We start from the raw sequence: 144,179 nt of genomic DNA, 5'->3' as shown, positions 1-144,179 counted from the left end.
GCCCTATGAGAAGAACTACCCCGTTCATGATGAGGTAGCGAAGATAGTTGGAGTTGCTTAAGGATTATGATATCACTATATTGTATCATCCGGGAAAGGCCAATGTGGTGGCCGATGCTTTGAGCCGAAAGGGAGTGAGTGTGGGGAGTTTGGCATATATTCCAGTTTGGGAGAGAACTCTTGCAGTTGATGTTCAGGCCTTGGCCAATCGGTTTGTGAGGTTAGATATCTGGGGCCCAGCCGGGTATTGGCTTGTGTGGTTTCTCGGTCTTCCTTATATGATCGCATCAGAGAGTGCTAGTATGATGATCCGAATTTGCTTGTCCTTAAGGACAGAGTTCAGCATGATGATGCTAGAGATGTGACCATTGGTAATGATGGGGTGTTGAGGATGCAGGGCCGGATTTTTGTGCCCAATGTGGATGGGCTTCGGAAGTTGATTCTGGAGGAGGCCCATAGCTCGCGACATTCCATTCATCTAGGTGCCACGAAGATATATCAGGATTTGAGGCAGCACTATTGGTGGAGAAGGATGAAGAAAGACATTGTGTGATTTATAGCTCGTTGTCTCAATTGTCAGTAGGTGAAATATGAGCATCAGAGATTGGGTGGTTTGCTTCAGCAGATGTATATTCTAGAGTAGAAGTGGGAGAGGATCACTATGGAATTTGTTGTTGGACTTCCACGGACTTTGAGAAAGTTCGATGCTATTTGGGTGATTGTAGATCGGTTGACCAAGTCCGCGCACTTCATTCCTGTGTGTACTACTTATTCTTCAGAGCGGTTGGCGGAGATCTATATCCGGGAGATTGTTCGTTTGCACGGTGTCCCAGTTTCCATCATTTCAGATAGGGGCTCTCAATTTACATCGCAGTTTTGGATGTCTGTGCAGCGAGAGTTGGGTACTCAGGTTGAGTTGAGCACAGTTTTTTATCCTCAAACGGACGGGCAGTTCGAGCGTACTATTCAGATATAGGAGGACATGTTGCGTTCTTGTGTCATGGATTTCGGAGGGTCATGATATCAGTTTCTACCGCTTTCAGAGTTTGCTTATAACAATAGCTACCAGTCAAGTATTCAGATGGCTCCATTCGAGGCTTTGTATGAGAGGTAGTGTAGATCTCCAGTTGGTTGGTTGGAGCCCGGTGAGACTAGGCTATTGGGGACTCATTTGGTGCAGGATGTTTTGGAGAAGGTGAAGATGATTAAGGAGAGGCTTCGTACAGCGCAGTCACGTTAAAAGAGTTATGCTAACAGGAAGGTTCGAGATGTGTCCTATATGGTTGGCGAGAAGGTTCTGTTGAAGGTTTCGCCCATGAAGGGTGTTATGTGATTTGGAAAGAAAGGTAAATTGAGTCCGCGGTTCATTGGGCCTTTTGAGGTGCTTCGGAGGATTAGGGAGGTGGCTTATGAGCTTGCTTTGCCACCCAGCTTGTCGAGTGTGCATCCAGTATTTCATGTTTCTATGCTCTGGAAGTATATTGGGGATCCATCTCATGTTATGGATTTCAACACGGTTTAGTTGGATGATAATTTGACCTACGATGTGGAGCCAATATCTATTTTGGGTCGTCAAGTTCGAAAGTTGAGGTCAAAGGATATAGCTTCAGTGAAAGTGCAGTGGAGAGGTCGGCCCGTGGAGGAGGCTACCTGGGAGACCGAGCGGGAGATGCGGAGCAGATATCCTCACTTGTTTGAGGCTTCAAGTATGTTTCTTGACTTGTTTGAGGACGAACATTTGTTTAAGTTGGGGAGGATGAGACGACCCAGCCAGTCGTCTCATGAGTTACCGCTCTGTTTCCCCCATTTCTACTTTTTTATGCTTTGTTTATCCATGTTATGTGGTATCGGTTCGGTCGGATCGAATATGGAATGATTTTGGGTAAGGCTTGAGACACTTAGTCTCTTTTGAGGAAGCTTAAGTTAGAAAAGTCAATCGGATGTTGACTGGTTGACCTATGTTTAGAAGTCTTGGATGTGAGTTCCGATAGTTCAGTTAGCTTCGGGAGGTGATTTGTGACTTAGGAGCATGATCAGAATGAGTTTCGGAGGTTCGGAGTAGATTTAAGCTTGAATTGGCGAAGTTGATATTTTGGTGATTTTTGGTTGGTAGTCAAGATTTTGATATAGGGGTCGGAATGGAATTCCAAAAGTTGCAGTAGTTTTGTTATGTCATTTGGGATGTGTGTGCAAAATTTGAGGTCATTCGGACGTGGTTTGGTTGGGTTTTTGAACAAAAGCGGAATTCGGAAGATTTTAGGAAGTTAGGCTTGAATACGAAGTGTTTTGGTTGATTTGATGTTATTTGAGGTGTTTTGAAGATTGGAACAAGTTTGGATAAGGTATTGGGATATGTTTGTGCCATTGGTTGAGGTCCCGGGGGCCTCGAGTGAGTTTTAGGTGGTTAACCGGATCATTTTGAAGTTAAGAAAGTTGCAGGTATTTACTCTTCGCGTTCGCGAGTGGACCCTCGCCTTCGAGAAGAGTCAGCTGAGGAAGGTAGAAATTTAGCCTTCGCGTTCGCGAGGCAGGTTACGCATTCGCGAAGGGCTACGGGATTGTGCATCACGTTCGCGGGCGTGTAGTCGTGTTCGCATAGAAGGAATTGAGAGGTTGAGCTTCAGCGGAATTAACCCATCGCGTTTGCGATGGATGGAACACATTCGCGAAGGTTCGTCTGGGTAAAGCATCGCGTTCGCGAGGGTCTTATCGCGTTCGCGTAAGAGGATTTTGGTCAAAGTTATTTTTTTGTTTCGCGAGTGCGAGGCTTTGCCTGCATTCGCGAAGAAGGATTTTCAGGCCTGGGCAGAAGTTTAAAAGGTCGTCTTGTCTGCGAATGTGGGGTTTATTTCCTCTATAATTGGTTGTTTTTGGAGCTTTTTGAAGGAGATTGAAGAGGGATTCAAGGGGAATCACTTGGAGGTAAGATTCTTGGACTTAAAACTCGATTATTATGTGAACTCCACCTAGAAAATCATGGAAATTAAGCCAAAAATTGAAGAACTAGGGCTTGGAAATTTAGACCTTTAATTGAGGATTAGAATGACCATTTGGGGTCGGATTTGAGAACTTTTGAATGTATGAACTCATGGGAAGATAAGGAATCTATTCATGCAAAAATTATTTAATTCCGAGACGTGGGCCCGTGGGTCGAATTTTGGTAATTTCGGGATTTGTGTAGTATTTTGATTATTTTCGCTTGGGCTTCGTTCCCTTAGCCTATTTTAATGTCCTCGTTATGATTTTGGATAGATTCGATGCGGGTGGAGGCCGATTCAAGGGGCAAAGGCGTCGCGAGTTAGAGATTTGACCGGTTCGAGGTGAGTAATGATTGTAAATGATGTTCTGAGGGTTTGAAACCCCGGATTTGCACATTGTAGTGCTATATTGAGGTGAGGCACACGCTTAATGACGAGCGTAGGGTCGTGCACTATTGGGGATAGTGACTTGGTCCGTCCGATTGATGATTTTACCGCGTATTTGACTGAAATCTATTTGTTTTCATCATTATTTGGGCTGAATTCCATATTTGGACCTTGTGCCAACTATTTGAACCCTTCGGGGATTCTTACTGGTATTTCCTCACTATTTTGACTTTATACTTGAACTCAGTCATGTTATATTTCACTATTTTCATTCTCAGCCATGTTTACTAAGTTTTAATACTTAAATGATATTTTAAATGATATTTTGGGCTGAGAAACACTGTTTTACTATAGTCCGAGTGGCTTGTGAGGATTTTTGACCGAGTAAGGCTAATGGCCTATGTTGTGAGGAAACACTGATATTTATTTGAGGCTTATGGCCTAGTGATGATGCCACGAGGTGGCTTGATATTGCGCTTGGGCCGTAAGGGGCTCCTCTAGGAGTCTGTACACCCCTAGTGAGCGCGGATACCCATTGTGATGTGAGATTGAGTACGAGGGGCTAGTATTGTTCTATGTGATTTGCCCGAGGGGCTGGTACTGTTATGAGATAGTGCCAGAGGGGCGGATTTGTTGATACTGCGCCCGAGGGGCAAGCCTTTATGTGTTTATTTTTCATATTTGACTATGTGTTATTGAAGCCAGCCTCTTTGTAGGAAAACTTTCGCATCTATGATTTAGTTTGCTTTCTTGGAGACTCTTACTTTGTTCCTTATACTGTGGTATCAAAGCCAGCCCATTCTTTCGGAGGAAGGAACAATTTACTAAATATGTCTGAGTCATTTCCGTCATCTTCTCCCCTTGCAAAAATAAATATGTCTCCTACTCTACATAAAACCTTGTCCAAAAAATATGATTACCTCTATGAAGTAGATATCTTGCTCGATGAACAAAAAGTATCCTCTACTGAACTACGCCTCATAAACCCCTACTCAGTTTTCGCCAAAAAATCATTTGCACCCTGGACCCAAATTCGTTCCTTAGTCCAACACATATCAAAAGTAGTCAAAGAATATGTTGCTGCCTCAAAACTTGACCAGCATCCTACTCCTTCCACTCGAGAGGAACAATTTATCACTCTTCAAATCCCAGATGATTTTCCCAGACAATAGAGAGATCATGGTTTTACCCATATCCATTTTGGTACTATCCGAATTGCTTTAACATATCAAGGAAGAAAAAGTCAACCTGTTGTAGCTCGACTTTCTCTACTAGATACAAGATACTTGGAGTAACAACATGCAAATTTGGGTACTGTAGAAGTTACCCTGAATGCTGGGACTGTCTTCATAATTATCTTTCCAAATTTCAACATGTCCCTTTATGATCCAAGCCACTCTTCATCACCAAATGGCGTGGCGAGTCTAAAATCATGCCATGGATCTTTGCCTTCCCGGAGGAGAAAATGCTTTACTCCTAAATATTGATACTACCAAAGGAAACATCATATGCACCCAAATACCCTGACAAATTTCCAGAGATGAACTTGTCAAAATTCTTCCTGATTCCTGGATCACAAATTATGAAAAGTTAAGAGAACCGGAGGAATCTCTACAATCCGGTGAACCAACTTTTACCAAAAGAAATGACAAAACCGTTTGCATAAGCTTTGACCATTCCCATCTCAAAAAATCCAATAAAACCATCTTCTCTTCCCAACTGATTTAACCCAAAGATACAAATGACACATACCCTAAACCTGATGGAAAGTTCTTTTGGAATATACAAAGCATCATGGAAGAACATGATTGGTGTCAAAATTTTGACAAAGAAGGAAAAAGGGCTTGGTGGTTCAAATGCCCCTTTACGAGACACTGCCCTTGGGATCTTGATTGCGACTGTCAAGACTGTTTGGAAGATCTAATTGGAGAATATGATGAACACCACCAGCGTCATTGGGAAAGGTTCAGCCTCAACAAAACCAAACCAAAATCTAAGAAAAAGGGAAAAACCACTGAAAAACAATTTCGAGCCAAATATGAAAATAATGATCCTTCAATTGGATCATTAAGCCGTCCAGGTAAATATGAATTTCTTTTCAGTTACAAACCCCAGGAATGGCCAAAATTACCAGAAAAATTCACTCCAAGCTGGGAGGATAGTAAAATCACACCCAAACCCAAATCACCATCAGCTCATACTCCAGAATCCAAAAAGCCACATGAACCTGAAACTTCACCAATTCAAAACACCATAAATCCCATACAAGCACAGATTTTCATGCTAAGTCCTTCAAGCTCCAGTCATACCCTAGATTTTCCTTCACTCCAAATTAAAGAAAAACATAGTGCTACCTACTGGAGAAAACTCCATCTGCCAAAACAAGGTGCTGAACAACATTGGCAACACCATAAAGAACGTGGCCCATACACAAAATAATATGATGAGCAAAGTGGAAACAATTGAGAAAAAGATGGAGCAGACATCGTCTCACCATGCCAGACTAATCAAAGCCTTGTAACTAAGATTGGCAAATTTACAATATGAGATTTGTCCGCCAGGAACTTCACTTTTCCAGTTCTTCCAACAACAACAAAAGGAGACGATTTCCATCAAAGAGCAAATTCAACTTCTGAGAAATGACCACTTTGAGCCACAAAAAATCCTAGTTTTCCCCTCAAAACCTACCTTCTTCCTTATATCTCCACAAGTATATTCCCCACCTAAACTAGACTACACCTTTTTTACTTTTCCATCTACTTAACAAAATCCAATCTCTTTCACCCAACCCTTAAAAGAAGAACATGATTTTTATTTTGCAAAAATAGTTTGGGAAAAGAAAGATGCCCTTGCAGCACAGAAACAAACCAAGAAAAGGCGACACCAAGGAGAAAGTACAAAAGGGTCCAACCCCAAAAATCTGATGATTTCTGACCAGAAGGCTCCAGACCTCTATGTTTCCTAGCCAAAATACATATCAGAAGAAGGTACTCCATGGTCAGAATCTCTGAATTCATCAGACGATGAAACAGTGGAAGATAGCTCTAAATCAAGCAATGAATCCACAACGAACTCTTCCGAAGACGACAATCCCCCAATATTGGTAAACCAGCCAAGAGACCCAGAAGTATCTGAAGTAGATGAGGAACAAGAAGGCATGACAGATGAGCCAATCCCAGAAAAAAAGATATGAGCCTGTGGCGTCAAAACCCGTTGGAAATGGTTTCTACACTTTCACCGTAGATGATGTCAAGGTTTCAAGATGGCCTCAAAGGATCCAAGACTTCTATACTTGGATGGTGACCAAAAATTTGGTGGAACGAGAAAAGTATATCATCCTATCAGAACTCACTTCATGGTTCTCAGGAATCCTCAGAGATTGGTGGAACTCACTTGGAATTCAGGACAAAAATAATTTTCTTACTTCCCAAGATTTTGCCTAAAACATCAGAATCCTACATGAAGTTTTCTGCGGAGATACTAGCCAAAGACAGGAGAAAATGCGAAGACAACTCTTCGAGATGAAGTGTGTGCCATTCGACAGAAATGACGTTGACAGGCATTTTCAAAAAATGGCGAAAATATACTTTGAAATCGGCTGAGACATCAATCTGAAGCAAGCCGAACCATGACCATCATTGAAGAAAGGTTTCAGTCCATAACAATCCCACAAATTGGTTACATCAGGCAAGCTATTTTCGTCGCATTGGATGACATTTGTATAAAGCGCTCATCCCTAAACCAAATTATCCAACATAATCCAGTGCTTGACAAAGCATGCTGCAAATCTGATCTAATCACCGGATCAGGATGTTCCTGCCACACCTCCAGACGAAGGAGAGAATTCAGAAGGTTCAGTTGGCCAAGAATTCCAGACGGGAAATCAAGGTCCAAGAGACGCACAAAATATTTCAGACGGAGAAGGCCAAGAAATTTTCACAAGAAGAACAGATGCTTTATTTGCCATATGATTGGACATTTTGCAAAAAATTGTCCCCAATCAAGAAGATCTGTCAAACTCCTTGAAGAGATTGAAGATTACACTGGCATATATCTTGGAAAAGGGGAGGACCTTGAATCCATATTCTCTATGGATGATGAACCTAATGAAGAAACTTTATTCTCTGTTGATATCAATGAAGATCAAGGCAATGATCAATACCAAATTTCAGAACTAGTGATCGAAGCCCGAGAGGAGATCAACGCTCTCGCAGTCGTTCCTCAAGTAGAACTCAAAGTCTATTCATCCAAATGGAAAAAAACCAACTCGAATTATTTCTTTCATTGACACCGGAGCTACTTCTTCACTCATAAATCCTGTTTGTCTCCGTGAAGATCAATGGGTGCTGCATTTTAAGGATTTCAACACTGCATCAAATGCAATCTTGACCACAACTGTCGTTATAAAGCACCCAGTCACAATTGAGTTCTTTCCAAGATTGAAGTATATAACCAAGCTTCTAGGATCTGATGTACCAGGAAAGGATCTAATTATTGAGTTCGACATTTACAGCCAACTTAGAGATCAACTCTAGATCAAGGCTAACAGGATAGCTTTTAAAAAGCAATTCAGACATTATTCTGAGATTCCGAGGCTATTCCAAATCACCGAAGACGAAAAAATCAAAGAGATTGAGCAAAATCTCATTGAACATTCATGTGTTGAATCCCACAAGAATTTCATGAAGAAAAGGAAGCACCCGTTATGGAAAAACGAAGAGTGTTTTTATCAAGATTCCTTTCAAGAAGAATGAAAATATCAATCCAACAAAAGCCAGCCATTCAGGGATGAATCCATTTTCAGCTTGTAAAGAAAGAATGTGAAGAACTTTTGAAATTTGATCTGATAGAGCCATCAGATTCACAATGGGCATGCGAAGCATTTTATGTCAACAAAAGAGCTGAACAAACAAGAGGAAAACTCAGGTTAGTCATCAACTACCAGCCACTTAACCATTTCCTCCAAGATGATAAGTTTCCTATCCCAAATAAACTCACCCTTTTCTTCCACTTAGCCAAGGCCAAATATTTTTCTAAGTTTGTTTTAAAATCCGAATTTTGGCAGTTGGGAATCCACCCTTAAGAGCGACCCAAAATGGGATTTTGCATCCCCTATCATCACTTCCAATGGAAAGTCATGCCCTTCGAGTTGAAAACTGCACCCTCCTTGTTCCAAAAAGCCATGATAAAATTATTCCAATCCATCCTCCATACCTCTTTAGTTTATATAGATGACATCCTGTTATTTAGTGATACATTGGAGGAACATATCAACTTGCTTCGTCAATTTGAGGCATTGGTAACACAGTACGGGATCATGCTTTCTGCAAAAAAAGATGGTTCTTGCTCAAAAGGAGATCGATTTTCTTGGAATGCATTTTGTCCAAGGTGAACACAGTCCAGGACCACATATATGTCAGGAATTACTCAAATTTACAAATACCAACTTCACAACAAAGCAGATCCAACAGTTCTTGGGGATAATAAATTATGTAAGAGATTTCATCCCAAATATCTCTACATACATTTCACCGCTCACAGAAATGCTCAAGAAAAATTCTCCATCATGGGGAGAGAAATAGGATGAAGCAGTCAAAAAAATAAAAGAGATATCTAAAAATGTCAAGTCTCTCTACATCCTTTCAGATGGAAAGAAGATATTGCAAACTGATGCCAGCAATGAATATTGGAGTGCTGTTCTGTTTGAAGAAAAAGATGGACAGAGGAAAATATGCGGATATGCCAGAGGAAAGTTCAAAGATGCCGAGCAATATTATCACTCCACTTTTAAGGAAATTCTTGTAGTAAAGAATGGAATCAAACAATTTAATTTCTTCCTTATCCATACAGAATTTCTAATAGAGATGGTTATGAAGATCTTCACAAAGATGATTCAGCTAAATGCAAAAATTATTCCCAATCCTCAGTTCTCAGGTGGGCTCAATGGTTCTCTCCATACAAGTTTCAAGTTAAGCACCTGAAAGGAAAAGATAATATTCTCACAGATTTTCTGTCTAGACCGGAAGAATTCTCAAAAAGATTTTCCCCAGCAAAATTGAAGTCAAAGCAAAAGCTAATTAGCCACATCTTCATGCTTTCAAGTATACCAGGAACAAGTTCATCAAAGCCAACAAACCATCCACCGGAGTTGTTCAACCTCATGGATCCCTTTGATCTGTCAATTATTATGGAAAGAAGAACGAATTATGAGCTCCAAGTTTTCCGGCAACATGAGGATCCATTCTCAAGCCATATGGGGTCAATCCAGAATATCCGTTCTGCCATATATTGATAGCTCAAGCTAAGGATTTTCCACAAGAACTATTATGGTTTTTCTGGTACCTATGCCATCAGTATTATATTTTCATGGAATTCAAATGAAACGTCTTCAAGGATCTTGATAACATTGCACCAGCTCTTAAAGTATTTTTACTATGGTTCAAATCTAGAAGATATTGGATGAAATGTTTCAGCGATTCCTATGCAGCAAAGATATTCATGTTCCATAAGCCAGTGAAGATCATTAATGGAAAAGTCCAGACACAAGCAGAGGCATCATTTTGGTGGAAATTTCCCATGTCCATTTTATCAATGGAGGAAGAATATAGCGAAGCACAAAGAATCCTTTTCCGGCAAAATAGGTGCATCCCGAGAGAGATATAGCCAAAAGATTGGGCGAGCTGGAATTATACCGACACTCATCCTCAGTGGAAAAGAGTCCGGGAAGCAGCAAAAGAATATCAAACCCCATACGAAGTCATCCGAGAAAAGTTCACTCATGACATTTTCATATTAAAGTTGCGAATAACATCTCTCAATCCAAAGGAGAAAGAACACAACGGGGAAGGACCGTCAAGTTCCAGGCATTACTACAACAGGTCTTTGAAAAGATGCCTAGAAGACAACCGTAGAATCAATGAAGGATAATTATATAAATCCCTGCTAATCCCACCATAATCCTGCATTACCTACCAAAAAACCCACAAAAATATCCTACCCATGCCAAGACAAATTCCCACATCTTTCCATACTATCCGGGCCCCACTTCCACTTATTTTCACATGCTTCCACATGCCTTCACATGCTTCGTCACATGCAACACCATACTTTAACATGGCTTCACATGATCCCTCATACTTTCACATGCTACACCATGTATATTTCACCCCTTTCAAATGTTTTCAGGTGTTTTTTAGTAGTTTTGCCTAAAGTCCTTCACATACCAAGAAGGACCCGCTTGTAGATAGGTTTGCCATGTAAGATAGGTTTGTTTTATCATGAAAGTTTGTCTAACCTTTATAAATCTTTTGCGATATATTACATATGAGTGCTTTCTAAATTTTCCTCTTGTTCTTTCTTTCGAATGGATGGAAAGGCCGGTCCATGTATGAAAATAGAGTAAGAATACTCTTTGAAAGTTAGCTTATTATAGTCTGAAAGTTTTCTAAGTTATAAACAACTAACATTGGTTATAGTACAAAAGTTTTCTGAGTTATGTAGCTTGGCAAACCATCCCTTTATGGGTTGTTGAAGCCAGACCCTTTGTAGGAAAACTTTTCCGACTATAAACAAATTAACTGTTTGTGTAGCTTGGCAAGCTGTCCCTTATGGGTTGTTGAAGCCAGCCCCTTTGTAGGGAAACTTTCGTACCTATGATTTAGTTTGCTTTTATAGAGTCTCTTGCTCTATTCCTTATACTGTTTGGTAACCTTTGTAAATCTATTATGATATATTACATATGAGTGCTTTCTAAATTTCCCTCTTCTTCTTTCTTTCGAATGGATGGAAAGGCCGGTTCATGTATGAAAATAGAGTAAGAATACTCTTTGAAAGTTAGCTTATTGTAGTACGAAAGTTTTCTGAGTTATAAACAACTAACATTTAGTACAAAAGTTTTCTGAGTTGTGTAGCTTGGCAAACCGTCCCTTTATGGGTTATTGAAGCCAGCCCCTTTGTAGGAAAACTTTTGCGACTATAAATAAATTAACTGTTTGTGTAGCTTGGCAAGCCGTCCCTTATAGGTTATTGAAGCAAGCCCCTTTGTAGGAAAACTTTCGCATCTATGATTTAGTTTGCTTTCTTAGAGTCTCTTGCTCTGTTCCTTATACTGTGGTATTAGAGCCAGCCCATCCTTTCGGAGGGCGGAACAGTTTACTCAATATGTCTGAGTCATTCCATCATCCTCTTCCCTTGCAAAAAAGAATACGTCTCCTACTCTATATAAAACCTTGTCCAAAAAATATGATTACCTATATGAAGTAGATATCCTGCCCGATGAACAAAAAGTATCCTCCACTGAACTACCCCTCATAAACCCCTACTCAGCTTTCGCCAAAAAATCATTTGCACCCTACACCCAAATTCGTTCCTTAGTCCAACACAGACCAAAAGGAGTCAAAGAATATGTTGTTGCCTCAAAACTTGACCAGCATCCTATACTTGCCACTCGAGAGGAACAATTTATCACTCTTTAAATCCCAGATGATTTTCCCAGACAATGGAGAGATCGTGGTTTAACCCATATGCATTTTGGTGCTATCCGAATCGCTTTAACATATCACGGAAGAAAAGGTCAACCTGTTGTAGCTCGACTTTCTCTTCTTGATACAAGATACTTGGAGTACCAACATACAAATTTGGGTACTGCAGAAGTTACCCTGAATGTTGGGACTGTCTTCATAACTATCTTTCCAAATTTTAACATGTCCCTTTATGATCCATACTTAACCGAAGCTCTAAAAATCCTAGTCCAAATCCAAGGAGCCCCTCAAGCCAAAGATTTCATCCAAGCCACTCTTCATCACCAAATGGCATGGAGAGTCCAAAATCATGCCATGGATCTTTGCCTTCCCTGAGGAGAAAATGCTTTACTCCTAAATATTGATGCTACCAAAGGAAACACCATGTGCACCCAAATACCCAGACAAATTTCCAGAGATGAACTTGTCAAATTTTTTCCTAATTCCTGGATCACAAATTATGAAAAGTTAAGAGAACCGGAGGAATCTCTACAATCTGGTGAACCAACTTTTACCAAAAGAAATGACAAAACCGTTTGCATAAGCTTTGACCATTCCCATCTCAAAAAACCCAATAAAACCATCTTCTCTTGCCAAATGATTCAACCCAAAGACACAACAGATACATACCCTGAACCTGATGGAGAGTTCTTTTGGAATATACAAAGCATCATGGAAGAACATGACTGGTGTCAAAATTTGGACAAAGAAGGAAAAAGGACTTGGTGGATCAAATGCCCTTTTACGGGACACTGCCCTTGGGATCTTGATTGCGACTGTCAAGACTATTTGGAAGATCCAATTGGAGAATATAATGAACACCACCAGTGTCATTAGGAAAGGTTCGTCCTCAACAAAACCAAACCAAAATCCAAGAAAAAGGGAAAAACCACTGAAAAACAATTTCGAGCAAAATATGAAAATAACGATCCTTCAATTGGCTCATTAAGCCGTCCAGGTAAATATGAATTTCTTGTCAGTTACAAACCCCAGGAATGGCCAAAATTACAAGAAAAATTTACTTCAAGCTGGGAGGATAGTGAAATCACACCAAACCCAAATCACCATCAGCTCATACCCCAGAATCCAAAAAAGCCACCCGAACCTGAAACTTCACCAATTCAAAAAACCATAAATCCCACACAACCACAAATATTCAAGCTAAGTCGTTCAAGCTCCAGTCATACCCTAGATATTCCTTCACTTCAACCTTTTGAAAAAGAGGGTATAAGACATGCTCCAAAAATTCCTAAGAAAAACATAGTGCTACCTACTATAGAAAAACCCCCAATAAGTAATATCGAAGCAACAATGAACTGGCAATCAGAAAACTCCATCTGCCAACAAAAGGTGCTGAACAACATTGGCAACACCATAAAGAACGTGACCCATACACAAAACAAAATGACGAGCAAAGTGAAAACAATTGAGAAAAAAGATGGAGCAGACATCGTTTCACCATGCCGGACTAATCAAATCCTTGGAACTAAGATTGACAAATTTACAATATGAGATTTGTTCACCAGGAATTTCACTTTTCCAGTTCTTCCAACAACAACAAAAGGAGATGATTTCCATCAAAGAGCAAATTCAACTTCTGATAAATGGCCACTTTGAGCCACAAAAAACCCCAGTTTTCCCCTCAAAACCTACCTTCTTCCCTATGTCTCCACAAGCATATTCCCACCTAAATTAGACTTCACCTTTTTTACTTTTCCATCTACCTCACAAAATCCAATCTCTTTCACCCAACCCTTAAAAGAAGAACATGATTTTGATATCGCAAAAATGGTTTAGGAAAGGAAATATGCCCTTGCAGCACAGAAACAAATCAAGAAAAGGCGAGACCAAGGAGAAAGTTCAAAAGGGCCCAACCCCGAAAATCTGATGATTTCTGACCAGAAGGCTCCAGACACCTATGTCTCCCAGCCAAGATACATATCAGAAGAAGATACTCCATGGTCGAAATCTCTAAATTCATCAGACGATGAAACAATGGAAGATATCTCTCAATCAAGCAATGAATCCATAACGAACTCTTCCGAAGACGACAATCCCCCAATATTTGTAAACCAGCCAAGAGACCCAGAAGTATCTGAAGTAGTTGAGAAACAAGAAGGCATGACAGATGAGCCAATCCCAGAAAAATATATGAGCCCATGGCGTCAAAAACCGTTGGAACTGGTTTGCACACTTTCACCTTAGATGACATCAAGGTTTCAAGATGGCATTAAAGGATCCAAGACTTCTATACTTGGATGGTGACCAAAAATTTGGTGTAACGAGAAAAGTATATCATCCTGTCAGAACTCACTTTACGGTTCTCAGGAATCCTCAGAGATTGGTGGAACTCACTTGGAATTCAAGACAAAAATACTTTTCTTACTTCCCAAGATTTTTCCTAAAACATCAGAATCCTACATGAAGTTTTCTGCGGAGATACTGGCCAAAGACAGGAGAAAATGTGAAGATAACTCTTCGAGATGAAGTGTGTGTCATTCGATAGAAATGACATTGACAGGCATTTTCAAAAAATGGCAAAGATATACTTTGAAATCGGAGGATACATCAATCTGAAGCAAGCCTTCGTTTCTTCCCTTCCAAAGTTGTTGGCAAGCTGAACCATGACCATCATTGAAGAAAGGTTTCAGTCCATAACAATCCCACAAATTGGTTACATCAGGCAAACTATTTTCGTCGCATTGGATGACATTTGTACAAAGCGCTTGGCCCGAAAGCAAATTATCCAACACAATCCTGGGCTTGACAAATCATGCCACAAATCTGATCTAATCACCGAATCAGGATGTTCCTTCCACACCTCTAGATGAAGGAGAGAATTCAGGAGGTTTAGATGGACAAGAATTCCAGACAGAAAATCAATGTCCAAGAGATGCACAAAATATTTCAGACGCAGAAGGCCAGGAAATTTTCACAAGAAGAACAGATGCTTTATTTTCCATAAGATTGGACATTTTGCAAAAAATTGTCCCCAATCAATAAGATCTGTCAAACTCCTTGAAAAGATTGAAGATTACACTGGCATACATCTTTGAAAAGAGGAGGACCTTGAATCCATATTCTCTGTGGATGATGAACCTAATGAAGAAACTTTATTCTCTCTTGATATCTATGTAGATCAAGGCAATGATCAATACAAATTTCAGAACCAGTGATTGAAGCCCAAGAGGAGATTAACGCTCTCGCAGTCGTTCCTCAAGTAGAACTCAAAGTCTATTCATCCAAATGGGATAAACCAACTCGAGTTATTGCTTTCATCGACACTGGAGCTGCTTCTTCACTCAAAAATCCTGTTGTTCTCCCTGAAGATCAATGGGTGCCGTATTTTAAGGATTGCAATACTGCATCAAATGAAATCTTAACCACAACTGTCATTACAAAGCACCCAGTCACAATTGAGTTCTTTCCAGGATTGAAGTACAGAACCAAGCTGCTAGGATCTGTTGTACCAGGAAAGGATCTAATTATTAGGTTCGACATTTACATACAACTTAAAGATCAACTCCAGATCAAGGCTAACGGGATAGCTTTTAAAAGGCAGTTCAGAACTTATTCTGAGATTCCGAGGCTATTCCAAATCACCGACGATGAACAAATCAAAGAGATTGAGCAAAATTGCATTGAACATTCATATGCTAAATCCCACAAGGATTTCATGAAGAAAGGGAAACACCCGTTATGGAAAAACAAAGACTTTTTTATCAAGCTCTCGTTCAAGAAGAATGAAAATATCAATCCAACAAAAGCCGGCCATTCAGGGATGAATCCAGACCATCTTCAACTTGCAAAGAAAGAATGTGAAGAACTTTTGGAATTTGATCTGATAGAGCCATCAGATTCACAATGGGCATGCGAAGCATTTTAAGTCAACAAAAGAGCTGAACATACAAGAGGAAAACTCAGGTTAGTCATCAACTACCAGCCACTTAACCATTTCCTCTAAGATGATAAGTTTCCTATCCCAAATAAACTCACCCTTTTCTCCCACTTAGCCAAGGCCAAATATTTTTCCAAGTTTGATTTAAAATCCGGATTTTGGCAATTGGGAATCCACCATGAAGAAAGACCCAAAACGGGATTTTACATCCCTTATCATCACTTCCAATGGAAAGTCATGCCTTTCGGGTTGAAAACTGCATCCTCCTTGTTCCAAAAAGCCATGATAAAAATCTTCCAACCCATCCTTCATACCTCCTTAGTTTACATTGATGACATCCTATTATTTAGTGATATATTGGAGGAACATATCAACTTGCTTCGTCAATTTGAGGCATTGGTAACACAATACGGAATCATGCTTTCAGCAAAAAAGATGGTTCTTGCTCAAAACGAGATTGATTTTCTTGGAATGCATTTTGTCCAAGTTGAATACAGTCCAGGACCACAAATATGTCAGGAATTACTCAAATTCCCGGATACCAACCTCACAACAAAGCAAATCCAACAATTCTTGGGAATAGTAAATTATGTGACAGATTTCATCCCAAATATCTCTACATATATTTCTCCACTCACAGAGATGCTCAAGAAAAATGCTCCACCATGGGGAAAGAAACAAGATGAAGCAGTTAATGAAATAAAAGAGATTTCTAAAAATGTCAAGTCCCTCTATATCCCTTCAGACGGAAAGAAGATATTCCAAACTGATGTCAGCAATGAATATTGGAGTGCTGTTCTATTTGAAGAAAAAGATGGCCAGAGGAAAATATGCGGATACGCCAGTGGAAAGTTCAAAGATGGCGAACAACATTATCACTCCACTTTCAAGGAAATTCTTGAAGTAAAGAATGGAATCAAGAAATTTAATTTCTTCCTTATCCATACAGAATATTTAATAGAGATGGATATGAAGGCCTTCCCAAAGATGATTCAGCTAAATGCAAAAATTATTCCCAATCCTCAGATTCTCAGATGGGCTCAATGGTTCTCTCCATACAAGTTTCAAGTCAAGCACCTGAAAGGAAAAGATAATATTCTCGCACATTTTTTGTCTCGACCGGAAGAATTCTCAAAAAGATTTTCCCCAGCAAAACTGAAGTCAAAGCAAAAGCTAATTAGCCACATCTTCATGCTTTCAAGTATACCAGGAACAAGTTCATCAAAGCCAACAAACCATCCACCGGAGTTGTTCAACCTCATGGATTCCTTTGATCCGTCAATTATTATGGAAAGAAGAACGTATTATGAGCTCCAAGTTTTCCGGCAACATGGAGGATCCATTCTCAAGCCATATGGGGTCAATCCAGAATATCCGTTCTGCCATATATTGATAGCTCAAGCTAAGGATTTTCCACAAGAACTATTATGGTTTTTCTGGTACCTATGCCATCAGTATTATATTTTCATGGAATTCAAATGAAACGTCTTCAAGGATCTTGATAACATTGCACCAGCTCTTAAAGTATTTTTACTATGGTTCAAATCTAGAAGATATTGGATGAAATGTTTCAGTGATTCCTACGCAGCAAAGATATTCATGTTCCATAGGCCAGTGAAGATCATTAATGGTAAAGTCAAGGCGCAAGCAGAGGCATCATTTTGGTGGAAATTTCCCGTGTCTATTTTATCAATGGAGGAAGAATATAGCGAAGCACAAAGAATCCTTTTCCAGCAAAATAGGTGCATCCCGAGAGAGATATGGCCAAAAGATTGGGCAAGCTGGAATTATACCAACACTCATCCTCACTGGGAAAGAGTCCGGGAAGCAGCAAAAGAATATCAAACCCCATACGAAGTCATCCGAGAAAAAGATCACTCATGTCATTTCCAAAATTAAAGTTGCGGATTACATCTCTCAATCCAAAAGAGAAAGAACACAGCGAGGAAGGACCGTCAAATTCCAGGCATTACTACACCAAGTCTTTGAAAAGATGCCTAGAAGACAACCCTAGAATCAATGAAGATTAATTATCTAAATCCCTGCTAATCCCACCATAATCTTGTATTACCTACCAAAAAACCCTCAAAAATATCCTACCCATGCCATGACAAATCCCCACATCTTTCCATACCATCCGGGCCCCTCTTTCACTTGTTTTCACATGCTTCCACATGCTTCCACATGCTTCGTCACATGCAACACCCTACTTTCACATGTAGTCACATGCTCCCTCATACTTTCACATGCTACACCATGTATATTCCACCACTTTCACATGTTTTCATGAGCTTTTTAGTTGTTCTGCCTAAAGTCCTTCACATGCCAAGAAGGACCCATATGTAGATAAGTTTGCCATGTAATATAGGTTTATTTTATTATGCAAGTTTGTCTTGTAATAACCTCTTAGTCCTATATAAAGGAGGCCTTGTCGTAGTTGGAAGATCATCTTGTAATATTTGTAAATCTTTTGTGATGTATTACATATGAGTGCTTTCTAAATTTCCCTCTTGTTCTTTCTTTCGAATGGATGGAAAGGCCAGTCAATGTATGAAAATAGAGTAAGAATACTCTTTGAAAGTTAGCTTATTGTAGTACGAAATTTTTCTGAGTTATAAACAACTAATGTTGGTTATAGTACAAAAGTTTTCTAAGTTGTGTAGCTTGACAAACTGTCCCTTTATGGGTTGTTGAAGTCATCCTATTTGTAGGAAAACTTTTGCGACTATAAACAAATTAACTATTTGTGTAGCTTGGCAAGTCGTCCCTTATGGGTTGTTAAAGCCATCCCCTTTGTAGGAAAACTTTCGCATCTATGATTTTGTTTGCTTTCTTGGATCTCTTACTCTGTTCCTTATTGAGTTAAAGAATTTTACCTATCTTTCACTGATTTATTGTTTTTACGTTGTTTTACTGCTTAATTATAGATGCTTTGTGCCCTTAAGTGATTTCTTGCTTTCAGTCTTTATTTACATTTGTTACTCAGTGAGTTGGAGTACTCACTTTACTCCCTACACCCCTGTGTGCAGATTCAGGCGTTACTGATCCTGCAAGTGCGAGTTGAGAGCTCCCGGCGGACATTCAGAGTTCACGAGGTAGCTGCTTGATGTCCGCAATCTCGTGTCTCCCTCTTTATTATTTCTACCTCATATAAGACATTTGTAATAGTTTTTAGACTTTTCAGACTTGTATTAGGTGTTACAAATGCCCATGACTAGTGATACCCCAGTTAGGGCTGTGTATTGTTGTTCTTCCGCGTCTTTACGTTATCATTGTTATTTCGAATTTATTTTATCATGTCTAGACCGTTTCTTAAATTCTTAACCGTTAATAATTGGAAAATGGGAAGTGTCGGCTGGCCTTGTCTTCACGAGAGGCTCCATCATGACCGGGTCCGGGTTAGGGTTGTGACAAATAGTAACTTGGTGGCATTTGACTTTTTGGTTGACTTTGGACTTTTGATTAAAGATTCAACTTTTATCGATAGGGTGCATTTTCTTTAGCATTATTAGATGTTTTTGAGTTGCTTTTGACTAGTTTTGAGGCATTCAGAGGTTAATACGCGCGGGATGAAATTTCTAGAGTATTGTTTGGCTTGCTCGAGGTAAGTAACACTTCTAACCTTGCTGCTGCGGGTATGCACCCTGAATATACTTCTTATTTGTTTGGTGTTGAGGAGATGCATATACTAGGTGACGGGCGTGTGGGCATGCACCGTGTGAATTATGACTCGGTTGATTTTGTGGTACTATGTAGTTACCTGATCTTATTTCTATCCATGAATTTTCTATGTATTAGAGTAATTGAGTTGTGATCCATGTTAGAAACCATGTTTAAGCCCTATGCTTACTCTGTTGGGACATACAGAGGTCATTTCTACTATTGAGTTATTTGCTTAAATTGCAATTACATATTTAGTCACATTCATCATTTGCATATCATATCTCAGTCTCTATTATCATTTGTTATCAAATCATGTTATCACTGTTAGGGTTGATTGGCATGAGATTTGTGAGGCCGAGAGATTGGAGAGGATGATGTTTGAGTAAGGTCGAGATTAGTGAGTGATATTTATGGGATCGGGTTGCACGTCGCAGCAGGCTTTATTGATTCATGATGAGATACAGCATGTCATGATTGGCTTATATTAGCGCTTGGCCAGGATCCGTCCCACCGGAGTCTAACATACCAACAGTGAGCGTAGGTACCTACTGAGCACGAGTGCTGAGTGACTGGGAGGACTAAGTTATTGGGAGGACTGAGTGACTGGGATGAATGAGTGATTGAACATGCTGAGTGAGGTTGACTGCTTCAAAAGTATGAGCACATGAGTTTATCACTATGGTTGATTATACTTTACATGCATGCTTGGCATGTAGGCATAAAGATGCATTTCTTCATATTGTACGGTATTGTACCATTTGTGACTTCACATGCTCATTGACATATAGGCATAGAGATGTACTTTCCTTATGCCATCTGATAATGAAACATCTTATCTGTTGTTGAAAGTTTTTTTGGGAAAATCATTGTTTTATAATATGCTCACATTTTTGGTGATTTCGGTAAAAGATTTGCGTTTTACTGTTATATCTGATAAGCATGCTATTTTCCATAATGGTGAACGAGCTGAGTATCATATCTTTGAGTATTATTTGTACAGTTTTAATTATATTTTTACGAGTAGTTCTTAGCTATTGGTGTTGGACTCTAACCGTCGTCCAAGATTGTCACTTCTTTCAACCTAAGGTTAGGTGTGTTACTTATTAAGTACATGAGGTCGGTTTTACTCATACTACACTTTTTCACCTTGCATGTAAATTTTGGAGCTAATATTGCTGTGTATGGCAGGATCTAGCATTAAAGATGGACCTACGTTCCAATTGTAACTGTCGCTTGTTCATGGTAGCTTTAGATTTATAAAAATCTGTTTATGTACATTTCAAATAGATGATGTATTTATTTCAACTAGCTTTGTAAACTCTAATTCTTAGAAGCTCATGATTTGTACTAGCAGTCCTTGGGGATTTCTTGTAGAAAGGTTCAGTTATATTATTATTATTTCTCTTAGTAGATCTCATTTGAATTGAATTGTTGCTAATTGCCTTACCTAGCGGGTTGGGTTAGGTACCATTACGACTAGTTGGATTTTGGGTTGTGAAAAGTTGGTATTAGAGCTCTAGGTTCATAAGTTCTACGAGTCATGAGCAAGTGTCTAGTAGAGTCTTGCAGATCAGTATGATGACGTCCATACCTATCTTTGAGAGGCTTCAGGGCATTTAGGATAAACTTCCCATCTTTCTTTCCTTATCATGCGACATTGATTCAGCTTAAAGTGTATCTGTTTGAATTCCTCCCACTCACTTGTATGCGTATGCGAGCGCTTGGTATCAGTTGTGCATCGATGGGTTGTGGATTCCATGGATGAGATCCAAAGTGTGTTGCTATGTTTTGGAGTTGGGCAAGTCTGGATGACTCAAGGCCGAGTTTTGACCGCAACTTGGGATTGGTGGTTTTTAGTTGTGTGAGTGCTTTGAACTCATATGTCCGGTTGCGCCCCTAGGAGTGGGATTGATGGCTCAGTGAGTGGTTGGATGTTATATGATGATTGTTTTGTAACTGCGGGATATGTTTAGATGGTTTGAATGTGATAGGAAGAGTTTGCTTGAGATGTGAAAAGGACTATTGGATGCTTAAATTCTATCTCGATGTGTCGTACAGTATCGAGTTATGATCGTGTTGAGGGATATTTCATGTTGTTTATTTGTGGAATGAAGTAAATTTTCATGTCTTATTGATGAGTTCAGACTTAGGAAGATTAAGGGATTGCGTAGTAGTTGTGGCTGTGAAAAGCTGTAGAGAGATGTCAGTTTGAGGCTAAGCAGGTGGGTTATCACCTATGTGGTAATCTATAGAAGTGTGATCCTTATGATGTCTTGTGGAGGCTTTTTTGTCTACCAATTGGTTATATATGTTGCGATTTGAGTTTGGATCGGTTGAGAAAGTTGAACTGACTATCACAAGGATAAATGCAGGCTTAGCGGATGATTTGAGGCATTTTATGGGTTGTGTTGCAAGAGCTTGCGAAGAATTTAGTTGAATCTCACTGCGGTATTATAACAGTAATAGATTATGGGCACTATGCGATATTGAGAGGTTTGATCTATGGCTTTGAGCCAAGTGGGGAAGTCTGCTATCGTGTTGTATTGGTTTCGGCTTGTGGCATACTTGTGGATCGGTTATGACTTGTAGAGGCTGTTTTTTAGGATGACTTAAGCAAGGAAATTTCTGGATGCATAGTGGGTATATGGGAATCATGAAATGATTGAGTTGTTATTCGTGAAGAATGTAATGCGCATGGAGTAGGAATTTGCTCGGTTTCATTAAGGCGGGGTTACTTCTTTGGGTGTTGTCATGCTTATGGGGCATAGGTTGTTCGACCCATTTGGGCGGTGCAATTGAGATTTGAGCAGAGTGGATGACTCTCGAGAAGGTTCTAATAGATTCAAGATTTATATGTAGAAATTGAGAATTTTCCATACTTGTATATGGCTAGAATCTGATATTTGCATCACATGGTGTCGAGACTTGCCGTATTTCTATATCATTATAGATTATACATTTTAGTATCAGAAAGGTGAAAGAAATGGATTTAGATTCATAGAAGGTATCTTCAGAGTGGATGTCTTGGTTGTGGTGCTTTTGGGGTACTTAAGAGGGAATACAATGACTTATGGGCCTTAAGATGGTGTGGTTTTATGCTAGGATATCTGGTGGTGAGCTTTGGGTAAGGATCGTGGTGTTTTGGCAAAGAGAAGTGTCAACTTGAGGGTAATTCGGAAGGAACTTGGAGAAATAGGACATCCAGGTAGTAGGTTGGATCAGCATAGTAATAGATATGATCGGTTCTTTGGGTACTTATGATGTGGTGAGTCTCTATAGGTGTTTTATGGCAATGCTCTTGGGTTTGGAGACTTGCGTGACTTGGTTAAGTTAGAGAGATTCAGTTCTCTGATGGCTTGGTTATGTGCATATGGGTTTCGTAGAGTTCTTGATGATTTCTACCAAGGGTTGAGATAGATATTTTCTACCTGTATGAGGAGTATGTTGCGTACTCTGATTTTCTCCCGGGGGGATCAAATAGAAGGTTTCTATCTAATTGAGTGTGTATTTTGCTTGTGACTCAAAGTTGATCATGAGGTTCTCGTGTTTTCATAAGATGGCCTGATAGAGGTGGTGTATGGTGTGAGATTGGGATTTGCATGTGCAAGTATACAGTTCAGTTTCAAAAGGAACGTCATGAGTTTATGCAACACAGACAGTTTCAGATGGTGAAAAAAATTTGGCACTATTTGGTATTACCCAAGAAGAGTGTACATTCAGAAGACGCACTGAGTTTTGACTTACGGATGCTTCATTGGTATTGCAGTACTCGCCTAGTTGATCGATTGCTAATATTCAAATTTTTGCTATATGGCATGAAAGAATTATAGAAGTATTCTCCGTGGGATGATCATGTATGAGAGATGTGTTAGACATTCAAGTGGTGGAGTTGGGATCAACTATGGTGATTCGTGTATTCTATGGATTTGGAAACTGGGAATTCTCAGAAGCAGATGTTTCATAGATGTGGATTGTGAAGATGTGGTCAAAGTTAGTCATATGGTAGTATGTGTTATGGTGAGGTTATTGTGGACTTTCAGAGAGTTATTTATCCACTTGTATGACTGGGGTGGATTTGGGGGCTCATTGGTAGTCTTAATGAGGATGTGTGTTTTACATCAGGTTGGATTGGTTGACTCCGTACTACTGTTGTTGAGGGATGTACCTTTCGGTTAGAATTGGTCATATTCATATATGATATGTTCAATGTGTTACTCTTCTATACTACAATGGGTTGTGATATGTTGGTTACTTGCACATTAGATGCATTTTTTTGGGTCATGCAGTAAAATTCGAGAGAGATGGTTATTGGAGTGTTGAATGGTTGATTGTGCCTTTGTTATAGTCTTTCATGTTGGTAAATTATTGTGCTATTTATTTCTCCATGGTTACGGTCATGCACTTCATGTATTTGATGTCAAATTGCGTGTGGTTGTTGATTTTTGAGCATTGTGGCTTGAGGTATTTCATATGGAACTGTGTTTGGATAGGGTCACATAGTGCAGCGGGGTTATGTTGGGATATGATCCTTTGTGCTTATTTCGTGTGTTATATTTCCCCTTGTGTGGTGGATTGATAGCATTGCGCTTCGTGGTGGTATCTGTTGAGCTGGCGGGATGGTTTATTCATTTCCATTCTCTTTCCATCATTGGGTATATTTGAGTTATTATTTGTTGGTATACGGATTGCATGGTATGTGGATCTAAGTAGGATTTGTGTGACAGGTCAGTCGAGTAGCTTATACTCGATAAGGTGAGGTTATTGGTCCTGAAATGAGTGTCATCAGATTTGATTAAGGTATATTTGCAAGAATTGTGTCACTAGTCGGCTTAGATTTGGCTATGGTTATTATCGGGCAAGAGAGCTCCACAACTTGTAAATATGATGGGTGGTTATGAGTTTTTGTATGTTTCTTTCATCATTGGTAGTGTACAAAGGTTCAGAACAAGATTTTAGGTTATATGAGGTTTGTTACCAGTGTCGGGTTGGTTATCGAGCAGTTATTGCGGCCAGAAGTTATTGCTATGAGTATTCGAGTTATGTGGTATATCATGTGATTATGTATTGAGCTATGGTTATGGATTATACAACTTTTTCAGAGTTATACGGTGCATAGATGCAAAAATCGGGTCATATAATGAGTTTCAGATGTTGGGGATTTGAGTTTTAAGGTTTATGGAATAACGTTGAACTAAAGATCCCTTGTTAGGTTGAGTTGATGGACTTATACGGATTGGGGTGATCCCAATGTGCATGGTAAGGTTACACAATGAATTGATGGTTTTGGAATGACTCTTGGCACGTTCGAGGACGAACGTATGTTTAAGTGGGGGAAAATGCAATGACCCAACCTATCGTTTTGAACATTTGCATATTCAGTTGTTTGAAGTTTTGAGTAGCTTTATGTATTATGACTTGTATGAATCGTCGGTTTTGGCTTTCACGTGATTCGGAATTGATTTGGAAGAATGATTCTCAACTAGGAAGCTTTATATTGGAAGAGTTAACTAAGATTGACTTTTGTGTATTTGACCCCAGATCGGAGTTTTAATAATTCTATTAGGTTCGGATGGTGATTTTGGACTTGGGCATATGCCTGGATTTGCATTTGGATATTTCTATAAGGTTTCAGCACTATCTGGCGAAAATTAGAAATTTGAAGGTTTAGAATGTTCATAAGTTTGACTGGGAGTTGACTTTTATGATATCGGGCTCGAATTGTGGTTCCGGAAATTATAATAGATTCGTTATATCATTTGGGACTATTGTGCAAAATTTGAGTTCGTTCCGAGTTGATTTGATAAGGTTCGGCATGAGTTTTAAAGTTGAAAGATTCAAAGCTCATTAAGTTCGATTTGAGGTGCGATTCGGGGTTTTGATGTTATTATGCGTGATTTGAGGTGTCTAGTAAGTCCGTGTTTTGTTATGAAACTTGTTGGTATATTCGGATAGGGTCCCAATGGGCTCAGATGAGTTTTAGATAGGTTTAGGTTGTGTTGCACTCATTTTTGATGTTTCGACGTTGTTTTTTCAAGCATAAATGGTATCACATTAAGCAAATGAGCTCCAATTTCTGTTTTGATTGAAGCATTAGATCTGTATCATAATTTTGAAACCATAGCAACTGGAATCATCAAGTTTCGACATTGCATGAGGAATTTATGGTCATTTTATTAAGAATTAGGTTGCTAGATTTTTTCAGATTAATAACGAAATTGCCACTGAATTCGTATTTAAAAATATACACTATTTTCAAAATTAAAACCAATATATCTCCTTCATTATAAAGTCAAATGGAGTAATTCAAAAGCTTAACTTTACAGGAATTTCACAAGGAATTCATTGAAGGCATCAAAAGCGAGCTTCGCAATTATTTGGTACGAAAAAAGAGGCATAACAGCTTAACAAAAAGATATAATATTGAGGGTTTGTTCATTTGGTCATATTTTGAGTTGGGGATCTAGGATTTAGGTGAATTTTGAGGCAAATTTCACCACATGGATTGAGATAAGTGTTCGATACTCGGTTTTGGTTATATTTCATGAATCCATCTTCATTTTTGGCATTTGATTGATGATTTCAAAGTGAAATTTGGAGGGTTTTGACTAAAATTTTATAAAGTAAACTTTTGAGTTTCGAACATCGATTCGAAGCCGGATTTGAGTGAAACTAGTATGGTTGGACTCGTACCTGAATGTGTTATCATATTTTGTAAGTTTCGTCGGGTTCTGAGGTGCAAGCTCGGGTTTGACTTTTTGGTTGACTTTGGGCTTTTTTATTAAAGATTCAACCTTTATCGATAGGGTTCATTTTCTTTGGTATTATTTGATGTTTTTGAGTTGCTTTTGTCTAGTTTCGAGGTGTTCGAAGGTCGATACGCGCGAGATTGAATTTTTGGAATATTATTTGGCTTGCTTGGTATTGGATTTGGCTTGTTCAAGGTAAGTATCACTTCTAAACTTGGTGCTGAGGGTATGAACCCCTGAATATGTGTTATTTATTTGGTGTTTAGGTGATGCACATGCTAGGCGACTGGCGTGTGGGGGTGCACCGTGTGAATTATGACTCAGTTAATTCTGTGTACTGTGTAGTTACCTAATCTTTGTTTCTATCCATGAAATTCCTACGTACTAGAATAAAGCAAGATGTGATCCTTGTTAGAAACCATGTTTAAGCCCTATGCTTACTCTGTTCGGACCCACTGAGGTTATTTCTACTGTTGAGTTATTTGCTTAAATTGCAATTGCATATTCAACCATATTCATCATTTGCATATCATATCTTACTCTCTATTATTATTTGTTGTCACATCATATTATCATTGTTTGGGCTGATTGGCATGAGATTTGTGAGGCGTAGAGACCGGAGAGGAAAATGACTAAGTGAGGCCGAGGGCCTGATTGTGGGTGATATTTAAGGGATCGGGTCGCACATCGCAGCAGGCTTTATTGATTCATGATGGGATCGGGTTGTACGTCGCAGCATGCCATGATTGGCTTATATTAACGCTTGGGCAGGATCCGCTCCCTCCGAAGTCTGACATACAGTAGTTAGCGTAGGTACCTACTGAGTGCGAGTGTCGAGCACGAGTGCTAAGTAACTGGGAGGACTGAATGACTAGGAGGACTGAGTGACTGTAGGACTGAGTGACTTGGTGGATTGAGTGATTGAGCGTGCTGAGTGAGGTTGACTGCTCCGAGAGCATGAGCACGTGAGTTTATCACTATAATGCATTACACTTGACATGCATACTTGCCATGTAGGCATATAGATGTATTTCCTCTTATTGTACGATATTGTGACATTCATGACTTCACATGCACATTGGCATGTAGGCATAAATATGTACTTTCCTTATGCCATCTGATAATGAAACATCTTATCTGTTGTTGAAAGTATTTTTTGGGAAAAATTACAGTTTTCTGATATACTCACATTGTTGGTGATTTTGGTTAAAGATTTGGGTTTTACTATTATACTTGAGAAATATGCCTATTTTCCATAACTGTGAACAAGCTGAGCATTATATCTTTGAGTATTATTTGTACGGTTTTCATTACATTATTACGAGTTGTTCTTGGTTATTGGTGTTGGACTCTGACCGTCATCCAAGCTCGTCACTACTTTCAACTTAAGGTTAGGTTTGTTACTTATTGAGTACATGTGGTCGGTTGTACTCATATGTGTGCGCATATTTTGGAGCTAATATGGATGTGTATAGCAGGAGCTGGCATTAAAGATGAACCTGCGTTCCGGTTGTAGCTGCCTCTCGTTCATGGTAGCTTTAAATTTATAAAATTCTATTTATGTACATTTCAAACAGATGATATATTTATTTTAACTAGCTTTGTAAACTCTAAATCTTAGAAGCTCGTGATTTGTACTAGTCCTTGGGGATTCTTTGTATAAAAGTTCAGTTATATTATCATTATTTCTCTCGATAGATCTTATTTGAATTGAATTGTTGTTAATTAGCTTACTTAGCGGGTTGGGTTAGGTGTCATCACGACTAGTTGAATTTTGGGCCGTGACAGTTTTAGTAATTTATTATTTAAATAATGACACCAGTTGCAAAAAATTTTGTGTACGCCCCTAAATTGACTCACTATTTCTAGCTCCTTAATTTGGCTTATGCGTTCTTTTTTAGTTTCATACAACTCGTAACAAATTTGTTGGGTGTTAGACGCGTCAAATATTGTACTCAAATTATCCTCAAAGTTGTGAGTAACCCAACCAAATCTCTCAATCTCTTGTGCGAGCTCCTTTATATTTTCACCTAAGTTATTCACAAAGCTTGTTTGTAAAGAACGTCGCAACACATATTTGTCTAATCGCATATTTTTTTTTTTCATAAGCCAACCTTTACTCTCATACTAAAACTTGTACTCCAAAGATGCCAAGCCATGACAAGACAGACGATCTATGTCAGAAAAGCAATGCAAATATTTACACAAAATAAAATTCAAAAAAAGATTGAAAAGATAAAAAGTAAAATCTATATCTAAAAAAAGGTTAATTTCTAAGTCCTCTGCATCGACGCTAAAAACTTTTTGAATCTCAAAGTATATGCAAGTATACGCGATCGTCAAATAATAAAGTGATAACATATCATTCTCACTAGGACTTGTTATTAATTATTAACTAAATTAGACTATCCTAATTATTCAATCAATGAGTAAACCCAAAGGTACTTGATTCTAAATTAATTAAACTAAAAAGAAAACAACCAAAGATCTAGGGTTATGACTATCTAACATTTCTATTGTATTCTTCAATTGATTCAATGTTACATTTCGCGTTTTTCGTACATTAAAATTTCGTCTTCAGTTAATTGACGTAGACTCGGGGGTGAGATCATCTTGACGTTAATGTATTTACGCTATTTATAACAAGCGATGAATAAGTGTCATGAAGGATAAAGGATGCACGAATTAGAGAAAACGAGTTTCGATGAAAATTGCCAATTTGGGATAAAATATAGATCAAGTGATAATACCCGATAATTATAAACTAGCACCATGCAAGGTACCATATGACCACGGTAGTATAAGGTATAAAGTATATTAAAAATAAGTAGAATTTTAAGTAATTTGAGGCAATTTTTAAATTATGCGGGTAATTAATTAATTACCGAATAATAAAACATTACCGAGTTAACTAATAAGTGGATAAGAATTAAATATCCTATCCCTAACCCCACGTGGTAGCTAGCCATGTTATAAAGGAATGACTAATATCATTCCTTGCTAAGGTGTCATTCCAAGACTTTGCCTAATCAAAGTCTTTCAATTAAAGACTAAAATAAACAATGCAATTTGATTTTCAAAAAGTTTCAAGATAAGCCAGAACGTTAGGCTTCTTGCAAACACTTCCAAAGTTTCATTCAAGACAAAAAAAAAAAACGTGATTCATTCTCAAAAAGGAATTAACTTAGGAGAAAAATCAGATTTGTACTATGAAGTAACGAGATTATCTTGTAAGCATCGTAAATCTTCAACAAGTTCAACGAAGATTTTTAGAATTTTAGCAACGTAAAATCTTGCGATTCTAAGGGAGTACAGTATAACTTTTTCCAAGGATATCATACAAATTTTTCTCTACTTCATGTATGTTAAGGTTAAGCCCTTCTTTTATTTTGTATGATCTTGTCATTACACGATTTCGTTAATGAGCCATAAAAAAAAATTCATATCCCGAAATTTACTATATTTGGCTAGTCTCGTAATTTACGTATATTTTTCTAGTTTTGTAAGTTACAATATTCTCGTTATTGGGACTTCATATTCAATTGAGTATTTTCTTCTTCCAGTCAAGAGAGAAGAGAATTTACATGTATACAATATTAAAAGTATTTCCATTACCATCAAGCTATAATCGATGGGCAGTCCCCTATTGGGCAACCTCTGATCAGATGGCAAGTTATATACCGAGCCTGCTGTGGCCGGGAGCCTATGAGCGAGCCCAGTTGGTCGAGATACAGAGCCTAGTATGGCCGAGCGCCTATGGGCGAGCCTGCTACGTCAGAGCAGATATATAATACCGAACCTTATAGGGCCAAACAGCTATTTTACTCACTATATTGAGGGAGTTGAGTCAGTATCAGCTGATGAGCATATCTTTAGATTATCTTTGATCCCTAGTTGCTTTCAGTTATTATATCATCAGTTCTGTTTCAGCTTTCAGTATATTGTCTTACATACTCGGTACATTATTGCGTACTGACGTCCTTTTCTAAGGGCGCTGCATTTCATGCGTGCAGGTTCAGACAGGCAGACGGGTAGACCTCCTTAGTAGGTGTTGCCGGAGTTCAGCTTTATTGGTAAGCCCCCCTTCTTTTGGAGTTGCCGGGTCTAGCAGTGTGGTGTATATCTTGTGTATATATGTAGATAGGTTATGGGTAGGTCGGGGCCCTGTTCCGATCACAATACATCTATCAGTAGAGGCTTGTAAACATATCCTATCGGTTAGTGCAGTATGTTGGGCTTGTAGGCCCTGTACATATATTTTATTAGCTTGTCAGTTGTAGTAATTATGCCGGCCTTGCCGGCCTTGCCGACCTAGCTTTATGTTGACATTAGTCAGTATTAGTCTCCATTTAGTTTTATATTTTGAATCGCATATTATCTTGAAATGTGGCTCATAGTCAAAGTATGACATTACATATTCAGAGTCTCTTAGTCGCAAGTGGTACGCAAGGATAGATGAGGCACTAGGTGCCGGTCTCGCCCCCGGGCTCGGGGCGTGACATTAAACTTCTTAATTTATCTAGTTTATTACTTGACCGGAACATACATATGACTAGCATGCTCCCATAGTACTACCTCTCTCCCAATCCAATATATATTAATCATATATGCCTATGGTACTGAATCTATCATTCAACTGAGCAAGACTATAGGTATATCCCTGTCCTAATTACGAGCCATGGGTTCATACACAAGCTCTACTCAATTTTATTTGCAATCTAGAAGTTTCTCTCCTGAGTTTAACTCTAAATTCGTACATAGTATTCAATTGGTTATCATGCAATTAAATAATTACGCAGAGAATTGAATAAATAAATCAATATGATAAATCAAAAAATCAAAATCAGTATTCAAATACGATAGTCATGAAAGAACCAAAACCTTAGAACGTGAAGTTTAGATCAACATAGACATGAAGTAGCCAAACGACAAATCATCCAATGAAACATAAAAATTACCAAGTTTGACAGAAGAAAAGATGAACTTTAAGCTTTATGGCCATTCCTTGCTCTCTCAAGGCTAAAAGTTCTGTAAAAATCATGCTTATGATATATTTATAGGTGTAGGAGACGTTGTAGTCCAATCCCAAGTTAGCTGGAAAAATTGGGAGCGCGATGTGAGCCTTCCGAACGAGCTACCAGTTCCCTTTTTCCTTTTTTTTTCACTGAGGCCTTAATTTTTTGTTTTGAGCGAGGGCTAACTCCTATGTCACGTCCCCTTGAATGAGCTGCCTTTAGCTGTTTTTCTCGTGTCTTTACTTTTCATTTCACACCAATTCATTCGCTTTTGATCCACCTTCGTCCAATTACATACTTACGAATAAGAAACACATAATGAGCATGAATTACACTATAAATCACGAAATTTTTATCAAATCACACAATACATAGGGTTCCAACATACTCAATAATATATAATTTTTGAATATTATTAATTTTAACAATAAATTACTCAATTTGATATAAATATCGGGTGTGCATACATATATATTCCTTCTGTGCACTATGGCTGGGGGGGGGGGCTAGAGAGAGTTAATGCTAGGCTGCTATTAGCATTCTGGCGTGATTTTTTGGGCGAGATTACAGATTAAGAATGACAAAATATGTCTCTTTCGTAATATATTCCCAACTATAAAATTGACATTTCTAAAACACAAGAATAAAGCTCTTGGAAAGTCAAAATCTTGGTACCCTTTTTGGAGGAGACTTCTTCCGTGTACTGAATAAAAGAGAATAACGAAGAAATTTTAAAACGGTTTTGAAGCTTTCAAATACTATCCTTAATAACACGCCCGTATATATTTAAAATATAATTGATGTAAGAAAGAACAAAATTTTAAGAGAGAGATATAAATTTAATATATATTAGATCTTTGTAATAATGACCATTGTGAAATCATTTTGTTATGCAAATGATTTGTTTGTATTAAAGAAGGGTATAATAAGTGATATTTTTGAGAACTTTAATTTTGAAGAATTATAAATGGCCTTAAAAGCTCCAGAGATTCCATACATGGTTTAATGAAAAAACATTAGGGATGTATACGGTCGAGATACAATGCCTCCGATTTCTACGCTTAAGAGGTCGTCCTGAATCCAAGTCTGGGTAAGATCAAGTCCGAGTTCGAGGGACCAGACTCGAGTTCGAAGGTGAAGAACGATGCATACAGAGGTCGAGTGTGTTCGACCCCGAAATAGTACCATTGTGGATTTGTACCAGAACGAATTAGATTCCTGCCACGTTCCCAAAGTCATGGCGCAAATCCCGAAATATGATGATATTATTCCGTACTAGGTGGTGAGACAGTTGTACCAAGAATATTCTTTACTGTAAATGGAAATATTCCTTATTTAGGGCTCCCCTATTATATAAAGGAGACTTCAATCATTTGTAAAACACATTATCATCACTGAGCAAAGAATATACTCTCTACCTACTTTATTTTGATTACTTAACTGTTCTTACTGCCCTAAGCCACCTCGAGGTCACCGTTTCGAGGTCGCCACTGTCAAGTATTATTGGTTTGATTCACTTCCATCTTTCATTTTCATATTTTTTAATTATTAATTGGTATTGAACTAAATCACATATCTGTAAAACTACTAATCAAATTTAATTGTTACTAGGATTTTCGAGGTAAACAGTTTGGCGCCCACCGTGGGGCTAAAGATAATAGTGATTATTTCTTTACTAATTCTCGTTACACACATTATTTTTACACTTTTTCTTATCAAGATTTGTTGATTTTCAGCCTGAAACATGTCTAGCTCACAAAATGCACCCATTCATGACAACGAAGGTCTTGGGGAAAACAGTAATGCAGGAGTCGGTGTACAATCGATAAACCTAGGGAAGTGACAAAATGTGGAACCTATTGATGTTAGTTCACACATTGCTTTGAATGCAGACTAGGCGTGGACCCCTAAGGAGATGTACGCAGGGAAGCCCGGGCCGGAGGCCAAGGAACACGAGGAATGGAAGAAGGAGGAGTCAACCTCCAAGTGATATTCGAGATGCTGCAAGCCCAAAAAGTCGCCATCGCTCAACTTCAGAGCCAAAATAGAACTCCAAACACAGTAGAACCAATAAACACTCGGCATACTAAACCAGCGCTAGAGAGACCCGATGAAAGTAGCTTGGGGACTAACCCCACAATTATGAAAATGCTCGAGGAACTAGCCAAGAGGATCAAGTCCAGAGAAAAAAAAATGAAGAAAATAATAAGAAGGTGGAAACTTATAACTCCCGGGTAGACCAGATACCAGGGGCACCCCCAGTTTTGAAAGGTTTAGACGCCAAAAACTTCATACAAAAACCATTCCCCCCAAGCGCGGATCCGATGCCCATTCACAAGAAGTTTTGCATGCCCGATATAACCAGATACAATGGGACAACCGACCGTAACGAGCATATCACTTCATACACTTGCGGAATCAAAGGAAATGATTTGAATGACGATGAATTCGAGTCAGTTTTGTTGAAAAAGTTTGGAGAAACACTATCAAAGGGAACCATGATTTGGTATCATAACTTAGCTCCTAACCCCATTGATTCATTGTCTATGCTAGCAGATGCCTTTGTGAAAGCACACGCCGAAGCCATAAAGGTGGCCACGAGAAAATCGGACGTCTTCAAGATAAAGCAGAGGAACGACGAGATGCTAATGGAGTTCGTGTCCTGGTTTCATATGGAAAAAATGGAGTTACCACCGGTCTTCGATGACTAGACAGTCCAGGCCTTTATGCAGGGTCTGAATGAAAGGATCTCGATCGCATCTCGGCAGTTGAAGCAGAACTTGATTAAATATCCACCCGTGACCTGGTCGGATGTGCACAATCGTTATCAGTCAAAGATAAGGGTCGAGGACGACCAGTTGGGAGCCCCCTCGGGTTCAGTTCATCCCATTAGATTTGCAACCAAGCCCCCAAGGGATACATAGCGGCAACCAAGATTCAACAAAGAACGGTATCAGCCACATACCGATCGAAGGAACAATGGCCTGAGCCGCAACACTCCTCGAAGCGATCGAGGTCAAAATTCTCGGGGACTCATAAGTAAGAGCGGGTTCAATAAGCACACTGACCCCGTCGAGGCCCCTCGATTATCAGAGCACAACTTCAGCATAGATGCATCACGGATTGTCTTAGTTATTAGGAGAATCAAAGATACCAAGTGGCCCAGGCCAATACAAACCGATCATTCTCAAAGGAACCCTAACTTGATGTGCAAGTATCATGGCACACATGGTCATAGAACAAAGGATTGCAGCCACCTAAGGGAAGAAGTGGCTCGGTTATTCAATGAGCGCCACCTTCGAGAATTCCTAAGTGATCGGGCTAAGAATCACTTCAGGGAGAGAGATGCTAGGAAAAACGAACAAGAAGAACCACAACATGTAATCTACATGATCATTGGTGGAGTCGATGTCCCTCAATGACCCGTGTTCAAGCACACCAAAGTATCAATCACTAGAGAAAGATAGACTCGGAGCTATGTGCTCGAGGATGTCTTGTCATTATTTGATGAGGAAGTAGAAGGCATATCTCAGCCTCACAACGACAGCCTGGTAATCTCTATCATTTTGAATAAAATTCAAGTTAAACGTATTTTAGTGGATCCAGGTAGCTCGACAAACATAATCAGATCAAGGGTCGTGGAATAACTAGTCCTACTAGATTAAATTGAACCTGCATCCCGGGTATTGAATGGCTTCAACATGGCAAGCGAAACAATAAAGGGAGAATTATCCTGCAAGTGAACGTAGCCGGGACCATACAAGATACGAAGTTCCATGTCATCGAAGGTGATATGAGGTATAACACGCTCCTTGGGAGACCATGGATACACAACATGAGGGTAGTGCCTTAAACGCTTCACCAGATAATGAAGTTCCCGACAGAGGAAGGAGTGAAAATAGTCTACGAAGAGCAACATGCTGCAAAAGGAGATATATTTGATTGAGGAGGTGGTCCCAATACCAGAAGCTTTGACCTCGGAGAAATCGAGTGTCAAGGGTACACAGGCGACCAAATAGCAATTATTGCCTCCAGCCCTGATAGAATCGGAACAACAGATAATCGAAGACGAAAATGAGAATTTCCTTACTCCTCGAACCTTCGTCGTTCTTGAAAAGTACGATGCTACCAAATCAACTATCGAGGAGCTGGAGCAGGTCATCTTGATCGAATACATGCCCCGAGAAAAAGGTATACCTGGGACGAGATTAACTCCTGAACCAGGTTCAAACCAGTGAATCAAAAAAGGAGGCCTCAGTCCGAGGTAAAGCACGCTTTCATAAAGGACAAGGTAACCACACTTCTTAAAATAGGATCTAATTGGGAGGTAAAGTACCCCGAGTGGCTAGCCAACATAGTTGTAGTCCCTAAAAAGGAAACAAACATAGAATGTGTGTAGATCATAAGGAGTTGAATAAGGCATGTCCTAAAGATTCTTTCCCATTGCCCAACATCGATCATATGATCGATGCCACAACCGGCCAAGAGATCCTAACTTTCCTCAATGCCTTTTCCGGGTATAATCAGATTCAAATGACCCAGGGGACCAGGAAAAAACTTCATTTATTATAAAATTTGGGACTTATTGTTATAATATAATGCCCTTCGGGCTAAAAATACAGGATATAGGAGAAGGCTTGGTTTTGAGCAAGTTGTGGTTAATGTATCCAACAAGATATGGGTTTTCATAGATCAAAAATTTGATTTTGACATTCTTGTCAACATGGAGCAACAGATCACTTTGAAAATGACTGACACTGATGATCATAAGGAGTTTATCATTACGATGGTTTATGCCAAATGCGATGCAATTGAAAGAATTGAGCTTTGGGATACTTTGTACTCTTTAGCCAGTGATATGACTTTGCCATGGCTCGTTGGTGGAGACTTTAATATGATATGCGGAAGAAGAAAAATTTGGAGGACTTCCAGTTCATTTCAATGAGATAGATGAATTTAGGCATTGTATTAATACGTGCAATTTGTTTGATCTTGGCTTCAAGGGAAACATCTACACTTGGTGGAATGAGAGAGCTGAGGAGGACTGCATTTTTAAAAGATTAGATAGGTGTTTGGGCAATATGGGACTGCATCAATTCTGACCAGGTTTGGAGATTAATCACTTATCTAAGATTGGCTCAGATCACAGCCCTATGCACCTTAGTTATAACCCCAGTGCTGGTCCAATCAAGAAAGCTTTTAAATTTTTAAATTTCTGGATCAAACATGACACATTCCTAGATGTTGTTAAGAAGAGTTGGCATGTAGACTTTCAGGCATGTCCTTTTATAATGTTCAATCACAAGTTGAAAAAAATGAAGAAGGCTCTATCTTTATGGAGTAAGGAAACCTTTGGTGATATATTTCAAAAGCTAGCCAGTTTGGAGGAAGTAGTTAAGGTGAATGAAACTCAATTCGAACTGAATCCAACAATTCAAAATCGTGAAAGGCTCCAAAGAGTTCAAGCTGATCTGATTCGTGTGTGGGCCATAGAAGAAGATTTCTGGAATCAAAAGGTAGGTATGGCTTGGTTTAAAGATGGTGATAGAAATACTAAGCTTTTTCACGCTCATGTGAATGGTAAAAAAAGGAAACTGTAGCTCAAAAGGATAACGACAGGAATGGGAATTGGCTGGAAGATTCTGAAAGTATAGCCAATGAGGCTATGCATTTTTTCCAGTAGCAATTTCATGAAGACAGTATTCCTACTGACTTTTCAATACTGGATCATGTACCCTCAATGATGACAGAGGAACAGAACAGTGATCTCACAAGGCATCCTACATGAGAAGAAGTGAAGAGGGCAGTATTTGGATTGAATGGAGACAGTGCAGGTGGACCGGATGGCTTCAATGGCAATTTTTTCCATGCTTGTTGGGAAATCATTGGGGAAGATATAGTATAGATGGTGAAGGCTTTTTACAATGGACATGAATTTCCTAAATTTGTGACTCACACAAATTTAGTCTTGTTACCAAAGAAGAAGGATGTGCAGACTTTCTCAGATCTAAGGCCAATTAGCTTGAGCAATTTCACAAATAAAATCATATCGAGGGTCATTCATGAAAGGTTAGTGGATATACTTCCTAATGTTATCTCAGATGAGCAAGCAGGCTTTGTGAAGGGAAGGAATATTGTTGAAAATGCTTTACTTACTCAGGAAATAATAACTGACATTAGATTAAGAACAAAATCAAGTCCTAATGTGGTTATTAAGCTCGACATGATGAAGGCATATGATAGACTGTCTTGGTTGTTTCTCACTAAAGTTGTGAGGAAGATGGGGATCTTAGAAAGGTTTATTAGATTGATTTTTGGTATTGTATCTAACAACTGGTACTCAGTACTTGTGAATGGACAACCATATGGTTTTTTTAAGTCGACTAGAGGGGTAAAGCAAGGTGATCCTTTGTCACCTGCTTTGTTTATCTTCGTTGCAGAAGCACTTTCAAGAGGGCTGAATGCATTGCATCAGAATATGTACTTCTGTGGCTATGGATTGCCCAAATGGAGTCCTAAGATCAACCACCTTGCATATGCAGATGACACAATTGTATTTTCATCGGCAGATGCCACTTCTCTGAGACTGATTGTGGAGACTCTGAACTCTTATAAAGCAGCTTCTGGGCAACTAATTAACAAATCCAAATCTGCAGTATATGTTCATCATTCAACAAGTGAGGAAGTAGTGAGAAAAAAAGAAAGAGTTACTGGAATTGAAAGGCAAGACTTCCCATTTATCTATCTTGGTTGTCTTATTTTCTACAAAAGGAGAAGGATGGACTACTGTGAAGGATTAATCACAAAGGTACGTGATAAACTACAAGCTTGGAAAGGCAGATTGTTGTCTATTGGAGGGAGGGCAGTACTGATAAATAGTGTGCTGCAGAGCATGCCTATTCACTTGCTTTCAGCAGTAAATCCACCTAATTATGTGATCAACAAGCTGCACAAGTTATTTGCTAGGTTTTACTGGAGTAATTCTATTGATGGTAGAGCAAGACACTGGGCATCGTGGGACACTTTATGCCTACCTTATGATGAAGGAGTAGGATTTAGATCACTACATGATATGTCCAAAGCCTTATTTTGCAAATTATGGTGAAATTTTAGAACTAAGCCATCCTTGTGGAGTTCTGTTATTAGCCAAAAATATTGCAAGAAGTTGAATGCCATTGTAGTTCCTTGGAGGAATGGATCACATATATGGAGGAAGATGTTGGAGTGTAGAGATTTTGTGGAGCATCAGATTTTCTGGAAATTAAAAATGGGATCATCCGTTTTTTGGTTCGACAATTGGACATGCTTGGGAGCTCTTTACTTTGTAACGCCTCAGGAATTCATTGTTGATGAATCAATTAACAATGTGAATGAAGTGATGTTCAAAGGACAGTGGGATGCGGAGAAGCTCAGAAAACTTTTGCCAGATGATTTAGCATCGCACATTCTGGAAAGCATACCATGTCCAACAATCTTAGAAGAACTGGACAAGCCTATATGGAGCCTAGAAACTAGAGGGCAATTCACAGTTAAGTCTGCCTGGCACTACATAAGGAGGAGGAAAGATCTAGCTATTTCATACTCTAATATGTGGATTAAGGGGCTAACTTTTAAAATTTCTTTCTTTATGTGGAAGTTATGGAAAGGCAAACTACCACTAGATGATGCACTAAAAAGAATGGGGTACTTCATGCCTTCAAAATATTGGTGCTGTGTAATGCCAAATGAAGAGACAGTAGGCCATGTGTTTTTCCGATCTTACACAGCCACAAGAGTTTGGTCATATTTTTTCTCATATGCTGGGCTATCACTGGAGGAGTTAAACTTGCAGCAAGCTATAGTGAAGTGCTGGACATTGAGGGTGATGCCTAGACTAAAGCCCATCTTTCTAGCTCTACATTGTATCATTGTTTGGGAACAATGGAAAAGGAGGAATAACAACAAACATGGGGAACCGGTGTCTGTTAACAGGGTGGTCTACCAGGTATGCACAACTGTGCAGTCACTCATTAAGGTGAGGAAGCCTGGGATTGTTCATGTACCTTTCAGATGGCCTGATATACTTAAAATGATGGAAAAATACACTCCTAAGCTAAAGTTTAACAAAGTGTTATGGGAATTACCAATGCAAGGGTGGACAAAGATCAACATTGATGGAGCCTCGAGGGGTAATCCAGGAAGAAGTGCAAGGCTATTGTTTGAGAAATGAACAGGGTGACCTGCTGTATGCGTGTGGTAAGGAGATTCAGGAGGTGACAAATACACAAGCAGAAGCTATGGCCATTCTGGAGGCTTTGAAATATAGCATGGCCAATGATATATTTAATATCTGGGTGCAAACAGATTCAATGATGCTAAAGAATGTGATTGAAGGAGTTTGGAAGCCACCTTGGGTTATTGAAGAAGAATTAAAGGAGATAAGGCAGATGTTAGGCATGTGCAATGGCAGAATATCACATATATATCGAGAGGGGAACAAGTTAGCTGATCACTTGGCAAACTATGCACTCGATCAAGGGCTCATTGAATGCCACTCTTTCCATCATCTTGACACACAAGGCAGGAGACTGGTTAATGGGGATAAATTGCAATGCCCATATTTGAGAGTCAAGGTGTTGAGACAGTAGGAGGAGATGTTAAGAAAAGGCCAAAGGAATTGGTGACGGAGATGGAAATAAATCAGGATCAATATACTCAAATCATTGTGGAGGAGATGATGTTGATCTATTTTTTAACTAACCTCGTGTTCTTTTTTACAGGAAATGATACTGAGCTCATGCATCGTCACCTAATACGACTTCTATGGGTGGTATTATCACTATGTGTTCATTCCCTTGAAGAAGGAAAAGTGACATGCACAAGCAGGAGGAGACATTGCTGGAAATACATTAGTTTTTGCATGACAGAGCACTTGAATTGGCAGATAATTCTGGAAAAAAATACCCTTTTAGTCACAAATACTCAGTGCTACATCATAATTTAGCATATGAGGAATCAAACAAGACTTCAACAAAACATAAAGGGACAACACACGACATTGGTGTCAAAAGGGACAGTAGCAAATATGATCGCAACAAGCACAAAGCTGATGATCAGGTCTGCAGATGGATCACTTTAATTTTTAATTGGAATCCATTTGCACATACAGGGAATCAGCCATCAGGAACACAACTGAAGAGTCATTTGAGTCACAAGGAAGACGTGGAAACAACTGGAATATTCAATCATAAACAGCATACAATGTGCAAAACATGGAAAATACAGCTGTTTTTAGTTGGATTTAGGGGGGTGGTACTTCAGGTCAGAGGAAGGAAATCAACACATTCAGATAGCAGGATATACAAGGAACACAAGAGGAAAGAAGAAGTTACTGTGTCCATGCCCAACCATTTGAGGAAATTTCTTGTGGTGGTATTAGTACATTGTACTCAGTCCGCAGAAAGGAAATCGAGGGTAGATACAAGCATGGAACCAAGGCATGCCTTTCTAGGTGCAAAACTCTCTCTTTTTGTGGTATTAGTACTAACTACTTATTCTAATGAGAGTGAAGTTGTGGAAGGCACAAGCATGACACTGTTTAATCACCACATGCTGCGAGATTATGAACAGGATTATCACCATGTTCTAGCAAACATGGATAGTCGACATTTCTACAGCACGTCTGAGGTGAGGCAACAAAGTGCAGAGGAACTCAAGACAGTGTGCAATGTCACACACTGTCCAGAGTACCGATGTCGCGACAGCAGTTAACACATGGAATTATGGAAGCAAAATGCTGTATAACTATCACAGTAAACAGGAACTGGGCATTGATTGCAGCAGATAACCATGGTTGGAATTCTGAAGAATTAAAGAACTGTGAATTCATACCAAAATTTAAAGATCGAAAAGGACATGTGCAACAGAGGATTGCCCATTTTTTATAGCTGTATCTGGAGATCACATTTCTACTGAGGAAGTTTGGCATCTGTTCAAGAAGGATATATAACACAGCTGAATTATTTGATCACATGGATCAAGAGGAAGCACAAATGGCATGGAAATGGAAAGATAAATTTGAAGTCGCATGCGGCACAAAGCAAGGAAAATTACATACTGCGAAAGAAAATTTTTATCATGTCAGAAAGAACAAGGACTGTTGATACTCAATTTGGATGCAGCAGCAGGTGTGAAAGGTTTTCTACAGTATACTTTACACTCACAATTAATACACCATTGGGAAGGAGACCAAAGATGCGGCAAAGTGACACTTTCTAAAGCATTTATGTGGGAAAACATATCATGGCTATTTTTTATATCTCATTTATTTTTTCTTATTAGATTACATAATGTAATATCAATGTTGAGTTCATTGCTCAATATTGTTAATATGATCTATGTAATCAATAACGTTTATTTCTTTCATCGTCTACTGTATTTGATTTTTGACTTTCCATTTATATATAAAACTAGCCCTAGGCACTTGCCTAGTGGAGTGCCAAAAAAAAACTCCTAGTTAACAAAATGTTTGAAGGATAAATAGGTAAAAAAATATGGAAGCTTACATTGATGATATCTTGGTTAAGTCCAAGCACGCAGAGGACCATTTGAATCATTTGCAGGAAACGTTCAAAATTTTGAGAAAATACAACATAAAGATCAACCCGGAAAAATGTGCTTTCGGAGTCGGCTCGGGAAAGTTCCTCGTCTTCATGGTGTCGAATAGGGGCATTGAAATTAACCCCGATAAGATCAAGGCCATCGAGGACATCACCGTAGTTGATAGTGTGAAGGCCATGCAAAGGTTAACAGGTCGAATAGCCGCTATGGGTCGATTCATCTTGATGTCATCAGATCAGAGTCACCGGTTCTTTTCCTTACTCAAAAAGAAAAAGTATTTTGCACGGACCCCGAAATGTCAACAAGCCTTAGAATAATTGAAGCGATATCTGTCAAGTCCATCATTGCTTCACACCCCGAAGGTAGATGAAAAGCTTTATTTGTACTTGGAAGTGTCCGAGATAGTGGTAAGTGGGGTGCTAGTTCGAGAAGAGCAACGTATGCATTTTCCGGTTAATTACATAAGTCGAACTCTAGGAGATGCTGAAACTAGGTACCCTCACTTAGAAAAATTAGCACTTGCATTGATAAGCGCATCTCGAAAGTTAAAACCATATTTTCAACGGCACCCTATATGTGTACTAACCACCTACCCCCTTCGAAATGTTTTGCATAAGACATAGCTATCGAGTCGATTGGCCAAATGGGCCGTCAAACTTAGTGGGTATGACATCGAATATCAACCCCGAACAACCATCAAGTCTCAAATCCTAGCTGACTTGGTGGACAATTTTACGCCAACCCTCGTGCCCGAAGGGGAGAAAGAACTCCTACTAAGCTCGGGTACAGTGGCAGGGGTATGGACCTTTTCACAGACGGCGCCTCGAATGTGAAGGGGTTCGGGCTCGACATTGTTTTAAAGCCACCCATGGTTGATACCATAAGGCAATCTATCAAAACTCCTAGATTAACTAACAACAAGGCCGAGTATGAGGCAATGATTACAGGTCTCGAGCTAGCCAAAAACTTGGGAGCAGAAGTCATAAAATCCAAGTGTGATTCTCTATTGTTGGTAAATCAGGTAAACAAGAGTTTCGAGGTTCGAGAGGATAGAATGTAGTGTTACCTAGATAAGCTACAGGTAACTTTGCACGGCTTCAAGGAGTGGACTCTGGATCACGTACCTCGAGAACAAAATAGCGAGGCCGATGCACTTGCTAATCTGGGATCTTCGGTCAAAGAAGACGACATCGTCCCAGGGACTGTCGCTCAACTATCAAAGTCTATAGTTGAAAAGGGTCATGCCGAGATAAATTCAACGAGTTCAACGTGGGACTGGAGAAATAAGTATATCGACTATTTGAAAAATGGAAAACTTCCATCGGATCACAAAGAATCGAGGGCCCTACGAGCCAAGGCTGTTAGGTTCGCATTAGATAAAGATGTCACATTGTACCGAAGAACATTCGATGGGCCTTTGGCGGTGTGCTTGGGGCCAAGGGACACCGATTATGTTCTACGAGAAATCCACGAAAGCACTTGTGGGAACCATTCCGGTGCCGAATCTTTAATCCATAAAATTATTTAAGCAGGATACTACTGGGATAACATGGAAAAAAATACTAAGGAATTTGTCAAAAAATGTGATAAGTGTCAACGATTTGCACCGGTGATTCATCAGCCCGGAGAACAACTCCATTCAGACTTATCCCCGCGGCTTTCATGAAATGGGGAATGGATATAATCGTCCCTCTACAAACAGCCCCAGGTAAAGCTAAATTCATTTTATTTATGACTGATTATTTTTCTAAGTGGGTGGAAGCATAGGCCGTCGAGAAGGTCCGAGAAAAAGAAGTCATCGACTTTATCTGGGACCATATCAATTGTGTCGATTCGGGATACTCGCCGAGATTGTGTGTGAAAACCAAAAGCAATTCATCAGTAGCAAGGTAACGGAGTTCCTCGAAGCACATAAAATAAAAAGGATTTTAGATGATGCAAAGGGAAAATGGAGAGAAGTTTTACCCGAGGTCCTTTGGGCATATAGGACGACATCAAAATCTAGCATGGGGGCCACCCCGTTTTTGCTAGTATACGGTTCTGAGGCCCTCATCCCCGTCAAGGTTAGAGAACCCAGTGCCAGGTTTTGACATGCATCAAAGAAGTCAAATCACGAGGCCATGAATGTTATCCTCGAGTTATTAGATAAAAAGCGAGAAGCAGCGCTCGTTTGGATGACCGCGCAAATGCAAAGGATCAAAAGATACTACAATAGAAGGACCAACCTTCGACACTTTGGAGTTGGGGACTTAGTTTTACGAAAGGTCACCCTTAATACTCGAGGCCCCAATGAAGGGAAACTAGGCCCTAATTGGGAAGGACCGTACCAAGTCCTCGGAGTTGTCGGTAAAGGATCTTAGAAACTCAGCACAATGGAAGGTGAACAAGTACCAAACAACTGGAACATATCATTACTTAAACGATACTACTGCTAAGGTATGACTTTATCCTTTTTGTCTGTTTAGGTTTAAAACTAACCTATTATAGGTTTTCAATCGAAGCTATCAAAGTCACATGATCTCGAAGACACCCTTTTTTACACGAAGGCCTTAGGTTTTAAAGCATGTGTTGCACTTTTTTTTCCCTTAGATCGGATTTTGTCCCAAATGGGTTTTACCGGCAAGGTTTTTAACGAGGCAAAGAATATGTGTTACCTAAGGAGAACTCAACTGTATCCGAGGCTTCTTTTCAATCAACCTCGAATACTCGGGGGTATCACCCTCAAAGATTATATTTTCAAGGAAAATACTTCACACCTAAGAGGGCCTCGATAGGAAAACTTTAAAATAGACCAAACGGTCAAATAAACCGTGTCCATATAGAATAGCCGAGCCCCGATGGCAAAGCATGTACACATGTATCAATTATTAGAAGAAGCATTCTGTGAATATCAAAAATATTTTGTGTCTCAAAGTAGTCTACTATTGTACGAGCTCTACACTCATAATTCTACGAGAAACGGCTCAAGAGCCAAAACATTAAAAAAAACCCCGAATACTTGGGGACTGTCATCGACAGTCAGTACATCCGAGTCATCAAAAACTCGGGCTTATAAGACCTTAAAGAGGCACCCCTCGAAACAAAGCCAAGGCTAATATACTCGGGGACTAAATTTTTTGAGCAAGTTCGGAACGTTATCGGGAAACAAGTCCAAGTGACAAACCCGAAGGCTATGGCCATACTAAAGACTATGGTCATATAGAGGATATGGCCAAAACAATGCGAGTCGGAGACGTCCGACTTCCGCTATAAATTAAAGGCCTTCAAACATTGAAACACCGGTTAAGTCAGGCTACCCCCGGCAAAAGCAAAATATAAAGGGCTTTGATAAATTCAACCCTCCGAAAAATCTAAGGCTTCGATAAATTCAGCCCTCAAATAATCCAAAGGCTTTGATAACACCAAACCTTCGGAAAAACCTCAATAGGTATTCTATTATTTCTACACAAACAAATGACTAATAAGATTCCGATACGTTGAACCTTCGAAAAACCCAACGGGTACAAAAATACAGGCTAAGCCATAACAAAAATTTCACCAAGTCTTTTAGCCAAAATGAGGGAAACGTTATATAGCTATTTTAGAGGCCAAAACGACCCAATTTAAAGAGCCTAAGGGCCAATTTTGAAAGAGCCTAAGGGTCGATATATAAGAGCCTAAGGGCCAACTTTAAAGAGCTTAAGAGCCAAAAGCTTATAAGAGTCCGAGACTTCATTCTCACTCAACTCGGAGCCAAAAGCCCCATTGTTCCGAGCTCGCATCAAATTGATTTTAAGCTTAGCTCGAGGACCATCTAAAACCTTAAGGGGTATTATCTTGAGAAATAAAAACCTAAGGGTTTATTACGAGTCTGAATCGATACTTGAGCTGAGTATTTGAATAATCGAAATTTTCCACAAACGGGGACAAAATAAAATCCAACACAAATCGAGAATGGAGCAAAAAGATACTTTATATTCATAAGAGAAATTTACAAAACATATTTACAATGCCCACAAGGGGCCCTTGCACAAAAAATAAAGCCTAATCTATTTTTGGGGTCACACCCCCGGGAGTGTCATCTTCAAAAACTGCATCTTCAGCGGCTCTATCTTTGGGAGTCTCCTCTCCCTCAGGAACATATTCTTCACCTTTCTCGTCCCTAGAGCCATTCACTACATCCTCATCATCGGAGGAGATAAGAAACCTAGTATCGGTTTCCCGTGCCTTTGCTTCGGCTATCTCCTCGGCAAGGTTAAACCCCTCGGGCATGGATTTCCTCGAGAATCTCCCTCCTGGCCGGGCACTTGGCCAATTCATTACTCCATTTTTCCCGTTTGGAGGCATCCCTCAACTCAGCTTGAATATCCGCGACTTCCCTCAAGTATATGGCAATGGATTTATTAGTTGCAACCTTCCTCTTCTCCGCTTCAGCCTTAGCCTGTACAACTTCGGCCTGGGCTCTAGCTAGCTCAACCTCTAACTCCTCAATTTTCCTGGCCTGAGCCAAACCCTTCGCTTCAATGCCTCAGAGCTAAGCTTCAGTCGAGGTCAGTTGGGCTGTAACAGCTCCCTTATTGGCAGCAAGTTGATCCATGTTCTTCTTCCATCGATGACAATCAGCTCGAACTTGATCTACCTCACCCTGGAACTGCCCAATCATATCTAGCTTTTGCTGCAGTTGAGCTATCGAAGTTTTAGCCTCCAAAGTAGGTCCAAAAAGGTTGTACTCTATTAAAATCATAGTTACCTGCTCATCTTGGTCGGACTCGCTTTTTTGAGCTTTGGCCAATGCGGTTCGGAGATCCTTAAGCTCCTCTTCCTTCTGGATATAGAGGAGCCTCAGGGCTGTCTCTTCGCCTGAAACTTTCTTGAGCTCAACCTCACATTGGCTCAGCTTAGCTCTAAACTTTACAATGTCCTATAAGTTAAATGGAGACATATCAGTCAAAATAAAAGAAAGAAAGAATAAATTACAATAATGAAGGTAAGTACTTACTCGGGAAAGGAGATGTTCAGCCTCTTCAAAAATGGTGGATGCATCATTAAGGTTGTTGGCATCCATAATCCCAGCATAGCAACCCTAAAAGGGATCGTCCTCGATGACCTTGTTCTAATCGGGCCTACACAAAGCTTTGGTTTCTTCGATTTCCCCATCGGAATAAGTTAGCAATGAAAGGGAGTGACTTGTTGTCGCTGCCCCGAGCTCTTCACTCGGGGCATTCTCATTACCATTGGGGTCTTAGCATTTACCCCCTCCGGAATAGTTGTTGAAGACGGAGGGACAATCTCAACCTCCGGCGACACATGGGCCTAGCCTGTTCCTTCCTTCGGGGCATCCTCACCCACGAAATGAGGTTTCTGGTTTGGAAGGCTTGGCGGCCTCGATTGGCTTCCTGGTCCAAGTCACCAGCACCGACTCTTCATCATCCGGGGAATCATGGGCCGGATCTGCGCCCGTTTTAGCAATTCTCTTCCACAACATTCGAGCGAGAGCTTTCTTGTCTTGAGAGTCTTTGGGCTTCGAAACCCTTTTTCTTTTGTTGTCCTTCTCGGACTTTGGATTTGAAGGCTTGGTATTTTCCTCGAGTGGAGCCAGCCTCATCTTGGATGCATCACCAAGGCCTGCGTAAGTGAACATTAGTAAGTTGACGACAATAATATACGGAAGGTGTTTAAAACTTGGGAAAAACACTTACCATGGTTCTTGGACTCCCACTGGCCCTTCGCTAATTCGCGCCACTTACGCTCATCATAGGAAGAGGTGGAGGCTAACTTCCGGACCCAATCCTCGAGGTCGGGCACCGCTTGGGAACCCAGGCATTGGCTGTGAAAAGAAGGGTAAAGGCGTTATAAAATGTGAAAACAGAATATGAATAGATACTGGAATACTAACTCCACTAACGATTAAAGTTCCTCTTCTCCGGGAACGGCATCTTATCCACGGGGATGATATCTGAAGTTCTTACTCTAACAAACCGGCTCATCTAACCCTGATCTTTGGTTTCGTCAGTGCTGGCAAAAAAGTCCTTCATTGTTCGGCGCTGCAACTTGATAAGCCCACTAAATAACTGGGCTGATACAATCGAATCAGGTGGCTAAGGGTAAATTCCAATCCCTCAGCCTTTTCAGAAAAATACCGCAGCATGATCACGATATGCCAAAAAGAGGGGTGAATCTGACCGAGGGTGACTTCATATGTTTTGCAGAAGTCGATCACCACCGGATCGAGGGAACCCATTGTGAAGGGGTAAATATAGACACTTAAATACCCCTCCACGTGGGTGGTAATGCTTTCATCGGGGCTCAGGATCTGAACCTCGACCTCATCTCCCTAGCCACAGTCCCTCTTCACATCCTTGATAAGCTTCTTTGTTATCAAGCTAATATATCGAGATGCGTGCTCGCATCGGCCTGGGACGTCGGGAGGATTCTTAATGCTAAAGTCCTTCTTAATAATGCAAGGACCGGGGGTGATTTCCTCAAGTGTTGGCTGCACCATCGGTTTGGCCGGCCGGGAGGCAGAAAAAGATGATGCTTTATCCTTTTTACGGACAGTTTTGGAAGTTTTGACCATGGTTGTATGGTAAAGAATACGAGTTGCACAGGGATGTGGTGTTTGTTGCAAAATCTTGACATTTTTCGGCGCTTAAAGAGGCGGTGGAAACAGGTGATTAGAGAAAGAGATGATGGGAAAGAAGTAAAGAAAGAGTAAAGTTCTTTACTTAGAGGAATCGCCTCATATTTATAGAAGAGCAACGATGGTTCGACGATACTAGTGGCCGACCAATACTGGCGTGCATTCAATATTTTTGGGGAAGTGGACCGACGGGATGTTTCGGTCACTTCGAACGCCTGAATCAGGGAAATGACGTCATCATAAAAGGTTCGAGAAAATCGGGGTTCAAATCGTTTCTTATCATCTTACTCTAAGAAACGCGGGGACTATCTGTATACGGTCGAGATACAATGCCTCTGATTTCTATGCCTTAGAGGCCATCCTGAGTCCGAATCCGGGTAAGATCAAGTTCGGGTTCGAGGGACCAAACCCGAGTTCGAAGGCGAAGCACGATGCATACCGAGGTCGAGTGTGTTCGACCCCGAAATAGTACAATTGTGGATTTGTACCAGAACGAATTAGATTCCTGCCACGTCCCCAAAGTCATGGCGCAAAATCTCAGAATATGATGGTACTATTCCGTACTAGGCGGTTAGACAGTTGTACCAAGAATATTCCTTACTATAAATGGAAATATTCCTTATTTAGGGCTCCCCTATTATATAAAAGGGACCCTAATCATTTGTAAAACAAATTATCATCACTGAGCAAAGAATATACTCTCTACATTTTTACTGTTCATCAACATTGTCTTTTAGCTCCATCGTTCTTACTTTATTTGATTACTTAACTGTTCTTACTGCCCTAAGCCACCTCGAGGTCACCGTCTCGAGGTCACCACTGTCAAGTATTATTGGTTTGATTCACTTCTATCTTTCATTTCTACTTCATATTTCTTGATTATTAATTGGTATTGAACTAAATCACATATATTTAAAACCACTAATCAAATTTAATTGTTACTCAGATTTTCGAGGTAAACAAGGGAGGGGAGAATCAATCATCGCAAAATTCATTTTGAAATATTTGGTTTGCACTTTTAACTTTGAAATTGCTAAGTCTTTAATTAGTTTACCTTTGAAATAAAAGTAACATTTATATCAAAATATTGACAAAATGGCATAAACCTAGTCTGATGATAGCATAAAGGTGCATGCTAGTGCTATAATTAGTTAGCGCAACTTAATTGGATAAATGATAGTACTACATATATATTTGATTGAACAAAACTTTAAAAATATGTTACAATAGATATCTGACTGTGATAATATTTTTACAAGGATATCTCTTCTTATCCCAAATTGATATTCGCTTTGTATTATTTTTAACCAGTATTGGCCATTGAATGCAGAAGTATTGTTTATCCGAAATTATACTTAGACACATATACTATAAAGAATGTTATAAAAAGAATTGTATTTAACGTGAATATCTATATTTTAGAGAGATTTTTGGGATTTTACTTGATGACTAAGTCACTCTATCGCTATAAATAGAGGGGTCATATTCCAATGTAATCATCTCAAATCAATAAGAGTTCTCTCTCCCTACTTTTCTCTGTAATACTCTTCTTCTTTTTTTATTGTTTTATAATACGTTATTAGCACGAGACTCTAACCAATTGAGTAGAAGCTTTGGGATTGAGCATAATGATTGTAAATTGTTTCATGAACTTCCTTCAGGATTAAATTTTGGATTTAAGGTAAGTATTTCACTTTATTTTTTCTCTTTTAAATTCTTGACATTCTATAATTTGATTTTAAATACAAGCAAAGACAATAAGTTGTGATTATAAATCTAATAGAGTTTGTAAGAAATTATAACCACGTGAAGTGGTAAAAAATTTATGCCTTACCATGATAAAATTCATGTATGATTGTGGGCAAAGAAATAGAAATTCGTCCTATTGAATTTGCTTCATTCTCATTCCCTTAAGAGAATATGATAGCAGTACGTAATAAGTCTGAAAGAAGACAAAATTATTACCGTGAAGATATCAATGGATGTGGATGTGGCAATGGACGAAATTATAATCGTCATCATTATAGTAATGAGAATAATAAGGATTCTCAAAAATAATCATTCACTTTGTGAAAGTAATGTTTGTCATCGATTTGACATGAGGTTTCAAAAGCACATATAGATGACTATCGTCAATTCATGATGTGAATGTGACAACAAGTGATTTATGAATATATATTAATTCTTGGAAGAATATGAACGTGCTCGTGGTAGTGAATATACCACACTCACCTCTAGAATGAGGTTTGAGGGAAAATAGGAAAATAATATCATTATTATGGTATGAATGGTCATTGATCACATACCTATTGTACACCAAAATATTTTGGCGATGTGATTATTAAAGGGCAATAGTAATGCAAGAAACAGATCTTGCATGGTTGAATTTAGTTAACGGATGATTCAGAGTCAAATTGGAAGAAGGAATCTAGTTTTGGAAGTTTAAGCCGTGAGAATTTGACTAGAATTTGACTTTTATGTAAACGGCCCCGGAATGGATTTTGGGTGATCTCAACAGCTTCATATGATGATTTTGAACTTAGGCGCGCGTCCGAATTCGGACTTGGAAGTTCGTAGGGTAAATTGAGGCATTTCGGCGAAAGTTGGAAAAGTTGAAGTTTGGAAAATGGAGAAGTTTGACTCAAAGTTGACTTTTGTGATATCGGGCCGGAATGCGATTCCGAGAGTTGGAGCAGCTCCGTTATGTCATTTTGGACTTGTTTGCAAAATTTGGCGTCATTCCGGGTTGATTTGATAGGTTTCGGCGCGAGTTTTGGAAGTTGGAAGATTTGAAAGTTCCTAAGCTCGATTCATGGTGTGATTCGCCATTTCGGCGTTGTTTGATGTGATTTGAGACCTCGAGCGAGTTTGTGTTAGTTTATATAACTTATTTGGGTGTTTAGACGGGGTCCCGAGGGCCTCAGGTATGTTCCAGGTAGGCTACAGGTCATTTTCGCCTTTTTTGGATTGCTGATATCTATCAGCTCGTTTTCTCCTTTGTGTTTGCATCTGCTTCTCCGCGTTCGCGAAGAGTAATCTTGGAGGAGGAATTTGTTTTTCTTTGCGTTCGCGTTTAATCTCTCGCTTTCGCGAAAGTTTGCCTTTATCCTTCTTCGCATTCGCAACCACTACATCGCGTTTACGTAGTAGAATTAGGAGCCAGGGGCTGGTGGTTATCTCTTCTTCGCATTCGCGTCACTCTCCCTGCGTTCGCGAAAGCTTATGTTACTTACTCTCCGCGTTCGCGTCCCTTATCTCGCGTTTGCGATGGGCTTTTCTTGGCAGCTTCAGTTTTCTTCTCCGCAAACGCGATTGTTCTTCCACGTTCGCGATGCACAAATACCTTGGCAGCCAGAATATATTTCCAAATCGAGGGTTACACAATTTTCATCATATCTTGACTTGTGGAGATCGGTTTTGAACGATTCTTTGAGGGTTTTTCAAGAAAAACGATTGGGTAAGTGTTCTTCACCTAAAATCTAACATATTTCATGATTTTATCTTCATTTTCATCATTTAATTTGTGTTTGAGGAAAATGTTGGTTTTGAACGAAAATTTCTAAAATGAAAAATCATGATTTGAGGGACCAAATGGTATCAGAATTTAATAATTTTAGTATGGTTGAACTCGTATTGGAATGGGTATTCAGTTTTTATAAAATTTGTCAGGTTCCGAGGTGCGAGCCGGGGGATCGACCTTTGGACCGATTTTTGGATTTTGTTAAAAATTGAGACTTTATGATCCGGAATAGTTTCTTATGTGTTTTATTTATGCTTTGAAGTTAATTTTGTTAGATTTGAGCTGTCCGGAGGTCTTTTCACCCGAGAAGTGCATTTTTGAATATCGATCTGTCATCTTTGAGGTAAGTATCTTTTCTAACCTTGTGTGGGGGACCTTTCCTTAGGATTTAAGTCTTCTATGTTGATTGTAGTTCATGTACGCGAGGTGACGAATGTGTGCTCGGACTTATCTATGGAAAATTGACTTGAGCCATAAAACATGCTCGATTAGAATCTCGGAGGCGGACTCTCGAGGATATGCACGCGGGGGCATTAATCTGTCTGCCGAGCTTGAGAGGGTGAAGACCCTAGAGAAAAAAGTTGTTGCCCTGCTTGCTTCTGAAGGTGTGTAGAGCAGTGGCTCAAGAGATGATGAGAATGAAAGGGGAATCTCTGCAGGGAAAGAGGCTGTTGAAGACCCTAGGGCCATGGACGGAACTGTCGGGGCACAACCTCTAAGGGAGCCATCGAAGGCATAGACTCGATGGTAGATTAGGGTTTTATTTGATCTCTCCCTTGTAAGGGCTTTATAGGCCTTGTAAATGTACCCTTGTGAGCAATATACATAGAAGGCCTTTCGTTTTTCATCACTTATCTTTTTCCTTTGCCTTTTAAGAATAATCCGCGATGTTTTTTGACAATTGGTCCGAGATTTTGGACCTCGGGTTAGACCATTGACTTTTCGCCATTGCTGAGCAATTCATGATAATCGAAGGTCGATCGTTTGGGGCCTAGTCCCCGAGTCGGGTTCTCGACTCGGGTTACTGGCCCTTAAGTTTTGAAACCGATCGTGAGATTTTTTTGGGTTGGCTGTTGGGTTGGCGTGACTTCTAATCGGTCCTGAGGCTTTTTTAGGCTGGCGACAATGGCTCTTATGTGTTGGGTTGGTGCGACCTTTTAATTTAAGCTGGCATCAGTGGCTCTTACGCATTGGGTCAGTACAACCTCTTAGTATAGGTTGGCGACAGTGGCTCTTACGCATTTTCCCTTAGGCTTTTAGTTAACTGTTTCGGGCTCAATCTTCGAGTAGGATTTCGACTCGAGCTTATTGACCCTTAATTTTTCAAAATTTAAGCTGACTCTTAAGCTCTTACGCGTCGGGTCGGTACGACCTCTAATGTAAGCTGGCATCAGTGGCTCTTATGCGTCTGGTCGGTACGACCTCTAATGTAAGCCGGGGTTAGTGGCTCTTATGCGTCGGATCGGTATGACCTCTTATATAGGCTTTATTTTTCCCTGGCTAAAGACTTTTTGAAGTTTTTGTGTTCGCCCGGATCTTCGATGGCCCGATAAGAAACTTGATTATGAGTCGTTATGTAGCAATGAATGACCGCCTTGGGAGGTTTCGCTCGATGGTTGAATTGTTTCGAAGCCTGTCATTTGCAGCTGACATGATCGAAGCCCTTTTGCTTATGCTGAGGGTAGCCTGATTAATCGGTTGTTTTCAAAGTTTTTTCGAAGTAATTGAAGGCCGGTGATTTTGTAGCGATAGTTGGGCGTCCCCGAGTTACATGAGTTTGGTTGGTACAGCCTTATGATCGTAGTTATAGTATTTGGCAGTAGCCTTTCAGTCCCCGAGTGAAGTAGTTTCGGCGTCTATATTGAGGGTATGACTTTTTAGAGGTCTTATAAGTTCGGATATATAGCCTTAACTTTAAGATCGGGATTATGCCTTTTGTAAGGTCTTACAAATTTTAACATGCCTTACTTGAGGTCTTATGGATGAGTTACTTGGTACAAGTATGGTTCATGCCTTGCTTGAGGCCTTACAGATAAGTTACTTAGTACAAGTATCGTACATGCCTTGCTTAAGGTCTTACAGATAAGTTACTTGGTACAAGTATGGTTCATTCCTTGCTTGAGCTCTTACAGATAAGTTACCGATTGCTCAAAGGGAAGACAGTCGACGACAAACCCCGAGACGTCGATAATTTTTTGGCTTTGGAGCCGTTCTTCGTAAACTTGGTGTTGCCTCAATGAGGGCTTATGAGCTCGAAATTTCCAACCCGGAGGCCATATGGCTTCGATCTTTTGATGTCAGTCCACGAGTGTTTGGGGACATTCCGGCTCTGGAGCCATTTCTTGCAGAAAATAGCAGACTTCTTTGAAGCGCAAAATTTTTTCGATGGAGGAGAAAATATTCTTTGATTACTTGGCACACGTATACATGTTTTCGTTGTCAAGGACTCGGTTATACTATGCGGACACGGTTCATTCGACCGTTTGGCCCGATACATCATTTTTCTATCGAGACCCTTTTTTGGCACATCTTGACTCCTCCGAGGAGGTGGCTTCCCAGGGGGATGCCCCCCAGTATTTGAGGTTGACACAAGAGAAGCCTTGGATACTTGTTGAGTTCCCCTTAGGTAGCATATAGAGGTTTCCTTGTTAAAAACCTTATCGGTAAAACCCTTATTGGGATAAAACCCGATCGAAGGAAAAGAGTGCAACGTTAGCTTTAAAACCCAAGGTCTCTGAGCCGGGGGATGTTTCAGCGCCTTTCATCAGACACCTTAGCAGTAGTAGAATTTGAGCCTTGATATGTTCCAATTGCTTGGAAGTTGTTCGCCTTCCATGATACTGAGCTTGTAGGACCCTTTGTTGATTACTCCGAGGACACGGTATGGTCCCTCCCAATTTTGGCCTAGATTTCCTTCATTGAGGTTTTGAGTGTTTAGGGTGACTTTTCTCAGGACCAAGTCCCCGACTCCAAAATGTTGGAGATTCTTTCTCCTGTTATAGTACCTTTCGATCCTTTGTTTTTGGGCGGCCATTCGGACCAGTGAAGCTTCTCCCTTTTCATCCAATAGTTCGACGGCCGTAGTCATGGCCTTGTTGTTTGAGCTCTCGGTGGTGTGTCGGAATCTTGTGCTTGGTTCTCCAACCTCCACCGGTATCAAATCCTCGGAACTATATACTAGAGAGAAAGGTAGTTCTCTTGTGCTTGATTTTGGAGTTGTTCGGTATGCCCATAGCACTTCGGAAAATATTTCTCAACACTTTCCCTTAGCACTTTCCAACATCTTTTTTAAGTTTTGAATGATGGTATTGTTTGTAAATTTGGCCTGACCATTTGAACACAGGTGGTAGGGTGTCGACAATATTCTCTTGATTTTGTGATCCTCGAGGAACTGTGTTACTTTGCTTCCGATGAACTGCTTCCCATTATCAGATGTTAACTCAGAAGGAATCCCGAATCGGCACATAATGTGGTCCTAGATGAAGTTAATGACTTCTTTTTCTCTTATGTTTTCGAAGGCCTGCGCTTTCCACCCATTTTGAGAAATAGTCAATCAAAAATAAAATAAATCTAGCTTTACCCGGTGCCGTTGGTAGAGGTCCGACGATGTCCATCCCCCATTTCATAAACGGCCACGGCGATTAGACCGAATGTAGTTGTTCACCAGGTTGGTGAATCATTGGGGCAAATCTCTAGCATTTGTCATACTTTCGGACGAATTCTTTGGTGTCTTTTTCCATGTTGTCCCAATAGTAGCCTGCTCTGATCACCTTTTTGACTAAGGAATTGGTGCCGGAATGGTTTTCGCATGTGCCCTCGTGGATTTCTCGGAGCACATAATCTGTGTCTCCCGACCCTAGACATACTAATAGGGGGCCATCGAATGTTCTTCTGTACAGAATTCCGTTTTCGTCGAGCGAGAATTGGGCTGCTTTGGTTCGTAGGGCCCTCGATTCTTTTTGTTCCGTGGGAAGTTTCCCACTGTTCACCACTGATTTGGATAGCTGAACAACAGCCCTAGGGAGTAGGTCATCTTCTTCGACAGACGATCCCAGGTTTGCGAGGGTATCGGCCTCGCTATTCTGCTCTCAAGGTATGTGGACCAGAGTCCATTCTTTGAAATGGTGCAATGTGACTTGAATTTTGTCCAAGTATCTTTGCATCCTGTCTTCTCGGACCTCGAAGCTCCCATTTACCTGATTTACTACCAGGAGGGAATAGCATCTTGCTTCAACGACTTCATCCCCTAGGCCTTTGGCCAATTCTAGAACTGCAATCATAGCCTCATATTCAGCTTCGTTGTTAGTCAATCTTGCAGTTTTTACAGATTGTCTGATTATACTACCCGTAGGTGGCTTCAGAACTATACCGAGCCCGGACCCTCTTATGTTCGAGGTGCCGTCAATAAACAGGGCCCACACCCCAGAAGGTGTGCCTGCTTTTAGTAAAAGTTATTTTTCTACCTCAGGCACAAGGGAGAGCGAGAAGTCGGACACGAAGTCCACCAGAATTTGAGACTTGATAACCGTTTGGGGTTGATACTCAACATCATATCCCCTAAGTTCGATGGCCAATTTGGCCAGTCGGCCCGATAATTCAGGCTTATGCAATATTCTTCGAAGAGGATATGTTGTTAAAACACAAATACGATGGCATTGATAGTAAGGTTTCAATTTTCGTGATGCGCTTATTAATGCAAGAGATAATTTTTCTATGTGTGGATACCGAGTTTCGGCATCTCTCAAGGTCTGACTTACATAATAAACAGGAAATTGCATACCTTGTTCTTCTCGAACCAGCACACCACTTACCACTCTTTCGGATACGACCAAGTATAAATACAGTGTCTAATCCTCCTTTGGAGTATGGCGTAAAGGCGGGATAGTTAGATATTGCTTCAACTCCTCTAGGGCACGTTGGAATTCCGGAGTCCATTCAAAGTTGTTTTTCTTTTTGAGTAAGGAGAAGAAATGATGACTCCTGTCTGATGATCTCAATATGAATCGGCCTAAGGCTGCTATCCCCTCGGTCAGTCGTTGCACGATATTCACGTTGTTTACCACTGTGATTTCTTCGATGGCCTTGATTTTGTCGGGGTTGATCTCGATTCCCTGTTTGACATCATGAATCCTAAGAATTTACATGAACCCACTCCAAAGGCACATTTCTCGGGATTAAGTTTCATGTTGTAGCTTCTAAGGATGTCGAATGTCTCTTGCAAATGAGTCAAATGGTCCTCTGCGCGCAGGGACTTAACTAGCATGCCATCAATACAAAACTCCATGGATTTGCCTATTTATTGTTCGAACATTTTATTAAACTAGTCGTTGATATGTGGCTCCCGCGTTTTTCAGCCCGAAGGGCATTACATTGTAGCAATATGTATTGTACTTCATAATGAACAAAGTCTTTTCCCTATCCCTAGGGTTCATCTGAATTTGATTATACCCCGAGTAGGCATCGAGAAAAGTGAGGGTCTCATGACCGGCTGTGGCATCAATCAAACGGTCGATGTTAGGCAACGGGAATGAATCCTTGGGGCATGCCTTATTTATGTCTTTATAATCTACGCACATTCATAACTTATTTGACTTTTTGGGAAATACCACCACATTGTCCAGCCATTCGGGATACTATACCTCCCTAATAGACCCTATTTTGAGGAGTTTTGTTACCTCATCCTTGATGAATGTGTGTTTTACTTCGGACTGGGGTCTTCTTTTTTGTTTCACCAGTTTGAATCTAGGGTCGACACTTAGTCGATAGGTGGTTATTTCCGGTGAGATCCCTGTAAAGTGGGACCAAGCAAAGCAATCGATGTTATTAATAAAAAATTGAATGAGTTTTCTCCTGAGTTTAGGGGTTAACGCCATTCCTAGGTATACCTTCCGATCTGGGAGATGTTCGATCAATGCAGCTTGCTCTAGTTCTTCTATAGTCGACTTTATTGTGTCTGATTCTTCGGGGGCAAAGAAGGTTCGGGGAGCGAGGAAATTTTCTTCTTCATACTCAGGGGTACGTTTGTCTCCCATGTCTTTCGAGGTAGAGTGTATAGAATCTGACGTTTACCAGTGGACCGCGAACATTTTTTTCGCCGCATGTTGTTCTCCATATACTATTTTTATACCATCCTTCTTTGGAAACTTCATCATCTGATGCAGAGTTGATGGTATTGCCCTCATGTTGTGTATCCACGACCTCCCAAGCAATGCATTGTACCTCACGTCATCGTCGATGACATGGAATTTGGCATCCTAAACTACCTCGAACACGTTGACCGGGAGGGTGATATCCCCTTTCATAGCTTCGTCGGCCATGTTAAAGTCGTTGAGGACTCAGGAGGTAGGTATGATCTGATCGAGCAGTCCGAGCTGCTCTACCACCTTCAACCTAATTACGTTGGCCAAGCTACCTGGATCCATGAGTACACGTTTAATTTGATTGTTATTCAAGAGAAAAGAAATTACTAGTGCATCGTTATGTGGTCGAGTCGAGGTCTCAAAATCTTCCTCGCTAAATGCAAGGATGTCTTCAGGCATGCGACCCCGAATTGACCATTCCATTGCGGCGGCCACTTTTACCCGTTTGATCACGGGTCCCTGGGGGATATCGGTCCCCCCAATGACCATATGAACGATGTGTTGAGATTTCCCACTCCGTTTCTCCTGTCTGCCTCTTTTTCTTCATGGGTGGGATTTTCCCGAGTTTCCTGTTGACTTTTCTGGCATGTATTCCTATTAATGTGGGTATTGACATTAATGTGTTGGGCGTTACGTGAGACAGTGCCCACTGAGGTCAGGTCTGGCATGCTCTCGGGGTTTTGTAGTGGTACACCAGTACCTGGAACAGCTACACTGTTCTTTCCATAGTCCTCAAGACCGTCGTTTTCTCGTGTGTTTACTGGGTTAGACATTTTGATCTAAAATCAAAGATTCTTGGATAAGAAGAAGTGTGAAAGATAACTTGCATTATGTAGTAAATCAGCAAAAAAACAATCACTATTATTTTTAGCCACGTGATGGGCGCCAAATTGTTTACCTTGAAAATGGTAATTATAATTAGATTTGATTGTGTGGTTCTAAAAATACGTGCGTGGTTTATTTTTATGCTTGTTGTTATGCAATAGATGCTAATTGTGAGACTAGAAAATAAGGTAAGAACTCAAAAATAGTGTGTTTAAACAAACCGAGCAGTTGAGAATCGGGGCCTCGAGCCTGATTATATGGAGCCTCGAGGTCAAACTCGATACTGAGTTATGGACAGCCGATGAAGGGCTAAAAGTATTGAAAGCTTTGATGAAGGCTTTTTATGACCAATAATGAATAATAAATGAAGAACAATTAATAAAACACAATAAATGTAAGTAGTGAAATCAAGAGAACATGTTTAAGTTAGAGGGTAGAGAGAATGTTTTTGTATTGTATTCAATATTCTATATCATGTAATATCATATGTGCAAAAAATAGTAAAGGTCCCCTTTATATAGGAGGAGGGAATCCCAACATAGAACATGTGTATTTATTAAAAAGAAATGTAGTTGGTATAGCTACTTAGCAGTCTGGTACAAACTGGTAATATTCTTGTAGGTGTTGTCAGTTTGGACAACGTGCCTAGGGAACTTTCCGTTTATCCATGACAACCACCGACTCGTGCTTCCCCAAGGTCGGGTATAAAGAACCGTCGAGGTCAAAAACTCGAATTGTGCCCCCGGGCCTTCGAGGCCTTTCGAGGTGAAGCTATGGAAAAGGACATAATGATTGCGAAATCGGGCTTTCAGATTTCACTCGTATATAGTGTCACATGGTGACTTATATTCGAAAGATATTTATTTGAAAGGGTTATATTCAAAAGGTATTCATTTTTAGAGAACTATTTTTGAAAATTATTTACTTGAAGGAAGTAAATTTTGAAATGTTTTTATCACTTGAAGGATTTGACTAATTGATTGAAGTTTGTTGGCTAAAACCTAATGTGAAAAATCTCGTAGTTGCTAAGTTATGACTTGTCCTTACTGTAATTGTTATTTCGGATTTGGGTTGTATTTTCGTTCATTCTTCTATGTCTTATTATGGTTTTTCACTATTACTTGTTGTTTTCTTTCCTTATTGCAACTACTGTATTATTAGCCACATCGCGTAGTCTTCATATAAATATCATGTTTTATTGTTTCTATATTTATACTTGTTCAGTTTATTAGACCAGTAGGTGTCTTGACTGTTCCTCGTCACTACTCCGCCGAGGTTAGTCTTGATACTTACTGGGCATCGTTGTGGTATGCTCATACTACATTTCTGAATATTTTTGCGCAGATCCAGGTATTGTTCGATAGTAGCTGTGTGGACTCTTGCCGAGGAGACTCAAGGTAGCCCTGATGCTGCGTTCACAGACTTTGGAATCACCTTCCTATTTTGTATTCACATTTTTGTAGTTATTTCCATACAGATGTGTTTAGAAGTTGTAGCGAAACTCTGTAGAGCTTATGACTTGTACCGTCGGTTTTGGGAACATGTATATTTCATAAAGATTGCTATGATTAAGCTATTAGACTTTCTTTATTATAGTTGATATTCAGTAAATGTTAGGCTTACCTAGTCCCTAATACTAGGTGTCATCATGAAACCCAACAGAGGGAAAATGGGGTCGTGACACGTAGTAAGTCTCAAAAAAACTTATTTAGTTTCCAAAGTTTATGCGAAAGCGATTGATTATATTGAGACTATAAATAAAGAAAAAATTTAATATCTTTTATTACTATAACTTTTAGGGGGTAATATATATGTGAAAATCTACCTGCTTTATTCTCCAGTTTGTACTACATAAATAAAAGAATGCCACAATAAAGTGAAAGTTTATTGATATAAAAACCCATATCATAATAAACTTAGAATTTATTGATAATTGCACACGTCATGGTGTAAACTTGAACTTTATCAATATTGATAATTTATTCAGTTGGCATAATTGGTTTAGCCATGTTAATTTAAGTATGATGTTAAAAATAAAAGAGAATTCACATGGGTAAATATTAAAGAACTAGAAAATTTTGTACAAATTCTCTTACGTTGTTCTCATTAATTAATAGACCAATTAAAATTGGGATTGAATCCCATGAATACTGGAAATATCAAAGGTGAATATGGGACCATTCACCTGTCATGTATACCACATAAGATACATCTATGAGATGGTTACATGAGTGATTATTATTAACCCGCAACCTGGTATTTGCGAGGTAACTTGCTCAATAATTTAATTTAGAACATAATTTCCAGATTTTCTATTCAAGATATTTTATCTTGATAAGTTGATTTACATCACAACTGGTTTAGCAAGATGATTTATTGAGTGCCTCTACTTAATAATTAAACTATTGCTTATGAGAACAAAGTTATCTATATCAGTTTGATATACATTATATACGAAAGTATATTACATTCTCCCCTAACAAGTGCTTTAGGGTCAGGAACCAAATAATTCTATCGTATTATTATTAATGTGCAGTGTGTATTTTGATTAGCTCCAAAATGCACAAAGATGGGTTTCCAAAGTTGAGGAAGCAAGTTAGTTTTTCTAACATGAGGGAGAAACATGATACAATAGTTGAGAAAAAATTACATGGAATGAATTATTATTTATACATCTAGATCCTCGAATAAGATAATATGAACATGAAGTTCATAAAAATATAATACATCTGCAATATATTGCAAAACATGTCAGACGCATTTGCTGACCCAAAGAAAGTAACTATATTCTCATTGAAAATGCTCCTATTAGAATAAGTCCTAAAAGGACAAAGTCTATGGTACGCTTAAAGCGTATTCGACAAATCAGTTTCAAATAAAATTCTCGGTAAAGAAGATGAGAAAATGATCATAATAAGGAGGCAAGTGATCTAGAAGATCATATGACATAACACTTCATAAAATCTTAGGAGAGGTTCAGGTACCTAAAAATATGAATGAAGATATCTCTATGTTATGTCTTTATGAAAAAAATATTGGAACCGATATAAAATATTTGTCAACGATATCTATCATAGCGCTAAGTATAGATGAGGACCTCAAGTTTGTCGAATACAGACACAAAAATATTGGCCAAATAGAAGAGATACAATTCAAATAGAATTGGTTTCATATGAAAGAGATGCAGTTTTGGACATGTAATACAAACACTTGAAAGTATAAATTCAATGATATGTGCAATCAGTTTTCGATATCTTATTTGTCTAGCATGACATGAAAACTTGATATGCATCTAATTAAATTCTATTATATGACTTAACTTATATGACAGTCCTTGAAGGATTTATATCGCTTAAAGCATATACAATTCTTGGTCCTGAAGTACCAGATCCTAAGTGTTATTTGCGCACATATGTATCTTGCTATAACTATAAATATGATAATGTGATAGCGAGAATTTTCATGGTGAAATATATTCATTGGAGTTAATATGGCTATTTTATTCATCAAATCCCTGCCGACGTCAACCTTCAAGAAGCTAGTGCACAAGATTGGAATGCGAAGGCTCAAGGATGTGAATTGATGCTCTCATCATGGAGAGTTAATATGCGTTGTACTCTTTTTTCCTTACAAGGTTTTATCCCAATGAGTTTTCCTTGCAAGGTTTTTAATGAGGCAACCAAAAAGGTGTATTGTTAGATATGTGTACTCTTTTTCATTGTCTAGAATTTTTTTCCCACTGGGTTTTATTTTAGTTAAGGTTTTAACGAGGCACATTATCTGTTGAATAGACATTCAAGGGGGGGTGTTATAAATATAATTGTATTTGATGTGAATGTCTATATTTTAAAGAGATTTTTGGGATTTTCCTTGGTGGCTAAGTCACTCTTTTTCTATAAAGAGAGGGGTCATATTCCATTGTAATTCAACCCAAATTAATAATAATTTTCTCTCCCTACTTTTTTCTGCAATATTCTTCTTATTATTTTATTGTTTTATAAAAAGAAAACTTTTTTGCGAAGACAATTTTACTAAATAATGACTACAAGATAAGAGGTAACCACCTCCGATTCACATGGCTATAGAAAAGCACCCAAAAATACTAGCTAGTGATTCGGTAAAATCATATACAACCTCTAGAAAATATAATAACAATAGAGAAAAAACCAGCTAGGGTAAGGTATACTATAAAAGCAGAATGATGAGTTGAAATGGTCTTGTTCTCACAGAACTTGAATTGTGAACATATTGACTTTTGTGATTTATTGAAAGATCTTTTCACATTCAATTTGCCCTGCTTTGCCTCGCCTTGCTCTACAAAGATATGCCCCGCCCCAACCTGCATAGCAGTCTTTTCTGTAAAATGTTATGAATTGTAGATGTTCATTTAGTTGTCTTTTCTATACATATATGCATCTAATTAAATTCTATTATATGACTTAATTTATATGACAATCCTTGAAGGATTTAAATCGCTTAAAGCATATACAATTTTTGGTCTTGAAGTACCAGATCCTAAGTATTATTTGAAAACATATGTATCTTGCTATGACTATAAACATGATAATGTGATAGCGAGGATTTTCAAGGTGCAATATATTCATTGGAATTAATTTGGTTGTTTTTGTGATGACCCAAAAGGTCATCACTTCTTTTTAAATAAAATTCTAGCATCACCTAGATTTGTGTGCGCAGTCCGGGTGCGTAGCCGGAAAGCCTATATGTGAAAATCTGTGAAAAATGATAAATTTTGACTATAGAATGAATTAAGTGGACTTCGGTCAATATTTTGAGTAAACGGACCCCGGACCCGTAATTTAACGGTCCCGGAGGGTCCGTAGGAAAATATGGGACTTGGGCGTATGCCCAAAGTCAAATTTTGAGGTCCCAAGTCTAAGAAATGAATTTTTTAAAAGAAATTATTTTCTAAAAAATATAAAGGTTTTTGAAGGTGAAATGTTAGGTGAAACCTGCGGTATCGGGCCCGTATTATGATTCCGGAGCGCGGCACGGGCTCAATATGATTTATATGTGTTGTCGGTAAAGTTTGGTAAGAAAGGAAATCCATTGGACATGATTCGGACCTTAAATGAAAAATTTGATGTTTAAAGAAGTTTGGAGAAATTTCATTGATTTTGAGGTTTAATTCGATGTTCATGATGTTATATTGGTGACTTGAATGCACGAGTAAGTTCGTAGGGTGTTTTTGAGGTGGTCTGCATGTTTGGTTTGGAGCCTCGAGGGCTCGGGTGAGTTTCGGATAGGTCTCAGGAGGTTTTTGAACTTAGGAAAATTGCAGAATCTGCTGTCTGCTGGTGTCCAGGTGTTTGTGCTATGCGATTCCATAGGAAGGTTCACGATCACATAGTGTAAATTTCAGGGGTCTTATTTTGTGCTATGTGATCGCATAGGTCCTCCCACGATCGCATAGAGTAAATTCTGGGAAGTCCATTTTTGTTCTATGTGATTGCATTGTTTCTTCTGCTATCTCAATGGGTTAAGCCAAGCCTAGGAAGGGAATCATTTTCTTCTATGCGATCGTATAGACTAGTCCGCGATCGCAATGCCCAGTCCCTCCTTACCCTATGTGATCGCATACCATTGTCCACGATCGCAGAGAATAATTTTGCCTAGTCATTTAAACAGTAACAGTACATACGGGATTAAACCAAAACTTCTTAACTTCTTCTTCCAAACTCCAAATTGGGCAATTTTTGAAAGAGAACTTCATGACAAATCCATAGGTATGTAATCTTCGACTCATTTTCTTCAATTTCTATTAACACCCATTAAATTTTTAGGCTTAAATCATGTTCTTTAAGGGTAGAAAATTAGGCATTTGGGTAGACTTAGGGCTTTTTGTATAAATGGAACTTAGACCTTGTTTTGGGGTCGTTTCGAAACTAATTACATATTCGGGTTCGTGGGTGAATGGGTGATTGGGTTTTGTTCCGAACCTCAAATTTTGACCAAGCGAGCCCCGGGTCAATTTTTGACTTTTTGGGAAGAATGATAGGGAATCTATAATTAAGCATTGGAATTGAATTGTTTAGCGTTTATTGATGTTATTAAGTCGATTATGTCTAGATACAATTGATTTGGAGCCAAATTCTAAAGGAAAAGTTGTGTTTAAGGCTTGAGTTGGCCATGGAAGTTCGAGGTAAGTGTTTGGTCTAACATTAACTTGAGGGATTAGGAGTCGAGTCCTATTTGCTATATGGTAATTGTTGAGTACGACGTATAGGAATGGTGACGAGTATCTATACATTGGTGTCTAGCATGCCTGTGAGTCTTTATATTGTGATTATCATGACTTCGTTGTATCTTTCATGCCTTGGTGGTGGTTTTTATTTGTTGTGTATAGTTTGTGGAAGGAATTGTGACCTATGAACATTGAGGAGCGTTGGCTCAATTTGTAATACGATTTGTGGAAGTATAAATGATAATTGAATCTTTAGAGCATTGGCTCGAGTTGTGAAGTGAATTGTGAAGAAAAAGTGAGAAAGAGAAGAGATCATTATCTTGCCTCCCTTGCCGGGAAATTTGTTGCTTTATTTGTTATCTCCCTTGTCAGGACGTTGATATTATTGATGTTGTTCCCTTACCGGGATTCTTATTATAATCTCATTTATTCCCTTGTCCTATTGTTTGTGATTGTTGTTTGGGTGAGGAAGAGAGTTAAAGCACGAAGGGTTATGCCGTGCATTATTTTTGTGAGGAAAGAGTGTCAAGCACAAAGGGTGATGTCGTGCCGCACGATGTACGATTGTGTGTCCATTATATTGATTATATGGTGAGGAAAGAGAGTAAAAGCACGAAGGGTGATGTCGTGCACATTTTCATTACTTGACTGCATTGGTGAGGATGAGAGTAAAAGTACGAAGGGCGATGCCGTGCATTTATTGGTTTCTGGTTCTTTTGTTGATATCCGAGATATATTGCTTACTTCATTTACCTGTTTTCTTTCTATTCAGAATTGATATCTCCCCCGCAGCATGCTCCCCCTCCCATACTTGACTGTTTATTTCTGTATTTCTTTTCCGCTGTATATATTTGAATTGCACAAGTTTATTTGGTAGTCTGGTCCTAGCCTCGTCATTACTTTGCCGAGGTTAGGCTAGGCACTTACCAGCACATGGGGTCGGTTGTACTGATACTACACTCTGCACTATGTTCAGATCCCGAAGCAGCTCTTGGATCGTAGTTCGGAGGCTACCTTCAGTCAACGCGGAGATCCAAGGTAGACCTGCAGGCGTCTGCATGCCCTGGCGTCTCCCTCTATCCCTTATTCCCTGTTTCATTTTCCTTAATTGAGAAACAGTGTATTGATATTTTCTTTAGCCTTTGTATGTAGTAAATATTTTACCGTCTGTGACACTGTGACACCAGGTTTTAGGTGATTAAGGTTTAAGCAATTGTAGTAGATACTGATTTCAGATAGTTTATTGTTTTCTCCTCCAGCCTGAGAGACGGCTGGTGCTACAAAAAGTAAACTTGCCTGGGTGACACTCTTCATAAGGCCCACTAGACGGACCAGACCATCCTGGAGAACTAGGGTAGGAATAAACCCCTCTGGGACCTAGTTAGGCCCACCGAAACTGCTGGGGTCGGAACCTCATCATCAAAGTCAACCTGAGGCTCCGCTGCGGGTGCTACAGAAATTTCATTGATTTTGAGGTTTAATTCAATGTTCATGATGTTATATTAGTGATTTGAATGTATGAGTAAGTCCGTAGGGTGTTTTTGAGGTAGTGTTCATGTTTGGTTTGGAGCCTCGAGGGCTCGGGTGAGTTTCAGATAGGTCTCGGGAGGTTTTTGAGCTTAGGAAAATTGCAGAATCTACTGTATGCTGGTGTCTAGGTGTTTGTGCTATGTGATCGCATAGGAAGGTTCGCGATCGCATAGTGTATATTTCAGGGGTCCAATTTTGTGCTATGCGATCGCATAGGTCCTTCCGCAATCGCATAGAGTAAATTCTGGGAAGTCAATTTTTGTTCTATGCGATTTTATTGTTTCTTCCGCTATCGCAATTGATTAAGCCAAGCCTGGGAAATGAATCATTTTTTTCTATGAGATCGCATAGACTAGTCCGCGATCGAAATGCACAGTCCCCCGTTACCCTATGCGATCGCATACCATTGTCCACGATCGTAGAGAACAATTTCGCCCAGTCATTTAAACAGTAACAGAACATACGGGATTAAACCAAAACTTCATAACTTCTTCTTCCAAACTCCAAATTGGGCGATTTTTGAAAGAGGACTTCACCACAAATCTATAGGTATGTAATCTTAGACTCATTTTCTTCAATTTCCATTAACACCCACTAGATTTTTAGGCTTAAATCATGTTCTTAAGGGTAGAAAATTAGGGATTTGGGTAGAGTTAGGGCTTTTTGTATAAATGGAACTTAGACCTTGTTTGGGGGTTGGATTTCAAAACTAATTACATATTCGGGCTCGTGGGTGAATGGGTGATCGGGTTTTGTTCCGAACCTCGTGTTTTGACAAAGCGGCCCGGGGTCGATTTTTGACTTTTTTGGCAAGAATGATAGGGAATCTATAATTAAACATTGAAATTGAATTGTTTAGCGTTTATTGATGTTATTAAGTCGATTATGTCTAGATACAATTGATTAGGAGCCAAATTCTAAAGGAAAAGCGGTGTTTGAGGCTTGAGTTGGCCGTGGAAGTTTGAGGTAAGTATTTGGTCTAACCTTAGCTTGAGGGATTAGGAGTTGAGTCATATTTGCTATGTGGTAATTGTTGAGTACGACGTATAGGCATGGTGACGAATATCTATACGTTGGTGTCTAGAATGCCCATGAGTCTTTATATTGTGATTATCATGACTTCGTTGTATCTTTCATGCCTTGGTGGTGGTTTTTATTAGTTGTGTAAAGTTTGTAGAAGGATTTGTGACCTATGAACATTGAGGAGTATTGGCTTAAGTTGTAATACGATTTGTGGAAGTATAAGTGATAATTGAATCTTTAGAGCATTGGCTCGAGTTGTGAAGTGAATTGTGAAGTAAAAGTGAGAAAGAGAAGAGATCATTATGTTGCCTCCCTTGCCGGGAAATTTGTTGCTTTATTTGTTATCTCCCTTGTCGGGACGTTGATATTATTGATGTTGTTCCCTTGTCGGGATTCTTATTATAATATCATTTATTCCCTTGCCCTATTGTTTGTGATTGTTGTTTGGGTGAGGAAGAGAGTTAAAGCACAAAGGGTGATGTCGTGCATTGTTTTTGTGAGAAAGAGTGTAAAGCACGAAGGGTGATGCCGTGTATGATTTGTGAGGAAAGAGTGTAAAGCACGAAGGGTGATGCCGTGCACATTTTCATTACTTGATTGCCTCTGTGAGGACGAGAGTAAAAGCACGAAGGGTGATGCCGTGCATTTATTGGTTTCTAGTTCTTTTGTTGATATCCGAGATATATTGCTTCATTCATTTACCTATTGTCTTTCTATGCGGAATTGATATCTCCCCCGCAGCATGCTCCCCCTCCCATACTTGACTGTTTATTTCTGTATTTCTTTTCCGCTGTATATATTTGAATTGCACAGGTTTATTTGGTAGTCTGGTCCTAGCCTCGTCACTACTTTGCCGAGGATAGGCTAGGCACTTACCAGCACATGGAGGTCGGTTGTGCTGATACTACACTCTGCACTATGTGCAGATCCCAGAGCAGCTCTTGGACCATAGTTCGGAGGCAACCTTCAGTCAACGTGGAGATCCAAGGTAGACCTGCAGGCGTTTGCAAGCCCTGGCGTCTCCCTCTATCCCTTATTCCCTGTTTCATTTTCCTTAATTCAGAAACAGTGTATTGATATTTTCTTCAGACTTTGTTGTAGTAAATCTTAGACCGTCTGTGACACTGTGGCACCAGGTTTTGGGTGATTAAGGTTTAAACAGTTGTAATAGATACAGATTTCAGATAATTTTTTTTCCGCTTAAAAATTAAATTTCCGTTGTTTATACGTTATCGCTTTATGTTTGTTAAAAAGAAATAATTGGAGTGAAGTAATTAGTTTAAATGATTGGCTTGCCTAGCTTACATTAGTAGGTGTCATCACGACTCCCGGGGGTGAAAAATCCGGGTCGTGACAATTTTATTCATCAAATCCATGCCGACGTCAACCTTTAAGGAGCTAGTGCACAAGATTGGAATGCGAAGGCTCAAGGATGTGAATTGATGCTCTCATCATGGGTAGTTTATACGTGTTGTACTCTTTTCCGTTACAAGGTTTTGTCCCAATGAATTTTCCTACAAGGTTTTTAATGAGGCAACCAAACGGTGTATTGTTAGATATGTGTACTATTTTTTGTTCTCTAGAATTTTTTTCTCACTAGGTTTTATTTTAGTTAAGGTTTTAACGAGGCACATTATCTAATGAATAGACATTCAAGTGAGAGTATTATAAATAGAATTATATTTGATGTAAATGTCTATATTTTTTAAAGATTTTTGGGATTTTACTTGGTGGCTAAGTCACTCTTTTCCTATAAATAGAGGGATCATATTTCATTGTAATTCATCCCAAATCAATAATAATTTTATCTCCCTACTTTTTTCTGCAATACTCTTCTTCTTCTTTTATTGTTTTATAACAAAGAAAACTTTTTTGCGAAGACACTTTTACTAAATAATGACTATAAGATAAGAGGTAACCACCTCCGATCCGCACGGCTACAGAAAATCACCCAAAAATACTAGCTAGTGATTCGGTAAAATCATATACAACCTCTAGCAAATATAATAACAAGAGAGAGAAAACCAGCTAGGGTAGAGTATACTATAAAAGCAGAATGATGAGTTGAAATGGTCTTGTTCTCACGGAACTTGAATTGTGAACATATTGAGTTTTGTGATTTATTGAAAGATCTTTACACATTCAACTTGCCCTGCCTTGCCTCGCCTCACTCTACAAAGACTTGCCCTTCTCCAACCTGCATAACAGTCTTTTCTGTAAAATGCTATGAATTGTAGATGTTCATTTAGTTGTCTTTTCTATACATATATGCATCTAATTAAATTCTATTATATGACTTAATTTATATGACAATCCTTGAAGGATTTAAATCGCTTAAAGCATATACAATTTTTTTTGTTGTTAGTGTGAATAATTGTTATACACCAATAACAATATTTAATATTTAAATATTATTTAACTATTATAGACAAAAATTATCCAAAATTTATTTTTTTATTTTTTAATGTTAGATAAAAGATTAGGAAAATATCCAAATATAAACTCTCAAAAAATATGCATATTTTAATTATTAAATATTAAATAAAGCTATACATTATTAATAAATTCATAACCAAATGTACAAAGATTTAAACTCTAAGGCAAACACTTTAAAGCTACTTAAAAATTAAATTCTTTCAAAATTAATGAAATATTTATGTAATTATAGCTTATTTTATAGAATCTAGTCTCTTACTGGTGATAAAACGTTTGAATTGATAAAAATTTATGTTCAAACTTATAGTAAAAGATATGCGATGATCTTCAAATATTAGACATTATGCACGATGAAAACTTTCGTACAATGGAATGATAATATACAAGTATATCTTTTAATATAATTGAATGAAGCCTTTAGTTATAGAAGTATGTGTAAAACATAATAATATTCATCATAAATAGTGCATTAAAATTTCAAAATATTGTCAAATGGTTTTGTGGTGTCATGATCCCAATTTTCCTCCGTATGATGTTGTGATGGTACCTACTCTCTAAGACTAGGTAAGTCTAATAAAACATGCGGAATAACTCAAATAATTATTGAAATCTCAAAACTCAGCAACTATATAAAATAAACTCTACAACTCAGTATATACAACTCCCAAGACCCGACGAATACAAGTCACAGCTCTAAATAGTGGTACTGCATAACCCTATACATCAATGTCTATAAAAGTATAAGGAAAATACAATAGTCTAGGTAGAGGGGGACTCTGAGACCTGCGGACGCGGGGAAGTACACTTTGAAGTCTTCGCAAATGAGCTTTCGTTAATACCTAGGCTGGTAGAAGGTACCTGGATCTGTACAAAACGGTATGCAGAAGCGCAGCATGAGTAACCACAATGGTACCTAGTAAGTTCCAAGCCTAACCTTGGTAGAGTAGTGACGAGGTCAGGTCAAGGCCCTACTAGAATAAATATGAAAAACAATGCAAGTGTATGGCAGTGTAGTAATGATAGTAATAAAATTTAAACAACAAATAGCATATCAAGGTTAGCTACACGGAACTAAAGCAAATAATGCAACGTGGAGAAAACAAGGAATGATATGCTAAGGAAAAAAACAACCAAAGACAAATGCAGCAATAGAGAAATACCAACAAGAGTCACTACCGAGGTACCGCCTCGTACACTCAAATCACAAGAATAATTCACTGTCATGACCCGGAATTTCTACCTTCGGGACCGTGATGGTGCCTAACATTTTACTTGCTAGGCAAACCAGTGTTAGAGGATTTATAAGCCAATTTCAATAAAAAAAAAAGTCAATTAAGCCGAAATAAAACTAAAACTGAGTGCAGAATAACATAAAATCCAATAATATCTAATACAACTTGGATTTTGAGTCACAATTCACGAGCTTCTAGAATTTTCTACGAACAGAGTCTGAAAGAAGTACAACTATCTCGAATAAAAGAGAAATAAATAAGGGGAAATAGAAGGGGACTTCAAGGTCTGCGGATGCCAGCAGATCTAACTCGAGTCTCCAAGTCAGCAAATCCGAGCTGCTACACCTCACGAACAGTTGGGGCTAGTACCAAAGTCTGCACAACAAGTGAGGGTGTAGTATGAGTACAACCGACCTCATGTACTCTTAAGTATCGAGCCTAACCTCGACGAAGTAGTGATGAGGCTATGACAAGACACTCACATAAATAGCTGTGTAGATAACAATATGCGTACAAGATAACAACAGATAAAGGCAAACACCCACGTAAATACCTGTGCAGATAACAATATACATACAAGATAACAACAGATAAAGGCAAAACATGTACTATTGGGAGGGAACATGTAAAAGGGGTACATGATACGATAAAATACAACAGAAAATGATAATCAGAACAATGAATATGCATTTAACTAGTAAAACGTATAAACACAATGAATAAAACTGCACGGCATCACCCTTCCTGCTTTTAATCTCAACCTCACAATGAAAAAATAACATGACACGGCATCACCCTTCGTGATTTTACTCTCACTTTCATCATAAGTCAATAGATACGACACGGCATCACCCTTCGTGAATTAACTCTCAAAGTATGGCACGGCAACACTTTTAGTGCATTTACTCTCACAAAATGGCACGGCATCACCATTCGTGCATTAACACTCAAATACGGTACGGCATCACCCTTCGTGCATTAACACTCTCCCTTACTACATAACAATGAATAGTTAATAATAGGGAGATAGAATAAACAAGAACAAGCCTTACATCAAAATAGTTCCACAATACCAACCTCCACTTTAGAAACAATACTCAATTATCACAGAAAGCCCATAAACGCGGAAAGAACAATCAATTTGATAAGTAACTAGTCTAAGCATAGATAACATGATCAAAGTAGGCAATAAATTACAAGGAACAAGTCACACCCGCATGCTTTAACCCAACAACAACTCATAAGTACTCGTCACCTCACATATACGTTGTACCCAACACCTAAACATGTAGCAAATAGGCAAACAAATCCTAATCCTTCAAGTCAAGGTTAACCACGACACTTACCTCGCTCCAAAGATCAACTCAAAGCTCAACCACAACTTTTCCTTTCAAACAAGCCTACGAACCAATAGAATCTAGAAAATTACCAACCAAACGATTCACATTAAGCCTTAGGAACTACCCACGATTGCAAAAGATTCAACTTAGGTCATTATTGAAAAAGTCAACAAAAGTCAACTACGAGCTCGCTTGGTCCAAACCCAAAATTCGGACCAAAACCCGATTACCTATTCACTCCCGAGCCCCGTTATGTAATTTATTTTGAAACCGACCTCAATTTGAGGTCTAAATCCCAATTTTACAAAAATCCCTAATTCTACTCAAACCCTCAATTCCCACCATGAAAACACTGGATTTTAGGTTGAAATCTTATAGAATGTAACAAAAGATTTAAAGAAAATAGATTAGAATCACTTACCAATAGATTGGGAAAGAAGGGTTCTTGGGAAAATCGCCTCAAGAGTTTTCTTGTTTTGAAAATTTGAAGAATGAGAGAAAATCTCGTCTAACTATTATTTGTTCCGTCGTAGATGTTGTATTTGCTACCAAGGGTACGCAATTGTGAACCCCCACAAATCCAAAAAGCACCTCGCAATTGTGAAGTCTCTACACCTCTGCTTTCATCGCACTTGCATTGAAATGTTCGCAAATGCGAACTTTGGCCTCCCCGCAATTGCGACCTCCTGATCGCAATTGTGATCCTTGCTGACTCAGACTTTCTTCGCAAATGTGAAGAAGTTGCTCGTAATTGCAATCCTGATAGGATTTTGAATGTTTGCAAATGCGAACACTGATCTCGCAATCAGAGACCAGCACCAGAAACTGAAGAACACCAGCTGAGTTTTCTAAGTCCAAACCACTCCGTAGCTTATCTGAAACTCACCCAAGCCCTCGGGGCTCCAAATCAAACATGCACACAAGTCCAAAAACATCATACAAACTTGCTTGCACGATCAAATCACCAAAATAACACGATCATGATTTTCTATTTTAACAACCGGACGTCCGAATCACGTCAAACCAACTCCATTTCTCACCAAATTTGACAGACAAGTCATAAATATAGTAATGGACATATACCGGTTTCCGAAACAAAAATATGGACCCGATATCACTAATGTGAAACATTGGTCAAACTTTTAGATTCATTAAGCCTTTAAACCTTAATTTTTCAACAAAATACGATAACTCGAGCTAGGGACCTCTGAATTCGATTCCGGGCACACGCCCAAATCCCAAATCACGATACGGACCCATCGGGACTATCAAAATACAGATTCGGGTCAGTTTGCTCAAAATAATGACCGAAGTCAACTCAAATGGATTTTTAAGGCAAAAATTTCATATTTTAACAGTTTTTAATATAAAAGCTTTTCGGAAAAACACTCGAACTGTGCACACAAATTGAGAAGGGCTAAAATGAGGTATTTGATGCTTCGAAACATAGAATTAGGTTCTAGAACACTAGATGACCTTTCGGGTTATCACATTCTCTACCTCTAAAACAATCGTTCGTCCTCAAACGGACATAGAAAAGTACCTGGACTGTTGAAATAGTGTGGATATATACTCCGCATGTCCATCTCGGACTCCCAAGTAGCTGCCACAATGGGTTGACCTCTCCACTGCACTTGATTAGAAGGATAACTCTTTGACCTCAACTGATGAACCTGTCGGGATAGAATAGCCAACGGTTCCTCCTCGTAAGTCAAATCCTTATCCAACTGGATAGAGCTGAAATCTAACACTTGGTAAGATCATCGTGATACTTCTAGAGCATGGACACATATAAAATTGGATAGACTGCTGATAAACTAGGAGGCAATGCGAGTTTGTAAGTCACCACACCCACTATCTAAAAAATCTCAAAAGGTCTGATGTACCTAGGGCTCAACTTGTCATTCTTTCCGAACCTCATCACACCCTTCATAGGTGAAACCCGGAGCAATACCCTCTCTCCGACCATGAATGCAATATCACGAACTCTACGATCGGCATAACTCTTCTTCCTGGACTGAGTTGTGCGAAGTCGATCCTGTATAATTTTAACCTTATCCAAGGAATCCTATAATAAATATATACCCAACAACCAAGCCTCCCCTGGCTCAAACCATCCAACTGGCGATCGGCACCGCCTCTCGTATAATGCCTCATAGGGAGCCATCTGAATGCTTGACTGGTAGCTGTTGTTGTAGGCAAACTCCGTAAGTGGCAAGAAGTGATCCCAAGAACCTTCGAAGTTTATAACACAAGTGCGGAGCATATCCTCCAATATTTGAATAGTGCATTTGGACTGTCCATCCATCTGAGGATGAAATGGTGTGCTCAACTCAACTTGCGTGCCCAATTCATGATGTACTGCCCTCTAGAAGTGCAAGGTGAAATGCGTACCTCGATCAGAAATGATAGACACGGGCACACCATGAAAACGAATGATTTTGCAAATGTAGATCTCAGCCAACCGCTCTGAATAATAGGTAACTGCCACAGGAATGATATGCACTGACTTGGTCAACATGTCCATAATGACCCAAACTGCATCGAACTTCCTCTGAGTCCATGGGAGTCCAACAACTAAATCCATAGTGATACGCTCCCACTTCCATTCAGGAATCTCTAACTTCTGAAGCAAACCACTAGGTCTATGATGTTCATACTTAACTTGCTGACAATTTAGACACCGAGCTACATATGCAACTATATCCTTCTTCATCCTCCTCCGCCAATAATGCTTCCACAAGTCCTGATATATCTTGGCAGCACCCGGATGAATAGAATACCGGGAACTATGGGCCTCCTCAAGAATCAACTCACGAAGTCCATCTACATTAGGCACACAAACACGACCCTGCATCCTCAAGACTCCATCATCTCCAACACCAACCTGCTTTGCACCACCGTGTCGCATTATGTCCCTAAGGACAAGCAAATGAGGGTCATCATACTGCCTCTCCCTGATGCGCTCAAACAAGGAAGATTGAGCGACTGTACAAGCTAGAACACGACTGGGTTCTGAAACATCCAATCTTATGAATTGATTGGCCAAATCTTGAATATCTAATGCAATCAGTCTCTCGCCGACTAGAATGTACACAAGGTTACCCATACTCATTGTTTTTCTGCTCAAGGCATTGTCCACCATATTGGCCTTCCTAATATGATACAAGATGGTGATATCATAGACTTTTAATAGCTCCAACTACCTCCTCTACCTCAAATTGAGCTCCTTTTGTTTGAACAAATATTATAGGCTCTGATGATCGTAAAGATAGTGCCTCCAAATCTTCAGCGCATGAACAATGGCTGCCAACTCTAAGTCATGAATAGGTTAATTCTTCTCATGAACCTTCAGCTACCACAACACATACGCAATCACCTTGCCATCCTAGATCAGTACTGCACCAAGCCCAATACGAGACGAATCACAATATACTATGTAAGATCCCAAACCTGTGGGCAACACCAACACTGGCATCGTAGTCAAAGCAGTTTTGAGCTTCTAAAAGCTCGCTTCACACTCGTCTGACCACCTGAACGGGGCACCTTTCTAGGTCAACCTGGTCACGGGGCTTCTATAGATGAAAACCCCTTCACAAATCGACGTTAATAACCTACCAAACCTAAGAAACTCTGGATCTCCGTAGCTGAAGTGGGTCTAAGCCAATTTTGAACTGCCTCAATCTTCTTAGGATCCACCTGAATGAACTCTGTTGATATAACATGCCCCAAGAAAGTGACTAAGTCCAACCAAAACTTGCAGTAGATCAAGATATCATTAATAAACACAATCACAAAGGAATCCAGATAGGGCTTGAACACCCGGTTCATCAAATCCATAAATGTTGCTGGGGCATTTGCCAGCCCAAATGACATCACTAGAAACTCGTAATGCCCATACCGAGTCCAAAAAGCTATCTTAGGGACATCGGATGCCCTAATCCTTAACTGATTGTAGCCAGACCTCAAATCAATCTTTGAAAACACCTTGCCACCCTGAAGCTGATCAAATAAGTCATTAATCCTTGGCAATAGATACTTGTTCTTGATGGTGACTTTGTTCAACTCTAGTAATATTTATACACCCTCATCGATCCATCCTTTTTCTTCACAAACATGGGCACAACCTAGGGCAAGACACTAGGTCTAATGAAGCCCTTATCAATCAAATCTTGTAACTTCTCCTTCAATTCTTTCAACTATGGCGAGGCCATATGGTATAGCAAAATAGAAATGGGCTGAGTGCCCGGAGACAAATCAATACAGAAGTCAGTATCCCAGTCGGGTGGCAGCCCTGGCAAATCTGCAGGAAACACCTTTGGAAACTCACGAAAAACTAGTACTAAAGCCATGGAAGGAACCTCCGCACTAGAATCGCGGACATAAGCGAAATAAACTTGACACCTCTTCTCGACCATATGCCGAGACTTAACATAAGAGATAACCCTACTGGTAGAAAGACCAAGAGTCCCTCTCCACTCTAATCGAGGAAACCCCGGCAAAGCTAAGGCCACCGTCTTGGCGTGACAATCCAATATAGCATGATAAGGTGACAGCCAATCCATACCCAAGATAAAGTCAAAATCTACAATATCAAGAAATAGAAGATCTACACTAGTATTAAGACTCACAATGGTAACCACACACGAATGATAAACACAATCTACAAAAATAGCATCTCATACAAGTGTAGACACACACAGGAGCACTCAAAGAATCACGAGGCACAACCAAATATGAAGCAAAATAGGAAGACACGTAGGAATAAGTAGAAATCTCGAATCAAATAGAACTGAAGCATCTCTACAGAAAATTGGAATAGTGCCTATGATAACAGCGCCAGATGACTCAGCCTCAGGCCTGGCATGAAAAGCATAGCATCAGGGCTGGGACCCACCACTCTGAACCACATCTCTAGGACGGGCCCTAGATGGCTGGCATCTACCTCTGCAGCCTGACCTCCACCTCTAATAGCCTGACCTCCACCTCTAGCTACCTAACCCTTTCCTCTAGTTGGCTGAGCGGGCAGTGAAGCACCCGGTGTCGGGACCATGGCATAAGAATCTTGATGCTATGAGCTGCTCGCCCGAGGTTAAAATCTAGAATTGTGCCTCGAATCACCACAAGTATAACAGGACCTCGGCTATTGTGACTGCTGACCCTGTCAACCTGAGTAACCACCCTGGAAGCTCTGGAAGCTCTGGAGTGAAGGTGCACAATAAGAGCTGGTGGTGCATTGTAGGCTAGTTGTTCGAAATATACTTATGAGGGCCACAACCACCTGAAGCACCATAGGATGCTTGGAGTGTTGAATGAAATGGCCTGGGAGGATGGTCTTTGCCAAAATTACACCTGCCTCTAGATGAGGCACCACTAAACCCGCCGGAATGACGAGGCCTCTTGTTAGAACACTAACTTCCCTCTTATGCAAGAACCATCTCGACTAGCCTGGTGACATTAGCAACTGTCTAAAAAGAAATCTCACTCCCGGTCTCCTTGGCCATCTGCAACTTGATAGGCTAAGCGAGTCCCTCAATAAACCTCCTAACCATCTATCTCTTGGTAGGAAGCAGAAGTATAGTGTAGCAGGCCAAATCCATAAAACGGGTCTCATATTGAGTGACTGACATACTGCCCTGCTAGAGATGCTCAAACTGCTTGCGATAATCCTCTCTTAGTGTGATAGGAAGGAACCTCTCAAGAAATATCTCAGAGAAATGGTCCCAAGTAAAAAGATCGGAAGAGCACACTCGGAAGAGCACACGTCTGAACTCTCTTGGCAGAACTCGTCATCTGAAACACAACAAAATCGACCCCATTGGTTTCAACTATCTCAATGTTCTGCAACACCTCATGGCAATGGTCAAGATAATCCTAGGGGTCCTCAGAAGGTGAACCACTCAAGTGAACTGTAAAGAGCTTGGTAAACTTGTCCAATCTGAATAAGCCCTCAGATGGCATGGCTGGTCCATCACCGGCCTGTGCTGTAACAACCAGTTGAACTACCCCAACTGGTTGGGCTTCTAGAGTCTGATACTAGGGAGTCATCTACTCTAGAGTGTGAGTAACGGGAGTCTGTACTCCTCCCCCAGCCTGAGAGACGGTTGGTGCCATGGGGAATGTACCAACCTGGGCCACACTCTCCATAAGGCCCACTAAATGGACTAGAGCATCTTGAAGACCTGGGTGGCGATCAACCCCTCCGGGACCTGAGCCGGTCCAACAGGTATAGTCTGAGTTGGAACCTCCTCATCAAACTCCACTTGAGGCTCCACTACTGTTGTTACTGCTCGAGCTTTGGGCTGAGCTCTACCCCTGCCTCAGCCTTTGGTGCAACCTCGACCTCTGCCTATCGTAGGATCTGCCACTGGGGGCTCCGGCTATTGTCCAGCTGAAGATGCAGTACGCGTTCTCACCATCTGCAAGAGAACAAGATTAGAAGAGTTCAACTAGCAATAAGAGAACAAAATCGCATGACATAGAAGAATAGAAGTGAAATTTATTAATAAACTTCATAGCCTCTAGAAGATATGTACAGACCTCTTCATACCGATCTTCCAGACTCTACTAAGCCTGCTCGTGACTTGTGAGACCTAGGTAACCTAGTGCTCTGATAACAATTTGTCACGACCCAAAATTCCCACCTTCGGGACTATGATGGCGCCTAACATTTCACTTGCTAGGCAAGCCAACTTTAGAGGATTTATAAGCCAATTTTAATCAATTTCAAAAAAAAATACAATTAATCCGAAATAAAACTAAAACTGAGTGCGGAATAACATAAAAGCCAATATTATCTATTAAAACCTGGATCTGGAGTCACAATTCACGAACTTCTAGAATTTTCTACACACGGAGTCTTAAAGAAGTACAACTATCTCAAATGAAAGAGCAGTAAATAAGGGGAAATGAAAGGGTACTCAAGGTTTATGGACGCCAGCATATCTACCTCGAGCCTCCAAGCCAGCAAATCCAAGCTGCCACACCTCACAAATAGCTAGGGTCAGCACCAAATTCTGCACAGAAAGTGTAGAATGTAGTATGACTATAACCGACCCCATGTACTCCGTAAGTGTCGAGCCTAACCTCGATGAAGTAGTGACGAGGCTATGATACCCACGTAAATAACCTGTGCAAATAACAATATACGTATAAGATAACAACAGATAAAGGCTAAACATGTACTATTGGGAGGGAACATGCAAAAAGGGTACAAGATACAATAAAATATAGTAGGAAATGATAATCAGAACAGTCAAATATGCCTTAACCAGTAAAATATATAAACACAATTAATGAAAACTACACGGCATCACACTTCATTCTTTTAATCTAAACCTCACAATGAAACAATAACACGGTACGGCATCACCCTTCGTGCTTTTACTCTTAATTTCATCATAAATCAATAGATAATGCACGACATCACCCTTCGTGCATTAACTCTCAAAATATGGCACGACATCACCCTTCGTGCATTAACTCTCACAATATGGCATGATATCACCCTTCATGCCTTAACACTCAAATATGGCACAGTATCACCCGTCGTGCATTAACATTCTCCCTTACCACATAACAATGAACAGGCAACAACAGGAAGATAGAATAAACAAGAACTAGCCTTACATCAAAATGGTTACAAAATACCAACCTCAACTTTAGAAACAATACTCAATTATCATAGAAAATGCGGAAAGGATGATCAATTTGATAAGTAACTAGTCTAAGCATGGATAACATGATCAAAGTAGGCAATAAATTACAAGGAACAAGTCCCACCCGCATGCTTTAACCCAACAACAATGCATAAGTACTCGTCACCTCACATATACGTTGTACCCAACACCTAATCATGTACCAAATAGGCAAATAAATACTAATCCCTCAAATCAAGGTTAACCACGGCACTTACCTTGCTCCAAAGATCAACTCAAAGCTCAACCACAGCTTTACCTTTCAAACAAGCCTCCGAACCAATAGAATCTAGAAATTACCAACCACACGATTCACATTAAGCCTTAGGAACTACCTACGATTGCAAAAGATTCAATTTAGGTTATTATTGAAAAAGTCAACAAAAGTCAACTCGCAGGCCCGCTTGGTTAAAACCTGAAATTTGGACCAAAACCCAATTATCCATTCACCCCCGAGCCCGGTTATGTAATTTGTTTTGAAATCCGACCTATATTTGAGGTCTGAACCCCAATTTTACAATCCCTATTTCTACCCAAACCCTCAATATCCACCATGAAAACACTAGATTTTAGGTTGAAATCTTATGGAATGTAATGAAAGATTGAAACAAAATAGATTAGAATCACTTACCAATGGATTGGGGAAGAAGGGTTCTTGGGAAAATCGCCTCTAGCATTTTTTTTTTTGCAAATATGAAGAATGAAATAAAATCTCGTCTAACTCCTATTCGTTCAGACGCAGATGTCGCATTTGCAACCAATTGCGAACCCCGGCAAATGTGAAAAACACCCTCAATTTAAAAGTCTCTGCACCTCTACTTTCATCGCATTTGCGATGAAATGTTTGCAAATGCGAACTCTGGCCTCCACACAATTGCGAACTCCGGATCGCAATTGCGATCCTTGCTGACTCACGCTTTCTTCGCGAATGTGAAGAAGTTGCTCGCAATTGCGAGCCTGACAGGATTTGGAATGTTCTTAAGTGCAAGCATTGATCTCGCAATTGCTAGATCAGAAACCAGCACCAGAAACTGAAGAACACCAGCTGAGTTTTCTTAGTCCAAACCACTCTGTAGCCTATCCGAAACTCACCCGAGCCCTCGGAGCTCCAAACCAAACATGCACACAAGTCCAAAAATATCATACAAACTTGCTTGCATGATCAAATTGCCAAAATAATACCTAAGACTACGAATTGAGTACCAAGTCAAAGGAAACTTTCAAGAAAACTCATGAACTTCTATTTTAACAACCGGATATCCGAATTACGTCAAACCAACTCCGTTTCTCACCAAATTTGATAGACAAGTCATAAATTTACTAATGCAACTATACTGGGTTTCGAAACCAAAATACGGACCTGATATCATTAATGTCAAACATTGGTCAAACTATTAGATTCATTTAGACTTTAAACCTCAATTTTTCAACAAAATACGATAACTCAAGCTAGGGACCTCCGAATTCGATTTCGGGCACACACCCAAGTCCCAAATCACGATACGGACCCCCCAAAACTGTCAAAACACGGTTCTAGGTCTGTTTTCTCAAAAGTTTGACCAAAGTCATCTCAAATGGATTTTTAAGGCAAAAATTTCATATTTTATCAGGTTTTAACATAAAAGCTTTTCGAAAAAACAACCGTACTGTGCACACAAATTGAGAAGGGCTAAAATTAGGTATTTAAGGCTTTGAAATATAGAATTAGGTTCTAGAACAGTAGATGACCTTTTGGATCATCACACACGACCGGCGCTCAACCGAATGAACCCGGCTGAGCAAGCCTGTTAGATTTTCTTCTACCCAAACTCATCCATGAATAAAGAGGAGATTTACTCCATCAATGTCGCTTGATGTGGAACCACCTACATATATCAAAGATGTAGAGCCCCCAGCAAAAGGGATATTAGTACCATCGAATATCACTAATATGTATAGCTAAATGTAACGATCCGGCCGGTCGTTCTTAGAATTAGCGCCTCGATCCCCTATTAAATGTTTCCCCACTATCTTTTTCTACTATTGTGACTTTCTAGGAGAGTTCGTTTTGAGTATCGAAATGCTTTGGGACATAGTCCCTAAATGAGAACTTAAGTCTTAAAATTTGGACCGTAGTCGGAACAGTGTAAAGACGGCTCTGGAATGGAGTTCCATTGATTCCATTAGCTTCGTTGGGTGATTTTGGGCTTAAGGGCATGTTCGGATTGTGTTTTGGAGGTCCGTAGCTCATTTAGGCTTGAAATGGTAAAAGTTAAATTTTTGGAGTTTCGGGCCAGTAATGGAATTTTTGATATCGGGATCGGAGTCCGTTTCCTGAAGTGGAGTAGGTCCATAGTGTTGAATATTACTTGTGTGAAAAATTTGGGTTCAATCGTACGTGGTTTGGTTGGTTCCGGCATCAGTTGTACAATTTTGAAGTTTCAAGTTCATTAAGTTTGGATTGGAGGGTGATTTGTGTTTTTAGCATTGTTTGATGTGATTTGAGGGCTCGAATAAGTTCGTATAGGGTTTTAGGATAGGTTGGTATGTTTGGTTTAGGTCCCAGGGGCCTCAGGTGTGTTTCAGATGCTCAACGAGAAAAAAATTTGGACTAAGAGGAATTTCATGTATGATGGTTCTAGTGTTTTCGCACCTGTGATAGGAAACTGTAGGTGTGGGGCTCCATATGCGGACTACCAAGCACAGAAGCAGATTTTGGGAGCAAGTCTGGGGTCGCAGGTGCAAGGAGTGTTCCGCATCTATGACGCCTGCAGGTGCGAGTGAAGGAACGCAGGAGCGGTCTGGAACCGCAGAACTGGATGAGAATCTGTAGGTGCGCATGTGCAGGTGCAATCTCTTGATCACAGAAGCGGACGAGGTGAATTAAGTGAAAAACCGCACCTGCGATGGAAATTTCGCAGGTGCGGGACCGTAGATGCGGTCCAACGGTCGCAGAAGCGGAAATCGCTGGGCAGAAAAAGAGATTTCGAGGGTTTGAAATTCATATAACAAAAATTCAATTTGGAGATCGGTGGAAGGCGATTTTTTGAGGGATTTTGAAGGAGAGCTATTGGATAACTAATCCTAACTCGATTTTCATTATATTACATTAATCTATTGTTGTATTCTTCATCTAATAAGAGGATTTGAGTGAGGAAGTTGGGAAAATGGGGGAAAAGTTACCCAATCGAATTTTTGAGTTTTGAGTGGGATTTTGACATCGTATTTGGATAATTTTGGTACGAGTGATCTTGTGAGTGAATGGGTGTTCATAATTTGGGACTTTTACCCGATTTTGAGACGTGAGCTGGGGCAGGATTTTTGGACTTTTTTTATTTTCCTGCCTTATCTTTGATTTCATTAGCTAAATTAGTTGTTTGTAGTTATACTTACGTTATGCAATTGATTTGATTAGATTTAGGCCACTCGGAGTTGGATACTCATGACAAGAGCGTGATTTTGGATTGATTTGAGCTTGGTTCGAGGTAAGTGGCTTGCCTTACCTTGTGTGGGGGAACTCCCCTTAGGATTTGGTACTATTTTATATATGAGCACCGTGTATGTGAGGTGACGAGTGCGTACATAGGCTATTTGTTGAAAAACCCTGTTTCCATTAAGCAAATCTCTGTTTTTCCTTTAATTGAGCAACACTAGTATATGTAACTATCCTGTTTAGCTTAGGAAAGCATGCTTACGTGCCTTAACTGTCTTAACTACCTTAACTGTCTATCTGAACTCTATGCAGCATGTTTAGTGAAAATTATCTGTTTTCTTTGATATGAACTTAGTCTAAACTGTAGAATTTCTTACTGAAACTATTGTTTATGTTGATTGAGTAGCATATTTACATTGGGACTACGGAACGGTATTTCGGGAGATCCCCCTTATATTTGGGACTACAGGACGTTATACCGAGAGATCTCATGTACTAGATATTTACTTTGGGACTACAGAATGGTATTCCGGGAGATCCCCTTGCACATTTATGTGTGGGACTATGGGACGGTATCCCGGGAGATCCCCTGTACATTTACGTTTGGGACTACAGGACGGTATCGCAGGAGATCCCCTGTTGCTATCTTTGTGTACTGAGTTGTTGTTTTTATATGATTTCATTCTCGTAAAATGTTAGAATTTATATTTACTATGATATTTCATATTGTATTATTTTGCTATATATATTATACCAGTAGGGCCATGACTTGACCTCGTCACTACTTGACCAAGGTTAGGCTTGGCACTTACTTGGTATCGTTGTGGTATACTCATGCCCTTTCTTGCACATGTTTTTCATGTGCAGATCCAGGTACCTCTTTCCAACAACATTTTCAGTGATTCGAGACGACTATAGAGACTTTGAGGTATATCTGCCGCGTCCGCAAACCTAGGAGTCCTTATCTACTCTTCCTTAAGATTAAAGACATTTCTTGTATTTCTTCGTCAATAGTTTCTGGAGTTTAGGAGCATTATTTACTTCTGTAGCTTGTGACTCATGATATTCCAAGTTTTGGGAATGTTTATGTTCAGTTGGAGAGTGATTATTGTATATGCCGAGCGGTATCACATTTCCTTGTCTAAAATTTACTTTCAGTTGTTAGTTTTCATGTTTTGTTCCTTTATTCGCAAATGTTAGGCTTACCTAGTCGTAGAGACTAGGTGTTGTCACAACAGGTTCATGAAGGGAGAACTACGATCCTGACAAGTTGGTAATAGAGCTCTAGGTTCATAGGAATCATGAGGCACAAGTCGGTTTATTAGAGTCTCACGGATCGGTACGGAGACGTCTGTACTTATCTTCGGGAGGCTATGGAACTGTTAGGAAAAAGTTTCACTTCTTTGATTCCTTGTCGTCCGAGATTTTTGATGTCACAATTCCAAACTTCTATCTTCTATTCTCTCACAGATGGTGAGAACACGTGCTACCAGAGATGATCTAGGCACACGCGGCCCCTGCTAGATCTGCTAGAGACCGGAGCCGGGGTAGAGGCCAAGGACGTGCACATGGTGCAGCCAGAGCACCCAGGCGAGATGCTACAGAGGAGCCACCAATAGCTCTACCCGGAGCCCAGTCACCTAATATTCATACTACTACTACTCCAGCTCTCCAGGAGACCCTTGCATAGTTCATGAGCATGTACAACACTCTAGCTCAGGCAGCATTGATTTCCCTTACTGCAGCCACAACTCAGGCTGGGGGAGGAGCACAAACTCCCGCCGCCCGGACCCCAGAGTAGCGGGTTTAGGTAGATCAGATCCTAGAGGTTATACTAGTACCGCTTGTAGCCCCAGCTCAATCCAAGGGTAGTGCAGTAGTTTCAAAGGAGGAGCAGCGGAGGCTTGAGAGGTACAAGAAGTACGATCCTCCTACACTCAGTGGTCTCGCATCAGAGTGACACTGTATCCTCCGCACTATGGGCATAGCAGAGTCGAGTGGGGTTTCTTTCATTGCCTTCCAGCTTTGAGGGGCAGCCTATCAGTGGTGGCATACTTTTGAGTTGGACAGTCCGACCGAGGCAGCTTCTCTTACATGGACTCAATTCTCAGACATGTTTTTGAGAGAGTATGTCCCTCAAAGCCTCAGGAACGCATGGCGGGCGGAGTTTGAGCACTTGCGCTAGGGTACTATGACTATTTCAGAGTATGCTATCCATTTCAGTGACTTGGCTAGACATGCACCGGCCTTGGTTTTTACAATTCGAGAAAAAGTTTGCCAATTTATTAAGGGCCTCATTCCCAACATCAGGTCTAGCATGGTTCGGAAGTTAGAGATGGATATCGCCTATCAACAGGTGGTGGGTATTGCTAGGAGAGTAGAGGGCATGCTTGCTCGAGATAGGGAGGAGAGATAGGCCAAGAGATCTCGAGAGTCGGGCCATTATTCTAGTGCTCGTGCCCCAACTGTAGTTCGTCATGGTAGGAGTTATGTGAGTCGCCCCATTCATTCAGCTCTTCCAGCAGTCAGTGGTATTCCAGCTCGTCCTAGACCTCAGGAGTCTTATTATGCACCTCCAGTATCTAGTGTGCCTCCTGCATGGGGTGCTTTTAGTGGTCAGTCCAGCAGACCTGGCCCGAGCCAGTCACAACTGCCACGTCCTCCCAGAGCTTGTTTTGAGTATGGAGACACACGTCATATGGTGAGGGATTGTCCCAGGCTTAGAAGGGGTGCACCTCTACAGATTTCTCAGCCATAGTGTGCTCTACAGAGTTTATGATTACAGCACCAACTGCTACCCCACCTGCTCAGGCAGCTAAAGGTGGAGGTCGGGGCGGTAGAGGTCGCCCTAGAAGGGGAGGCTAGGCAAGATACTATGCCCTTCTTACTCGTACAGAGGTCATTGCTTCTGATTCTTTCATTACAGGTATTGTTCTGGTATGTCATAGAGATGAATCGGTTCTATTCGATCTAGGCTCCACTTATTCCTATATGTCCTCTTATTTTTCCATGTATTTCGGCGTATCTCTGGATTATTTGAGTTCCCTTATTTATATGTCTACTCCTGTCAGAGATTCTCTTGTTGTGGACCGTATTTATCAGTCGTGTTTGATTACTCTTAGTGGTTTTAAGACCAGATCCGATTTATTATTGCTCAAAATGGTAGATTTTGATGTTATCTTGGGCATGGACTGGTTGTCGCCCCATTATGCTATTCTTGATTATAACGCCAAGACCGTGACGTTGGCTATGCCAAGTTTACTGCGATATGGAGGGGTACTTTAGATTATACTCCCAGTAGAGTTATTTCATTTCTTAAATCTCAACGAATGGTTGAGAAGGGGTGTGACACATATCTAGCTTATGTGAGAGATGTCAGTATTGATACCCCTACATTTGATTCAGTCCCAGTAGTGAGGGATTATCCCTGATGTGTTTCCAGTTGATCTTTTGGGCATGCCACCTGATAGAGATGTTAATTTTGGCATTGATTTGTTGCTAGGAACTCAACCCATCTCTATTCCTCCTTATCATATGGCCCCTCCTAAGTTGAAGGAGTTGAAGGAACAGTTACAGGAATTGCTTGATAAGGGCTTTATTCGGCCCAGTGTGTCACTTTGGGCTGCTCATGTCTTGTTTGTGAAGAAAAAGGATGATTCTATGATCGCTAGTTGAACAAAGTTACAGTGAATAACTGGTATCCTATACTTCGTATTGATGACCTGTTTGATCAGTTATAGGGTGGTCGAGTGTTTTCCAAGATTGATTTGTGTTAAAGTTATCATCAGTTGAAGATTCGGGAGCCAGATATCCCGAAAACTGCTTTTAGGACTCTGTATGGTCATTACGAGTTCCTTGTTATGTCATTTGGGATAATCAATTTCCCAGCAGTACTTATGCATTTGATGCGTAGTGTATTCGGCCATATCTTGACTCGTTCGTCATTGTCTTTATTGATGACATTCTAGTGTAATCCCACAGTCGGGAAGATCATGAGCAGCACCTAAGGATAGTGCTTCAGACCTTGAAAGAAAAGAAACTATATACAAAGTTCTCAAAATGTGAGTTCTGGTTGGATTCCATGGCATTCTTGGGTCATGTGGTATCCAGCGAAGGGATCAAGGTGGATCTGAAGAAAGTGGAAGCAGACAAGCAGTGCAGAGTTGGCCCGGACCATCCTCAGCTATAGAGATCCAGAGTTTTCTCGGTTTGGCGGGTTATTACCGTCGATTTATTGAGGGATTCTCATCTACTGCAGCACCTATGACCAGGCTGACCCAGAAGGGCGCTCCATTCAGGTGAACGGAGGAGTGTGAGGAGAGCTTTCAAAATCTTAAGACAACTTTGACTACAGCCCTAGCATTGATATTGCCTATAAGTTCGAAGTCTTATACAGTCTATTGTGATGCGTTGTGAGTTGGCCTCGGTGTGGTGTTAATGCAGGACCGTAGGGTGATTGCCTACACGTCCAGACAGCTGAAGGTACATGAAAAGAATTATCTTGTCAACGACCTTGAGTTATCTACTATTGTTCATGCCTTGAAGTTTTGGAGGCACTATTTGTATGGTGTCCCTTGTGAGATCTATACTGATCACCGGAGTTTGCAACATCTGTTCAAGCTGAAGAATCTTAATTTGCATCAGAGGAGGTGGCTAGAGCTGCTTAAGGATAATGATATCACTATATGTACCACCCGGGGAAGGCCAATGTGGTGGCCGATGCTTTGACTCACCGAGCAGAAAGTTTGGGGAGTTTGGCTTATCTATCTGCAGTAGAGAGGCCCATGGCATTGGATGTTCAGGCCTTAGCCAACCAGTTTGTGTGATTGGATATTTCTGAGTCTAGTCGAGTATTGGCTTGTATGGTCTCTCGGTCTTTTCTTTATGATCGTATCAGGAGCGTCAGTATGATGACCCCTATCTGTTTGTCCTGAAGGACACGGTTCAGCACGGTAATGCTAAGGAGGTCACTATTGGGGATGATGGTGCATTGAGGATGCAGGGCAGGCTATGTGTGCCTAATGTTGATGGTTTGCATGAGTTGATTCTTCAGGAGGCTCATAGCTCGTGGTACTTTATTCATCCAGGTGCCGTAAAGATGTATCTGGACTTAAGACAGCATTAATGGTGGCATAGAATGAAGAAGGACATAGTGGGATATGTTACTCGGTGCCTAAATTTCCATCAGGTGAAGTATGAGCATCAGTGTCGAGTGGATTTCTTAAGAAGTTGGAGATTCCGGAGTGGAAATGGGAGCGGATCATTATGGATTTTGTTGTTGGACTCCCACGGACCTAGCGAAAGTTTGAAATCAGTTTAGGTAATTGTAGATAGGCTGACCAAGTCAGATCATTTCCTTCCTATGATGACTACCTATTCTTCTGAGCAGTAGGCTCGAGTTTATATCCATGAGATTTTCAGACTTCATGGCTTGCTGGTATCTATCATCTCTGACCGGGGCATGCAATTTACATCACAATTTTGGAGAGCCGTACAGCATGAGTTGGGTACTCGGGTGGAGCTGTGCACAGTATTTCACCCCCAGACGGATGGACTGTCCGAGTGCATTATTCAGATTCTTGAGGATATGCTCCATGCGTGTGTGATGGATTTTGGAGGTTGTTGGGATCAGTTCTTTCCACTTGCGAAGTTTTCCTACAACAACAGTTGCCAGTCCAGCATTTAGATGGCACTATATGAGGCTCTGTATAGTAGGCAGTGTCGGTCCTCAGTGGGTTGGTTTGAGCTGGGCGAGGCTAGATTATTGGGCACAGACTTCGTTCAGGATGCTTTGGAGAAGGTTAAGGTGTATCAGGATAGACTTCGCACATCCCAATCCAGACAGAAGAGTTATACGGACCAGAAGGTTCTCGGTGTTTCATTTATGGTTGGAGAGCGAGTCTTGCTTCGGGTTTCTCCTATGAAGAGCGTTATGAGATTCGAAAAGAGGGGCAAGTTGAGCCCAAGATTTATTGGTCCCTTTGAGGTGTTGCAGCATGTTGGGGAGATTGCTTATGAGCCTGCCTTACCTCCCAGCCTAGCAGGAGTTCATCCAGTATTTCATGTTTCAATTCTCCATAGGTATCGCGGTGATCCATCTCATGTGTTGCATTTCAGCTAAGTCCAGTTGGACAAGGATCTATCTTATATTGAGGATCCAGTGGCTATATTGGACAGGCAGATTCGAAAGCTGAGGTCAAAGAGCATTGCATTTGTGAAGGTTCAACGGCGCCCAGCCGGTCGAGGAGGTGACTTGGGAGACCGGGCAAGATATGCGCAGTCGTTATCCTCATCTTTTGGCCACATCAAACATGTCTTTATGCTCGTTTGAGGACGAATGAATGTTTTAAGAGGGGAGGATGTAACGACCCGGCCGGTCGTTTTGAGAATTAACGCCCTGATCCCCTATTAACTACTTCCCAGTTATCTTTTTCTGCTATTGTGACTTGCCGGGATGGTTCATTTTGAGTCTCGGAGTGTTTTGGGATACTTAGTCCCTAAATGAGAGCTTAAGTCTTAGAATTTGGACCGTAATCGGAATAGTGTGAAGACGGCTCCGGAATGGAGTTCCGTCAATTTTGTTAGCTTTGTTGGGTGATTTTGGGCTTAAGGGCGTGTTCGGATTGTCTTTTGGAGGTCCCTAGCTCATTTAGGCTTGAAATGGCGAAAGTTGAATTTTTGAAGTTTCGGGCCGGTAATGGAATATTTGATATCGGGGTCGGAATCCAATTATGAAAGTTGGAGTAGGTCCATAGTGTTGAATATAACTTGTGTGCAAATATTGGGGTCAATCAGACGTGGTTTGGTTGGTTCCGGCATCGGTTGTAAAATTTTGACATTTCAAGTTCATTAAGTTTGGATTAGAGGGTGATTTGTGTTTACAGCGTTGCTTGATATGATTTGAGGGCTCAACTAAGTTTGTGTAGGTTTTTAGGATTGGTTAGTATGTTTGGTTGAGGTCTCGGTGGCATCGGGTGTGTTTCGGATGCTCAACGGGTGAAAACTTTAGACTTAGAGGAATTTCAAATGTGCTGATTCCAGTGTTTTCGCACTTGCAGTATTTAATCGCAGGTGCGGGGCCACATATGCAGACGACCAAGCGTAGAAGCGGATTTTGGGAGGAATTCTGGGGTCACAGGTGCGAGGAGTGTTCTGCATCAGCGACGCCCGCAGGTACGAGTGAAGGAACGTAGGAGCAGTCTGGGACTGCAGAAGTGGACAAGAATTCGCAGGTGCGACCTTTTGATCACAGAAGCGGACGAGGTGCATTAAGTTAAAATCTGCACCTACGATGGAAATTCCGCAAATGCGGTGCTGGGATCGCAGAAGTGGAAATTGCTGGGCAGAAAAGGATATTTCGAGGGTTTGAAATTCATATCAAACAAATTCAATTTGGAGCTCGGTGGAAGGCGATTTTTTGAGAGATTTTGAAGGAGAGCTATTAAGTAACTAATTCTAACCCGATTTTAATCATATTACATTAATCTATTGTTGTATTCTTCATCTAATTAGAGGATTTGAGTGAGGAAGTTGGGAAAATGGGGGAAAAGTTCCCCAATTGAATTTCTGAGCTTTGAGTGGGATTTTGATATCGAATTTGGATAATTTTGGTACTAGTGATCTCATGAGTGAATGGGTGTTCATAATTTGTGACTTTTACTCGATTTCGAGACGTGGACCCGGGGAGGATTTTTGGGAGTTTTTCTATTTTCTTGCCTTAGATTTAATTTCATTACTAAAATCAGTTGCTTGTAGTTATACATACGTTATGCAATTGATTTGATTAGATTTGGGCCACTCGACGTTGGATACTCGTGGCAAGAGCGTGATTTCGGATTTATTTGAGCTTGGCTCGAGGTAAATGGCTTGCCTAACCTTGTGTTGAGGAACTCCCCTTAGGATTTGGTATTGTTTGATATATGAGCGCCGTGTATGTGTGGTGACGAGTGCGTACATAGGCTATTTGTTGAAAAACCCTGTTTCCATTAAGCAAATCTCTGTTTTTCCTTTAATTGAGCAACACTAGTATATGTAACTATCATGTTTAGCTTAGGAAAGCATGCTTACGTGCCTTAACTGTCTTAACTGTCTATCTGAACTCTGTGCAGCATGTTTAGTGAAAATTATCTGTTTTCTTTGATATGAACTTAGTCTAAACTGTAGAATTTCTTGCTGAAACTGTTGTTTATGTTGATTGAGTAGCATATTTACTTTGGGACTATGGAACGGTATTTCGGGAGATCCCCCTGCACGTTTATGTTTGGGACTATGGGACGGTATCCCGGGAGATCCCCTGTACTGGACATTTACTTTGGGACTACGAAACAGTATTTCAGGAGATCCCCCTACACATTTATGTTTGGGACTACGGGACGGTATCCCTGTAGATCCCCTGCACATTAACGTTTGGGACTACGGGACGGTATCCCGGGAGATCCCCTGTTGCTATCTCTGGGTACTGAGTTGTTATTTTTCTGTGATTTCATTCTCATTAAATGTTAGTATTTATCTTTACTGCGATATTTCATAATGTATTATTTTATTATATTATACCAGTAGGCCCCTGACCTGACCTCGTCACTACTCGATCGAGGTTAGGCTTGGCACTTATTGGGTACCATTGTGGTGTACTCATGCCCTTTCCTGCACATATTTTTCGTGTGCAGATCCACTTTCTAGCCACATTTCTAGTGAGGCGAGACGACTGTAGAGACTTCGAGGTATATCTGCCGCGTCCGCAGACCTAAGAGTCCTGATCTACTCTTCCTTAAGATTAAAGACTATTCTTGTATTTCCTCATCGATAGTTTCTGGAGTGTAGGAGCATTATTTACTTCTACAGCTTGTGACTCATGATATTCCGGGTTTTGGGAGCGTTTATGTTCATTTTGAGAGTGATTATTGTATATACCGAGCGGCATCGCATTTCCTTGTCTAAAATTTACTTTCAGTTGTTAGTTTTCATGTTTTGTTCCTTTATTCGCAAATGTTAGGCTTACCTAGTCTTAAAGACTAGGTGTCGTCATGACAGGTTCATGGAGGGAGAACTAGGATCATGACACTAAATGTCCTTTTTCAAAATAGAATGCCCATATAAAAAAAGGGGATAACCATAAAACAGCAAGTCATAATCAACAATATCCAAACACCCAGTTAAAACTTAACATCTTTCGAAATACAAAAATAATATATATTTTTGGTTGGGAGACCATTAGTACCGATATGCCACCGTTTACAATTCCGATTACAATTTCCAACACAGTAACCACCATGTATACGGCATGGAGTCAGATCACGACCCGATCGGCTAGGCCATATCATACGAGACATCACAATCATAGTAACAATTACAATTTCCCACACAGTCACCACCATGTGTACGATATGGCGTCCGATCGGCTAAGCCGCCTCATATGAGACATCAACCACAATCACAATTTCAATTACAAATTCCAACACAACACTACCATATGTACGGCATGACATCCGATCATGACCCGATCGGCTAGGCCGCCTCATACGAGACATCAACTACAATAACACTATTTTCTTGGCTCTTTTGACCATTCACAAAGTTCTTTATTCATGGCATGGTGCCGTATTTCATATTTCACACTTTTTTCCTTTATGTTCAACGATCACCATCAAACATCAACATGTAGAATATTTTGAAAATCATAACTCTAAGTTAATTAGTGATGAAGGCTTTAAACACATTAGATCCCTTTTCAAAGTATGGAGCTCAATGACTTGAAATCACAAAACAAGTTAAAAATCATAAGCGAGTAATACACCGTACCTTTTTAAATACTTCTCCATAAAGGGAAAATACACAATTTCAACTCTTGAGTACGTAAGAACTCAAATCACATTGGAAATATTTATAAAGAAGGGCATGGTGATTAACGATTTAAACACGACTTTAAATCCAAAAACACTAGCGACAACAATCATGGCCACGCTTTTATATCTCACTTTAGTTCTTCCACTTTCAAACATATTTATAGGTCATCAACAATAATAGAAATTTGGATCAAGGCCGTAAGTATGATTATGAACAATAGGGGTTTTAGGAACATTGAGTTACCTTTCATAATTGGGCATAACAACTTGCAATTTAAACATGATTTGAAATTATACTATCTCGACATGTTGATCACACTAGAAAACTTTCCCGACGGAGAACACAAGACGATAAGAGCATTTGATGCACATTTTTATTATATACCTTTCAACACAAACTTATTCGGAATAGTCAAATATATAAGGAATAACTCAGAACATAAGAATTAGATACTTGGGCCAACTATACTTGAAACTTACGGGGATATTATGGAATTAGATTCTGAGAGAGAAGTTTAGCCAACATACCTCGATTTAGCTTTGTTAGAGTTCCTACAATGCGCCACTACCCTTGGCAACATCAATCTATAGAAACATAGTCAAATTGGACCATCATTAGGAAGGGGTTCATAGCATTCAGCTCACTTAGGCATTTTATCAAACATTGAGTGTGCACATTTCTCTACAACCTTCATTGATGATATTTCTTTATCCAATACCCACTCTTTTCCCCACCAATTCATATTACAACCAGCATTTAATAGTTTAGGACTTCTAACAATGTATTCATGTCTTACCATCCATCCCCAACCAACCAATTCATCAAAAGAATCACTTTTCATTCTCTACAAATCCTAAAAATTCCAATTGGTAAAACTATGGCTTCCAATCACCATGCAATAAATTCTAGCTCTAAATTGCTACTCATATATTCATTATTAAGTCATGTATGCAAGTCAAAGAAGATAGAATTACCTTTGGGGGGTGAATCTTGTAAAAGTCCTCACTTGAGCCATTGGGAAGATTCCTTGAAAATCTAATGATTCCATGGTGGATTTGGTTAGTTTTAGGGTGGAATTGATGGAATGAAATACCAAACTAGTAAGGATTACTCATCTTGAAGATCGGAGGTGTTGGGGGTCTTGAGAGAGTGGAGAGGAGCTCCAAGAATCAGTCAAGAGGAGTGGGGGAAGTGAGCTGCCGAAATATTCTATATAAAGGCTTCGGGCTTAGCTTGTGCATCCTCGTGCGTCGCGCGGACATGGACCAGCTATTATTCAAGTTCGCGTGCTAGAGAAATACTTTGTTGTTTTTTTAAAATTGTTGGGGGTCATGGCTCTTTCAAACTCGCACGGGGCACGAGTTCAGACGAGCTCCCCAGTTGCATCCTTTCTATATTTCATGTTTTCCAACTTACTCTCCTTCGATACCTTGCTATGATGTATACCCCAATTCACTTCCAAATCTTCATATAAGTATGAAACCATGATTACACAATGTTAAACTCATACATAGCCATCTAGGGTACACAAGTGAAAAGTAGAGATCGCGAGGTGCTATTTAAGGCTTTAAATACTCAGCAAAACTTTATTCATTCCATCTGCCTTATTTTAGTAATTTGATCATAATTTCTTGTAGAAATATCCAAATGACAAATGGTTTGATACATTTGAAACCAGACTCAAAGGGCTATGCTTTAGGGACAAAATTCATGGAAAATATCTTTTTTTTTCTATGAGAGTAATTAACGCTAAAAGTAAGGTGTCGTGCAAATTGAGACATCCTTTCCACTTAATGCATCCACTTGTTCAACACAAATTCCTCCCACTCACAAACCTACTTAATATGTTCCAACTTACTTCAAACATATATTTTTATTTTTAAAATAATGTGGTTCTATCCCATAGGTCTGTTTTAATACTCAAAAACGTTATTCCCAAATACCGCTGGCGCACTTTAAAATCTTAAATCATTAGGAAATATTTTTTAACGGGGTCTTACATTCACAATCTTTCCTTATATCACTGCGGGAGCCTTGCATTTAGTTTTTAAAATATTTTTCCGAAATAGCATCCCGCATTTTAACCCACCTTATCACACCGGGTGACTTCTTGTAGTTCTCCTACTAGCCACGCGTATCAAACCCACCTTATCTCACCACATGCGTTTCAACCCCAAAACCTTATACCACCGCATGCGTATCAATATCACAACGTATCACAAATCACACCTTAAGTGTCCAATATCACAACTTGCCAAAGAAATGAACAATAACAATATTTTCACAATAAAGAGTCCATGGCTCAACCACAACATACACAAGAGTCTCAATAATAACAACTGAGAGTGAATAAATTAACAGAATAGTATTTCACAACTTAACACTTTGCCTCAACATGAATCACGGCCTTTATGACTAAACATCATTTTCATTAACAAGATATTCCAAGAATAACAACTTCATGTAAATAATTCACGGTTAAATAATGAATAAGGGATAGAAGAAACAATAACTTCAACTAAACATGTAGGGCAATTAACAAGTAAGAGATAAGACAAGTAGAGCATGTGAAGATTGACTAGAAATGATGACTATGACATATTAAGGTAACTCAATTAAGGCATGAAAGGAATCTATATAGCTAAAACCGATAAATTTCCACATTTAGACTGTGTACACACTCGTCACCTTGCGTACACGGCTTTCACACATCACAATTATCACAAAAAACACCAATTCTAAGGGTAATTCCCCCACACAATGTTAGACGAGACACTTTCCTCGAAACACGCTAACTCAATCCACTAGTAAGCCTTTTCCTCGATTATCTAACTCTGAACGGCTCGAATATAGACAACACAACTTCATACTATAAATATAAACTATAGAAAATTATTTCGAACAATAAATTACAATCTTTGCAAAGAAATAAAAGGTCAACTCGGGCACGCGTCTCAGAATTTGACCAAAATTATAAAATCCGAACACACAATCGATAACGAGTCCAACCATACAAGAATTAATCAAATCCAGCCTCAAACCGCCTTTCAAATCCACAAATTTTAGCCTAAGAAGTTTTCACCATTTTTCCTCAAATTTCCAACTCAAATAGACCATGCTAGCCCCATTCGCATGGCCCGCTTCTGCGATAATAGACCATGCTAGCCCCATTCGCATCTGCAACCACTCCTCTGCACTTGCAGACTCACAGATGCGGATATCTCCTCGCACCTGCTATCCTAGCTAGGCAAAGCCAGCTTTGCTTCTACGATCAGCTCCTCACTTTTACGTATCCGCACCTACAGCCAAACCCTCCGCAGGTGCGATGACATCAGAACAATAGTTGTTCAGCAATTGCACAAGTCCAAAATTATTCCGAATTCAATATGTTTCACACTCGAGGCCCCTAGGAGCCTGTCCGAATATACCAACAAGTTTTAAAACACCTAATGGACCTAATCGAGGCCAAGAATGACATCAACCAACATCGATTCTACTAATCGCAACCCAATTCAAGCCTATGAAACTATGAACTTCCGAATTCCAAAACTAATGTTGATGCATACCAAAACAACTCCAATTGACTTCAAACTTTACACACAAGTCATAAATGATATGATGGACCTACTCCAGCTTCTGGAATCTAAATCAGACCTCGATATCAATAAAGTCAACTCCCGATCAAACTTTTCAACCTTCCAAACCTTAAATTTTGTAACTTTCGTTAATTCACGCCGAAACGACCTACGGACCTCCAAATCAACATCCGAACTTGCTTCTAAGTCCAAAATCACCATATGGATCTATTGGGACCATCAAAACTCCATTCCGGACTAGTCTACTCAAAAGTCAAAGTACGATCAACTCTATCAACTTAAGCCTCCAACTTAGGGACTATGTGTCCCATTTCACTCCAGAACTCACCTGAAACCAAAACCAAATACTCTAGCAAGTTACATAATCATAATATAACATAGAGGAGGCAATAAATAGGGGATCGGGGCTAAAATACTCAAAACGGTCGGCCGGATCGTTACATCCTCCCCATTTTAAAACAAACATTTGTCCTCAAACGAGTATAGAGACATACTTGAAGTGGTGAAAAGATGAGGATAATGGCTACACATATCATGCTCGGTCTCCAAAGTTGCCTCCTCGACTAGTTGACCGAGCAATATTTTTCGACCTCAACTTTTGGACTTGCTTGTCTAAAATGGCCACCGGCTCCTCAACATTAGACAAATCCTTGTCTAACTGGACTGAGCTGAAGTCTAACATATGATACGGATCACCATGATACTTCCGGAGCATAAAGACATGGAATACTGGATGAATTGCAGCAAGACTAGGTGGCAGTGCAAGCTTTTAGGCCACCTCTCCAATCCTCTCTAAAATCTCAAAAGATTTGATATACCTAGGGCTCAACTTGCCCTTCTTCCAGAACCTCATAACACCCTTCATGGGTGAAACCCGGAGCAAGACCCGCTCCCCAAACATGAATGCAACATCACGAACCTTCCAATCCGCATAATTCTTCTGTCTAGATTGGGTTGTGCAAAGCCGATCTTGAATCAATTTAACTATTTCCAAAGCATCCTGAACCAAGTCTTTACCCAATAGCCTAGCCTCACCCGGCTCATACCAACCCATCGGACACCGATACTGCCTCCTATACAAGGCCTCATATAGAGCCATCTGAATGCTTGACTGGTAACTGTTGTTCTAGGCAAACTCTACAAGCGGCAAGAACTGATCACAAGAACCCCCAAACTCCATCACACATGCACGAAGCATATCCTCTAATATCTGAATAGTGCGCTCGGACTGTCTGTTCGTCTGAGGGTGGAATGTTATTTTCAACCCAACCCGCGTACCTAACTCACAATGTACCGCCCTCCAGAATCGCGATGCAAAATATGTACCCCAGTCAGAGATGATGGATACCGACCCGCCTTGAAGTTGGATAATTTCATGAATATAAACCTGGGCCAGCTGCTCTAAAGAATAATTAGTCACCACTGGAATGAAATGAGCCGACTTGGTCAACCTATCCATAATCACCCATACTGCATCGAACTTGCTCTGAGTCTGTGGGAGCCCAACAACAAAATCCATAGTAACCCGCTCCCATTTCCACTATGGAATCTCAAGCCTTTAAAGCAATCCACCTGGCCGCTGATGCTCATACTTCACCTATTGACAATTTAGGCACCGAGCTATATACTCCACTATGTCCTTCTTTATTCTCCTCCACCAATAGTGCTTCCTCAAGTCCTGATACATATTAGTGGCACCCGGATTAATGGAGTACCGTGAACTATGGGCTTCCTGAAGAATCAAATCATACAAACCATCTACATTGGGCACACGTAGCCTGCACTGCATACGTAACACACTGTTATCCCCAATAGTGACCTCATTGGCATCGCCGTGCTGAACCATATCCTTGAGGACAAACAGATGGGGTTTGTCATACTGACGCTCTCTAATATAATCATATAGAGAAGACCGAGAAATCACACATGCCGAAACTCGGCTCTGAAACATCCAATCTAACAAACTAGTTGGCCAAGGCCTAAATATCCAATGTTAATGGTCTCTCTACTACCGGTAGATATGCTAAATTGCCCAAGCTCTCCACCTTACGACTCAAGGCATCAGCCACCGCATTGGCCTTCCCAAGATGATACAGAATGGTAATATCATAGTCCTTAAGTAACTCTAACCATCTCCACTGATGCAATTGTCCGTCCGACTGAGGCTGAAATGTTGCACTCAACTCAAGGGACACCCCACCAAATCTTCAAGGCATGAACAATAGCTGCTAACTCAAGGTCGTGGACAAAATAGTTCTTCTCATGCACCTTTAGCTATCTAGATGCGTAGGCAATCACCCTACCATCCTACATCAACATCGCACCAAGACCAATGCGTGACATATAAATATATACAGTATAAGACCCCAAACCTATAGAAAATACTAACACTGGGGCCATAGTCAAAGCAATCTTGAGCTTTTGAAAGATCTCCTCATACTCCTCGGTCACCTGAGCGGAGCACCTTTCTGGGTCAATCTGGTCATATGTGCAGCAGCAGATGAGAAACCCTCTATGAATCGACGGTAATACCCTACCAAACAAAGAAAACCCTGGATCTCAGTAGCTGAAGATGGTCTGGGACAACTCTGCATTGCTTCAATCTTTTTCAGATCTACCTTGATCCCCTCACTCGACACTACATGACCCAAAAACACCACCGAATCAAGCCACAATTCAGACTTTGAAAATTTTGCATACAACTTCTTTTTTCTCAAGGTCTAGAGCATGGTCCTCAGGTGCTACACATGATCCTCCTAACTCCAGGAGTACACCAAGATGTCATCAATAAACACAATGACGAATGAGTCAATATAGGGCTGGAATACACTATTCATCAAGTGCATGAATGTTGCTAGGGTGTTGGTCAGTCCAAATGAAATCACAAGGAACTCATAATGACTATACCAAGTCCTAAAGGTAGTCTTCGAAATATCCGGCTCTCGAATCTTCAACTGATGATAGCCTCACCGCAATCATTCTTTGAAAACACTCTGGCACCCAGTAGCTGATCAAATAGGTCATCAATGTGTGGCAATGGATACATGTTCTTCATCGTAACCTTGTTCAACTGCTGATAATCAATACACATGCACATAGAACCATCCTTCTTCTTCACAAACAACACCGGAGCACCCCAAGGTGACACACTAGGTCGTATGAAGCCCTTCTCAAGCAACTCTTGCAACTGATCCTTTAACTCCTTCAACTCTGATGGGGCCATATGATATGGTGGAATAGAAATGGGTTGAGTGTCCGGTAACAAATCAATACCAAAATTGATATTCCTATCGGGTGGCATGCCCGGAAGATCCGTTGGAAATACATCTAGATAATCCCTTACTACTGGAACTTACTCAATGGTAGGAGTATCAATACTGACATCCTTCACAAAGGCTAGATATGTCTCACACCCCTTTTCAATCATCCGCAGTGTCTTTAGGAAAGATACCACTCTACTAGGAACATAATCCAAAGTACCCCTTCACTCCAACCATGGAAAACCTGGCATAGCCAACACCACCATCTTGGAGTGACAAACAAGAATAGCATGATAGGGTGACAATTAGTCGATGCCTAAAATAACAGTAAAATCTACCATACTAAGCAACAATAGGTTAGCTCTGGTCTCAAAACCACCAAGAACAACTAAACACGACCGATACACACGGTCAACAACAATGGAATCTCCCACAGGCGTGGAAACATAGATAGGAGAACTCAAAAAATCACGAGATATACCGAAAAATGGAGCAAAGTAAGATGATACATAGGAATAAGTAGAGCCTGGATCAAATATGGCTGATTCATCTCTATGACAAACCAGAACAATACCTGTGATGACTAAGTCGAATGCAACTGCCTCTGTCCTAGTAGGAAGAGCATAACATCTGACCCGGCCTCCCCCTTTAAGGTGACCTCTACCCGCCTGACCTCCACCTCTAGCTGGTTGTGCAGGTGGAGTGGCAACTGGTGCGGTAACCACGACCTGAGAAGCTTGAGGACCTTGTGGAATACGTAGGGCCTAAGTAGTCTTTGGAGGTGCACCTCACCTAAGTTTGGGGCAGTCCCTCACCATATGACGAGTGTCACCACACTCAAACTAAGCTCTCGGAGGACGTGGCTGCTTGAATTGGCTCGAGCCTGATTGGATGGACGGATCGCTGAAAGCACCTTGTGCAGGAGGTGAACTAGATAGTGGCGGTGTATAATGGGCAACCTGAGTCTTGGGAGTAGCCGGTATACTGATGGAACTGTTGAATGCATAGAAAGGCTCACATAGCCTCTCCCATGACGGGCTGCAACTAGGGCACATGTACTGCCATATATGCTAGAATGTCGAGGCCTCTTGGCCTCCCTCTCCTCTCTCTCCTAGGCCCACATACCCTCCAATCTACTAGCGATCTCCACTACCTGCCGGTACAGAATATCAGTCTCCAACTCTCGATCCATGTTGAATCTAATACCAGGGCTGAGCCCCTCGATAAATTAATGAACTTGCTCTCTGATAGTAGAGACTAGAGCTGGTGCATGTTAAGACAACTCGCAGAACCTAACAACATACATTGATACGATCATAGCACCCTGGCGCAACTGCTCAAACTCTACGCGTCATGCCTCACGACGGCTCTAGGAACAAACTCCCCCATGAACATCTCTGAGAATTGAGCCCAAGTGAGTGAAGCTGCCTCGACCTAGATACCCAACTCATACGCTCGCCACCACTGATAAGTCGTTCCCTTAAGCTGGAACATAGTGAAAGCAACCCTACTCGACACCACGATACCCATAGTACGGAGGATACAATGGCACTCCTTAAGAAAACCATGTGCATCTTCTGAAGCCAAACTGCTGAAAGTAGGAGGGTTTTACCTCTCGAGCCTAAGTTGTCCCCCTCAGAAGCTACTGCAACCTCGGGCTGAACTAAGACAATTGGCTGCACTGGTATGACCTCTAGACCTGGTCAACCTAGACCCGCTACTCTAGGTACAGGCTACGAAATTCTGTGCTCCTCCCCTAGCCTGAGATGTGGCAGGAGCAAATAGAATTAACCATGTCTGAGATAGAGTGCCAAACATGCTCAAAAACTGTGCGAAAATCTCCTGAAGTGTAGGGGTAGTATTAAGCATCGCGGGTGCCTACTCTCCAATTGGAGCTATTGGTGGTTTCTCTGTAGCAGCTCGAGCAGGTGCTCTGGCTGCACCACATGTCCTTCATCGACCTCTCGTGGCTCTAGCAGGGGACGTAGGTGTCTAATCATCAGATCCATCTATGTGTGTCCTCACCATCAGTGAAAGAATAGAAAGACAAAGATTTAGAATTTCTAAGTCAACAAATTCGCATGATAAGGAATCAAAAAATTGAAACTTTTCCTAACAGTTCCACAGCCTCCCGAAGATAAGTACAGACGTCTCTATACCGATCCACAAGACTCTACTAAAACTCCTTGTGACTCATAATACCTATGAACCTAGAGCTCTGATACCAACTTGTCACGATCCCAATTTCCCTCCGTAGGATGTCGTGATGGAACCTAGTCTCTAAGACTAGGTAAGCCTAACAAAACATGCGAAATAACTGAAATAATAATTAAAGACTCAAAACTCAGCAACTATATAAAATTAACTCTGCAACTCAGCATATGCAACTTACAAGACCCGGCGAATACAAGTCACAAGCTCAAAATAGTAGTATTGCATAATACTATACATCAATGTCTATAAAACAATAAGGAAAATAGAATAGTCTAGGTAGAGAGGGACTCTGAGGACAAGGTCTATCACGGTCTGCGGATGCCAGCATGAATGTTGAGGAATAGTATTTCACAACTTAACACTTTGCCTCAACATGAATCACGGCCTTTATGACTAAATACAAGTTTCATCAACAAGATATTCCAAGAATAACAACTTCATGTAAAGAATTCAGGGTTAAATAATGAATAAGGGATAAAGGAAACAACAACAACTTCAACTGAACATGTAGGGCAATTAACAAGAAAGATATAAAACAAGTAGAGCATGTGATGATAGGCTAGAAATAATGACTATAACATATTAAGGTAACTCAATTAAGTCATGAAAGGAATCTATATAGCTAAAACTGGTAAATTTCCACATTTAGCCTATGTACACACTCGTTACCTTGCGTACATGTCTTTCACACATCAAAATTATCAAAAACAACACCAATCCTAAGGGGTAATTCCCCCATACAAAGTTAAGCGAGACACTTACCTCGAAACACGCAAACGCAATCCATTAGTAGGCCTTTCCCTCGATTATCCAACTCCGAACGGCTCGAATCAAGTAAAAACAACTTCATACTATAAATATAAACTATAGGAAACTATTTCGAACAATAAAATTACGATCTTTGCAAAGAAATAAAAAGTCAACTCAAAAGTCAATCCGGGCTCGTGTCTTGAAACCCGACCAAAATTACAAAATCCGAACAGTCAATCAATAACGAGTCCAACCATACATGAATTACTTAAATCCGACCTCAAATCGCCTTTCAAATCACTAAATTTTAGCCTAAGAATTTTTCTCAAATTTTCAACTCAAATCACTAATTAAATGATGAAATTAACAATAGATTCGTGTAATTTAACCAAAACCGAATTAGGATTTCTTACCCCAATATTTTCTTGGAAAACCTCCTAAAATATTGCCACAAACCGAGCTCTCTAGGTCCAAAAATAATTTATGAAATCAAACCCTCAAAATTAGGCTTTTTTGCCAAGCGATTTGGCTTTTGCGGCCCTTTAGTCGCTTATGCGATGCCGCACTTGCTGAAAACCATCGCAGGTGCGGTTTACTCTTAGGCCATGACTTTCCGCTTCTGCGGACCACATGCGCATCTGCACATCTGCTTCTGCGGACTAAAACACACTTCTGCGCACTCACTCATGCGGGCAAGGCCCGCTTCTACGACAATAGACCAAGCTAGCCCATCCGTATCTGGGACCACTCTCTGTACAATGTGGACTCGCAGATGCGGATATCTACTCTTACCTGCGATCCTAGATGGGCAAATCTAGCTTCACTTCATCAATCAGATCCTCGCTTTTGTGTTTCCGCAGTTGGGATGACACCAGAACAACAGTGGTGTTCAACAATTGTACAAGTCCAAAATTGTACCGAATTCAATCCGTTTCACATCCGGAGCCCCCGGGACCCCGTTTAAGTATACCAACAAGTTTAAAATACCTAACGGACCTACTCGAGGCCAAGAATCATATCAAACAATATCGATTCTACAAATTGCAACTCAATTCATGGCTATGAAACTATGAACTTCCGAATTTCAAAACTAATGTCGATTCATACCAAAACAACTCCGATTGGCTTCAAACTTTGCACACAAGTCATAAATGACATGATGAACCTATTTCAACTTTCAGAATCTGACCTCGATATAATAAAGTCAACTCCCGGTCAAACTTTCCAACCTTTCAAACCTTAAATTTTTTAACTTTCGCCAATTCACGCTGAAACGACCTACGGGCCTCCAAATCAACATTCAGACACGCTCCTAAGTCCAAAATCATCATACAGAGCTATCGGGGCCATCAAAACTCTATTTCAGAGTCGTCTACTTAAAAGTCACACTACGGTCAACTCTATCAAGGACTATGTGTCCCATTTCACTCCGAAACTCACCCAAAATCAAAACCAGACACCCCGGCAGGTTACGTAACCACAATATAACATAGAGGAGGCAATAAATAGGAGATCGGGGCTAAAATATGAAAAACTACCGGTCCAGACGTTACATGTGGTTCTTTACAAACTTGTTTGTAGTTTATGATCCTATCTCTTTTTTATACATGAGAGATTTACTTTTACACATTAGATATATCTCTTTTTCACATAAAAGATCTAAAAAGGACATTTTTCTAATTTTATATTATAAATGGCCATGAAGGCCCATTTCCTCATAAGGTTTACAAAGAGCATATTGTTATAAAAATAGATGTTGTTGTTAAAGGTAAAAAGTTGTAATAAATATAAAATAAAAATTAGATCCGAAAAATACTTGATTTTTTAATAAAATCTATTATAAAGAGGTTTAACTGTAGCTAATAATTCACTGAGTTAATTATGTAAAAAGAATATTCTGAGTTTTGAAAAAACACTTTAGGCATTCAGATTTCAAGTCTAAAAGACAAATGCATTTATTGATTCTGATTTATTTTTTTTTGGGAGGGTGGAGGGTGAGGGAAGATTTCTAAAAAATTGTCATGTTTTACATGTGTTTTCTCATATAGAAAACATAGACTCTTTCTTACCATGAACATAATTTATTCCTTTTTCAAATTTTGCCAAACGTATCAAAAATTATCATGTTTTACATATGTTTTCTCAAATAGAAAACGTAGACTCTTTCTTACCATGAACATAATTTATTCCTTTTTCAAATTTTGCCAAACGTATCATTATGTGCGTGTCTCCTTTAGTTGTCTGAGGGGATCGGGTCGAACCAATGTCCGAATGAATAGGGGCTCTCAATGGGCCTGGGCCTAAGGGTCTGGGGGGGGACCCTTTTACCCGACAAACCTTTTGAATTTTTTTGTTCATATACAATATTTAAAACGTATTTATCAAAATTTGTCAAACCAGTAAAACAAGATCAGAAATTGAGGTTCATCAATGGAGGTTGGAGGTTTTCTAGAGAGTTCTTCATTGTAGAAACATAAAGAGAGAGATGATGAAAGAATAACTGGCCAGGCTTTCACACTTTTGGCCTCATTGTATTTATAATATGTCCATACAATGTAAAGAATGGCTAACTACTAAAATAACCACTATGCTATGTTGACAAAGAATAAAGGCTAACTAGTACAAAAGACTACAAAAGGCTAAGCATAAAATAAATATGTGGGCCAACTTAAGTATGCTACTTTGGGCTTGAAGTAGTGCAAGCTGGAGGGCCAACAAAATTGTCAAGTTGGAGGGGGAAACAACCTTCAACTTGACAAGAAAGGAGTGATAGAGGACACCAGTTAGAGGCTTGGTGAAGACATCTGCCAGCTGCTCAGAGGTAGGAACATGTGACAGCTGGATGAACCCTTCAGTCAACTTACTCCAGATGAAGTGACAGTCCACTTCAATATGTTTAGTGCGCTCGTGGAAGACAGGATTTTTGGCAATGTGAATGGCTGCCATATTATCACAAAAAATAGAAATAGGGAAGGAAACATCAATAGTAAGATCATGCAACAACCTAGACAGCCAAACCAATTCAGCAACAGTCTTACTAACAACCCTATAATCAGCTTCAGCAGAAGAAAGAGAAATCACAGGCTGTTTCTTTGATTTCTAGCCAACAAGGCTATCACCCAAGAAAATACAAAAACCATAAACAGATTTGCGAGTGTCAGGGCAAGCAGCCCAATCACTGTCAGAATAAGCCTTGATAGAGAAATCAGTAGAGTTAGAGTAAAAAAGGCCAAGGTTAGGAGTACCCTTGAGGTACCTTAGCAAATGAAGAGCAGCAATCATGTGAGGAATCCTGGGAGTCTACATAAAGTGGCTCAGATGTTAAACACTAAAGCAAATATCAGGCCGGGTGTGAGTCAAGAACAATAGCTTCCCCACAAGGCTTCTGCACTTCTCAGGACAAGGAAGGAGATCCCCAACATCAGCCTTAAGCTTCTGATTCAAATCCAATGGGCTAACAACATAATAAACATGCATGCAATCATACTCTTTAAGTAAATCAAAAGTGAACTTCCTCTGATTCAATACAACTCCATCAGGTAAGGCATTGACCTCAATACCCAAAAAATAATAAAGAGAGCCCAAGTCTTTTATCTTAAACTCAGAATCTAGTTAGTATTTCAAAGCTGAAATCTCATGTAAATCATCACCAGTAAGGATAATATCATCAACATAAACAGCTAGGATGACAAGATGACCTGGGGACCCTTTGATAAAAAGAGAGTAATCATTGAGTGAATGATGAAAACCTTTAGAATATAAAGCTTGAGACAATTTGGCATACCATTGCTTCGAAGCTTGTCGAAGACCATAAAGAGACTTTTTCAACTTGAAGAAGAAGAAGAAGAAGAAGAAGAAGAAGAAGAAGAAGAAGAAGAAGAAGAAGAAGAAGAAGAAGAAGAAGAAGAAGAAGAAGAAGAAGAAGAAGAAGAAGAAGAAGAAGAAGAAGAAGAAGAAGAAGATGATGATGATGATGATGATGATGATGAACAACTTGAAGATGGTGTAGATGGATTGGAAAGTGAAACACATGCAGCAGTTAGCATCAAGCTGAAATAAAGACCAATTCTTCTTAATAGCAACAACAATCAAACACTTGACAATAGACATCTTCACTACAGGAGAGAATGTCTCATTGAAATCCACCCCCTCAACCTGAGTGTCCCCTCTAATAACAAGTCTAGCCTTGTATCTTTGTACTTCATCATTACCTTTGTATTTTAATTTTATAAATCCACTTGTAGCCAATAGGCTTCTTACCTCGGGGTAAATCAATTATATCCCAAGTGTTATTAGCTTTTATGGCTTCAAACTCTTTTCTCATAGCATCCTGCCAAGCTGGAATAAGGGCTGCCTGAGAATAAGTATATGGCTCAAATTCTACAGGTTGGACAGCAGAACAGCAAAGGGAATTAGGTAGTTTATAAAGATAGTTCTTTAGATAAGAGGGATGAGCATGTGTTATGGTAGATTTTCTTAGTGGTGCAACAGATGTGGCAGGAGAAGAAGTAGATGGAATAGAGTCAAATAGAGCATCAGTAATGTGAGGAGAAGGTGAGACATCAGAAGGTGAAGGTGATGGTGAAGCATCAGAAGGTCAATGGTGGTTGTCAGACGCATTAGGAAATGATGGATCATCAGAAGGGAAAGGAACTGAAAGAGGACTAGAAGAAGTGGTAGCATCAGGAGGCATGGGAACTGGCGATGAGGTGGTTGACAATGGGGACTTTGACACAACTGGAAGGGAAAAATCTGAGGAGAAAGGGAAGAGTTATTCATTAAAAATGACATCTCTAGACAAAACACTATTTTGACTAAAGGTTATACAACTTATAACCTTTCTTTGCAAAAGGGTAGCCAAGAAAGACACATGGAATAGCTCTAGGTTTCAGTTTGTCTCTCTGAGGAATGGGAATAGTAACAAAACATAGGCAGCTAAAAGTTCTTAGGTGTGAATAGCTAGGTGTCTTGCCAGACAACAATTCATAAGGTGATTTATTTTGTAGTAGTCTAGAGAGGAGTCTATTAATGATATATGTGGTTGTGAGAAGGCAATCTCCCCAAAACCTGATTGGTACTTTGGATTGGAAAAGCAAAGCCCTGGAAGCTTCTAGGAGGGTTCTATGTTTCCTCTCCACTACATCATTTTGTTGAGGTGTGTGTGGACAACTAGTTTGATGAATGATTCCATTTTCAGAAAAGAAGGAAACTGCAGCATTGCTATTTCCTAATTCTAGAGCATTATCAGATCTTATGCTTTGGATGGTGACATGAAATTTAGTTTGAACCATCAACACAAAAGCCTTCAGGAGAGGAAAGGCATTACTTTTGGACCTCATTAGATGAGTCCAAGTGCATCTAGAGAAATCATCAACAATGGTAAGAAAATATTTGGAGCCTAAATATGTAGAAGTGTGATATGGTCCCCAAGTGTCACCATGAATAAGTTGAAAGGGCTTAGAACTATGAATAGAACTATCAAGAAATGGCAATCTAGTTTGTCTAGCCATGGGACAAATAGAACATGGAAAAGACTGTGTAGAAGAAATATTAGAGGAAATTTCAGAAATACTTTTCATCTTAATAAAAGGAACATGTGCAAGTCTATTATGCCAAACAATGTCCATCTTATTCATAGCAGCTTTATTACAAGAGGGAGAAACAGTGTTTACAATACAAGGAAGATGGTTAGAAACAGATGAAGATGACAAGCTGCTGCAAGCATTTGACATAGTAACTTGAGGTTGAGAAGGTTTTTCCCACACAAATTTATACAGCCCACTGTCCAGTTTACCAAGATCCAGAGGTTTCTTCAGAGAAGTGCCCTGTATGAGACATGAAAGTCTAGTAAACTAAACTATACAATCAAATTGATCTGTGAGTTTGTGTACAGAGATGAGATTGCGCTTAAAAGAAGGTAGGTAAAGGACATTGTGAAGAATTATAGATTCAGACAAAACAAAGGAACCTGTGCAAGTAACTTTTACTTTATAACCATTTGGAAGGGACACTAGAAAAGGAATAGGTAAAGGTATGATATTAATGAGATATTCTTTATTAGCAGTCATATGGTCAGAAGCACCAGAGTTAACTATCCAAGTTAAGGAATCAGATTGGTTTAACAAAGTAGAGTTGAAACTATATACTACATTCTTAGGCAATAGAGTACAGCAAAATTGGCAGAACTCATGATATTGAGTTGAGGACCAGGATCAGAGAAATGAGATTGTTGCAAAAGAGAGAGAGCAGTTGAGAGTATTGCTACTTTGTCAGCCCAGGCACCACATAAGCATTTTCAGCAACAGGCACAATAGAAGTCTGATTGGAAGAGGTGCACTCAGAAGCAGAGAATTCAGAATCTGTCACCATATTAGCAGCTGCCTTTCTACCTTTAGTAAACTTGAAGTTAGTAGGAAAGCCATGAAGCTTGTAACACTTATCAATTAAGTGTTCAGGCTTCTTGCAATACTTGCAGAAGAGATTAGAGGTCCTGGACTGATTATCAAAATTCACTCTTTGAGTAAACTGTCTCTGCTGCCCCTGAAATTGCATATTCAGCTGAGGTTGAGTAGTTTTATTAAGGAAATTCACATTAAAGGAGGTTGCTTCAGGGGTAAATTGAGAAGGCGGGTTGACTTGTCTTTGCTTTTCATCTTGAAGAAGAATGTTATAGACATTAGGGATGGCAGAGGTTGCATCATCAACAGATTACTTCTCACACCAACATAAACCTCATTCAATCCCATGAGGAACTGATGGACCTTGTCCTCTTCTTTCTCCTTTTGGAGACCCTCTTTAGCAGCACAATTGCAAGAATTTGCATGACTACTGCATATTATTCCTAATTCATCCCAGATTCTCTTAAGTTTTGTAAAATATAAAGCAATATCAAGGGATCCCTGATAGGTAGAGGCAAGTTCCCTTTTTAGTTCAAAAACTTTAGTCCCATTTACACTACCATACCTATTATTTAATTGTTTTCATATACTTTCGGTTGTCTCAGAGTATTGAACACTTTCAGCTATATCCAGTGATAATGAACTTGTTAACCAAGATATCACCATATTATTACAACGGTTCCATTGTTTATAATCAGGGGACGTTGCAGCAGGTTTAGGGCACGAACCATCTATAAATGTTATTTTGTTCCTAGCAGACAATGACATTATCATACTACGCTTCCAACCTCCAAATCCACTCCCCGGAAATGGTACAGGAACCAGGGACACACTAGGCACATTAGATGATATAAGAAATAGAGGGGATGTAGGGTCAGGAGTATACGCAGAAGAGGAAGTAGAACCAGTCATGGTTAGAACAACTAAATCACCAACAAATACTGTAGACTGAAATCAAAATCCAACACATACAAAAGAGAGATACAAATACCCTTCTTCGTAACCTAAAGAAGTAAGACCTCGATATAGTAAAATAGCTTCAGCGAACCAATGAAAATAGAGGAAACCCTAGCTCCGAAAAATCAAGGAAAACTTTAGCTCGAACAAAACTCAAATTCCAGCGACCACACCGCAGAGATTCAGTATGATCTACCGTAAAATGGACTCAAACGCGAAACGGCAAAGTATTTTTGCCGGAAATCACAAAAAAAATCATGAAGCTCCGACGAAGACAAATCTCGATGAAAATTGGATGAAAACAGGCAGGGGGAACACCATTCTATGTAGATAAGCAAGATCTAACAAACTCCCGCTCTGATACCATGTCAAACCAGTAAAACAAGATCAGAAATTGAGGTTCATCAATGGAGGTTAAGGTTGTGCACGGATCGGATCGGATCGGATTTAGCACATTTCGAATTTAGGATTTTAGATTCTAGAAAATGCAATCTGAATTCGATCCGAATTATATCGGATTGGATCGGATTTTAAAGTTTGGATCGGATCGTATTTCGGATCGTATTATTATGCCTCAAAGTTAAACTAATATGTATATTTTCTTTGTAAAAGAGGCAATACATTAAAAAAATCATGTTTATGCAAGTATGAGAGTACTATGATGCCGATATAGCTAAATCTAGCAATTGTAAAGGTAATAACTTGGAGGTTGATGTAAAGGAAGTACTAACTATCCGAAATTAAAGTGTAGTATTTATACATGCCCTAATAATTTCGGATTTCGAATCGGATCGGATTAAAATATACCAATCGGAATCCGATCCGAAATCCAAAATTTTAAAAAATACAATCCAAAATCCGATCCAATCTGAAATTCGAAATCCGAAATTAAATCGATCGGTTCGGATTTCGGATATCCAATCCGAATGAACAGCCCTAATGGAGGTTGGAGATTTTCTATAGAGTTCTTCATTGCAGAAATATAAGGGAGAGAGATGATGAAAATAACCGACCAACCTTTAACAGTTGTGGCCTCCTTATATTTATAATATGTCTGTTACAATGTAAAGAATGGCTAACTACTAAAATAACCACTATGCTATGTTGACAAAGAATAAAGGCTAACTAGTACAAAAGACTACAAAAGGCTAAGCATAAAATAAATATGTGGGCCAACTTAAGTATGCTACTTTGGGCTTGAAGTAGTGCAAGCTGGAGGGCCAACAAAATTGTCTTTAATTTGTATATTATCCGACCTAACTATATTTTTCTTACAATTTATATATAATTCGTTATTAGTGTAGTAAAATAGGTGATTCGGTTACATTCTTTTCCTTTATTCTCTCATCTCCTCTTTCCCCATTCAATTCATTACTTGTGTCTTAAGTTAGAGAATTCAGCTACACCATTTTCCATTTTTCTCTCCTCTTCTTTTCCCTATTCTCTGCCGCCTCTCTCCATATACAATCCATTATTAGTACCTTGAATTAGGCACTTCAGTTACACATTTTTCCTTTTTTTTCTCTCCTCTCCTCTTTCCCTATTCTCTGCCACCTACAAATTAAAAATAAAATTTGGACATCTACAATAACATATAAACTAAAAATAAATTTATGCAAATAATTATATAGTATATAACTTATCCACAACTTTCATACATCATTTTTACCAAGTTAAATACAATGACAACATCATATAACTTAAATACAATTTTCATACAAATATGTCTTTTGTATATAATTTGTATATATTTTGTATGTAGTATTTTTCTTCTTCTCTAAAATTTTAATCAAAACTTTGTCTCTTAATACAATTTTGATACATATCAACAACTTTATGTAAAAAGATAATATTTATAACTTAAATACAAAATTTATACAATGATACATGCATTATACAACTATTTTTTTAACTTTCATATAACATTCAAATAAAAAAATATATATATAACTACAATCGAATATAACTTAAATACAATTTACATACAATTATAACAAAACTTTAATATAATTTTGTATGTATATTGAATATCATACGTTCTTCTTCTTCTTCTTCTTCTTCTTCTTCTTCTTCTTCTTCTTCTTCTTCTTCTTCTTCTTCTTCTTCTTCTTCTTCTTCTTCTTCTTCGACGAGCTTTAATCTGAAATCCAGCTAAAATAAACTCTAATCTTTACCAAACACCCTCAAAATTGAGATATAAACTTCAAAGAATATTTCCTAAATTCGAATAAAGTTTCGAAGCTTTTTAATAGTCGTCAATGGTGGAGAGTCAAACACCTTCAAAATTTATTGATTAAAAATTTTAGTTCGAACACCAATTGTGCAACATGAAAGAAAATTATTAAGTTAAAACTCTAGTAAAATAATTGATATCTATTGATGAATTTCCTGGGAAAAAAAAGAGAGAGGATAAAGTAGATGAGAAAAGAGAGAAAAACATAGAAAATTGAAGAAAGAAAAATAGGGTTGGGGAAAAAACAAAGAACGTGAGATGGAAAGAGACGAGAGAGAGGGGGGAGAGAGAGGGGGAATAATTGATATTCCCTATTCAATTTATAATATAAAGGGATACTCATTAATACTAATTTGTATATAATTAATAAATTGCATATCAACTTGTAATTAAGTTAAAACTTAAAAGAGTGAGGATAAATAAGTTTCTAATGTAGTACATATAGGTAAAAATCTCCAACGGTTAATAAGGGTCGGTCCTCGGGCATCCTCTAGAATATAAACTTTTACCATATTATATTATTTTGCACAAAATGTCACCATCTAGGTAAAGTGATTGAAAAATAAGACCCTCATTGTATTTAATTCATCCATCGTACTATGCACAAATAAATTGATAAATGAAAAGGTATATCAATTAGTACGTTAATGATATTTATACAAAAACATCATTTGGTCATCTTGTATTATTCCGAATAAAGGCATGTCTTCAATCATAATTAAAAATGATAGACTCACTTTTAGAAAAGATATACTCCGTCCTTTATGGATCCCTTGAAAGTAATTTAGCAAACAAAGAGCATAAGTTTTCATGAACTTGTAGATGTCACTATCAAATACAAATATTGTTAGCTTAAAAGCACCAAAACAAAGAAAAATAATTGTCCTCTTCTTTTTGACTATATGATCAATGCATTTGCAAGTTGCAATCATTACTTCGAAACCGCGTTTCTATTAAATAAATTTTGATTTAGCACTTATATATCCTGGTGCCATTGCCAAATGGCAATTGAGTTTCAATTTCGTCTTGCTAAATAATTTGATTATTGAATTTCATTGTCGTTGGTGTGGGTGTTAAAAGGTTTTAACAGATATTATCTCTCCTCTCAAATTACATATCCGTTCTAATTAACACAAGGCTTTTCTAAAAGATAGAAATACTATTGAAATTGCTAAATCTTATTTCTATTGGAAAAATTATCACCGCGTACTATCTAACAGCTTGTTTGGATGGTTGTTACTTGTTATATTGTATCGTCTTGTTATTTTTTAATACAATATTTATTTTGATTGTTACTTAAATTTTATAGTATGGTATCGTTACGTAATGACGAAAAGTGTTACTTTATGGAATGACCGATTTGGTGTGATCGCGTTGTTTCCTTATTTTTTTTCTCATCTTGCCCTTTGCTATTATTAAATAATCTCATTCTATCCTTTACCCGACCTTTTTATATAATAATATTACTTCATATCTTACTTTTTCTTTATAATATTGCAACTTTATTCTTCATATTGTTGGTGCATGATATTATGAAACGACCGCAATTAATACAATATATCCAAACATTATATATATCAATACAATACTATTCAATATGATATTATACATTATGTAACGATACATAACAACCATACACATAAGCTGTAAGTTTGATTTGTTGGATTGTTCAAAAAAGGTCAAAAATCAAGCCTTGAAAGAGGCTCATAAAAGTGGAAAATGCTCCTTACTAAGATTTTTTCTTATTTTAAAGTTGGAATGCGAGACCTCTAATTAAGGACGGGAATCATATTCATCCCATTAGTACAATCTTAATAGAAGAAACCAATAAGAAACTCAAAATAGCACAAGGAGACACAGTCAGCATCCTCAAAATAAGCATTGCTATTACGTCACAACTTAGTATTATTAACATCAATTAAGAATTCATCATACGCAGAAATAATAAGTATATTTTTTGTTAAAAAAAAAAGTATCTATACATGATCACAGAAAATCAACCAAATTACACTAACTCGAGAAATCATGCCAGTGCCTCCAGCTGAGTCCATGTGACGATCCGGCCGATTGTTTTAAGAATTAACGTTCCGATCCTCTATTAATTATTTTTTCCGTATTTATTTCTGCTATTTTGATTTGCCGGGATGTTCGATTTTGAGTTTCGGAGAGTTTTGGGACACTTAGTCCCTAAATGAGAGCTTAAGTGTTGGAAAGTTGACTGTAGTTGGAACAGTGTGAAGACGGCCTCGGAATGGAAATCTGATGGTTCTGTTAACTCCGTTGGATGATTTCGGGCTTAGGGGCGTGTTTGGATTGTGTTTTGGAAGTCCGTAGCTAATTTAGGCTTGAAATCTCGAAAGTTGAATTTTGAAGTTTCTGGTTCGATAGTGAGATTTTGATCCGAGGGCCGGAATGGAATTCCGGAAGTTGGAGTAGCTCCGTAGTGTTTAATGTGACGTGCGTGCAAAATTTCAGGTCATTCGGACGAGGTTTGATAGACTTTTTGATTGAAAGCGTCTTTTTAGAGTTTTTGAAATTCTTAGACTTGAATCCGATGAAAAATATGTGTTTTGATGTTGTTTTGACTGTTTCGAAGGTTGGAACAAGTTTGAATGATGTTTTAGGATTGGTTGGCATGTTTGGTTAAGGTCCCGGGGGCCTCGGGTGTGTTTCGGATGCTCAGCAGATCATTTTCGTACTAGAGAAATTGCAGAAAAATCTGCAGCAGCATAGTTCTGGTTTCCTTCTTCGCGTTCACGAAGAGGAGCTGAGGCTGGTGAGGAATTTACTTTTCGCGTTCTCGAAGGAGCTTACATGTTCACGAGGCTATCGGACTTGGTGCCTATGCATTCGAGAAGTCAGTCTCGCGTTCGCATAGGGGAAGAGAACTCAACATCGCGTTCGCGGCTCAGGCATCGCATTCGCGAAGAGGGAGACTGGCTAGTGGAACTTTAGTGCATCGCGTTCGCGATAGTAGCCTCGCGTTCGCGAAGAAGGAAATACCTGTGCAAAATATAAAATTTCAAAATCGAAGGTTTAGCCATTTTTATCAAAACTTAAGCTTTGGAGCTCGGATTTGAGCGAGATTTTGAGGGATTTTATCACGACCCGAATTTTCCACCCTCGGGAGTCGTGATGGCGCCTACTAATGTGAGCTAGGCAAGCCAATCCTTTAAACTAATTACTCCATTATCCAATTAATTCTTTTTAACAGATATAAAGTGATAACGTATAAATAGCGGAATATTTAATTAAGCGGAAGAAAAATAATAAAATATCTGAATCTGTAGCTATTACAACTATTTAAGCCTTAATCACCCAAAACCTGGTGTCACAGTGTCTAAGACTGCTAAATTCAAGGTCCGAGAATAAAAGACACATTATTTCTGAAGCAAAAAGATGAAACAGGAAATAAAAGATAGAGGAGACGCCAGGGACTGCGGACGCCTGCAGGTCTACCTTGGATCTCCGCGTGGACTGAAGGTAGCCTCCAACTACGGTCCAAGAGCTGCTCCGGGATCTACACATAGTGTAGAGTGTAGTATCATCACAACTGACCCCATGTGCTGGTAAGTGTCTAGCCTAACCTCGGCGAAGTAGTGACGAGGCTAGGACCAGACCACCAAATAAACCTATGCAGTTATATAATATACAGCGGAAAGTAAAGCAGGAATAAACAAGTAAAGATAGGAGGGGGAAAACATGCTTCGGGGAATAACAGGTAAAAACATAATATCAAGAGAATTATAAAGGAATCAAAATTCAACCACTAACAAGAATAAGGAAAACAAAGGCAGATTTCACTTTCTTTTCACATCTTGTTGCAGGCGTGCAACCCGATCCCATTTTCTGTATCTCGTGGCAGGCGTGTCACCCACTCCTATTTCATTTATCTCGTGGTAGGCGTGCCACCCGCTCCCATTTCATTATATCTTGTGGTAGGCATACCACCCGCTCCCATTTCATTATATGTTGTGGTAGGCGTACCACCCGCTCCCATTTCATTATATGTTGTGGTAGGCATACTGATATTAGGCTATATAAATTGTAAGGCCCCGTGAATTTCCTACACAGAACCCCGAATCCCGTGGTGCCAAGTTAGGATCATGCGTTAGAGATGCGTAAAATTCTTCGCGGTTCGGACCTTTTTGGACTGATCTATGATATAAAAAGTCAAGAAATAATGTTTTCCAGAAAATGCGATTTTGCGGTCGAGAATGTGGTCGCATATTAGGTATGCGGACCGCATAATCGCCGCAAAGTGAGTCAGTGTGTTGGTCAAATTTGAAGTCAACTATGCGGTCAAGTATGCGATCACATAATCAATATGCAAACCGCATAGTCGTCGCACATTTCCCTTGGGATTTTGTGAGGGGCAGTTCTGCGGTGCATTATGCGACCGCAGAACGGGTATGCGGACCACATTTCTGCCGCATACCCAGGCAGTGTGTTCAGATTTTGGGATCACTTTTGCGGTCCATTCTGCGGACCGCATTTCCACTTTGCGATCGCAGACCTGACTAGGTGCTCCAATTTTCTAAATTTTAAACCCGACCCCTTATCGATATATTCGGTATTACAGCTCATTTTGAGCATATTTCCTGATGTTTTTAGAGAGAGAGAGAGAGAGGGTCTTAGAGAGGGAAGTGCTTCCCATCAAATTACTCCATGAAACCTTGCCAAATCTTTAAAGATAATCAAGTGAGGGCACCTAAATCTTCATCCCAAGAGATCGAAGTGCTAAAAGTTCCGGAATTTTGTAAGGAATAAGGAAATCTTTATTGAGGTATGTATAGCTAAAGCCACATCTTTAGAAATTGAGCTTCATCGATGTTTGTGTGGACATGGCAAGATTAAAGTTGAATTGTTGCATTGCTTATTGATTTACATGAGTTGGTGTTGTAACCCTATGTGTGTGAAAAATGTGTCCCAACATAATCAATGTGCTATCTTGACAGCTTGAAAGGGGCAAAGGTATTAATTATGTATTGGAAATGTTTAGACCTTAAATTGAGATTGCAGCTGAATATATTGTGCTATCTACGTGAAATCTTATCTATGTTTACAATTTAAATTGCTCTTGTGTGCACCTACTGTCCTAACTGGCAAAGCTAATATTGAAAATTGGGAACGATATAAAATGCGGCCTAGTGCCAAGAATGATTTGATAAGTCAGGGCCCAAGTGCCTATGAAATGATATATGAGAAATGAAGTGATTTATGAGAAGGGAACAATGCTTTGATGAGGCGACCTAGCCGATCGGGTCGAGATTGGACTCCGCTCAAGATAGCGGTGGTATTGGAAAGGTATTGTGAATGAATTCCAGGAAAGAAGGAAAATGAGATTGTGATTGAAGCATATGTCTCAAATGAGGCAACCTAGCCGATCGGGTCGATATCGGACTCCGCTCAAGATAGCGGTGGTATTATGAACAAATAATGAATAGTGTGAAATGCCCCAAACTAAAAGCTATGGGAAAATGATATGAAAGTTGTATGATTCTTTTATTTGATAATGTGGTGATCGTTTAAAGTTTTGAGTTATACTTGTGATTTCTTATTCTTATATGAAAGTTCTTTCTAATTTGATGGTGTTTAGTTATACATACTAGTGCTATTCGATGGCACTAATGTCCCTTTTGCCGGGGGAGCTACATTTTTTTAAATGAATGTAGCTGGCTCCATAGCGGATAGTGTCAGTCGTGTGTAGCGAAGTATCCCTCTTCTCAAGATCTTGGTGAGCCCCTTTCTCCTTCAAGGGGCTATATTGTATATCTTTGTATTGTGGACTTTCACTTTTGAGGTATAGTCGGGGCCTTGTTGCCGGCGTTGTCAGACTTATCTTTTGTATCCTAGAGGCTCCGTAGACATATGTGTGGGTTATGTACGGGCGTTGGATGGGTCTACGAACTATGATGCATTTCAAATTCTCGTTTTGCTAAAGTGTAATTGCATGTAATCTTGGGAACTTAATTACGGATTAATGTTGTGATTTAAAATGAACTAACTTTGTAGAATGCACTATCTTTCCTCGTCTAAGCAAATGAATGAAAGCATGGTTTCCTTATTCGTATCGAGTTGGGTAGGAAGTGTTTGATAAGGCTTGCTCAGTTGGGTTTACTCGATTGAGCACCGGTCGCGCATCCCAAGGTTGGGGCGTGACATAGATGATATTTACACCTTAATATTACCATGATATATTGTTGTTTTATAGGCGAATTGATCACAAAATGCTCTAAATGGTGTTCTTTTACTTCGCAGGGAATAATCTAAGTGAGGAAGCACTACGGAGTGTTTTGGAGTCAATAATGTGAAGAAAACGCCCAATCAAGAAGTACCTGAGCATAAAGAAGCAAAAATGGACTGAGTGAAATCCACTGCGACCGCGGTGAAACCGCGGTTGAACCACGGCAGATCAATTATGCGAGGCAGAATGTTCAGCGTTCACCGCGGTCGAGCCGCGGTCTTGCCGCGACCGCGGTGAACTGTTCAAGTGCCAGAAAATTGGGGACCAAAGTGTAATTCGGGGAAAACTTGTTCCAAACTCTTATAAACTTTAGAAGCTCGCCCAAAACAGAATCAAGCTTGTTTTTAGACTACTGTGGAGGCAAGAACAAGAGTGAGAAGATCAACCAAACATTAGAGTTTTTCTATCTCCTTTTAATTCTTGCAATTACTCATTATGAACAACTTTGTAGTTTTATTCTATTTTGTTATGAGTAGCTAAACAATTATCTAGGGTTGATGGAACCAATTGTTGGTTGAAGTTTGACTCAACTTGTTATAGTCAAGCCGGATTTATTATATGATTATTCAACTACGTTTTGTATGGTGATTAATTGAATGGGCCCTTGATTAATCGTGTCTAATTACCTCATATTGCTTGAGAAAGAATATTAGGTTAGACAGTTGTTGAACAACACCACTTTTGGATAATTGAAAAGATTCATTACTTGAACTTAAAAGTGGGTTTAGAGATAACGAAACTTTTATGGGATAATTTAGAGATGCGCATATTGTCAGCTAGAGTAGTTCGAGAGAATGCTCTAGTAAATTATTGTAGTTGATCGAGAGACAATTACGATAACCCATAGCTCTTAATTCTCATAGAGTATTACGCCGAGATTATAGAGAAAGAGTCAAGACCTGAACTAGCAATTGGGAAAATCACTGCCCTAGACCTTTTTACCATTAAATTATCTTTAATTTAGAATATTGTTATTTCCAATATTATTTGAAGTAGTTAAACAAAACCCAAGATTGATTGATAAAAATCATGCATCTAGAAATTGGTTGAGTTGATAATAGCATTGCCAAAGAGTTGTAATAGATAGGTTAGTTCCCTGAGGATTCGACTCCGGACTTAAAACCGGATTATATTTGCAACGGCCGCTTTGCCTTTTAGAAGTCATAGTTGGGCGTGATCAAATTTTGGCGTCGTTATTGGGGAACTAACGGTGTTATTTATTACAACTTAGAAGTAGTGTTAGAATTATCAGTTTAAATCCATTTTCGAAGGTGTTAAACAATCTTTTCATTGAAATTCTCACGTTTGAACACTTGTTGAATTCAGGTGTATGCCTAGAAACTCTTCGAGGACTGGAGAACTGCTAGAAGGACTCTCAGACCCCGAGAAAACATTCAGGGCATTGAACCTTGCCAACAAGAGGATCCAACAATCACAACAACCACACCAGCTCGAATTTGACATGGGTGACGTAGAAAACATCAACGGAAACGTCGAGGATGCGCCAGTTCCCCCAAACGTCAGAGTAGTGGCACCTCTTGTACCAGAAGTTGAACTTTATGATTGGGCACAGCCTACAACTGACAACCTGGCTACTGCCATAGTTGTACCCCCAATCCAAGCGGAGACATTCCAGATCACCAACAACATGCTGCATCTTCTGCAGAATAAGGGATTGTTCTCCAGGTCACACATTGAAGGCCCTCAGCAACACTTGAAAATTTTTCTATCGATTTGTGTGACCCAAAGGCAGCCAAATGTGACCCCAGAAGCTATCAAGCTATTACTGTTCCCGTTCTCTGTGACTGCGGAAGCTCAGACTTGACTGAATTCGCTCCCAATCAATTCCATCATCACCTGGAGGAATTAGTTAAGCAGTTTCTGAATAAGTTCTACCTACCCAACAAGACTGCAAGGCAAATTGATGAAATATTGCATTACAAGCAGCAACCGACTGAGACCTTGCAGAAAACTTAGGAAAGGTTCAAAGGGATGCTAGTGAAGTGTCCTCACCATGGCATTCCGGACCAGATGCTCGGTCAGAGGTTCTACATGGAGTTAGCTGACAATCTAAATGCCAATGTGGATGCTTCAGTTGGGGGTGCATTTTTGAGTAAGACATTCACCGAAAGCAAAGTCCTTCTTGATAAGATGTCCCAAAATTCGGGGTGGATGACTAGAGGTACAACACTAGCACCCATAGTGCACTCCGTTCCTATTGACCCAAATAATTTGCATGTAGAGAACATGGCCACACTCCTGACTCAGATGAGTATATTGACAAAGAAGATTGATGAGATGGGTACAAAACAAGTGCATATTGTTGACACGACAAATGGAGGACTATGTACACCCTGTGTTAATCAGTCTTATGTGTGCTCATGGAGTGGAGAAGGTGACAATCAAGGGGTAAGAGAATATATGAATTATGTCAACAACTTTGGAGGTCAGAGACAAGGAGGACAACAGTGGAGGTCGGCACTAAATCAGCAATACAGGCCAAACATACAATAGCCTGGAGGTATGCAACCCCAAGGCCAAATGGTGTCATACCAGAGACAGCAGGGTTATCCACAGCAGAACCACCAGCAACAGTTGACATATCAGCCACCTCCTCAGACAGACAGACGGGTAGACCTCCTTATTAGGTGTTGCCCAAGTTCAGCTTGATCGGTAAGCTCCATACCCTTCGGAGGCATGATTCAGCTAAAAAGAATATTGAAACTTAGTTGGGGCAGTTGTCTATGGCTTTAAACAACCACCCCCAGGGAACATTGCCAGCAGACACAAACATTAACCCTAAGGAACAAAACCCGAATCAGCTGATGGCAGTGAGTCTCCGGAATAGGAGAGACTTAGACAAAGAGCAGGAAATGCACAAGCTAGCAAAGAGACTATGCCAGCCACTCCAGTTCCACTAGAGGTAGATGAACCAGCGGAACGTACTGAAGTGGTGGTTGAACAGGGTCAGGATGAAAAGGGTAAGGCTAAGGTGAGTGAACAAGCTATAGAACAGGTGGCACCTCTTGTACCACAAAACCCCAACAGAGAGAAGCCAGCAAGCAGTGCACAAAGGTTAGTACCTGCACCATTCCTTCAGAGACTGGTAAAACAAAAGAAGGAAGATCAATACAGGAAATTCATGGAGATGCTGCATCAAATTTAGTTGAATATTCCTTTGATGGATGCCTTGAGGGAGATGCCAGGCTATGCGAAGATGATGAAGGATATAATGTCATGAAAGTTTGATTTCCAGGACCTATCGCACACCTGCAGTGCAGTAGTGACAAGACCCATGGCTCAAAAGATGTCTGACCCAGGTAGCTTTACTATTCCATGCACTATTGGTAGTTATGACTTTGTAAAGGCATTATGTAACTTAGGAGCCAGCATAAACTTGATGCATCTAGTTATATACACTAAACTGGGCATTGGTAGAGCTAGACCGACTTCGATGTTGTTGCAACTGGCTGACCACACGGTTAAAAGGCCAATTGGGATTCTTGATGATGTGTTGGTACAAGTGGGGAAGTTTGTGTTCCCTGCAGACTTTGTTATTCTGGATTGTCAGGTAGATGAAGAGATACCTATCATTTTAAGGAGGCCATTCTTAGCCACTGGGAGAGCACTGATTGATTGTGAGATTGGGGAATTAAAAATGAGGCTGAACGATGAAGAAGTCTTATTCAACGTTCAGCAATCCATGAGGAAACCTAGTAAATATGCTAATTGCTCCTTGGTGGAGGCAGTGGATGTGATCCTGCACGAAGATGATGTGACCCTGACTGCTAAAGTTCCATTAGAGGTTTGCCTGACAAATTTGGAGGAGATGGATGGTGAAGGGTTAGCTGAGTGGGTCATGGCACTTGAAGGCCAAGGATTCTGGAAAAGGGAACCTCAGTTCGAGTCCCTTGAGTTAGAAAAAAGGGCTACACCTCCAGCAAAGCCATCAGTAAAGGAACCACCCAAGTTAGAGCTGAAACCGCTTCCAGCTCACCTCAGGTACGTTTTCTTAGGCCATGATTCTACATTGCATGTCATTATATCATCCGGTTTGCTAGATGTGCAGGTAGAGCAGCTCCTACAGGTACTATAGGAAAGTAAGACTGCCATTGGTTGGACCATGGCAGACATAAAGGGTATCAGCCCAGCCTTTTGTATGCACAAGATTCTCTTGGAAGAAGGGCACAAACCTTCCAGAGAACATCAATTATGGTTGAACTCGAATATGAAAGAGGTGGTGAAGAAGGAAGTAATCAAATGGTTAGATGCGGGAATCATATTCCCCATCTCTGACAGTAATTGGGTCAGCCCTATCCAATGTGTGCTGAAAAAGGGGGAATGACGGTTGTACAAAATGAGAACAACCAGTTGATCTCGACTTGTACAGTCATAAGATGGGGGATTTTCATGGATTACCATAAATTGAACACAGCCACCAAGAAGGACCACTTCCCCCTGCCATTCATTGACCAGATATTGGACAGGCTAGTCGAGCGATTGCACTTTTGTTTCTTGGATGGATATTCGGGGTACAATCAAATCTCAATAGCCCCTGAAGACAGAGAGAAAACATCATTCACTTGTCCGTATGGCATCTTCGCCTTTCGGAGAATGCCTTTTGGGCTTTGCAATGCACCGGTGGCATTTCAACGGTGCATGTTAGCCATTTTCACAAACATGGTGGAGGACATTATGGAGGTTTTTATGGATGATTTCTCTGTGGTGGGGGATTCATTTGAGGATTGTCTTCACAACTTAAGAAGAGTGCTCAAAAGATGTGTCGAGACAAATTTAGTGTTGAACTGGGAGAAGTGCCATTTTATGGTACAAGAAGGGATAGTCCTGGGGCATCGAGTGCCCAGTAAAGGAATTGAGGTTGACCATGCTAAGGTTGACATGATTTAAAAGTTTCCACCGCCTACTTTAGTCAAGGCAGTGAGAAATTTCCGTGGGCACGCCGGGTTTCACAGGCGATTCATAAAAGATTTCTCTAAAATTGGTAACTTATTATGTAAACTCCTTGAAAAAGATCACCCCTTTGTGTTTTCTAATGACTGCAGTTTGACATTTGAAGAGTTGAAGAAGAGATTGGTGACTACACCCATCATTGTTACACCCAACTGGGAGCAACCGTTTGAGCTATTGTGCGATGCAAGTGATTATGCTATAGGAGCAGTCTTGGGGCAGAGAAAAGATAAACTGATGCACCCGAATTACTATGCAAGCAGAACGCTTAGCGGTGCACAACTCAATTACACTGTGACGGAAAAGGAGATGTTGGCTGTCGTTTTTGCATTCGACAAATTCAGGTCATACTTGATTGGCTCAAAAGTTATTGTTTACACTGACCATGCAACAATTAGGTACCTGATAGAAAAGAAGGAGTCAAAGCCACGCTTGATTCGCTGGGTTCTTCTATTACAAGAATTCGATCTGGAGATACGTGATAGAAAAGGGACAGAGAACCAAGTAGCTGACCACCTCTCAAGGTTGGAAGGTGCTGAAAAGAAGGTAGAGGTAGAGGATATAACAGAGACATTCCCGAATGAACAGTTACTAGCAATGACAATGGAGGAGGCACCGTGGTATGCTGACATTGCTAATTATTTAGCAAGTAGTATTGTACCTCATGAACTCTCCTCAATTCAAAAGAAAAAGTTCTTTCATGATTGTTGGTCTTATTATTGGGATGAACCTCTATTGTTTAAAATCTATGTAGATAACATGACCCGGCGGTGTATCCCCGAGAAAGATCAAAATTCTGTTTTGCAGGCTTGCCATGCCTCACCATATGGTGGGCACTTTAGAGGAATTTGGACAGCAGCTAAGGTGTTGGAGTCGGGCTTGTATTGGCCAACTCTATTCAAGGATGCCCATGCTTGGGTTAGAAGTTGCGATGAATGCCAAAGGACAAGCAACATATCTCGCAGACACGAGATACCTATGACCACAATTCAAGAGGTGGAAGTTTTCGACATGTGGGGGATCGACTTCATGGGGCCATTTGTCAGCTCATATGGTAACAAGTACATATTGGTAGCAGTTGACTATGTCTCCAAGTGGGTCGAAGCAGTGGCTCTCCCGACCAATGATGCTAAAGGGGTAACAGGCTTTCTGAAGAAGAACATTTTCACACGATTTGGCACCCCAAGAGCTATACTCAGTGATGGCGGTACCTATTTCTATAATAGAGCGTTCGCACGGCTGCTGGAAAAGTATGAAGTTCGTCATAAGGTGACCACCCCATATCATCCACAGTCGAGCGGGCAAGTTGAAGTGTCCAACAAGGAGATTAAAAGTGTCCTTACAAAACAGTGAATGCAACAAGGACTGATTGGGCAAGGAAGTTGGATGATGCATTGTGGGCGTACCACACAGCCTTCAAAACTCCAATTGGTATGTCACCGTACAAGTTGGTGTTTGGAAAGGCATGCTACCTCCCGGTTGAGTTTGAGAACAAAGCACTTTGGGCATTGCGGCAGTTGAACTTGGACATGGAGACAGCAGGCACTAACAGAGTCACTGGATTACATGAGCTAGAGGAATTCAGATTCCAAGCATTCGAGAGTGCTAGATTAGACAAAGAACGGATGAAACTGATGCATGACAAGCATATCGTGGACCGAAACTTCAAACCCGGAGAGCTAGTGTTGTTATATAACTCCAGATTGAGATTGTTTCCAGGTAAGTTGAAGTCCCGATGGTCAGGACCCTTCAGAGTGGTGCAAATGTTCCCAAGTGGAGCTATTGAAATTGAATCAGAGGATGGGACGAATAAGTTCACAGTGAATGGTCATAGGTTGAAACATTACCTTGGAATGGAAAATGAGAAAGGAGACAAAGAGATAATAATATTGGAAAAGCCCCAGTACGTGAATGAGGAGTGATGCTCCAAGCCTACGTCGTGCTGCAATGTTAAATCAGGCACTGCGTGGGAGGCAACCCACGATTGTTGTGTTTCGTTTGTGTATGTAACAATGATTATAAAACAAAAATATTGGGCAACACTGCGACCGCGGTAGGACCACGGTGAGAGGCGAGCATTCTGCCTCAGGACGTCAACCTACCGCAACTGCGGTGGGACCACGGTAAAAGCCTACTACACTGTCTCGGGCTATTTAACCCACCGCGGACGCGGTGGGTACCAGGTAAGTTTTTTATTTTAATTTTTTTTACCTTTTCTTTCTTTTTATTCTTCTTTTATTCCATAATTATAACCCACCCTCTTTATTTTCTAATTTCTCTCTCTCTCTAAACCCTAACCCCCCAAATCCCTCGTCTCTTTTTCTTCTTCTTCACTCATCCTACTTCCCCCATCTTCATTCCTCTCACTCCTTCTTCCATCAAGGTATGTAATTCCTACCCCCTACCTTTTCTTTTATATTTTGTTGTAGTTGTATGCTAGCCTAATATTTGTAATTGTGTAGTAATTTTTAGTAGATTTTTGTTATTTTCCTTCTTTTTTTCTTTTGAATTTCATTTTTGTACTTACTTGTGAAGGGGCTATGTGTATAATGTGGTGGAGAGGTGTATGTTTGTGGGTATTGAACGAAGTATTGTGGGGTGTAATGGTGTAGTAGAACCTTTGATTTGGGGGAAGTTTTGATATATCCATATGGGCTATTGGTGTTAAGAAATTGTTTTGCCCACAAGGTGTTTGTGAAATTGCCCCAGTAAAGTTATAAGGGCTAATGTGACATGGTTGTGGTGAAGTCTGAGTAACCACCCATAGTCATACATCTTACATACTCACTAATTGGTATTTATCTATTTGATAGGTACAATGAATCCATCTAGGAAGAGACGCACCACCGGGTCCTCCGCTAGTGGACCGGGAAGCTCCACGAGAGCTAGGAGTCAAGCTAGTGCGCCACAGTTTGACAGCACTAGGTTTGTCTCCAAACCGGCAGAGGACAGGTACAACGCAAAGGCGGCTAAGAAATTGTTACATGAGGTGCATATTGACCGAGAAGCCTTAGAGATGGAATGCCTAAATATCTTCAATGAGTTGAGGAGGTGTCCGCTGGACATCTTCTTTGAGGAACCGGAGGAGGCCAATGTTCAGATGGTAAGGGAGTTCTATGCTAACTGCTCGGAACATGAGAATGGCATTGTTACTGTACGCAATACCCGGGTAAATGCATCCATCGAGGCCATCCGCAGGGTGTATCGGTTGCTAGTTTTTAGAGGGAAGTTGATGTTTATCATACTTATAGCCGAACAAGTGCCTTATGGGCAACTCTTCTTAAGACTATCTGTGTGCCAGACAGAGAATACATATGGATTAAGCACCGGATCACACTGAACTCCCAGTCTCTCAATTGGGAGGCTAAGTGTTGGCTCACCATTATCAACAGTCGGCTATTTCCCTCCAGCAATATGAGCAATGTCAATCTACCACGAGCGTCTATGATCTACTGTTTCATGGCCCACAGGATTTTGATGTGTCCCAGCTCCTCTATGATGAAATGTTCATTAGATCACCTGAGTTACTCAAAGGATTCTACTTCCTTTCTCTAGTCACCAGGTTGTGCCGTATTGCTATAGTCCCTGAAGACCTTCAAGTTGATGGGAAATTGCCACTGAAAGCCCCATTCCTGACAAGAAAAATCAGAATTGGGATAGAGCCGGTGGTGAATGTTGATGACTCGGATGATGAATCTGATGATGATGATGTTGAGGTAGTTGCAGTCCCACCACCTACGAGAGTTGAAAAGGCAGACCCATCACAGCCCCGCCGAAGTACCCGCCTGACAGCCCTGAAGCAGGACATGGCTGGTCTCCACACTTCTATCACAGACTTGGGCACCAGATTTGACACTCTAACCACCCAACAGGAAAAGTCGGAGAAGAAGATTATGGGATGGTTTCGAGCGCTAGGATGAGCATGTCACCTCGATCCTGGTACCGTCTCTGATCAGGATTGATCTTCAAGGAAGTCCCCCTTCCTTACTCTGCTCTTTATTTGTTAAAATGGGGACATGTCATATTTTTAAGTGTGGGGTGGGGGATGGTTGTTGTTGTATGATGTTATTGTAAAGAGATTATGTAACTTTGTATGTTGTTGCTTTACTTTTGATTGATTGGTAGGGTAGGATCATGTAATTAACTTTGACTTGGCCCAACGACGGACACCTTTCGACAGGTCTCTTGAGGGACATAAGTCGAACAAAAAAACAAAAAGAGATATATAAGGACTCTTCCTGATGAAGGATATTTGAGACAGTTCTGGAGGGAAGTTAGTCTAGAGAAAATCCCAAAAAGATTTTTTATTTTATTTGTAGGTAGTGTAGTAACTCCCCCTTTGTTTTTCTTTGGGCCACGGTTCTTTTCCAAGGGTTTAGCCTGAACCGAGTGTAGGTAGTTTTTGTTTATTTTGTTTTTAGTTTTATTTAGCATTGATGGGCTACGAGCTGAAATAGAAAGAGAATCCATTGGCATTAATACACCTGAACACAATCAATACTAGAGTGTAACGCTTAGTCTCAATGGTTAACTCTTGCTAAAGTGCCTTAAAGTTGTATGTGTGTAGTTGACTTGAACACTCAAAAGAGAATGTCTTCATAAATCAATCCGGAGTGAGTCATATGCCATGTGTGTGTGAACTATACCTTATTCCATTCTTTACATTTGATGCCTAGAACTTGCCCTGTGTGTTTGCAAAGCGAAATAGTAGCTTCATTCAGTCTTAGATGTGATATAGGCATTTCTTTGTTAAGCCAGATATATAACGTAAACCCACCTGAATGTAATACATCGTAGTTAACCCGTTTGAGCCTATAAGCTTGTTTCTTTGGCAACAACATTGTGAACCTTACCCAATTGTTTGAATCGCCTTCTGTTTGAATCCTTTTACCTCCATGAGCACGTGAATGGCCTTGACATATGCAAAAGTTAAAGTGTGATGTGGTGGTTTGATTTTGAGTGGAGCCAATGAAATAGAGGAAAGGTGCAGTTTTGAAGAATAAAAGAAGAAGCGCCACGAAAAAAAATATAGTAGTTGATAATTGGTAGCTTGATGCAAATGCACCTAAAGGAATGGGATGTTATAAATAAATTGTGGAGAATGTCTGGTTGACATAAGAATGAGATGGAATGTTAATGTATTTTGTATTAAAAGTGCTTAGGGAGGCTAGTTACTATATCCAAATATATCCTACCCATCCCTTAGCCTACATTACAACCAAATGAAGTCCTAATTGATCTTAGACTGGATAGTCTTGATTAGTAGCGTATTATACTACGAGCAAGCCTATGGTGCATCTTTGTGGCATGTGAATGTTCTTTTGGAGAGTGAGCAAATTTTGTCCATCTGAGTTCCTAATTGTTTTTAATCATATTAATTGTGGAACTACTCTCTTGTGTGATGTGAGGGCATGTGATTCACAAAGGAAAGGTAAGTCTTGACTTCTGTATAGAGTAGTTTGAGCAAGTGCAAATGTTGCATGGTACGAGAGCTTCGACTTTTGAGGCAAAGTTTGTTCACTACTAGGTGAAACTTTGGTAAATTGTTCAAGGTGTGAGTCGTTAAGGGAAAAGCTTAGGGAAGGAACTTTGATAGAGTGTGGTGGATTGCTAGAGGACTAGCAATGATTTAAGTGTGGGTTGTTGATATTAGGCTATATAGATGATATTTACACCTTAATATTATCATGCTATATTGTTGTTTTATAGGCGAATTGATCATAAAATGCTCTAAATGGTGTTCTTTTGCTTCACAGGGAATAATCTAAGTGAGGAAGCACTAAAGAGTGTTTTGAAGTCAATTATGTGAAGAAAACGCCCAATCAAGAAGTACCTGAGCATAAAGAAGCAAAAATGGACTGAGTGAAATCCACCGCGACCGCGGTTGAACCGTGGCAAATCAATTATGCGAGGCAGAATGTTCAGCGTCCATCGCGGTCGAGCCGCGATCTTTTCGCGACCGCAGTGAACTGTTCAAGTGCCAGAACATTGGGGACCAAAGTGTAATTTGGGGAAAACTTGTTCCAAACCCTTATAAACTTTAGAAGCTCGCCCAAAACAGAATCAAGCTTGTTTTTAGACTACTGTGGAGGCAAGAACAAGTGTGAGAAGATCAACCAAACATTAGAGTTTTTCTATCTCTTTTTAATTCTTGCAATTATTCATTATGAACAACTTTGTAGTTTTATTCTATTTTGTTATGAGTAGCTAAACAATTATATAGGGTTGATGGAACCAATTGTTGGTTGAAGTTTAACTCAACTTGTTATAGTCGAGCCGGATTTATTATATGATTGTTCAACTACGTTTTGTATGGTGATTAATTGAATGGGTCCTTGATTAATCGTGTCTTATTACCTCATATTGCTTGAGAAAGAATATTAGGTTAGACAGATATTGAACAACACCACTTTTGGGTAATTGAAGAGATTCATTACTTGAACTTAAAAGTGGGTTTAGAGATAACAAAACTTTGGTAGGATAATTTAGAGTTGCACATATTGTTAGCTAGAGTAGTTCGAGAGAATGCTCTAGTAAATTATTGTAGTTGATCGAGAGACAATTACGATAACACATAGCTCTTAATCCTCATAGAGTATTACGGCGAGATTATAGCGAAAGAGTCAAGACCTGAACTAGCAATTGGGGAAATCACTACCCTAGACCTTTTTACCATTGAATTATCTTTAATTTAGCATATTGTTATTTCCAATATTATTTGAAGTAGTTAAACAAAACCCAAGATTGGTTGATAAAAATCTTGCATCTAGAAATTGGTAGATTTGATAACAGCATTGCCAAAGAGTTGTAATAGATAGGTTAGTTCCCTAAGGATTCGATTCCGGACTTAAAATCGGATTATATTTGCAACAACTGCTTTGCCTTTTAGAAGGCATAGTTGGGCGTGATCACATACCACCCGCTCCTATTTAATTATATCTTGTGGTAGTCATACCACCCGCTCTCATTTTATTATATCTTGTGGTAGGCGTACTATCCGCTCCCATTTCATTATATCTTATGGTAGGCGTACCACCCCCTCCCATTTACAAGCCAACAATAATCACAAGGAATCCCGGCAAGGGAACAATGATATTTCAACAACATCCCAGCAAGGGAACAATAATATCAAACAAACATCCCGGCAAGGGAACAATACTATCAAAATAAACATCCCGGCAAGGGATCATTAATATCAAACAAACATCCCGGCAAGGGAACAATGGTGATAATAACACATGAAGCGCAATAAACCACAACGGAGTCATAACAATTATAATACAAGACTCACGAGCATGCTTGACACCAACGTATAGATACTCGTCACCATGCCTATACGTCGTACTCCACAATTAACATGTAGCAAATAAGACACAACTCTTAATCCCTCAAGCTAAGGTTAGACCAAACACTTACCTCGATGCCACGAACACAATTCACGATTCAACTATAGCTTTACCCCTTGATTCCACCACCAATTCACTCGTATCTAGTCACAAGTTACTTAATTACATCAATAATTGCTAAGTGAATCAACTTGAATGCATAAAAATGAGTTTTCCAAAGTTTTGCCCAAAAAGTCAAAAATTGCCCCCAGGCCCATATGGTCAAAACCCGAGGTTCGAACCAAAACCTGATTACCCATTCCCCCACGAACCCAAATATATAATTTATTTTGAAATCGGACCTCAAATCAAGGTCCAAATGCCCAATTTTTGAAAAACCTAGGTTCTACCCAAAACACCCAATTTCCCCATGAAAATCATTGATTTTAAGTTGAAATCATGTTAAAAGATGTTAATGATTGCAGAAAATGAGTTAAAAATGACTTACAATTGATTTGGAGAAGAAGAAGCTTTTGAAAAATCGCTCTAGTATGTTTATGTTTTGAGAGGATATGAAAAATGGGTTTAAAATCGTCTAAGTATAAAAGTTACAGGTCTCATGTATGGGAATTGCGAACCCCGACCTCTGCTGGCTTGGGAATTGCGAAAGAAAGTTGAGAAATGCAAACTGGGAATTGCGAAGGGAGGTTGGGAAATGCGAACTGGGAATTGCGAAGGGAGGTTGGGAAATGCAAAGCCTGCAGGCCTGCAATTCCTTAAGTCCAAAATTTCACCCCGCGGCCTATCCAAAACTCACCCGAGCTCTCGGGGCTCCAAACCAAACATGCACACCACCCTAAAAACATCATACGGACTCACTCGTGCATCACTAAAATAACATCAACAACTATGAATTAAACCTCAAAATCAATGAAATTTCCCCAAAACTTCTTTAAACATCAAATTTTGCATTTAAGGTCCGAATCACGTCAAATGGATTCCGTTTCTTACCAAAGTTCACAGAATTATCTTAAATCATATATAAAATCTGTACCAGGCACCGGAACTAAAATACGGGCCCGATACCATCGAATTTTAATCAAAATTCATTTCCAAACCTTATAAACAATTTCAGAAAACAATTTTCTTCAAAAATTCATTTCTCAGGCTTAGGACCTCGGAATTCGATTCCGGGCATACGCCGAAGTCCCATATTTTCCTGCGAACCCTCTGGGACCGTCAAATCATGGGTCCGGGTCCGTTTACCCAAAATATTGACCAAAGTCAAATTAACTCATTTTATAGTCAAAATTTATCATTTTTCACAGATTTTCACATATAGGCTTTCCGGCTATGCGCCCGGACTGCGTATGCAAATCGAGGTAATGTTAAAAGAGGTTTTTAAGGCCTCGGAATGTAGAATTTCATTTTAAAACAATTGATGACCTTTTGGGTCATCACATTCTCCACCTCTAAAACAACTGTTCATGCTCGAATGGACAAAAGAAGGAAGTACCTGTGTCGGGGAAAAGATGGCGATAACGGCTCCGCATATCGGACTCGGACTCCCAGGTCAATGCCTCAAGAGGCTGACCTCTCCACTGAACACGAACACAAGGAAAATACTTCGATCTCAACTAACGAACCTGCCAGTCTAGCATAGCTTCCGCCTCGTCCTCATAGGACAAGTCCTTGTCCAACTGGATAGTGCTGAAATCTAACACGTGGGATGGATCGCCGTGATATTTCTGAAGCATGGATACATGAAACACTGGATGCACAGTTGATAAGCTCGGCGGCAACGCAAGTCTATAAGCCACCTCTCCCACTCGATCAAGAATCTCAAACGGGCCAATGAACCTAGGGCTAAGCTTGCCCTTCTTCCCAAATCTCATTACGCCCTTCATAGGCGACACTCCAAGCAATACCCGCTCACCGACCATGAATGCCAAATCACGAACCTTGTGGTCGGCATAACTCTTTTGCCTAGACTGAGCTGTACGAAGTCTATCCTGAATGATCCTAACCTTGTCCAAGGCATCCTGAACCAGATCCGTACCCAATAACCGAGCCTCTCCCGGCTCAAACTATCCAACTAGAGACATCTGAATACTCGACTGGTAGTTGTTGTTGTAGGCAAACTCTGCTAAAGGCAAAAACTGATCCCACGAGTCTCCAAAGTCAATGACACAAGCTCGGAGCATATCCTCCAAAATCTGAATAGTTCGCTCGGACTGCCCGTCCGAGGATAAAACGCTGTGCTCAACTCAACCGTGTGCCCAATCCTCGCTGAACTACTCTCCAGAAATAGGAGGTAAACTGCGTACCTCGATCCGAAATGATAGACTTGGGCACACCATGAAGACAAACAACCTCCCGGATATAGATCTCAGCTAACCTCTCAGAAGAATAGGAGACTGTCACAGGAATGAAATGCGCTGACTTGGTCAGCCTATCAACAATAACCCACACTGCATCGAACTTCCTCTAAGTCCGTGGGAGACCAACAATGAATTCCATATTGATACGCTCCCACTTCTACTCAGGAATCTCAATCTTCTGAAATGAACCACCGGGCCCCTGATGCTCGTACTTAACCTACTGACAATTCAAACACCGAGCAACATATGCAACGATATCCTTCTTTATTCTCCGCCACCAATAACGCTGCCGTAAATCCTGATACATCTTCGCGGCGCCTGGATGAATAGAGTACCGGGAGCTATGGGCCTCCTCTAAAATCAACTCTCGGAGCCCATCCACATTAGGCATACAAACTCGACCCTGCAATCTCAAAACTCCATCATCACCTAAGGTAACCTGCTTGGCACCTCCGTGCTGCACCGAGGCTCTAAGGACACACAAATGGGGATCATCATACTGCCGATCACGGATACGCTCCAATAAAGAAGAACGAGCGACCGTGCAAACTAATACCCGACTGGGCTCAGAAACATCCAACCTTACGAACTAATTGGCCAAGGCCTGAACATCCAAAGCAAGCGGTCTCTCACCGACCAGAATATAAGCAAGACTGCTCATACTGACTGACTTCCTAATCAAAGCATCGGCCACCACATTGGCCTTTCGCAAATGATAAAAGATGGTGATATCATAGTCTTTCAACAACTCCAACCACCTTCTCTGCCTCAAATTTAGCTCATTTTGCTTGAACAAGTACTGCAGACTCTTGTGATCCATGAACACCTCACATGCCATGCCATATAGATAGTGCCTCCAAATCTTCAACTCGTGAACAATGGCTACCAACTCAAAATCATGAACCGGATAGTTCTTCTCATAAATCTTCAATTACCGCGAAGCAGAGGCAATGACCTTGCCATCCTGCATCAACACTACACCAAGTCAAAAACGAGATGCATCACAATAAACTATATAAGGCCTTGAACCTGTGGGCAAAACCAACACCGGTGCCGTAGTCAAAGCTGTTTTGAGCTTCTGAAAGCTCGCCTCACACTCGTCCGACCATCTGAACTGGGCACCCTTCTAGGTCAACCTGTTCATCGGGGCTGCGATAGATGAGAACCCCTCCACGAACCGACGATAGTAGCCTACCAATCCCCAGAAACTCCGAATCTCTGTAGCTGATGCTGGTCTAGGCCAGTTCTTGACTACCTCAATCTTCTTCGAATCAACCTGAATTCCCTCTGTCGATACAACATGACCTAGGAATGCAACTAAACTCAACCAGAACTCACACTTCGAGAACTTAGCATATAACTGGCTATCCCTCAAGGTCTGAATAACGACTCTAAGATGATGCTCGTGCTCCTCCCAGCTATGGGAATAGATCAAAATATCATCAATAAAGACTATCACGAATGAATCCAAGTAAGGCCTGAACACTCGGTTCATCAAATCCATAAAAGTTGTTGGGGCATTTGTTAACTCGAATGATATCACCAAGAACTCATAATACCCGTACCGAGTGCGGAAAGCTGTCTTAGGGACATCGGATGCCCTAATCCTCGACTGATGCTAGCCAGATCTCAAGTCAATCTTCGAAAATTCCTTGGCACCCTGAAGTTGATCAAACAAATCATCAATCCTTGGCAATGGATACTTATTCTTGATTGTAACCTTGTTCAACTACCGGTAATCAATACACATTCTCATTGATCCATCCTTCTTGTTAACAAACAACACCGGCACACCCTAAGGTGAAACACTAGGTCTAATGAAACCCTTCTCAAGTAGGTCTTGCAACTGCTCCTTCAACTCTTTCAACTCAGACGGGACCATACGATACGGCAGGATAGAAATGGGCTGAGCACCCGGAGCCAAATCAATGCAAAAGTCAATATCCTTGTCGGGTGGCATACCCAGCAGGTCTGAAAGGAATACCTCAGGAAACTCATGAACAACAAGCACAGAATCAATAGAAGGAACCTCAGCACTAGAATCACAAACATATGCCAAATAGGCCAAACACCCCTTCTCGACCATATTCCGAGCCTTCACATAAGAGATAACACTACGGGTAGAATGACCAGGAGTCCCTCTCCACTCTAAACAAGGAAAACAGATAAGGCTAAGGTCACAGTCTTGGCATGACAGTCCAAGATAGCGTGGTAAGGTGATAACCAGTCTATCCCTAATATGACATCAAAATCAACCATGTCCAGAAGCAACAAATCTACACGAGTCTCAGGACCCCCAATCACCACTATACATGAACGATAGACTCGATCTACCATAATAGAATCACCCACCAGTGTAGACACATAAACAAGAGCATTCAATGAATCACTAGGCATGACCAAATACGGTGTAAAATAAGATGACACATACGAGTATGTAGACCCTGGATCAAATAACACTAAAGCATCTTTATCACAAACTAGAATCGTACTTGTAATAACTATATTAGAAGCCTCAGCCTCGGGCCTAACTGGAAGAGTATAACATCGGGGCTAGGCCCCACCACCCTGAACTACATCTCTGGGATGGCCTACTGCTGGCTGGCCTCCACCTCTAGCGGTTTGACCTCCACCTCTAATACCTCTTCCTCCACCTCTAGCACCTCTACCCCCACCTCTAGCTGGCTGGGCGGGCTGTGGAACACTTGGTGCCTGGACCATAGCACGGGAACCTTGATATGAGAGCTACTCGATGCTCGAGGGAAATACCTAGCAATGTTCCTCGTGTCGCCACAAGTAAAACAAGCCCTCGGCTGCTGGGGCTGACGACCCTGGAAACTCTAAAGCGGCAGTGCACTGATAGGAGCTGGTGGCGCACTGTAGGACTACTGATCAGAATACTACATCTGAGAACCATGGCCACCTAAAGCACTGTGAGAAACCTGAAGTGCTGACTAAAAGGCCTGGGAGGATGGCCCCTACCATATGAATCTGTCACGCCCCAAAAACCGAGGAGCGCGATCGGCGCTCAACCGAGTAAACCCGACTGAGCAAGCATGTTAGGTTTCGTTCTACCCAAACTAATCCATGAATAAGGAGGAGAAGGACTTCATTAATCAAACTTTGAACATATATCATTTACGACTTCCATTTCATTTCCATTAGCAACTTCATTCATAATTTTCAAAAATAATACAATTTTTATACATCTTTGCCAAATATCAATATTTCTAATTCAATTCTCCATTACCAACTCCACCCATAACCTGTCTACGGAGCCTCTAAATACAACTGAAGAATAATATGGAAATGCCGGCAACAAGGCTGCGGCTATACCTCAAAATACAAAGTACATGATAAACAGATGAAACAGGACCCCGAAATGAAGTTGGGGCTCACCAAGTCAGCTGAAAGGAAGATGCATCACTAGCTGCAGCCAACACTGCCTGTTATGGAAACACCTACATCCATTTAAAGATGTAGCGCTCCCGGCAAAAGGGACATTAGCGTCGTCGAATAGCACTAGTATCTAAGGCTAAAAGTCCTCTTCCAGAATAGAATAACCATACAAACAAAGAAACATGAAACAGTAAGTCGAGTCAACAACATACAAGCTTCCAATTTGCAACATGTAAGTCTTCTAGTTTCCAAAAATAAAATAATATATATAATTTTGGTTGGGAGATCATTAGCACCGATATGAGTTATACCACCGTCTTTGTTAGCATGGAGTCCGATCACGACCCGATCGGCTAGGTCGTCCCTTTGGAGACATATACCACAATCACAATTCCCAGTTTTAAATTTTCAGTTTTTGATTCCCAGCACAATACCACCATGTGTGCGGCATGGCGTCCGATCACGGCCCGATCGGCTAGGCTGCCTTCCCCCATATGCCGTGTGGATTGGCGTTACCAATTCATAATTATTACCAAGTTCATCCCAATTAATGGGAATAACCATAATCCACCCCTACACTGGCACGTGTAGTTTCAGGTATGAGCCTTATGACCCACCCTTCCTCAGTTTTGCTAATGATACTCCCAAAAACATTTTTGATTTGATTGGATATTGTACACAATTGTAGTATAAATACAAGTATACAAATATAGCATAAACGCAGCCATGTGTACCTCAATACCTTTCACCTTTTATAGTTTTTATTAATGTTCTCAATCTCTCTCGATAATAGTATTTCCTTGGCCCTTTAGGCCTTTCACAAGGTTCATCTTTTTTCATTGCACGAAGGCCGCATTTGATTTTCCACATTTTCATCTCCTTTATTTTCCAAGGATCACCAATCAATATAAATGTATCAAACAGTCCGGGGATCATATATTTTCGAGTTCAATAATAATAGAATCATCAAACACAAGGGTTTCTTCCCAAAAAGGAACATGCCAACCAACAATTGAAATACACACTTAAGTTATAAGCAACCAATCACCTCAATTATCCTTGAGTTACCCCTTTTTCCAACATGACAAAAGCACAATTTCAGCATCGAAATGTGTAAGAACTCGCATTACATTGAATGTATTTATAAGGCAAAGTGATATCTAGAACATCCACTTATGGGCATAGTTCGGGTATAAGACCTTTAAGCTATTCTATTATTTTGAAGTAGTTCATAACGGTTGGGTCAAGGCTTATTTCATAATTGTTTCATATTTTCTCTTTCGATTACTCTCTATACATCTTTACAGTTTATCAACAAGTAGACATATTCAATCAAGGCATTTAGTACACATAAGAGCAACTAGGAGCATTAAACAGATCGAATTCTTCTCACGCAATTAGTATACTAACCCTCATTTAAAACATGACTCAAGGTTATACTATTATGGTAGACAAATCACGCTTAAACTTACCAAAATAGTATGGAATTCTCTTCCGAGAGAGAAAGTTTAGCCTACATACCTCGATTGAGCTTTCCTTAAGTCCTACTATACTCCGAGACTCTTAGCAACGTCAATCTCTCTTAGATGAAGATCTTGACGGATTTCTTGTTAGATTTCAAGGATTGGACAAGATTTTTGATGAACAAGGCACTTGAGCTTCTTCCTCTCTCTAGAATTGCTCTTCCCTCTCTCTAAAAGCACCAGAATATCCCAAAAAACAAACCCCAAACGAGTTAAATGAAATGGAGTTCGGGTCTTAAAAATACATTTTTGTACATCCGCAGCAAATGGGATACCGCGGGGCATGAGGTGGCTGTGCAAAATGTGTCTGTAAATGAAATTTTGAATCATTCTGGAATGCCCTATAGGCGCGGCGCGCCGGGTGCCGCATGGGGCGGCGCGGTAGTACAATTTTTGGCAACATTTGGTAATTTGGTCATAACTTCTTGTAGGAGTGTCCAAATGACGAACGGTTTGAAGCGTTAGAAACTAGATTCAAAAATCTTTCATTTGATAGGTTTCTCATCATATAACTCCTTATACATATTTAGATATGCTCGTTCAAAATATGGACTAGTGCAAACTCATTTGGAATCTTAGCCTATTACGAAATTTTCCAATTTGGCTTAGACGTAGGCCCTTCCGTGGACCCCAAATTACTTACCATAAGACTTGTACACTTATTTACCAAATCCAATTGATGCCCACCATGTTAATAGCACATAAAATATTATAATAACCTACGTGGCACCTTGCTATCCTAAATTACTTAGCGAAATTTTCCGGGGCCTTAAAGAATCCCTACCTCCAGACGAGGTACCATTGAATCTGCCCAAATGACGAGGACTCTTGGAAAGGTATCTCACTCCAAGTCTCCCTAGCCATCTGAAGACGAATCGGCTGAATAAGTCCATCAATGAACCTCCCAACCCTCTATCTATCGGTGGGAAGTATGATAAGAGCATGACGAGCCAAGTTGATGAATCTGATCTCATACTAGGTAACAGTCATGGAACCCTACTGGAGACACTCAAACTGCCTCCGATAGGCCTCTCTCAAAGTGATGGGGAGAAACTTCTCTAGAAATAGCTGAGTAAATTGCTCCCAAGTCAAAGCTGGCGATACGGCTGGTCTAGCTAAATAGGAATCCCTCCACCAAGTCTTGGCGGATCCAGACAAGCGAAAAGTGGCAAAATCGACCCCATTGGTCTCAACTATCCCCATGTTCCTGAGAACCTCATAACAGCTGTCTAGATAATCTGGGGGATCCTCAGTAGATGCACCGCTGAAAGTAGTAGTAAAGAGCTTGGTGGACCTATCCTGCCTCCACAAAGCATCAGCAGACATAGCTGCTCCATCACTGGTCTGAGCTACCATACCCGGCTGAACTGCTCCAACTGGCTGAACCGTTGGAGTCTGAATCTGGGGAGCTACCTGCTCCGGAGTGTGAGTAGTAGGAGTCTGGGCTCCTCCTCCAGCCTGAGAGATGGCTGGTGCTACAAGAAGCAAGCCTGCCCGGGTGACACTCTCCATAAGGCCCACTAGATGGACCAGAGCATCTTGGAGTACGGGGTAGCAATAAACCCCTCTGGGACCTGAGCTGGGTCCACCGGCACTATCGGGGGCCGGAACCTCATCATCAAAGTCAACCTGAGGCTCCATTGCTGGTGTTGCTGCTTTGGGCTGAGTTCTGCCCCTACCTCGGCCTCTAGCACGGCCTCGGTCTCGCTCTCTGTCCCTCATGGGAGTTGCTGTTAGGGGCTCGAGTTGCTGGTCAGTGGATGAGGAAGCGCGTGTTCTCGCCATCCGCGAAAGAACATAGTAGAAATTCAATTAGCTTTGAGAAACCAAATCGCACGACAAGAAAGAATAAATGTGAGGTTTTTCATAACACTGTAGCCTCTGGGGGATAAATACAGACGTCTCTGTACCAATCCCTCAGACTCTACTAAGCTTGTATGTGAACAAGTCATAAATGACATAACAAAGCTATGAAAATTTTTAGAACTAGATTCCGACCCCGATATCAAAAAGTCAACTCTCCGGTCAAACCTAAGAAATCTTTAACCTTAGATTTCTACAACAACAACAACAACAACGACCCAGTATAATCCCACAAGTGGGGTCTGGGGAGGGTAATATGTACGCAGACCTTACCCCTACCCCGAAGGGTAGAGAGGCTGTTTCCAGGAGACCCTCGGCTCAAAAAAGCAATAGGAGATGATATATTAGTACCATAAAAATGCATAATAAAATAACAACAATATAAGAGATATGAAATACAGAATACGAAATACGAAATAGATGGCTGGTATAGTACAACTAGAAGGTAAAGCCCTACATCAATAGACGACCAATGACATTCCTAGTCTAACTCCTAACTGGATAGTCTCACTCTATTGTGATGTAGAAATATTCACACTCTCCCCTAACCTACAACCTTAATGCTCGACCTCCATAATTCTCTATCAAGGGCCATGTCCTCAGTAATCTTAAGTCGCGCCATGTCCTGTCTGATCACCTCTCCCCAATACTTCTTAGGTCGTCCTCTACCTCTCCGTATGCCCACTACAGCCAGTCGCTCACACCTCCTCACCGGTGCATCAGTGCTCCTCCTCTGAATGTGCCCGAACCATCTGAATCTTACTTCCCGCATCTTGTCCTCCATGGGGGCCACACCCACCTTCTCTCGAATATCTTCATTCCTAATCTTATCCATCCTTGTATGCCCGCACATCCACCTCAACATCCTCATCTCTGCTACTTTCATCTTCTGGATGTGTGAGTTCTTTACCGGCCAACATTCAGTTCCATATAACATGGCAGGCCTAACCACTGCTCTATAAAACTTACCTTTTAGTAACGGTGGCACTTTCTTGTCACACAAGACTCCCGACGCTAACCTCCACTTCATCCACCCCACCCCTATATGGTGTGTGACATCCTCGTCAATCTCCCCGATCCCCTGAATAACCGATCCAAGGTACTTGAAACTACCTCTCTTGGGAATTACTTGAGAGTCAAGCCTCAGTTCAACTCCCGCTTCCGTCAGCTCAACTCCAAATTTGCACTCGAGGTATTCCGTCTTATTCCTACTCAACTTGAAACCTTTAGACTCAAGAGCATGTCTCCACATCTCTAGCCTCTCGTTGACGCCGCCTCTTGTCTTGTCAATTAGAATAATGTCATCAGCAAATAGCATGCACTAATTAATTCTTTTTAACAAATATTAAGCGATAACGTATAAACAGCGGAATATTTAATTAAGCAGAAGAAAAACAATAAAATATATAAATCTGTAGCTATTACAACTACTTAAGCCTTAATCCCCCAAAAACTGGTGTCACAGTGTCACAGACGGTCTAAGACTGCTAAATACAAGGTCCAAGAATAAAAGACACAATTTCTGAAGCAAAAAGATGAAACAGGAAATAAAAGATAGATGAGACGTCAGGGCCTGCGGACGCCTCCAGGTCTACCTTGGATCTCCGTGTGGACTGAAGGTAGCCTCCAACTACGGTCCAAGAGCTGCTCCGGGATCTGCACATAGTGCAGAGTGTAGTATCAACACAACCGACCCCATGTGCTGGTAAGTGTCTAGCCTAACCTCGGTGAAGTAGTGACGAGGCTAGGACCAGACAACCAAATAAACTTGTGCAGTTATATAATATACAGCGGAAAGTAAAGCAGGAATAAACAAGTAAAGATGCAACAACAACAACAACGACCCAGTATAATCCCACAAGTGGGGTCTGGAAAAAAGTAACAGGTAAATATGGGAGGGGTAAAACATGCTTCGGGGAATAACAGGTAAAAACAGAATATCAAGAGAATTATAAAGGAATCAAAATCCAACCACTAACAAGAATAAGGAAAATAAAGGCAGATTTCACTTTCTTTTCACATCTTGTTGCAGGCGTGCAACCTATCCCATTTCTTGTATCTCGTGGCAGGCGTGCCACCCGCTCCCATTTCATGTATCTCGGGACAGGCGTGCCACCCGCTTCTATTTCATTTATCTCGTGGTAGGCATACCACCCGCTCCCATTTCATTATATCTTGTGGTAGGCGTACCACCCGCTCCCATTTTATTATATCTTGTGGTAGGCGTACCACCCGCTCCCATTTCATTATATCTTGTGGTAGGTGTACCACACGCTCCCAGTTACAAGCCAACAATAATCACAAGGAATCCCGGCAAGGGAACAAGAGCAATATAACAACTTCCCGGCAAGGGAACAATGATATTTCAACAACATCCCAGCAAGGGAACAATAATATCAAACAAACATCCCGACAAGGGAACAATGCTATCAAAACAAACATCCCGGCAAGGGATCATTAATATCAAACAAACATCCCGGCAAGGGAACAATGGTGATAATAACATATAAAGCGCAATAAACCACAATGGAGTCATAACAATTATAACACAAGACTCACGGGCATGTTTGACACCAACATATAGATACTCATAACCATGCCTATACGTCATACTCCACAATTAACATGTAGCAAATAAGACACAACTCCTAATACCTCAAGCTAAGGTTAGACCAAACACTTACCTCGATGCCACGAACACAATTCACGATTCAACTATAGCTTTACCCATTGATTCCACCACTAATTCGCTCGTATCTACTCACAAGTTACTTAATTACATCAATAAACGCTAAATGAATCAACCCCAATGCATGAAAATGAGTTTTCTAAAGTTTTACCCAAAAAATCAAAAATCATCCCCGGGCCCATATGATCAAAACCCGAGGTTCGAACCAAAACCTGATTACCCATTCCCCCATGAACCCAAATATATAATTTGTTTTGAAATCGGACCTAAAGTCCAAATCCCCAATTTTTGAAAAACCTAGGTTCTACCCAAAACACCCAATTTCCCCCATGAAAATCATTGATTTTAAGTTGAAATCATGTTAAAAGATGTTAATGATTGAAGAAAATAAGTTAAAGACGACTTACAATTGATTTGGAGAAGAAGAAGCCTTTGAAAAATCGCTCTAGTGTGTTTATGTTTTGAGAGGATATGAAAAATGGGTTTAAAATCGTCTAAGTATAAAAGTTGCAGGTCTCAGGTATGGGAATTGTGAACAGGGATTCGCAACCTCTGTTGGCTTGGGAATTGCGAAGGGAAGTTGGGAAATGCAAACTAGGAATTGCGAAGGGAGGTTGGGAAATGCGAACTGGGAATTGCGAAGGGAGGTTGGGAAATGCGAAGCTGCAGGCCTGCAATTCCTTAAGTCCAAAATTTCACCCCGCGGCCTATCCAAAACTCACTCGAGCCCTCGGGGCTCCAAACCAAACATG

General features: G+C 40.2%; 1 protein-coding gene across 1 annotated transcript; it reads right to left on the bottom strand.

Annotated features, from left to right (window-relative positions):
• Positions 1-46,318: 46,318 nt before the first annotated feature.
• Positions 46,319-110,754, bottom strand: LOC142162099 (uncharacterized). Its single transcript, XM_075218409.1, has 13 exons — positions 110,433-110,754; positions 110,157-110,285; positions 109,727-110,097; positions 108,523-109,269; positions 108,282-108,345; positions 108,099-108,196; positions 107,705-107,798; positions 107,095-107,151; positions 106,865-107,052; positions 106,582-106,744; positions 106,126-106,500; positions 47,195-47,409; positions 46,319-46,705 (listed from the first exon to the last, which is right to left on the bottom strand). Exons 1-13 carry the CDS (start codon positions 110,752-110,754, stop codon positions 46,319-46,321), a joined length of 3,210 nt encoding a protein of 1,069 aa, XP_075074510.1.
• Positions 110,755-144,179: the final 33,425 nt, after the last annotated feature.

This window comes from Nicotiana tabacum, chromosome 7 (genome assembly GCF_000715075.1).
Source record: "Nicotiana tabacum cultivar K326 chromosome 7, ASM71507v2, whole genome shotgun sequence".
NCBI lineage: Eukaryota > Viridiplantae > Streptophyta > Magnoliopsida > Solanales > Solanaceae > Nicotiana > Nicotiana tabacum.
The sequence above is the reverse complement of the archived record's forward strand: the minus strand, read 5'-3'. Positions and strand labels throughout refer to the sequence as shown.

Bases quoted from the DNA above. Each gene is read 5' to 3' on its own strand.
- LOC142162099 (XM_075218409.1), bottom strand. From the start codon at position 110,754: ATGACTGGTTCTACTTCCTCTTCTGCGTATACTCCTGACCCTACATCC. The intron at 110,286-110,432 runs GTATATGAAAAC...GGGATGAATTAG, and splicing joins ATACTCTGAGACAACCGAAA to GAATAATATGCAGTAGTCAT. The intron at 107,799-108,098 runs GTTCCTTTCCCT...ACTTATTCTCAG, and splicing joins CTTCTTCTAGTCCTCTTTCA to GCAGCCCTTATTCCAGCTTG.